Here is a 144,179-nt window from a genome sequence, read left to right on the forward strand (position 1 = left end):
TTTTATATAAAAGTACCATAAATGAGAAAACTTTAGCTTTGAAAACTTAAATGCCTTTGTGGGTAGTAATGCTAGAAAAAGAAAGATACAATGATTATGTAATTTTAGAAAATAGAGACACCTGTATTTCACGTTTTTTTGTTGGTTTGTTTTCCAGAAGTGATTATTGTAAGGGCCAAGTTCCTAAGGAGGCCCCTAAGGTAGGTGTTAAACATTCAGGGCCCAGATATAAAAACAAAGGCAACCAATGACTTAACAGAAGAAATAATTTTACCAAAGTGAAGTAGGCAAATAAGGTTTGCCTATTTAGCTGACTCGTGTAAGCAAGTGACAGTTTAGGAGGAAAATATAGGTAAAATCAAAAATATTTGTCCGTTTTGATCCCCCTGGGGTATTGCCATTAAAATATATAGTCCAAATGATAAATTGAAAGGATATTTTTCAAGCTGAGAAAATTGAAAATTTAAAGAGTAGTCTTTTTCTTCTGAAGCAGAACAGGTTATCAACAGCACTGCAAATAGCTTTGGGAAAAGGTATTCAATATAACGAAATGAGTACTTGTCATGTTGCATGGCAAAATGGATGAAAAGACACTCAGACATTGAGTCTCAGATATGAGTATATATTCTTATGAGTTCTGTGTTCTCTTATAAGTTTTTATGTGTATTTATTAAGAATTTTGTTATTAATATAAATTTACTGTTTAATAATCCAATATTTTAATTTATTCTCATGTCCCATGAGAGGCAGAGTAAGCTTTTCTTAGATAGATCCTGTTGCTGCTGATCACCTGGGCCATTGGTCTTGTGGAGTCTTGGAATCAGTACTCTTCTTGAAAATTAAAAATTGTGATTTCTTAAAGAGGTAAATGAATGTGTCCATGCTATAAATAGAACCAAGAGAAAAAGGCTGCACCAAATATTCAGTTTCATATATTTTAACTTGCCCACTCAGAAAAAGAATTTGGGATTCGTATAGTGTGCTGCAAGAATTCCATGCTCACTGGTCTTTTCTGCAAAAGGAATTCTTAGATAAAGTAAGCATTTAGGTTTTATCCTTTAAAAGGTTTTAAATTTGCTTTTGCTTTCCAATTGTCTTGTGTGATAGATGAAGGTGAGATAACTTGATTTTCTTGCAAAAGAATGAAACAACTTGATAACATTATAAAGACTAAATGCTTTAGTCTTAGTCCTAAGCATTTCAGTGCTTTATAGACAAGTAGAGAAACACATTAGATTATTATTAGGAATATTAATTATTGTGTCACTTTGACATATAACACAGATCAACTTGTACTTGCATATATAGATCAAAGTTTTCAGATCATTGGTTTATAGAAGTAAAGAAATCACTAACTGCAAAATTCCATCATTTTTATTTATCTCATGTTCCTGTAAATATATATACCCAAAGATAGTTGCCATAATAAGATATATGCAAGGAGTATAATTCCACAAATTCACTTGCCCTCTACAGACCTTTAGATATTACTAAAATCTAAAGATAAAGTTGTTACTTCTAGATAGACTTGGATATGGGTAAAGGCATTAGAAGTAAATACTGTGGCTACAGTGTCTTCAGTGAAAATTCTGCCTTTCCTTAGAGGGATTTGAGAATGAATGTTTCTAGCTTAAAGATGCTGGAAATGAGAACCAAACACTTCACCATCAGATTTTGTCTCTGCTTGTTAAGATCCAATTATTAGGACCATTAGAGAGATGCCTCTACCCGAATTAAGGTGCAAACAAGACCATATGCCAAGTCAATATTATGGATTTAATTTAATAGTAAATGTAAGGTAAAGAGAGGCAAAAAAGAAATAGGAAAGGGGTGGGGAGGCAGGTAGGAGAGAAAAAGAATGAGAGACAGATTAAGTACAAAGATATCACCACCCATGGGTCCAGATGGTTTCCCATTGGTCCTTTTTTTCTGGTCTTCTCAGTGGTGGGGGTCCTGAAAAAGAGAGTTCAATGGGTTAATACATGCTCAGGTGTTCTGGGGAAGGCCCAATCACTTCCCCTGGGCAGGGGGAGTTTTCCACTGTCTTTTGCAACCCTGTGGGTCCCATGCAGTCCTCTGGTGGAAAGGGGCTCAGGAATGGACTGTGGGCTGTGGCCTCTCCAAGCTGGACCTGGCCAGAGCTGATTTTCAGCACAGCTACAGAATTGGCTTTCCTAGTGGGCACATTCTTCTCCCCCAGCTTTATTAACCTCTCCTTAGACCTGAGATAACTGGACAAAAGCACCACCTTTTTCTTATCTCAAATTCCTCTCAGGTGGCTTTACTCACAGCCCAAATCTCCAGGTATGCAAATAGGCATATTCAGGGGAGGGGAGGTGGTAGCAGATGAGCAGTTCTCTTTTGCACAGTTTGCTACAGAAGGTGAAGTCCTGCTGTGAACTTAACAATGTTGGAGGAAATTGTGATCTTTAAGTCTTTTACACTGTTACCAGCAAGATATTATGCTTAGTTACAAATTAATACAAATGTGATTTCTGAAAAGTAAGGAAGGTGCTATGGAAAACTGAATTTGGATTTTGTGATGATTAACTTAACTAAGAAACACAGAATATTAGAAAATTAGTCTTTTAATTTGAATAAGTCAAAACAAAAAGAAAAAAAATAAAGAATAATGAAAATTATTGGTATTGACCTTCAAAGATCTGCCATTTTTACTGGAAGTAAGGCAGCAAAATATTGAGGAAAGACTTCTAGACTTAACTCTACAAATTAGTTCTTCTGTAAGAGAGCCAGAATAAATAGGAAGTCTATAAGGACTGTAAAAAGAGAGATCATCAACTCCATCAGGGAAGTGTTAGATCTTGAAAAGGTTGTTTTAACAAGTAAAAGCTACTTCAGCTATATAAAGAGGAAAAGAACAATGAAAAGAAAAGTGGGGTCAATATACAGTGGGGATATGTTGGAGATAAAAAAGGAGCTGGGAACTGTCCTCAAATAAATAAGCTTTTTTCAATAGAATAATGATGTCTAGTAAAGTAGATCCCGAGGAGATCATCTCCACTGACACAAAAGACTGTCCTCCAATAAGTAAGAAAAATTAGTGTAGTAATTGTAACACAGTTGCTTATTCAAATTTATAACTATTTATGGCAACACATTAAGCTAATCTAAATTCTAGCAAATTCAGTTTCACCCATTGTTAATAGCCTGGGATTACAGTAGCTGCTGAGAATTCATATGTCCCCTGGTTCTTTTTTTGATAGTAAGAATCTCCAAATTCACCCCATTTCTTTTGAGTGGATTATTCCTCACTTCAAAATCAGTGAAAGTATTAATCAGCTTTTCCAAATGAATGAGTTTGAATTCCTTTGTTTCCTAGTCCCTTAAAGTTAAGTTAAGAAAAGACTGAGCAGGCTGCTAAATGGGTGATTTGAAACTTTCTCTTTTCCCCATAGGGAGGGAAAAGATATATGGGAGGACAGATCCTTCTCTTTGTGCTCTGTATGTTCAGCAATATAAAAACAAAGTCTCCTGAGAGCTGGATCTTCTCTCTGGAGCATATATCTCCTTTTGCAGAAGTTGAACGAACAGAGAACTTTAGTTTTCTTTCAATTTTTACAGGGTGTTCAGAAAAAAACAAAACAAAACAAAAAAGACCAAAACAAATAATAACAAAAAAACAACAAAACAAGCAAACCGAAACCCAAAAACAACAATAACAACAAAAAACCCAAAACCACAAACAAGCCTAAATCAGAAAAGTGATTATAGCACAGCAGATAATATGATAAACAAAGACACAAACTTCTATACATGCAGTGTACATGTATGTATGCATCTTACATACTCTAAAAACATCTGGATTTAAAAGATTACAGTGGATCCTTGCTCCATTTTTACAGGTTTCTTTCAAAAGGGACAGTTTGGTAAATAAAAATGTAGATTTGAAAATTGCCAATCTAATTTTGAAACAGAAGGAAAAAAAAAGACTTTGGAGTACTTTTTGAATGTTTGAGGAGGAATTAGCTATCTTAATTTCTACACTGAGAAAAAAATCATATATGCAATCACATGTTCAGAAAGATTATTTTTTTTTCCCTTTTCCAATCTATCATTAGGGAAAAATGAACCACAAAATTTTAAACCAACATTCAACAAAAAGCAAAACATGAGCATGAACTCTGAAGGAAACCATAACTAAGGAGATAATAGTGAAAAATTGCATAAAATCAGGAAACGTCTCTTAGTAGTATACTTTACCATAGATTTTACAAAGAAACCTTAATTAATTTAAAGCTAGACTTGGTCTAGGAAAGGAAATAAATGAAGGAGTTGTCTATGAGTGCAGATCATTGTCCCTGATAAGCCAGACAACCCTTTCCACTTCAATCTGCCAAAGACATGACATACTTCAGGTGGGGTAATTGAACCAACTATTCACCACAACCTCCCATGGGGATTATTTCACTTGGTTTACCCCAGCAAATTTTCAGTGTTGCCTGCATTATTCAGGAGCTTGTGGAAAGATGCTCAGCAAGGAAATGAAGAAATAAGGTCTGACACCAAGTGAAATCCCTGACTGAGTCAGGTAAGCTGTTGTCTTTCTAAGTCCACTTTAGGTTTGTTAAAGACCCAACTCCTCACAGAGTTCACTTCTTCTAAACTGAAGAGTTCTTTGATGACAAACTGACTTCAGTGCAAGTTGAAGTCAGTATTTTAAGGGCCACACAAGAACAGCCCAAGTCCATAGGGCATTGTTTAGTGACAAAAATGCATAGGTTTTTTGAGATGGTATGACTTTCTAACACCTCATGTCCAAATTCCTGTAAATTCCACCTGGTCTTTACAGCCTTCTGAGCAATACTAAATTTCCAGAATGCTTTTAAGGTGAAACTTTTCTGGTAAGATAGACAAATGTCATGACTGTCTTTGTAGAAACTGCAGTTTATCCCAGTTTTCTCGTACCAAATTTGTTCTTCCTCTACAAGGCTCTCTTCTATTTACTGCTCTGCAGCTGCTTTTAAGCCCAAAAGTAAACACATTTTTATAGAGCTGTCTAGATGCAGTATTGTTTGTGAAAGTTCTTTGGAAATTAAGTACATATTATGGTTGTAGTAGTATCACTAGTAGTACTAGTAATGATGATGATGACGACGAAAACTATTATTATTAATGTTGTTGTTATTAATATTAATATTGTTATTATTTTTGAGGGATATGTTGGGAAAAAATAACATCCAGCATATCCAGCATTCATCCAGAAATAATTTCTCTGATTAGGAAAGAAGATAAATATATATATTAAGATATACCTGAGCAATGTGTTATTCCCCTAATAGAGAACAGAAAAGAAGAAGGTCTGGTAAAATCTACCCACAAAGAAAAGGACATTTGCTGGTTATTTCCCACTTTGCAGAGGGAAGCAGTGAGGTTGGGTAGTGCCTGCACACCAGGGATTGGAAGAGGCTCAGAATTTTATGTCCTCAGAGCCTTAGGTCCCACCTCAACTTTTGACTCCAGTGTAAGTCTTGTATTCCCCAGAATCTGAAGTTGTTCAGAAGAAGACATGGAAAAGTGTTTGAAGCCCATTCCCTACTAATCAGTGGAAAGCAGAGGTCTCTACCTACTGAGAAATGGGGTGAGAAGAGAAGGGAACCCCTTGACTCCCTCCATGGACAGGTCTTGCCCTGCTCCACTTTATGGCCGAGACAGGGACAGTGCCCATGGCTCCCTCTCAATTGGAATTCCTGCAGTTAAGTGATCATCTATTTTAAAATTAGAAAATATCACTAAGATTTCAGAGCTCCTGGTGTGGAGAAAAATGCAAAAAAATAAACTCTGAGAGTTCAGTAAGCAATGCAAATTTTAAAAAGAAAAACAGCACTATTTTTAAAACTCATAGATTTTTTGTGGGGGCAGGGAGATGAGGGAAGAGTGCAGAACTGAGAAAAAGAAGGACTGATTTTGTATTTTTAAAAACAATCTGGGTTTGGCAGTCCTCCACCATGCTCTAGAAAACCAAGATGTATTCATGAAGCTTCCTATTGCATTTTGTGGCTTTTTATGTATAGGATGGAATTATAAATGAAAAATTATTTTAACCACCTGTGTCATGCAAAAACGGGAACAGCTTTTTCCTCCTGTCTTGCTTGCAGAATCAGAGCCAGGTGAGTAGATTTATCCCTTATGTATCTAGAAAAATTTCTCTAAAATACAAGTCAAACCCATAATTTCATCTGTTCCCTAATGTGTAGTTAGTACTTATCTGATAGGTTTTTTTTTTCTAAAGCTATTAGTTTATTTGAACACAATGTTTTGAGAACCACTGGCACTTTCTCTTTGTTGACTCATTTGCACTAAAATGCCATTTTTAAAAGGCCTTTTACAAAAGTCCAAAAAATCAGAATTAGTTATATGCAGACAGTGAAAGCAGATAATTAAGAGGGAATATGGATATGTCAAAGCACATATTTGGTGGCTATGATATATCTTAAAAAACAATTAGAAATATGGCTAGAGAGAAGGAAATTATTTTGGATAAGAAAGAATAAAAAATAAAACCAGCAATATAAAAGAATATAAATTTTGCCTTTTTTCCTTTTTTATTTTTAGTATAAGAAGAAAATGGATGGAATTGTCCATTTGTATTTTTATGAGAATTTCCTTAAGGTTTCTTTTCGTCTTTGCATTCCAAGAAAAACTAAAAATAATCTGGAAAGCAGTCAGTCTTTAAAAAAACAAACATAAAAATAGAGAAAAGAACTCAAGAGTTTAGGACCTCATCCTCTGTAATCCTTGTGGGATTGCTGATCCCATGGCTTTCTTGATTATATAGATAGACAGGAGAAAAATAAATAAAGCTTTCTGATGCATCTGAAGTCCTGTGTGCAGCATGTTCCTAGCCAGAGGCTGAATATTGGACACATATATGACTGCAGTGGAATGCGTTTTATCTTAGTTACGCAATATCCTCCCTAAAATAGTCCTACTTCTGATAATATTGTACATTTGTAAGTTTATTTTTGGAACATTTCTACCAGTCTAACAGACCTGACAATTCCAATCCTTTTAAGGCAAAGGCTTCTAGGGAAAAAAAATAAAAAAGAAAAAACTTCTAAGAAGATGTCAGAAGCCTTTTCAGACACCTAATAGACTTACTGAGCCAAATGCAAACATTTTAGGAAAACAGTGTGCCATTTAGTGTCTTTGATGTATCACTATTCACTTTCTGAAGACTGAGATTAGTATAAAATCTGATCAGTTCTTTGGATGAGCTTTATAAAATAAACTGGTTTTTGGAGAGCAAGTCTCAAACAGCATAATGAAATGAATCCATCTATTTTTGACTTGTCTGTATTTGTACATTTCAGAAGACTTTTGCAATAGATGCTGTTTCTTAGAACAAAAAGATTGACTATTTCTTTTTCAATTCCTGTGTGGTTAAAGATAGCATGGAAAGAGACCTTAAAAAATATATATGCATTTAATGTGCAATGAATCTTGACAATATAATATATTGAAATTTAAAAAGCCCATGCAATCCTTGGGTCTTTGAGAGCTTTGGGTAACTCTATAGTTATGACAGCATATATGAGTGAGTTTTATTTAAATCAGTAACAGAACTGTCATAGAATCAAACAAAATGGAACTTTTAAGCCACAATTTTACCTGCAGGTATGATGACATTCAGCCCTCAGAAGACAAAGAAAACAAGCATCCTCTCAGACCTAAACAAAACATACAATCACTCTAAAACTTTGGCTTTTGAGGACAAAAAAACCCAAAAACTTTCTAGTGCAATGTAGCTGTGCAAACACCTTCAAAATTAGGATTTCTACAAGGTAACTTGCCTTTTACACTGAATAATTGATCTACCTGTCAAAATACAGCAGTAGGTGTTACCTGTATGCCAAACTATTGGGAAATGCATGTCTGATTTTATACCTGCTCTATACCAGGTTAAATGTATCAGGTGCAATACATATGACCTAAAGGAATATTCACATAAACCTGTAAATATACAGTAAACAAGTGGTTCATGGAAATATTGTCTTGTGAAACCATTCTGCTGGCACTTGTTCCTTTCAAATGAAAATATGGCACAGAACAGTCACTTTATCTCTTGCACTCCTGAAGTTTAAAGCAAGGCAGTTCTCCTGGCTGATGAAGAAAGAAGCTGTGGTCAGACACTCAGCAGCAGAACCTGAGCCAATGGAATTTAAATTTCTTTGCAATATTATCTTTTCAATAGAAAGGCAAAATTTAGAAATTTGGGATATACATTAGAGTTGCGTGAAAATTTATGTCCCTGAAATTTCTTTATGCTTTATCTTTCTTGGGCTTCATAAGAATCCATGAACACTGCACATAATAGTTTAAACATTTCTCTTCCCATTAGATTAATGAAAAAATATAGGTCTTTGACCATCGAATTTAGCTGAGAAACAGATATAAGAAATAGAATTAGTTACTTCACTAAGTTCTATATAGCTAAACTATATAAGTCCATTTGATTTAAGATTATTAGAAATTTTGAATTTAGAGAAAAAGCCCCCAAAATTTCATGTAGTTTTGTTGCTAAAGGACTATTTGTATAAAATAACTCCCACAGTAAAACATTAATCTTTCAGATGTGAAGTCTATTTACAAAGATTATCTCTGTTCCTAGCAGAAATGTTGATTTGTTTGTGCTCACGGTGTTTGTCAGAAAACAGACAAACATGAATATTTTAGAGACCAGCCTGCTCTAGAGCATAACCCTGTTCCTCTTATTCCAGCCAGAAAACAATGTTGGCTTTATAAACTGTGATCTTATTGCATTTTTCCTAAAGTAGAAAAATATTGTAAGAGAAGTATTTTATTCTTTCTCAGCTTTGCTGAAGGTAATGGATTTCCTTCCTAGCACTGTAAGAAAAAGAGAATTTGAGACTTGAGACTTTAGATGATTTTCATTGAGGGGTTATTGTTTAACTAACACTGTAATTCCTACACAAGGAAATGTTCTTTTGTGCTTAAATTCCTGTAGCCAAGGGTGATGTAAAATCACACATCCATTAAAGTAAACCTGTATTTTTCCAGCAGCTTTGCACACACATCACTCTCACTGATGCATTGTGTGAGGCAGGTGAAATATAATGTCTCAGAATTATGCTGCAATGAGGATGTCTTTCTTTCTAACCTAATTCACAGTTACATTGCAGGGAAAATATAAAGATTTAGGCAAGGTGTTAGGACAATATGACTGTTGTAATCTAAGTCTCAGAGTACAAATGCCTTGAATACTTGAATTGTAGGAAACAGGCATTTCAATGTCCACTACAATGCTTTACTTGTTGCTAGTGTGTCGTGGTAAATTTTATATCAAGCAATGATTATTCCCCTGAGATTAGATGCACAAATGAGATTAAATAATTGGAAATAATTCACGTATTATATTCTTGCAATATTTTACAATCTTAAACATTTTGTTAATGCAAAGCATATCATCAACAGCAGAAAACAATAAACTAAATGCACGGTTCCTAGGGGTAGAGTTATTCATACATACTGACCAGACAAGGACCTCATGCTCTTGATGCTGGTTTAGACATTGATAGTTATTGCCATCCCAAAATTTATTTATGTTTAAGAAGACAGGCAGGTGTGTGATCATCTGCTTGAAAACAGAAGCAGGGTTTCAGCTCCAACTACACATTGTAATCCTTGTTCCTTATCCTTCTTTTCTGCCACTTCCCTCCTCCTCCCTTTGTTTTTAAATGCAAAAGCATATCTTCTAATTTTTTCTCTTTTGCTTGAGGGTATAAAGAGATTTAGGGAAACACTGTCTGCATGAAAACACCAGGAAACCGCACTATAGTTTCTTTTCTTCCATCACTGTGGAGCAGATACTTGATTATTTCACATGCCGGTTTTCATTAGTGTTTCCAGTGCTGTGTCCCTTTCCTTAGCTTCTGGAAAAATTCATTGCAGCTAGCTGCATTTCTGTTTATTACACTACTGACCACTTGGCTCCTGTTTCAGACCAAGGATACATGCAGAAGCAAGCCAAAATACTGTAGCCTTTGGATGGTAGGTTCAGCTAGCTTAAGACTACATGCTGAACATTTTCATATCCATTTGTAATAAGGGAACCTGAGGAATAGCAACTCATGGAAAAATCTAGGTTCAAAGGAACCTCTGGAGGTCATCTGCCAGAACATTCTTCTGAAAGCAAGACCTTATTCAGACTAGGATTTTCAAATTAAGTGTTGAATATTTGCAACAGAGAGATTTGTTTGGACAACCTATCCCAAATCTCAGTTTTTGTCTTTGTGAAGAACTTGTACACAAACTGAATTTATCCTGAAGGAGCTTGTGCATGTATTGTCTTCTGTTGTCATGCATCCTCATGAAGAGAGGATCTCCATCTTCTCTTAAACTCCTTCCAGATACCGGAAAACTGAGGTCCACCTGAGCCTTCCCATTACAAACGTGAATTCTCCAACATTTCTTTATATACCAAGTTTTGAATTATCTCAGCTTCTTACTGGTCTTGTTCTGGATTCACTCCAAGCTCCCTTTTTTGAACTGGAGACATCAAAACTGGACACAGTATTCCAGGTGTGGCCTAACAAGTGTCTATATAGTCAACAACAATTCTTTCTTTGGGAACAGGAGTAACTTAACAAGAATATACCAAGTAAAACATGCAATGTGTAAAAGTTTAGTGATTATGTGAGTGTGATTGTGTACAGACACATGTATGTTCACAGAATACACATTTAAATGGGGTTGTGAGAGATTTGCAGCTTGAGAATTTCAGGTAGGCATTTAATTGCTTCTGTGCCTGAAGAAATTAATATGAACATAATAAATATACATCTAATAAGGTAGTTACTGACCAGTTTACTTTTTCCTTATATTCTTCCTTAATTTTTTCCATTTTTTAATTTCCTTTGCCTTTGACCCATCCTACACAACTACATGATAGAGAAGGAGAGCTTGCCATAGAAAAAATACAGAACAAGAGTATTTTCAGTTTCCCATAGGAGTTAGAAAAAAAAGGCCTTTACTTCAGAAGGTTTGACATAATGATAATTTAAAGGAGCAGGGAAATGAAACTTGCGCTGTTTTAGTTAGAGGTACCCTTTCCTAAATGTCTGTACTTGATTTTCTTTTTAGATTGGGTAAAAAAAAAAAAAGGAAGCTGAAAAATTAACTCAGTGTAAATTTTTTCTTGATATCCTTTGATCTTAAAGCAGGCAGAGTGCTTTTTTATTTTCTCTTCCTTGCAAAATTGGCTATGCTGCTAAATAGAGCTTTTTCTGTCCAAGCTGCAGAGAGAGGGTTACTGTGCATGTTCCTATAGGCCTCTCTCCTATATTCACTTGTCTTTCAGCTGCTAGGGTTGAGTTCTTGGCAATATTTCTGCAAAATACCCTCGTCTCACAAAGTGGAAGACTACATCCTTATGACCTCCAAGAATTTCCTTCAGCTTTCCTGGTTGCAAAGCTGGTATGCTACATCAAAAGCCCCACTGGTTATTGTGACATTAACAATTTTAGAAAGATATTTTTTGCTGAATGTTCCTGGGTTGGATATTCAGTTTTGCTTGCAGATCTGTATAAGGCAATGAGATTATCCTGATGCCAGAGACCAGTAGAGTATTTCTGATTTGAGAAGTTCTTGTATTTCTAGCAGATGAATCTGCATATTTTGGAATTTAATATGGAAAGCACTGGGTGGAAAACATGCAAAGGCGACTGCCACCTGACTTGTAAATGAATAACTCATATGAATTTAGGCAAGTACTGCAAGTTTTGCAAAACTCTATTACAGAATTTACCAATAAAAGAGTACATTTGCTGAGTATCAAAGCTTTCTGCTTAAGAGGTCTCTTCTGTAATTTCCTCTATCTGTTACCTAAGTGAAAAGACAGAAAACAGAAAACAACATTTGCTGTTAGTTTATTGCTTTGGCTCAGGGATTCTCATATTAGTGTTAACTGCCACTGAGAACAGCAGGTGGTAATTTCCAATGGAAACGAGCAGCTACTAGACCAGACAACCCTCATTTACTTAAACCTTGTGCAATGCTTCTCGGGAATATTGTCAGCTGTGGGCTCTTTCTCATTTGTCCTTGTTTTAGATGACATTGTCATTCATGACTATACTGTGAGTGTAAATGATGATCTAATGTCACTTCTATAATTACTTGGCACCCTGAATAAACTGTAATCCCCCTGGGTCAATAACTGCTCTCAGCTTGACATTCAATAAACAAGGTTTGGAGAATTGCTGTAGTTTCACTTTTTTTTTTTTTTTTTAATCCCTCCTGGTGCTTTTCAGTGAATGCTATTCAGGAGTACTTCTGGACCATTAAGAAAAGAAAGGAAACAACTGCACACAGTGGGAGACTGCTGAAGGGGCACCTCTGATTTTTAACACTTACAAAGGCCTCTTACCTGTAGGGTCCAATTCATCTTCAATGCAATTTTTGAGAATGACTTCACGGGGAGTGAGACCTCCCCCAGTCTGGGAGGCTGCTCTTTGTCATGTCATGAATCACAGTTCTAAGGGCACATATTGCAGGTATTGTGACTATGTCTGTTGTATCCCTCCTTTATGCCTCAAGATTTTTGTCAGAACTTGACTTGACTTTTGTTGTTGTAGCCTTGAATGTGACTTCACATAATGCAACCCAGGTAGGTGCAACCAAGTCTTTCAGTTATAAAATAAATTGCCTCTGTCATGCACAAGGATGACATGCAACAAGGACAAATCAAGCATTGTTGCAACACTGTCTGTGTTGGTTTCTGCTGCTCTAACAACGACCCAAAAATTGCTCTTTTGTAACTACTCGGGGTCTACTTCTGCCCAGACTGCCTAAAGGTCACAGTGATCTTGAGTTTTATTCTCAGTTTTCCTATATCCTTCATCTTCTATGTTATGGAAACAATACCTTGTTTACTTGTACATTATCATGTCCTATGTGCACATGCCATTGACTAAGAAAAACAAACCAAACTTGTCCTTCTGCTTCTGCCAAACCCAAGAAAGACTTTATTGGGTGGTAGGATTAATCATAAGGCAATTGCAGCCACAGTAGCCACTGTAAGAAATGATTAATACACTAAGATTATAGTAAAGCTGAGAAACAAATAATTCATAAACAGTAAAGGTAAAGAAATAGGCCAAACATTCTATAAGGTGAGGGCTGAGAAAAGTAAATATGGAACTGCTTTGAGGACTCAACCTTTCAAAAGAGACTTGTATGACACAGAAGTTCAGAGTCACCTGGACTTCTGATCTGTGTGCCATGTTCTGAACAAGGAAGAGCAGCATATAAAGAAGGAGTGAAAGGAAGAAAAACTGAAGTGGTCCAGCCATTGTGTACAGAATTGAAAGAAACTGCAAAAAAGTGATCATAAGAAAGACACTGGATTTGATGATGGATGGTGAATGATGCCAGAATTTCTTCCCAGATAAGTTGTGTTCAGTCGCAGACGGATATTTCATGGTTTTGCAAGGGCAGATGGACTCTGAGGACTCTCAAATGAATAATTTACCAATATCTCCTATTTATGTTATTTCTATTTACTCTTTATTATTTTATATAATATTTAGAGGTATGCTTTGCATACAGCTCCAGAAAACTTTGGAGTCGCTGTTAAATGTTGATACTGCAAACAGTAATAAGCCAGCTGCATCCCTGCTAGCAAAGCTGTGCCTCGCCACTAAGAACAAAAACACAAGAGCAAATTAATATTTGCCTAATTGAATATCTGTGCTTTGATGACCAATCCTGTGCTTCTTCTAAAAATAAATATATTAAAATATGTATTGGTCCCAGATAGACCATTCATGAACATGCTGAGAAAGAGTTGAAAGTAACATAGTTGGCACAGAGGCAAGGGCAGGAAAAGAGGGTTGCTTTTCTGGAGTGTGCTGTTAAGCAGCAGAAACACACCCAAGTCTTATGTCAGGGTGTCTGTTGGTCTATAGACAGACATCCTGGACATTTTAGTAGATGCTGTCATTTTTTAAAATAAAAATGCATGTATATCTTTTTCCCAAGATACTTTTCTGGGCCAACATGTAGTGAAATCCATGGAGATCCTTTCTGTGTGCAATTAGGTAGTAGAGGGACAATAAAAAGTCTTAACACTCTCAGGAATAAAAATTGCAGCTTTAACCACATTATATGTATTAAGGTCCTTAAATTGTTCACTATAGCTTTAAACTCCTCTTAAACACCATTCCCTGTGGCTGGGAACTAAAATAGCCACACAGGAGAAAATCTCTGCACTTAAAATAAAAGGAAGAAAAATACTTTGTTCTTCTATATATCAGTTAAAGGATCTTTATAGGGGACAATGTATGGAGGGGAAATAGAAGTGTAGATGGATTTCATCATTATTTTGTCCCCTTGAACAGTCATGTTACCTTTCTTGATCAGTGTCTTTGTCAGAAACCCTTCACAGCATCCAAAGACTGACTCAGATCAGGAAGTGCAAATGAAAACTTTGTGTGAGCCATGAGGAACAGAGAGGATCCAGCACTGGAGAGAAAACAGAAGACCTGTGGAAGAGGGAGTAGACCCTGAAGGAGTGGGGACAGTGCCCCAGAACACCATGAGCCTTCCAAAGTATGCATATAATTGTATAAATTGGCCCAACAAGCTGAGACTTCCAATGCACCACTAGCAGTGTTCACTCTTTGTGCTGCTGTGCAGGTGTTCTAGGACTGTAAACCATGCAACCCATGTAACCCATGTCTTTAACAATTCATTCTGAACATGTGGAGAATAAAATGAAACATGGCAAATCCTTGAGGGCTAGAGCTTCCATAAGCACAGGGATAAAGGCCAAGGAGAAGGTACATTCCCAGTCCCTGGGAACGTTCAAAGTCAGGTTGGACTCCGAGAAACCTGATCTAGATGCAGATGTTGCTGCTCATTGCAGGGCAGTTGGACTAACTCGTACTTTTGAAATGTTGTTTCCAACTCAAACTATTCTGTGATTCTATGCCTCACACTGGTTGGTTTTTTTTTTGTTTTGTTTTGTTTTTGTGTGGGAACTCAGCACATCGCTCCGGATGTTCAGAGTTGCCGAGAGAACCTTTGGGGGTCTTAGAAATCCTGGAATGTTGCCAAGAGTGCTTGATGGCTTGATTTTGATCCATCCACAGAAGTGACAGCAGTTTGAGGACATGAGAATCACTTTAGAGTGAAGGGTGTAAAAGGGACACATTTATAGGGTGAAATATAAACTTTAACGTTTTTGGTACAGGGGGGTTATGGAAACAAGATGGAGGGATCAGGGCGTGTCTCGTCCTTCTTCTTTCTTCTTCTTGTCTTCCATCTTCTGTGGTGATGTTGGCACTTGGGGATTGGTTTATGGTGAAGGTGCACTTGCCAACATGGGTGAAAAGTATTGGAAAATAAAAGTAAATATCATGTACGTAGATTTTAGTATAAAAAGACATGACTGCCCCATGGGTGGTCAGAGTGCCCTTGGCTGCCTTGCAGATCAGACCTCTGTTGGGCAGACAGAAAATTTTGTAGAAAAGAAACAATAAACAATCTGAAGATCGAAAAGCTGAATAGTCCAGATTCGTCCTTTGAAACGCGTGCCACCCAAGAACCACTCTACCCGTGTCCGGGCAGAGACAGACAGCTGAACTGGACATTTTTGTTGTTGTTGTTGTTGTTGTTGTTGTTGTTTTTGGTCTTTTTTTTATTCCAGGAAAGTATCGTTCAATATTTTTAAGAATTTTAACTTATCAACACACTTTTTTTAGCACCATGATAAATTCCTTCATTGCTTTTCTAAGGTCTTTTAGTATGTTAATGAAAGATTTTTCAAATATTTCTATTTCTGACTAACAGGTGTGGCATAATTCTATATTTGTTTTTCATGGAATGATTGAGTTTAATGTCTTTTCTTTTTTGCATGCAATAAAAATGTTAAGGATACAAAATGCATGCAGTCTGTAGTATTATGTGTTAAAATATTATCCAGGCTTTCCTCTCAGAGAACTGCCAACAATATTGCATATATGACTAATGTTTATCATTCAGGCACAAACAAAAATATTTTTCCCCATAGCACACCACTTAGTGATTTTTTTAAAGCATATCATAGTCCAACAGCTTGACAGCTGACTCTAATAAATGCTCTTATTAATGATCACTCTCTCTGTGTCCAGCTATCATCTGCCTGACAAGGCACCCCTCTAAAGACACTGCAACACATAGAAATGCCAAGTGTATTGGCCTTCCTGAGATCTAGGCTACCACATGGTCTTTCCTAAAGAAAGCTCATTCTGCACAGGTGCCACACTACAGATATACTGAGAAGAGCTGTTAGGGACTGTGGATTTAAAACCTCCCAAAACCTCAGGATCCAGAAAATGCTTTTTTTGTTGGAAACAAGCAAGCAAGAATATGAGCATAATAGTCAGATTTGCACCATGTAGTGATTGGGTAGGAAGTGTAAGGTGGCAAAACTTGTTGATGTAGATAAAGGCCTGGACAGTAGACACTGCTTATGTGTAATTCTTGGGGACACCTGCAAAAATAACAGTTTTTTTGAAGTGGAGAGAATCATCTAAGTATCCCTTCTGATAATGTATTTACATCTGATCTACAGCATTGTGTTAGAAGATTCAACACACTTCTCCCTGGGCTTGTTCTCAGTTCAAGGATGTTCAGCAGTGTCCAGAAAAGCAGAGTCTAATTTTTCGTTCGGTCCCTATTTCTAGTCCCTATAATGTGATCATGACACACTGCAGATCTGTGTTAGATATCACTCACTTTACAACTCTGGAATACCCTGAATTACTTTAACAATTAAAATTTTTCAAAATTACTTCTGAGATTTACAAAGCTGTCATTAGGAGACAAGACAACATATGACTGGACAACACCCTTTGAAAGTGAATAGTGAGACACCTTGCTTCCTGCATTACACTGAAGGACCCTTGCTCCTTACTACCTCGTGGTCCCGTTTTGATCTGCTTAATCCCTAACTGTGCTGCCTTCCTTTATCATTGTTTTTTTTCTAGGAAGATTATTACTCTCAGAACAACAAAAAATTCCCCAAACTAATCCCAACCAAATGTAAAAAAGAAACATTTATTCAAGACTTCTTTCTTCTCTAATTATATGGCCATTTCATACTGTCCTCTGATTCCTCCATCCTCCTTTGGCACAATCAACTGTCTAGCAAAAAGGTTGTGAAGTGAAGAGCCTGTGTTTCATATTCCCTAGAGTACAATCAAAGCTTGAAAAACCAGGGGTGTATTTCCAGCTGCATCACTCATTTCTTGTTGTATGCCTGAAACCAAGGCTGCTCTGAATGTCTGTGGTAAGTGCTGAAGTAGCAATGAGGAGAGGCAGAAATCTGAGGTAGGGAAATATCTGTCTGCAGTCATGAAACAGCAGAACTTTTCTACTTTCACAGAATTTACACAGACACAGGTAACTGCATTGGAATTATGAAATACACGGGACTGGATATTAAGCATGTTTCCACTGGATTGAAAAGCTCAGACCTAAGCCAGATCTTCTTGGCCCAAAATCTGTCATTATTTAGCATTTGTTCAGTGAGCTGAGCAAAATAAATTGGGAAGTTAATCTGATTTTAAGACAAATGTGATTTTTTTGTTTAAAGATCTTTCTCTGCTTGTTGAAGAAGAGATACTAAAGGTTGGGATAAACCAGGCTACATTTAACTTTATTTTTTAAGCAATTGGAAAAATATCCTTAATTTTTTTGCATATGAATTTCCAAATATTATCCTCAATTAAAATTATTAGTACTTTATCTTATTTACCATATTGGTTGATTTGGGTAAAAAATCTTTTTTGGGATATTGAAAATAAGTGTATTGCTTTCCATTGTTTTCTTTGCCCATCATTTTCATAAATGGTTAGTTCTGGTTTACACATTGTTCTCTAACAAAAAAAAAAAAAAAAAAAAGGAAATGCACAGACAGAAAACTGAGTGGGGTGCCAGAGATTCTGAGTTTAAACAGGATTACACAGTTTTTCTTTTCTTTCTTTTCTTTTCTTTTCTTTTCTTTTCTTTTCTTTTCTTTTCTTTTCTTTTCTTTTCTTTTCTTTTCTTTTCTTTTCTTTTCTTTTCTTTTCTTTTCTTTTCTTTTCTTTTCTTTTCTTTTCTTTTCTTTTCTTTTCTTCTTTTCTTTTTCTTTTCTCTTTTCTTTCCTTTTCCTTCCTTTTCTTTCCTTTTTTTTTTATTTTTGTGTTTTATGTTGCAGAAAATAAAAAAGCTCATGTAATACCTTTGAGAGAAAGGCAGTGCATACTTGTCTTCTTTCACTGAACGTCTTGTACCACAGGTTCTGTATCTGAATACCAACAGCCTGGTTACAGAGGCACTTACAGATCTCTGTTCAATGGTTCCAAAAATAAAATTCAAAGGGGAAGGCTTATATTTTCCTTGGTATTGATCAAGAAAAGTCACTACATCTTTTTATTGTAACTTTTATTATGTTTTTAAATTTAAGTCTTTGTCCACTTTCTCTTCCTTTTCTTCCCTATTTTTTACTGGAGCTGATGACCAATTTCTGCTCCAAATACAAAAATATTTGTATCTGTGATAAATTACAGCATTTGTCAAAAGACTGTCATTGCTTTAATGACATCCCTGTCTTGAGATGTTTCACTTGTGTTTTGCTTGTCTAGAGAAAACGCATGCTATGTGCTTGGAAGCAAAGTCCTTTTACATTTCTATACCTAAGAGAGTCTAATGAGACACTTCCAATTACAGTAATTTCAAGCTGCTTTATTTAGACCTTATAGAACCAGAATATTGTGTCTTTGCAGGAGCACATTACTGATTTTTCCTTGAGTACTATCCCTCCATTCCAGCAAGGCAAATACTGCACCATATAATATCAGATTGCTTATATGATTAAAATCCATCACATACCTTTAAGAAAACAACACCACTGAATATACAGCCTTATATAGAAAGAACATCCACAGTTTTTGAAAACCACCAGGCCTTGACTGACAATAAGTGCAGTTTTTAAGAGTTTATGGCCATATTTTGTCAGGAAAAAACCCCAACTAAACAAAACCAAACAAGATAGCCACCTGCAATAGCACCATCTGCTGGCCCTCAAAATTTGATACAAATTGTCATTCTCTGACTGAAAACCATACTGCTCATCATGGACACAGTTTATGAGCACTTACTCATAGAGAACTGCTAGTATAAATGGAAAGTTTTGCAGTAAAAAGCAGCTAATTTTCGTCCATAAAGATTTTTTTTTTTTAGAGTGGCCAAGAGTTGGCAGGAGCTCTTGTTTCTTTTAATAGTAGTCTGTAAGCTTTAAAGCAGGAAATGCTTGCATTTTACCTGAAATTAGGATTAAAAATAGGGATCTTAAGGTATTGTGAGTGATGCATGAAATTTGTCTAGAAGGGAATTTGTACAAAGTAACTTCTTTTCAAAATGTTTTTCTTAAAATGGAAAATACATATCGTGAAAATAGAGATCTGTTCACATTTTGGTTTTAGTTTCCCTTAATTAAATTTAAAATATATTTTCAAGATTGGGTAAAGAAAGACAGAATCAGACTAACTGAGTATAAAATATAAGAGAATAAAATTTTACAAATAGAAAGAAAAAGAATGAGGTGAAATCTTCGTGTTACTGAAGTTCATTATCAACATCTTTTAAAACAGTCAGGGAAGGATGTTGGGTTGTCTTCAGATGAATTGCATTGTTTCTCAAATGCTGATAAAGTAAAATGAGGTTACTAAACAGAGAATATCTACACTTCAAATAAGAAAAGATAGTATATAAGGAATTTGTAAAGCAAAATAGTTTCTAAATGCAAGTTGGGTTACCCAATATCAGTCACTTCAGTCATCAGGCAGTCTTTCTTCAGGACTCTGTTCACTTCTTTGCAATAAGGAATCAAAAATTAATATGCACTTAGCATTGGATCTTCTGCCAATATTCAGAGAGCTTGTTTCTATAATTTTTATTTTTTTAAAAATCTGACTTAAAGAATTATTCTTGGTGACTTACAGTAGTTCCCAGTTTGTGTCAGATGATCCCCAGAACAATTTCTTCTTTCCTTACTGAATTTTGGATTCTTACAGAGAAGCAAATCAGAATGGACTTGAGTGATATATTTCAGATAATTATTAAGTCACCAGAAATGTGTCTGCCAAAATGGAGGGTTTCAGGAAGTGCCATGCCTGAAGCTGAATTATTCAACAAGGTTTACACAAAATCAAACAAATGTGGCAGAAATCATGAAGGTTTGTTTCAGAACTTCTGAGGTTTGTGTTTTTTACATACTATTAACAAAAGTCAAGGAAATGAACGATTAAATGCATCAAATTAGTACCACTGATGACAACATGAACATGAAGTTCACCAAGGCCAGGTGCAAGGTCCTGAACCTGGACCAGGACAATCCCGAGCACAGACACAGACTGGGGGAGGGGGCCGGGTATAAAGCAGCCCTGAGGAGAAGGACCTGGGCTGTTGGTTTATATGAAGCTGAAAATGACCTGGAAATGTGCACTAGCAGACCAAAAAGCCAACTCTGTCCAGGCTGCATCAAAAGAGGCATGGCTAGCAGATCCAGGGAGGTGATTCTGCCTTTCTACTCTGCCCTCATGAGACCTCACCTGGAGTGCTGCACCCAGCTCTGTGGCCCCCAACGCTGACCTGTGTTAGTCCAGAGGAGTCCAAGATGACCAGAGGAGGATTGAACCTTCTCTCCTATGAAGACAGGCTGAGAGAGCTGAGGCTGTGTAGCATGGAGAAGGCTCCCTGGCCTTACAGCAGTGTTGCAGGACCTGAAGGAACACTACAAGAAAGGTGGAGGGTGACATTTTACAAGGGCATGCAGTGACAAGACAAAGCAAAATGTTTTTAAACCAAATGAGAGGAGGTTTAGATGAGATTTTAGGAAGTAATTCATTACTGTGAGGATGGTGAGGCACTGGTACAGGTGGCACAGAGAAGTTGTGGATGTCCCATCCCTGGAAGTGTCTAGGGCAAGATTGGCTGTGGCTTTGAGCAAGCTGGTTTATTGGAAGGTGTCCATTCTATGACAGAGGATTTTGGAAATAGATCACAGAATAATCAAGGTTGGAAGAGATCTTCTAGGTCATGCAGTAAAACTGTCAATCCAGGAAGAACATAGCAGTCCCCAAACCACATCCCTAAGTGTTGCATCCAGATGTCACTTGGACACTTCCAGAGATAGTAACTTCACCAGCCCCCTGGGCAACTTATTCCAATCATTCTTTCAGTGTTTTGTTTTTCATCCTAATATCCAATCTGGTCTTGTTCTTTCACTTGAGACATGCCAGAAGAGATGATCATTAAGGTCCCTTTGAACCCCAACCTTTCTATGATTCATAAAGGGTGAGGAAGTGACCTGCAGAAAGTCTCCAAGGAAACCAGAGACAGAACCAGAAACCAAGGTCAACCCGCAGTGTCATACTCCACTTGCTACAAGTTAGGCTATAAAAAAGATCACTGAATTCCTTCAAGGCTTAAATGTTTCTTTAATATGGTCTATGTGAATTTTTTTTTTATTCTTATTCATAGGTGTCAGGCTTGTAAGAAAACCCTAGTAAAAAGCATAGGTATGTACTGACCCATGTACCAACCAGAAACCAGATATTATTCAATAAAAATATTTCCCTTTTTATTGAAAATTATTTGAACTCAGTTGACAGAAATTAGGACACCCAAATACATGGAGAAAATTTCCATGCATGGAGGTCCTGCAATTTTTGACATTCTTTCATTTGACAGGAATCAGCCTTTATTTTCTATTAGAATATGTGGCATACTTCTAGCACTTCATCAAAGTTTTTTAAAGACCACTAACACAAGATGAATTTCAGTGACCTTGCCAAAACAATTTGAAAATAATGTCCTCTATTAAAAAAGTCATACTGGAATTACATCTTTTCCCAGAACCATGCAGTTTTGTTTGAAATGTTGTAAGTAAGTATTTTATTATATGTTTGCCTTCCTTTTGAGCATATTCAGGCAGAAATTTTAGTAAAAATGCAGCAAAGACAAGCTTGAGCAGTTAGAATTGTCATCAAGATTGTAATTTGTGAGATACATGTTCAAGTTCATGCTGTTACTATTAATCAAATATTTTTCTAGCCCAGACATCAGAAGGTCCAGTAAATGAAGAGTTTTTTACATCCTATTCTTAACCACTGAATAATAGGATGCAGTGCACTACATGATCATACAGAGTGGAACAGCTGCCATAGTACAAGTTGAAGAGACAAGCTGAAGTCTCATTCTGTGGATAAGTAGGATGCTCAAGTGAATTCAAGTAAATCTATAGCATCCATCTTCTTCCTCATTTTTTTTTTCCAGAAAGAAAGGAAAAGTTCACTTCAATGGAAATCAGAATAAAGCTAGTGTTACAAACAAAGCATAATTTAGTACACAATTATTTTTCCCTGCCATCTTGATTTTATGCAATACTTAGAGTAAAATAGTACTTTCATAAACAGAGGGATGCACATGTAAATTTGATAACACTGATTGTTCAGTTTTCTTCATTTCTCTCAACAGTTCAAAAAGATCTCTCTCTTCTTTCCCAAGTTTGGTATTTAGAGTGGACCTACTGACATCCCTAGTCATTAAATACCAGAAATCCTCTCTGACCTTCTTGAAAATCTGAAGTTTCTGTTTTAAGAAGAAAGATTCATTAAAATGAAGAGGTTGACATGTTTCTCCGTGATTCATACTAGGTAAGTTTTGTAGTATTTGTGACGTAGATTTATACAGGAAATTATTTAAATAAGAGCTGATGCATGTAAGTGGAGATATCATGTCAGAAACATACACAGACATAGAAATCTTACAAGCACTGGCATAATACACATGTAAATTCGTTGATATTTTTTGCTCAGTTTTCTCCATTTCTCGCAACTTTTAGAAAATATTTCCTGGTCCATGTAGCTTTTCTTGCAATTCAAAGCATTTTCAAAAAGAAAAATATGAATAACTATATGAAAATTACTCATGGCATAGCCTATATCTTGATATGTTTAGATCAGCTTAGAGTAAGCCTTAAGAGTTTAAATCATTTAGCTATAACACAACGTGCTATTTGCATTGCCAGACAGAGAAGAATGTGTTAAACAACACATCAGAAAACATTCTTTTGATATTTCTGTCCTACTCAAAAATAAGTCTTTCCGTGAGTATAAACACTTTGCTCCTTTATTCAGTGACACTGTGTGGTTTATTTTTTGTGACACACATTTCATTTTACGTAAACTAGTTACAACACTGCCTGTAAAAGAAATCAATCTCATCAGCGCAGAGGGGGCAATTTTTTCATCTCCAGTTTGAAAGGAAAGGGTACTGCAAAATGAATTACTGGAGGAAAGATGTGAGGATTACTTCTAAGTACTTGCTGACATGTTCCTCCCAGATATCTTTTGGCACAGTTTCACTGGGAACTGACTCAAGCCTTACAGAAAAATGTGTTTACAGAGGACCCATGGTAAGTATAACAGATTTTTTTCAGAGCAACCTGAACCAAATCTATAGTATTGTTGATCTTACTGTATGCAGTAGTTTAGTCTGTCTGTGGGTGCTTCATGACTAATGGAGCCAGGAGAGCATAAACTTTCATGAAAGAAGTTATTTAAATATGGGATTTCAATCCGTTTTTGTTTGATTGAAGCAAAGAAAGTTTAGGACGGTTGTTAGGTGGTTATGATGTTGAGATGAGGATTTGAGGGATAGCTGCAAATGCTAAGATGCTAATAAGCAATCTTCAGGGTGAAAAGGATCTGATCTACAGGGGACTTGCAAAATTCCTAAAATCCATATTCTTCACAGGAACTACATGCCATACCCTATAATATGTCTATAATAAGGGATCTTTTGCCCATGTTGCAGTTAAAGAATAGGGTCTTTGATAATTCTCTACTGCTATTTTGTACATGATTTTTTCCTCATTATGTGGACTATTTCTATGACTGATATAGGAGACAAAACCACCTTCTTCTTTCAGGCAAGCATGTACATACATGTGCAAACATACACATTTGTATTTCTTATATGATTCATCAAAACCTCTGCATCTTATGTGTATGTGAAATGCTCTATTATAAATGATGAGGGGATTAGGGAAAGTCTTTAAGCTTTGTATCATTTAATAGAAATTTTTGTATGTTCCATTTACATTGTTTTATCTAGTCTATTTCACTAATTCATGAGGGAGAGTTCTGTTGTTAGGGTTACTAACACAGAGCATGAGAGAGAAATACCCCTGAGTAAAAACCTTATTAACAGCTATTCACTGAATTTAATTCTTTCTGGAATACTGCCACCAATTACTTTTTGGCATGCTGACTTACACAAGTTTCACAGTATCTTATACTAACAGTTGCCATGAGTACACACCATCAGAATTACCTTAATTGGCTGAGTATTTTGGAAGTTTCAGCCTGGCATGACCTGAGCTCACATGGACTAGAGAATGAGAAGGGAAAACTAAAAAAAAAGTAAAACTTAATGCTGAAGTACACAACGTCTGTCCACCCTTCCTGAACTATAAAGATTTTGATTTCCTTCTTTCTCTGCCATATTTTAACCTTAGAGGTTCCCATTTAATATGAATAAAATTTAACTCCAATTAAAAGAGGAGGTTTATCATGGAATGTTCTTAATGTTCTTGTATTGAATGATCCAGTTTTGACCAGGACAGAGTTAAATTTTCTCATTAGCTGTGAGCAGGAGGGGCTGGGACCCCTGTGGGAATGTTTAGATTGTTATTCAAACCACCTCAGGTCATCATTGCAGTGAGAAGAAGGGCGTGGTGTTGTAGGGAACAATTGTGCATTGCTGCCCAGAGTCGGCAGTGAGCACTTCTGTATGTGAACTCTTTTTTTCTATACTTTTGCTATTGATACTGTTACTGTTCATTTTTTTAACTCACTCCTCTTTCCAGTAAATTTTTTCTTATCTCAACCCATACTTATTGCCTTTTGGGCTTCCAGTTTTCAAGTCCATCCCCAAAGTGAGAAAGAGAAGGGAGGGGGAGGGGAGAGGGAGGGATGGAGCAAATAAGCAGCATCTGATTTGGGATAGTCTTGGTGGGGGGTGGGACACTAAACTGGGCAGAGCCATTCCTAAACCATGACATTCAGCAAAAGCAAAATATGTGTGGAAGGACTGAAAGGCATTTTGTGGACTTTAGACATGAAGTACTCATTTTAGGTGGATAAGGATTTAGTTGTATGGTCGCATCCTAAAGGTAGTGGTCAACAGCTAAGAATCCTGATGAACATCAGTGATGAGTGGTGTCCCTCAGGAGCTGTACCGGGATCATTGTTATTATCTTAATTAATGACATAGATGAAGGGATCGAGTGCACCCTCATCAAATTGCAGATATCACTAAGCTGAAGAGAGTGATTGCCACACTTGAAGGACAGGATGTCATCTAGAGACACCATGATAAGCTCAAATGGGCTCATGGGAATCTCATGGGGTCTAATAAGACCAAGAGAAGGTGCTGCACCTGATTTGGGGCAACCCTCAGTATCAATCTGGGCTGGGGGATGAAAAGATCAAGAGTAGCCCTGAGAGAGGAACTTGGAGGAGCAGAACATGCACGAGTAATGTGCACTTGCAGCCCAAAAAGCTAATTGTATCCTGGGCTGAATCGTAAGAAGCATGGTCAGCCATTTGAGGGATGTAATTCTGCCCTTCTACTCTGGTGAGACCCCACCGGGAGCGCTGCATCCAGGTCCGGGGTCCCCAGCACAAGAAGGGCATGGTCCTGTTGGAATGAGTCTAACAAAAGAACACCAAGATGATCAGTGGAATAATACACCTCTCCCATGAGGGAAGGCTGAGAGAATTGTGATCATTCAGCCCGGAAAAGAGAAGGATTTAGGATGACCTTAGCATTGCCTTCCAGTACCTCAAGGGAGTCTGCATGAAAGATGAAGAGTGACTTTTCACTAGGGTGTGTAGTGATAGGACAAGGAGTGATGGTTTTAAACTAGAAGAGAGTAGGTTTAGATTAGATACAAGGAAGAAAACCTTTACTGTGAGGGTGGTGACAAGTTGGCGAGAAAAGCTGTGGATGTCCCACCCCTGGATGCACTCAAGGACAGGTAGAATAGTCCCCTGAGTAACCTGATTTTGGGAAAGATGATCCTGCCCATGGCATGGGGATTGATACTAAATGATCTTTAAGGTCTTTTTCAACTCAAACCATTTTATTATTCGATGATTTGTATGAAAATACAGGAATAGGTATTTTCATGACTCTTAGTAAAATTAAGACCATTTTCATCAGGAGGTACCACTGTCTGTAACAATTCTTAGTCCAGACCAGAAGGGAAATTTTGAGTTCAGTCATCTGTGGTATTTTTCTGACAATAACAAATTTAATGTACAGTAGAAACACTTATGTGTGATTGTGGACTGACATAGAAGAAGCTCTTCTGCATCCTGCATGTCTAATGACAGTTTATAGTTTTGACACCTTGACTTTGTGACTTTCCTATTGTAAGCATAGTTATTTTCGTTATCCATGAATATATTAGGATGATTTGAATCCTATTGAGCCTTGACCTAAAAGAAAAATTGTGGAACAATTATCTCAAGCTAATGGTGCATTGTGTATATATTTATTTCCTTTCCATTCATTTGGAAGGGGTTGCCTTTCAGTTCTATAAACTGTCTCATCTAGTTATTAGAAGAAATTATTTTATTTGCTGTCTCTGAATCATACATTATTTTGAACACTTCAGTACTTTCATTTTTTATTTATTTTCTCTATTTTGATCCTATACAATTTAAAATCTTTTTCTTTAAATGCTGCTTTGTTGGAATATATATATATTCATATATATGAATGTATATTGTCCACATTCAGGAGTAGATGAAACATTGACATCCGTATGTCACTTACACAACATTATAAAACAAGAAAATAACTCTACGTTTTTAAAGTCAAAACAATTTTCTTTCTCATTAAGATCATTGCCAATTACTTTTATAAAATTTCATGATTAGTCTTAATGTCTCATTTCTGAAAAGAAATGTTTATGTGAATCTAAGTTCTAAGGGTGTCAAATGGTCATTGCAAACAGAAATATGAATCATAAAGTGTCTCTCAGTTTTAAAGGTCCATTGTTTTTGAGGTGAATTCATTTCAACAATAAAAATTGTATCTCTTGCTTTCCAATGTTACATTTATCTATGTTCCATAGCTATGAAGGACATTACAAAAATTAAGACACAGTATTTTGAGAACACATCAATTAACTGCAATTGTTTATATCATTAGTCAGTAAATAAAAATGAGAAAAATCTGTGCTTTCTCCATGCTGGTTACCACAGTGTGAAGTGAAGGGTTCAAAGTAAATCAGATGCAGGTACACAACTCTTACTCAATATGTGTTTTCTTTATAAAGTTTTCATGTATTCCTTAAAATCTAGAATACCATGGGTCTAAAAAACAATATACTCCTGAGCACTAAATGCAGAGTGAAATACAACCCTTACTCCAAAGTGCTCACTGACTAAAGGGGCTCACAATTGAAATGTTTTGATTGAGAAACTGAAGTAAAGATACTGGTATACTGACAGAATAAGATAATTGTCTCATTCAATCAGATGAAAGGGAAAGAATTTGAGAGAGAGCCCACTGGAAAAATAAAAGCTGCTACAAAACAATACTGTCTAGAAGAAATTTTAAATTCAGACATGCATAGACTATATCCACTGTTCTCCCTGAGAGCTGTCTGCCTATAGCAGAGAGCAGAGTTCATCTTTAGCAGTTTAGGCACAGCTCCTAAGTGGTGCTTTGTATGTTGTACAAAGCTTACATTATTCCTAGGTTGACAAAAATAACAGACAAGATTCTCCCCTACCTCCTTGGCTTTTTGCCATTATACCCATTACTGAAACAAATTGTCCGGTGCTCATTATAAGGATGAGGTCATGTCTTGTGAGGTAGTTTTGGGGCTGATTTCCCAAGTGAATCAGGAATGTACAGCTCACTTAGGACATGTTCCAAAATCCAGCAATATCAGGAGAGCTGTGTATTAAATGTTGGACTGTACACTGTATCTTTCACCAGTTAAAAAGAAAAATGTGGTCTTTTGGCCCCATCATTAAAAGCAGCATCAAATGTTTTACTCATTGAGTTATTGCATGTAGAGAATATAAGAAAATATATAAGAACAACAAAAAATGCTTGCTAATTTTGTGATGGGGACAACAGTATATTTTTTTTCCTTATGAGTCCCTCTATACTTGCTAGCATTTAAAATAATGAAGCACATTCATATTAAAGATAAATTAAAAATAAAGCCTCTGGGAAATAAATAGTTGAATATATATGAGGACTTGAAAGCCCTATTAAAATATCCATGCTCAGCTAATAACATGTTCTTTGCTTTCAATTTCAGCAAACTTTCTGTCTTTCAGACAATACTAAAATAAAGAGACATCAAATATATAAAATTTTATGCAACAGTGAATTCAATAAAACACCTTGCTAATAGTCAGAAATTGACCTTATATTTCTAAAAAGGTACAAACAATGGTAAATAACAAACTCAAAGAGGTGGTCTCAAAAGATATCAAAAAGATTTTCAGGAAAACTTTCTCAGGAAGGTGATTATTTGAACTGAGAACCTGAGAATTTAGTCAGAAGCTCAAATGTAAGGAAATATTTGTATTCTAGTTCTGATGTTTTTTTATCTATGTTTGCACTGACAAAGATAAAGTTCATAGTGGAAAAACATGGCTGATTTGTTGAGCCTGTGTATTTTCTATTTTCAAATGTCTCATCTACAAGACAGCAAATAAACAATACATGACACCTACCTTCAGTGTAGATGTGAGTCCAGCATTTTATAGCAAGTACAAATTTAGCTGAAAACTCTGTCAAACACTTTGGTCAAGACTAAAGCTGACTGAAAGTTGCAAATATATTTTTAAAGCAAAAGAAAGGAAACTCAGAGGTTCACTTCACTTTTAATAGATAGAAATCGCAACTTCTTTTTTTTCCCCAAATTTTAAATATCACAGAAGAAAGCTTAATTTAAAAGACAGAAAATATTATATTTATAAGATTCATATTTGCATGTAGGTGCATCCATATACATATCCATGAATATTTTTGCATGAATCTATAGAAATTTATTTTCCTTTTCTTACTCACAACCAATATATCATAGTGAAAGAAATAACCCTGTGTATAAATGAGGATGGGAACTTACGTTTTTCAGCAGTAGAATATGGATCACCACCTTGATGTAACATTTGACAAACTGGACAACCTGAAATGTACCGGAGTGCACAATTAAATTCTTCTTTTACGGAGAAGGAGCTGCTGTGTGAAGAGGAGGACATTTCCTCAGCCCTTAGTGTGAGGAGACTTCCTTGACCCTTAGTGTTTAATTGGTCTGTCAGTGCCCCAGGAAAGGAAACCCTTGTGCCTGACCAGTCTGTGAGTGCCCTTTAGGGGAACCCTTCACTGAGCAGTGCTGCTGGACTGGAGGGCACTTTGACTGATGTATTCAGGGACACACACCAAAGGAGGGCACAAGGGAGGCCCCTCAGCAGGTCTTCCCACTTACGACCCCTCAGTGGGTCTCACACTTGGCTCAAGACTGTTACTGCCAGCGACTGCCATCACCCATGAAGGACTCACCAACACTTTACAGCATAACATTCTTTATTAATATGATTTTGTGATCAGTTTAAGCTTCAAGGATTGTCAGAGACAGTATCTGACTGCAAAAACATGTTCAAATGACTATCTCAAATCCCCATCCCAAGCATTCAGCATGCACAGAGTACAGTTCTAATCCAACAAGCATCCCTATGAGGGAGATAGAAGGTTCAGCCTGTTGACTGATCCCAGCAATAATGATGGTGTCTTCCCTAATTTTTCCTCTGTTCTTGATCTATTTTTATACTGTCTCTTTATGTTTAGGTGGACCTCAGGTGACTCTAGCCCTGCCTCCCATTGTTACTGATTGGTGTAAAATTGTCTTGCTCCACTTTTAAAGATACCATTAAAAAAAAACCATTTTGCATGTGCCCAGTGAGGGATGGCTGTACCTTGGAGGTAGGCAGCTTTGGGATGGATCTGTGCCTTAATCTTAAAATTAGGCTATAATGAACCAAGTTCATCTAAGGAAAGAGATTTCATCACAGTTTTTGGCTCATCAGCAGGACATCTTCTCCTCCCTCCACTGTTTGACAGGTGCTATGTGGTTTCTCAGCTGCAAAGTACCACTGAGTTCCCCTCCCTGAAAGAATTTCCACAGAGTCTGAACAAGACATGGTGCCTCCACTGTTCTCCACCCTCCATTCCATCCCCCTTAGCAGGCACTTACTGTTGGAGAATCATCATGGAGCATACCAACTGTGTTCTATCCAGGGAGTAGCAGCTGCATTTTACCCTATAATTTCTGTACCATTACAACTTCTGTTAGCATGTGAATATAACTTAGCTGTGTCTGATTTTACCCCCAGCCATCCTTCCAAAAGGAGCACAAGGATCCAATCTCGCTTTAGGTCAAAATCCCTAGTTTACATGGAGAATTAACACTCTGCTCTTTCTGTGATTCTGTTTTGCACTTGCACTCAAGGCAGAATTTATGAGAAAATGACAGAGTCCTTCAAAGGTTCTGTCTTGCTTTTTAGGTTTCTATCCTTTGGCAGTCTTTCTTAAACAACATAACACTGAAAACACTCTCTCTTCCTAATAAAGAGATGAAAGGCTTTTTTGGTGATTTAAAAACAAAAATAAAATCAATTCTACATAGAAGTAACAAGAAAAAAGTCTTGAACTCCAGAGGTCTTACTCCATCATTCTGCTGAAAATATTTACTTATGAACTTTTGCAATGGACAGTGGCATTTGGATGAAGACCAGTATTGACTTCTGGACTATGTTTGATTTAATTTAGTAATACACTCTTTTTGATTTAATAATAGACCTAGAAAATCTCAGAATTTGTGAGATCTTCTGGATTGTCACTTTGTGAATAAGAACGTGACTGGGTACTTTCAATTTATAGTCAATCTAAGCCTCAGGTGCTGTCAAACTGTGAGCACAACCAAAATTGTGAAAGAAAATGAAGTCACAGAGACACAGAAGGTTTGAGGTTGGAAGGGATTCTATAGATCGTCTAGGCCAATCCCCCTGCTGAAGTGGATTGGTGTAGATCAGGTTGCACAGGTTCATATCTGGGCAAGCTTTGAATATCTCTAGAGAAGAAGACACCTCACCTATCTGGAAACCTGTTTCAGTGCTCCGTCACCTTCAGAGTAAATAAGTTCTTCCTCATATTCAGCTGGAACTTTCCATATTTCAGTTTGTGCCTGTTGCCTCTTATCCTGTTAATGAGCACCACTGAAAAGAGCCTGTACCCATTCTCTTGGCACCTGACCTGAAGATATTTGCATGTATTGGTCAGGTCCCCACTCCATCCTCTCCAGGCTAAACAGGCTGAGCTCCCTCAGCTTTTCCAGCAGCTTGGCCCCCTGTGCTGGCTCAGGCCCCTCCTCTCCAGCAGCTCTCTGGCCTGTCCAGGTCTCACAGAGTGTCAGCACAGCCTGCTGGTGTGTCAGACACTCCTTCCAGTTTTTATTAGCAGCAGAGTTGCTGAGGAGATTCTCCATTATATTTAGGTAGACATAGTGACACTCTCCATGATACATGAGTAACATTTAAACTTCTGGTGTGAAATGAGGAGATTCCCAATACCACCTTTAATATCCAGAATGCATTCCAAATAAAGTCTTCTTCACTATGTCTACCTAAATATAATAGAAAAATGATGTATTTTTTTAGAAAAACATTTCATGTGAATTGATCTAAGTTCAATAAATTTTAAAGAGTGTGAGGTCAGAACCATCAGTAACAATACCAAAGATGCTTAAATGATTTAATAGCAACAGTCATACCCAGCAGCAATCTTCTGTAGTCTTAGGTTTCAGTCACAATGTTAAAAGTAGCACTAGAAATTACTCTCCAAGCTTGAAAGGGAAATTGTTACACCTTTTCTGAAAAAAAACTAAAGAACAGTTTATGCCACATTATGTAATTGTTTATGGTTAATTCAAAGAGTAATAGTTTCCTGCATTGCTAAGAAACAGCTGGTGACCAAAAGATAAATTCTTTTTCTTTATTGATAAAACATCACCTTCTGAGTGTGCCATCTAATACAAATATACATATATTTTCCCAATCTCAAAGTTTTTTTTAAAATTCACTCATGGATTAAGTCATCAACCTTCCTAGGCAAAAATCATGTTTCTGAAATACTGAGAATATTTAAAGACTAAGTTCTTTTTAATTCAAAACTTCTGTTCTATCTAACTTACTTACAATGTTTAGGGAGACTTTTGATTTTGCACAATGTTTTTTACTCTGAATAATTCAGCCACAGTTTATTGGTAGCTGACTTCAAATGAACATATAAAGTGAAGATACTCAAATGTGCTTGCATGTGTAGGATGTATTCATTATAAACAAATGTTACAAAATAAAATATGTTCTAATATGAGCTTCATCATTAAAAAAAAAAAAATACATCATTAAAACTTTTCTTTTTCTCTCCATAAAGAAATCCACATCTTCTCACTCATACTGAGTGCCATACTTCTGATATTAGGAGTAGTAACTGCCAGAAAATTATTTTCAAATTAATTTTCAGAATAATTCAGAAGGAATAATTTCTGCTTTGCTATTGTTTGTTCATATACATTTTGGCATGCCAAGAAAACATTAGATCCCAAAGAACAAAAGAAAATTAGTTGATATTTAAGATGATTTCAAAATCCTTTTCTTTTTAGGTTAGATTTGAAGACACTTGGAAGTAATACTAAGACAATATTTCACAGTGGATATTAAACTAAAAACAATTTAAAGTTCTCTGGAGTTAAACCCATATTTGCATATCTAATTATTAGCATAATGACACTATTGACTCTCCAGTGAAAGGGTAGGTGAGACTGCTGAGGTTAGCTTTAAAGTATGCTCTGATTATCTGTTCAGGTTTCATCTGAATATGCAGTACTAATTCTGCTATTTACTTAAAAATAAAAGCAATTTCTACAGCCACTGCAAAAATATACATTGTATATATTGCATACAAGGCACATTAAAGTTCCTTAGAAATTATTTGCTTTCAGTTTGAGTTAATGTACAATACTCTTTTAGATACAATAAGAAATCCCCGTATTTTAATTTTCCTCAACATATACTGGTTACTATTTCTAACAGTACTTTAATATTAACTAGTCTGAATCCATTCTATTTGTGACTGACTTACATTTTATTGATGCAGGTTTTGACAGCGCTTTTAGGTTTACCCTTAAAAAGAAAGATGAAGACAAATTTATGCCCAAATTAATACAATAGAGAATAAATATCCATCAAAAAGTTATGAGATTCATTGTCAGAAAAATATTTTCCTAATCTCTGATTGTTAAAGCCTTTCTAATATTCTGAAGCAAGAGGGTTTTATCCTTTCTAAAATTCTCTTTTGCAGCATGGATCTCACACCCTTGAAGTCATAGGAAACCCCTTCAGTCCAATTGGTGCAGGGTCAAAGACTTAATCCTACTGTTACAGGTTTGTATATTCTTGTTATCTGTGTAAATGTTAAATCCTGCTTTTAACCCTGATAAGCTCTTGGCCTGGGTAATACCTTCAGGCAATTAGTTCCCAAAGGTGCTTGTGTGAGAATGCTTTTTCTTTTTATCAGTCATAAAGTTGCAGCATGTCAATTTTCCTGGATGTTTACTACTGTGAGAGAAGGTGGAAACATTTCTTTAAAGTTTTCTCTACACTATAGAATGAAAAGAAAATGAATGGAATGAAATGGACATTTTTCCATTTCTAAGTTATTCAGTCCTGTTTCTTCAGCAAACAGTTCAGCCCTTTTCATTAAAGGGAGGCAGAATTAGGAGTGTCCTTCTGCTGAAAGTAATTCTGGTGAGTTTGTTCTTGGTTTGATTGAACATTAGCTCTCAGGACTGCTACTTCCACATTCTGATCTACAGCTTTTTCTGATGTTATGTCTAATTTGATTTTAAAATAAGTGTTAATTTACCTATTTTGGGAAAGATGTTAAATGATTTTGACATATGGGAAATATTTTCCACCAGCTAAGCTTCCTAAAATATATGTGAAAGAAATTATCTCGAAAAAACAATTCAGAGTATAGAAGCAGACAAATAAATAAGAAGGAATTTTGGATGTATTTATACATTTAATGTATTTTAATTACACTGGCACTTTCATTTTTCAGTAATTGCACCTTAATTGCATATATTTTTCTAAATTTAAAAAAGTAGTTAAAATGGCATTGTACTAGATGAAATAATTTCAGGCACTTACTGCAGCTGTTTTAAACAATCCATGTGTGGAATAATTTCATGGTCTTATTATATAAGGCATTTAAAAACTGTACTTGAGCAATTCTGCCTGCAATCAACAACAATCCTAAAATATCATTTTTTAGTCATCAAAACAACTAAAGCTGAAACCTGTGAACTAAAATAGACTATTCCTTTTCCCTTCTGGAAGGCCTCATGAGGCTCCAAAGTTTTGAAAATCATTTGACCTAGGTGCCACCTTCACAGTTTCAGGGACTATTGTGGTTTAACCCCAGCTGACACCTAAGTTCCTTGCAGCTGTTCATTCACACTCTCCTGATGGGATGGGGGAGAGAATCAGAAGGGTAAAAGTGAGAAAACTCATGGGTTGAGAAGAAGACAGTTTAATAGGGAAAGCACAAGTCACACACGTGAACAAAGCAAAACAAGGAATTAATTCCCTGCTTCCCATGGGCAGACAGGTGTTCAGCTATACACAGGAAAGCAGGGCTCCATCACACATAATGGTGACTTGGGAAGACAAACGCCATCACTCTCGACATACCTCACTTCCTTAGTTCCCAGTTTTATGTGCTGAGTATTACAGTCTATGGTCTGGAATATCCCTTAGGTCAGTTGGGGTCAGCTGTCTCAACTCTCTCTCCTCCTGACTTCCCATGCCTCCCCTACTTCCTTGACAGCAGGGCAGTGTGAGGAGCAGAAAAGGCTTAAGATCTGTGCAAGCACTGCCCAGCAGTAACAAAAACATCCCTGTGTTATTTGCACTGTTTTCAGCACAAATCCAAACCCAGCCCCTTACCAGTTACTCGGAAAAAAATTTCTTTTTCCTAACTGAAACTAATACAGAGACTAACTGAAGGAATTTTCCTTACAGATAAGTCTCTTACTGTTTATTACTTTCTGATACATTTCCATATTGTACATGTCTGAATATTAAGGCTGGCAACCCAAAATTTATGCCAGATTTCTCTATGTGGCTGGTGCTTTGGATTCTCTTATAAGAATGGATTTGGATTCTCTTTAGATTCTCTTACGACACATTCTTTCTTGAAAATGTAGGACTTTATTTGAATACCACTCACGTGCATAATATGTGTCATGCTTGACAGTGACCACAGTCAGTTTATGGAACCCGAGATCACATTTCAGTTTAGAAGATTTCAGCCTTTGAATTGTACGTAATTGCAATTGTCTTGCAGGCTGGTAACACTGCAGCAATTAATATTGCAGTTAATATCATTTTAGTGGCCAGGCACCACCCTGAAAGTGAAGACTCATTTTATACAAATCATTAAGATATTCTACAATATCTTTGACAGATTTGATATTGGAACTAAAACCAAAGGCAAATGTGGCCATGACAGACAATCTGAAAAAAGTTGAAACCAGCAAAGAGCATCTTTGCCAGAAATCTGTTGTTGTATGACTATGGATTTCATTATACCTTAAATGCTTATGCTAAAACTCTTAGTTAATTCCTCGGAGTTTTGTTTTAAAGCAAGAAATTTTGTTGTGGCTCTTTGTGTTGGATTTTTGCTTTTTTTTTTTCTGTCATGCATTTTGCTTTTCATAGCCCAGGGTGTGTTTAACAGTATGTAGGCTATTTCCTCTGGTCCTGCACATATTATTTATACAGATTCAGTATTGGTGAACCAATAAACTGTTTATAGGCCATTGCTAATGAGAAGCAATTATTTGTAATTTTAGATTTTGAGATGTCTATAGAGACATTGTAATAAAGTTTATGAAACTATTAAGTTTCTCACAACCCAGTGATGTGCACCATTAGCAACAGGCACAAAGGTACTGAAAACAAAAAGCAGACAATTACAGCTGGATGAAAACTAGAAAGTGAACAGAGAAACATCCCTTATTCAATACATACAACAGTGAAATGAATTTGCCATCTTTGTTCTGTTTCTGCCCAGGTAAAACTCTCTCTTGGCTAATGGAAACAGATGGTAGGGCATAGAGCAAATGTTCCAAATACCTACATTATCAAATATGAGTTATCTATACATTCCCCTTTCCAAGCATAAACATAAAAAAGTAATGTGCAGTTTACTCTAGCTTAATATATAATAAATAATAACAGCAATACCATTTAGAACTTTTATAGCACTTTTCATCTGGAAATCTCAAAGCAGCTTACACGAGGGGGATAGCAGAGTAGCTCTGGCATCAAAGAGCCTTTCAAACTCATCCATTTGAGGAGTGCAAAGAACACAAAATCTGAGAAGTACGTTCCTCCCATAGGCAAAGTTACAGCTAAATCTTGCATTAGTGGTATGTTATTTTAGCAACAGTCTGAAAGAGGTAGAATTGCAGCACTAAAGCTCTGAAGATATGGGAAAACCTAAAGCTTGGTATGCAATTTTCCCGCAAAAGCTAGAAAGTGAATTCTAGGCCACTAAAATCCATGTCATAATGCTTTGATATCAGTCACACAGGTATCTCCCCTTCACTGGGGAAAGAGAATGGCACTAGAACTTAAATTCTACCAGTTCTGACTCTATGCTGTAAAAGAACCTGATAAGGATTAAGTCCACCAAATTACCACAGATCTTTACAGGTAGATTGCTTTTATGTGGACAGTCAAAGAAAGAAGAAAAAAGCTAAATAAAAAAAACTCAGCAGAATTTTTTTGCAATGGTAAGTCTTAACAAAAATGTTCACTTAGAGCAAAAATATATTATTCCAACACTTGGGGAAGAGACAGTGTTGTTAAAAAGAGGAATCCTCATCTCTACAACTCTCCTTTTTCTTCATTTTTTCTTTCTTCATCTATTTTCTCAGCCTTATGGATTTAAATAATTGGTAAGGGTGAATTTAAAGGGGAAATGTAGGAGAAAAAGAATGGAAATTCTAAATATTTCAGACTTGTGGGTTTTTTCCTTATATCTATCTAAAATATTTTCCGAAAATCAAAATTTGTCAATCTTCTAAGTAAAATTCCTCAGAAATAAGTCATATAGACCACACAGAGTGTCTAGCATACTGTTGTGGATGCCAGGGAAGATAAATAATAATTTTATATTTCTGTCAGAAATACTTTCTGAACTTTGCATTCATGGTGTTTCTTCCTTATATAATTTAATGCTCCATTTGATATCTATGCAATTGTGTGTCAGGAAACAGTCAGGAAAGTCACCTGCAATTTCCCTCTTGTTTCCTTAAAAAGCAAAAAAAAAAAAAAAAAGAGAGCTACATTCTAGCAACTTTTGGCACATTTTTCTATAATTTTCAGTTGATCTCTTTCTTGAAATATTGCAGACAGGCAGTAGGTTATATATCACTGATTCTTTGATCTCCTACATTTAACTGAGGACACCAACAAGATCTTTCATGTTTAGAGGCCAGAGTAAAAAGTAACGTTTCATGTAAAGACTGACAAATTGTCTTTTCTTCTTTTTCTTTCCCCCTCCTTTTTTTTTCTCTTTGCTGTCTTAAAACTGTCAACTTCTGTCTCAGAGATTTAAAAAAAATGAGATTAATATGAAAAGCAGAACTGTAATTTCTACAGTAGAGTGTCTAGCTTGAATCTCTGCTCTCTGCTGCTTTTCCTGATGAAAGCTGGGGAGATGTGCTGGTCTGTCTGTGCACTGAACTCACTCCACCTATAGTAAAAGAAATACATTTAATTGTTATGGTAAAATTAAGCTAATACCTATTTCATGATCCTACCTCCTTATAAAATGAAAGGCATTTTAAGAAGATCTAGTACTAGGAAGGCAAGGCTTTGTACACCAAAGATTTCCAAAGAGCCAATGCAATGGAAAGGAAGGCTTTTCTTGTGCTGAGCACCTGTAGACAAGTGGGTACCTTAACATCCTTTGTGTTTAAGTTAAAAATGAAATCAGAAGAGGCCTTCTGACATGAAAAAAAAAATAAAAAAGCCAATTAAATTAAATTCCACCTGATAAAGTAAGATACTAATGAATCTTTTAGGATTAGATTGTCTCAGATCCTTAAGACTTTTACTAATGCATAAGAGAAATCAAAGAACTAGCTCTGACTGTCTGTATTTAGATCTTGCTATTGAATGTCCAGGATGTTTTATACCGTGCTACATCCTAACACCAAGTGGGTAAAGGAGATTGTGTATACAAAACTGGAATGAATAATCCTTATGTGCAGCAGATGGAACCTTGTCACATACAGAGGTAATGGTGAAACTTCCCCACCCCAGGATAAACAGTATAGTTGCTTCTTGATTGTGACGTTTTTCACTTGTGTAACAATTCTCAGCATTTTGAGAAATATTTTAAAAGATTTCTAAAGTGAAGGTGATAAGTTTAAAGTGAGTCAGCGGTTGACTAGGTGAGTAGGAATGTCTATTTCCATTTGAGCTCCAGATATCGCTGTGCAGTCATTTTGGCTGCACTGGACTGCTCTCCTAGCATTGAAGCTAGGAGAAAAACTAGAGAATTCATTTTTCAGAACAGCTTTTTAAAACAAGGAACAGTAATTTCCTCCTTTGGTACCAACTATAGTTGATCAAGCAAGATGACCGCATTCTGTTTGAACAGAACTTAACTACTGAAACTAAGTGGTGTTGATTAAGCAATTGTTCCTGCTAAAGCAAAAGGCTTCAGTGGTTAAGTGGGCTTTTTGAAAACTGACCTTTTTTATCATCAAATCTAATTGATAGCTTTTCTTTTCAACTTACCTACTGCTAATAGGCTTCTTTGTGTCTGTCTATTCAGAAAGATTGCATCTTTAAAGCAGGTTATTTCAAAAGGTCACCTTATCAAACGTTTTGCTATTGACTAAAATTTGTAGACAGCCAATTATGCTTCATTTATGTGGCTGCCTACCTGCTGTCCTGTGATTGCCCATAAACTTTTTTTCTGAAACATTTGACTGCTTTTAGAAGTGTGACAGTATTTAAATATACACAATCCTGAATGTCTTTGTTCCTACCTTAGATCACACTGACTTCAGGCCATAGGAAGCTGGTGGGGTTTGATTTATTTTCAATTGGGTGAAATTCTAGACTGACTGAAGTTAAAAAAAATAAATGGATGAAATTCAGAGAGGCCAAATGTTCAATTCCAAATTCAATTTCTAGTAAGAAAATAGACAAACCATCACTTATAACTATTCAATCTAGCATCAATGAAGTCAACTAGAAAAAGCTATCGCTGACTTCAAACCAGACATGGATTAGTTCCAAAAGGATTTTTTTTAACTGGCTGAAGATTCCCCAGCCTTTCAATTTCACTTCAGGCAGAATGAATGCTACATCTAAATGACTCAAGAAAAAAAATAATTGTAATTTCTCTCTTTTTTTTTTTTCTTTGTTTTTGTTTTGTGGCTAGATGGAGCTAACTGTATGAATAGGAAAATTTCATGTTACCATGCCCACACTGTAATCTTTCTCTAAGAAAAGTGATTCATGTGCACTAGATTGTCAGAAGTGAAAACTGTCTTCCATTTCAGACTTAAAATGAAAAGCCATTGGGAAATATAATAACCAGTTCAGTTGCTCTTTCTAAGGTTGGAAACTAGGCCTGGGAATAGTGAGATTAAAATGAAGCATGGCTGTTACAATACTGGCATGCAAAGATCATCACCTTGTTTGTTGACAGCTGTTTGTCATTATTTAGGACAATCACAGGAAACAAGAAAAACATTTTGTGAGTGTATTGCAAATGAGAGAGTTGACCATGATGGATGAACGACAAAGAAACCTTAGTTTATATTTGTTTAAAGCTTTTGATAGATACAGTTTCTTAGAGCAGGAAGGAGACAGCTGTCTGGCTTCCTGCATATCACAATAGACAGTGTGCAGAACCTTCTTGCACTTCATCTCAGTAGCAAGGTGTCGTGGTTTAAGAGGAAGTAAGTTTTCTGGGATATGCTGTGGTCACCAATAGGTGTTCAGATTTTAATATTGGCACCTGGTGTGGCCGCTGGGGACATTGGATACACACAAGGTAGTAACGCAAAGTTTCAAGAGCATATTTGCAGGCCAAAGGTGAGATAGAGTCAGAAGTAATTCACCCATTGCTGAGGCAAACATGGAAGTTCTTCCCCTGTATTTGGCACTGGTGAGGCCACACGTCGAGTGCTGTGTCCAGTTCTGGGCCCCTCAGTTTGGGAAGGACATTGAGAGGCTGGAGTGCGTCCAGAGAGGCAATGAGGCTGGTGAGGGGCTTGGAACACAAGGCCTGTGAGGAACGACTGAGGGAGCTGAGGGTGTTTATCCTGGAGAAAAGGAGACTCAGGGGTGACCTTATCACTCTCTACAACTCCCTGATAGGTGGCTGTAGTCAGGTAGGGGTTGGTCTCTTTCACCAGGCAGCAACTGACAGAACCAGAGGACACAGCCTTAAGCTGTGCCAAGAGAAATATAGGTTGGATAATAGGAAAAAGTTTTTCACAGAAAGAGTGGTAAAGTACTGGGATTGTCTTCCTGGGGAGGTCATGGAGTCACCATCTCTGGATGTGTTTAGAAAAGACTGAATGTGGCACTCAGAGCCATGGTTTAGTTGAGGTGTTAGGGCTGGGTTGGATTCAATGATCTTGAAGGTCTCTTCCAACCTAGCCATTTTGTGAATTCTGTAATAAAACTGTCTGAGAAGGCATTGCAACACTGCATAACAAATTAGCATGAGGTGTGAAGTAATGTAGGACTTCATCTGCAATCCAAATATGCAAATTTAATCACCTAAGATTATTTTTTTCTGTGTTTGATACCATAACTGAAATCCAATTTCTTTGAATAACTTCTTTGAGCACCTTTCAAAACTCTGGGAGCAGTTTATCAGGCTTTGGGGGATACAGTCCAGCTTGTTCAATCACAGAAAAAGGGACAGATGGCAGAAATATTCCTCCTCATATACACTACCTACGAACGTAGGTAGTAAGCACATGATTTATCACCTAAAGCACATGATTTATCACCTTGAGTGAAATAAGAAGTATTCAATGCATTTTTATGTTATCAATTCAAGAATAAAAGATATAGCATGAAATTAAATTACAATATTAAATTTCCTTATTTCCTATGAGTTTTTCATTGTTAAGAAGATTAGATGATAATGATGATGATGATGCAGCAACCAACTAAAATCTGGGAAAAAACCAAGCCCAATCTCCTTGGAAAAAATTTTCTCGGCTAATGAAGACATCTGGTGCAAATTTACTGTAGATTTTATTGTAGATTAAAAATTTGGAAAGTTGTCAATATCATTAGGTCTTATAGTCAGTCCAAGGAAAGACTGAAAACTGCAAAGCCTTGCCTGCCAGCCCCCTCAGCTGACATTTCAACAGAAGTTCCTCAGTTTTAATAGTGTCTGTGTGTCTTGCCCATTCTTCTAAAAAGACCACATGCAAAATAAATCAACATGGCTGAAAATTTATTTTTACTAGTCACTGTATTGCTTCACAAAAGTAATTGTCAAAATATTTTTGCATACTTTCATGAGAAAAATTCTTTATTTTAAAATTACTTGTGTCATTTATTAGTTCCTAATACCACTGTTATGGTCTAACTCTTAATTACGTCTGGAGGAAAGGCGAATAATTCTGAATTAATTAATCAAAAATTAGGTTTTGACCATAATTATCATTCTAACATTAAAAAATGGAGGCAAATTCAGCTACCAAAATTACAATACATTTTTTAGAAAGAGTTTGCTTATACCTCTGATCATTAATGGAAAAATCAATTTGAAAAATACAAATTTCCTAAAGGACTGAGATGATAGGAGAAAATAAATTCCATTTTTTAGTTCTGGAGTGATATAACCACTATGTAGTTTACAGGATGAATTTTAAAACCCTTTTCTCAATTTCTACCTTTGTGTCACAATTTGTAATTATAAGTAAAGGTTATAAAATTTTAGCTATTGTTAGTGACCACTGCCAAGAAACGGAATCCAACAATTTAAACAATTTAGAGGGCAGAGAAAGTGTATAAAGGAAAAGAAATGTGTTATAGCATTTTGTCATGGAAATTGGACAGAGAGAGAAAACTGTGACTGAACACATCAGTAACTGAAGAGAAATTGATAAGAGAGGTAACTGAGAGTAAATTAAACATTGCATGAAAAATTCTTTTTCTATTCCAGGTGTTTTATTAATAAATAAATAGATAAATATGCACCAAACCCTAAGAGAATAAAATAATTTTCTCTGAACACCTATAGAATAAAAGCTTTTTATGTGAGTTCTTTCTTCTTCAAAGAAACATGACTGAAAAAATTATTCCATTTAGTGAGTTTTCTCAAACTGACACAGATTAACCAAAAAACTATTTCACTAACATTTGAGCTAAAAAGAGAGCTCTAAATAACAAGTACATTTCCACTGTATCTTATTTTAGATGCTGCAGTTTTTGTTGATGACGCTGCTTCACTCTCTTAACCTCAAAAGAAAATTTTATATAAACTGAAAATATTGCTGAGAAAAAAAACCCAACCCTACATCACCTGATGAGCCAGCCTGTTGTTCTAAGTTTGAAAAAATGGACACCTCTTGCATAAATTTTGAATTTACTTTCAAAGACTAGGAAGAAAAATAGATTTTCTGTTTCTGCTTGTATTTAGTTTATTTGCAAGTGTTTCTCTCCCCTTATTTAATAGATTTATATTCTATTGAAAGGGTAGGTGCAATAATAAAAAAGAAAACACTTAAAAAAATCTGAAGCCAAGCAGGCCAGACTGGGAAGGCTGCCAGTCTGATCCAGCAGGAAAGATCTTGCGCTTGAGGGAATCAGAACTCCTCGTGTGGCCAGGCTTTTGAGTTCTAACATTAAATAACACCTTTAATTATATCAGAAATTATTTTGGGGTATGGTTAGTCAATTTTTTGCATATGTATTTTACATCATGTCTTCTTACATGATTCTGAAGTGTTAAACATGATGAAATGCTCAGTTTTTGGTTGCAGAATCCAGATGTAATTACTGGAAATAAAGTTGTTTTTTTGAGCCTTTTTGCTGTAAAACCTAATAAATAAAAAAAACCCTTTTTTTTTTTCTGTGTCCCTGTGGCCAGTGTGTTGATACAGTGTGTTTGATGCAGAAAACAGAAATCCCTGAATACATTAAGTACAAAGAATGAGCCTGCGAGCCATCTCAAAGGCTGTATCTTGATGATTTTTACAAGACACTTAGAAAGAAAAATTCTTTATCTTTACTTGTTTAGTAATTTATGTCTCAAACAGCAGGCCGTGGTACAGTCATTATTCTAGATACTTTACAGGTAGAGTAGTTTCAGTTATCATTACTAATATGTACATTAATATGTACATATGCACCTGTACATTTACATATTTATTCATACTGCAAATATACTAATACAGTGATAGCTGTCTAAAAAGAGAAGATTCAGAGGTGCTAAAATTTATGTGCTTTCAAAAATTTGCTGAAATTGACAAGAAATATAGATAAATAAATTTTTATTTTTATTTCTTCCTCATGTGCAACATATACCAGCTGACCAAGGATTGAGCTCTCAGTTAGGATGGTTTGTAGAAATCTGAATTTAAGTTATCAGACCTTATTACGCTAATTGATGGATTGTGATGCCATGAATTTGGGGTACTTCACCTTTTTACCAGAAAGATTCTCAAGGACTTGATAAAAGTTTGTCAAAACAAGTACTTGAATTTCTCACTCATATTGTGCTAACCTTCCATTTTTAGTGTAGGGTGGGCACAATTACAGGAAGAAATTTGAAAATACCCAATCACATGCATACATGAAAATTTGGACTTAATGTACCACCTGGAGATGCTTCCAACAAAAAGCTGATATAGCCTGGGGACAGTTAAGAAGATCTAGCCGGATACCATTCTGAAAGATAAGCAGTAATTAAACCAGAAGTAATGGATTTCATGAGGAAAGCAGTGTGGCATATCATGATCTGAACTACACAGGAGATCTTAGAGAATTGCCTGATTTCATTGTATGATGCATTGTATTTCATGGCCATATGAGTTAAAATGTGTTGCTGAAATATCTTGGTACTAGAAAAGCCTGTTAGAATAACAATGATGTAAATTGCTTACTTCCATGTAAGAAAACTGTCACAAAGCTTAATTATACATTTGAATTGGTTCTATTACCATCTTTATGAACTCAGGTTCAAAAAGTAACAACATTTAGACTTTTGTCATAGTGATATTCACTACACACGTTCTCTTCTCTTGGTAGTCACACCTGGACCACATTAGTTCTCTCTGCCGAAGCTGTTGGGATATTTAATAGCTGTATGACACATGAACTAAAGACCTCACATCAGAGTGTCTCACTGCCTTGCTCTGCTTGGCTGGCAGTCTTTTCTGTTGGTTAAGACTTGTCCGTTTCTGCTTCTGATGAGTGTGATTGTTTATTGCATTACATTAAATTCACTGTGGATGGCTGGGTAGCAAATGGACAAGCTATAAGCTGGAGCCATAGGATTGTTGTCAACACTGCAGTAAGCTAGTGCTTTATCATCAGAAACCAAAGAGTACTTAAATGATACTGGCTCTAGTTATGGTCATAATTTATTGGCCTCAAATGACTACTTTCTGTGTGGTGCCCTGCCTTCTCTGAATTTCTGTTTTGCTGTAGTTGGCATTATAAAATCTCAGTTCTCTTGGACAAAATCTTTATCTCTATAATATAAGAGAAGGCAAGAAAGGATGTGCAGCAGAGGTGGGGAGGCTAATAATACCTTGCAACATTGTGGAGTTTTATGTAAAGCCTTTGGAAAAAAACTCCAACCACCTGGGTCAGTGCTGATTGAATAAGCCCATCTTTCCTGATATCTCTTCTCTCAATGTTTTTCTATAAGATTTTAGTTAAACAAGCCATTTTATTGCAACTACATATCAGTTCCACAATTTGAAAGAAACTACATAGTTTTCCTAAGCATTCCTGAAGCTGGGTCAAAAATTCATTATTTTGACAAAGACCATACTGACTTAATCTCATTTTGGTTCTCTTTCTCAATTTCTCTTGGTCTGTAAGAATCCACCAAATTTTAGTTTTATTTTTTTTTTTCCCTAGAAAGTTAATTCCTTCTTAAAAATAAAAATCTTTCCCAAAACATATTTTATTTTCTCAAGAATCAACTGTTCTTTGGGCTCAAGTTAGTACTTAGGGATTAAATAAGCAGGAAGATCATTTGTTACACACTATGAGCATGATATGAACTACATAGTTCTGCCTCCAAAGACATTAGCTTCTAAAAGTAAAACTAGGATAATGTTGTTTAGACAAATGTATTTTGTTTCTGCTAAATTGTTTTCAGTTGCTTTGCCTTGCTCTGCTCTTGGCAACATATACAGGCACCAAAAGGTTGCATCGACAACCCTCTCCAAATGTCAGCTATATGAATGAGTGAGATCAAGGGAAATCTTGGTACTTCACCTGTCCATCATCGCCTTCACAGACTTTCAAGAGAAGTAAGACAACATAATAAAAAGAAGGCGACAAAACCCACCTCCATTTAAATTAATGCAGCTCGGAGTTTAGCACAGAAACAGCTTGGGTTTTAGTGCCCATTAGAGAAGGTCTGGATAGCTTGTTCAGGCTTGTTAATTATTTAGTTTTTATCAATTCTTTATTCTTAAATTGTCTGACCATACTGGCCACAAAGCAGGCTGTTGATAGCTGTCTTTACTCCATGGATTCCCAGAGAGCTTTGCTGGAGTGAGTTATCCCATTTCCTCTGAGAGATCCCCAGCATTCTTTGTGTCACAGCTAAACTGAGACCAATATCCCACAAGTCATACTGTATGAGGACCTGTATGGGGATCTTTCAGCTTCAGGATGTCTGTCCTCATGCACCCAGTAGGAAAACCTGTGCTTAATTCACACACATATCCACGTTTAACCTATCACTTGCCTTGGTGCTCCTCTTAGCTTATCATGTCATATGAACAAAATAATCATGTTACTCTCAGTTTTACTAGTTTCTCACATCTATTCATATTTTGTTATTGCATTTTTCAGCACAGGAAATTACTTATTTTGGCCCTTTTTTCCTTCTACTGACCCTTACTGTCCCTTACTGTCAACAGCTGTCAAACAGAAATGGAAAGAGAAAAATGTTTTTTTGTCCTGATGTAGTTTTCTAAATAATGGTATTTAATTGGTTCTCCAGCAGTTGTTTTTATTCCTACCCTTGAGTACAGTTTCAGCTACCGCAGCAATTGTTTTACTTTAGAATAGAAGCGACCATAGCTTAGGTGGTCCCAAAATTACATGCTATTATACTTTCTTCATCAGGGATTGCCTATCGCTTTTTTTTTCCTTTTTTTTTTTCTTTTTTTTTTCTATGATAGTCTTTCCTGGAATTAGTTTTTCAGTTTCTGGTTTCCTGGAGAGGGGAATCAAGAGACTTTGCAATTTGACAAAACATCGTATTTTCCAGGGCGTCCAGATACATTGTGTACATATATTCCATATGAATCTCAAAAATCAATTTGATAGATGTTTCCATTTACCAGAAATTTTGGAGAGATTACTGTATGTAAAGAAAAATAGTGCTTGAATATGCCTGGAGGCTGCAAGATCAAGCTCTTAGTTTTAATATTCTATTTTGCATACTGAGAATAAATCACATGCTTGATCAATTACGCCATTTTTCAAGATTTTTATGGAAATAGCATGCTTAAGTTTTGCATGAAATTCTAACCTTGCACAGCCAGTAGCAGTACTCCATCAGTAGTGGGCAGGGAGAGATTCTAGCCATACCTACAGTTTAAGGCTTTCTGTCAGATAATTTCTACTATTTTTCTCAGCTCTCTGGCAGAATTCCATGAGAAGAATGCTAAAGCAGTATACTAAGAATCTAAAACTGGTCCGTAGCGGTGTCACAGATTTAGTGTGGAAGATGAGAAAGGGCATGTAAATTTTACATCTTTTGGGTTTGTTTTTTTCTCAAATATAAAGTCTCAATTGATTCTAATACTTGATGCTAATTGGACATCATTGTTCCTTTAGATTTTGCATTCCCTGGAACAGAATCTCCATGTTGCCAAATGGAATTAGTTGAGCATTTTTTTAATGCCAATAAATAGTGAAATCCCATTGGCTTTTCCAAGAATCAAAAGAAAGTTTACATTTTCTTGTTTAGATAATTCTATAGAATTAGACCTGAGGAAAAAATCTGTTTCCCTACCACCCACAGTGTTCCAAGAAGAGCAAAATTAATATTTCTACAGCTGCAGCCTGGAGCAAATATTTCATAAAGGATTACAGGAAATGATACACAACTGATTACTTCAAAAATACTAAACATCTACTGAAAACACTCTTTTTGGTCACTTCCTCCCAAGCAAGGACACTGTTCTAAGAGCTTAAAAACAGGCTATTTGAGAGCTTTACATTCTGTTATTGTGGCTGTTGCACTTAAAATGAGCAAATCAGACTAAGGATTTAAACTTTTGAAGTTCCAATCAAAGACAAGCTAAAGGTATTGCACTTTCTCAGCCAAAAATCTCCACATTAATTCTTTATTTAAATCAGTATGTTTCTTTAAAAAAAAAACCAACAAAAAAACCCCAACACTTTTTCTTGGATAAATATTCACTCTTTGGGGGAGAAAAAACAAATAATAATAAAAAAAAGACAAAAAGAAGGCATCTAATACTATGAAGAATATTTACCAACTTCGTTTAGAATAACATTAAAGAGCTTTGCTGTTCAACTAATATAAATTTGTGTGCAAAAACTCCAATAACCTTCTACAGAATCTGGGCTTTATGACAATAAACCTCATATATATATAAGAAGTTCACATATTGTTTTCATGACAACATTTTAATTTGGATAACCAGATGAACCTGAATAATCATGGATCTTCCTAGAAGAAAGAAAGGTTGGAACAGATATTCTTGGAAAGATCAGCTACCAAAGACAGGATGTCATTATTCTTTAATATAATTAAAGATAAAAAGATAAAATGCAGAGTTTCTCATCTTCTGCAAAAAATTGTCAAGACTATTTCATATTTGGACAAATATGAAATTAAAGTAATTGTCAAAGCAATTTCAGTATAAATGAAGAGGACCTGAGTACTCCCACTTCTAGGACTTCATTAATTTTGTTCTCCAGCCTTCCTCAGCAGGTTGGTGCCTGACAACTTGCCTACTAAAACTTCTCTTTAAAGTCTTGCTCTTTTACAGAGCACAGACTATGTTATCTGCTAAATTCCATCTAGAAAGTTGTAGGAGAGTATAACATATGAAGGCCTTGCAAGGAGATTCATAGAATGGGTAAGGTTGTAGGGATCTCAGCGGATCACAGCTGGTGGAAATCCATCCATTTGAAAGCCAAAGCATGCCTGATTACTTCTAATTGGGTTTTCATCTTTCAGTGACCTTAACTAGGCAAACATTCCTAATAAATTCAGCATGGAACAGGGCTTACTACAGGCAAAGACAGCAAAAAAGGAAAGCATTCCTGCCTCCCCAGCTGTTTCCTGCCTCCTGAGCTAGCCAAGATAAATCTTAAATTTTCCATATACAATTTCTAGTGAGAATAGCTTTCACTTTTCTGCACATTTACAGCATCTGTCCAACATATACAGATTTTTTTTTTTTGAGTCTAGGAGACTTGAGAAGGGAAATAAAAGCAAGAAAATTTTTGCCTGTCTTTTCTTGCAGCAGTTCTAGAGCTCAAGCCCAGGATATATATTCTGGTGTGTTCTGCTTGGAGGCTGGTGATTACATGTCCAAGATGAAAAGCTCCTCTGCATTAGGAACCTTTTAGTTACAAATGAGCGTTTCTTGATGCGTATTAAACTTGACACATCAGCTCCTGGATGAATTGCTTACAAAAGGAACTGCTTAAGACTATTAAGATATATACAGTGAAATCCTAGGTGCTAAGTAGAGTTAACATTATTCCAAAGTGTATTTCTTTTTAAAGTGTCTGGTTTAGCTTAAGTTTCTCTCTTTAATCATGCATAGTGCCCCAGGCTGCCAAAAAGGCAGCCATCAGCATTGCTTAGTGAAGGCAGCTTAGTGCTGTCAGCCATCTTATCTTCCCTGCTGCATGGGCGATAGCTTTTATCTGTGAGTATAAACATTAAAATGGAACTGTAATCCCACCTTAGTCCTACAGAAGATTTCCAGCTGTTTCTCAGATATGGAGAAACCCCTCCCGTTACAGAAAGGAATGTGTGTCTCTGTGCTTCTTTGTGCATAGGTATGTTTGGACTGTAGAAATCATGATGAGCAGGAATTCGGACAAAGAAATTCTACTATAGGAACTTTTTTGGAATAGCTAGCTAAGCCAAGGAGATAGTTTTGTATAATAATCTCAATCTAATGTAATTTAAAATATTTAAGTATACTTATAATGTGACACTATGGCCACAAGTTTTAAAACTTTATTCTCTTTAATGCACCATTCTTTTTTTCTTTCAGGGCTTTTCCTGTACACCATCTCAGATCATCAGTTTAATTATGGAAATAAAAGACAGAAAAGGCACTAGGATATGATATCCTAAACATAAGTTAGTTTCAGTATTATTTATGAAAGAGAAGGAAAACAAATTTATCAATATCTTAAGATAATATTCCCATTTATGCCTGGGAACTAAAATTCTTTCCTTCTCAGTCATCAGTTGAGTGCAATAACATTTTCCAAAGCATGCTAAGTACACAAATCTAGAAAATAACACTTTTTTCTAAATCAGTAAAAACATGCAGGATTATTTAGACTTATATTGTCTCATCATTCCATTAATATGTTATTCTGTCCTCTTGTCACTGTCCCTGCCTGCAGCCACACCATTATTAGATCCTTTGTGCTATAGCACTGCCGTTTGGAGCAACGTCCCTGCATCATTTTTACTGCAATAACACTTCTATTTTTTCTGACCATAAATTATTAATTTCATACTCTTAACTGCTTTCACTGTCCTGTTAATGTTGTATGAAACTTAACTTTGGGAATACAGGGAATGCTCCTGGTTGAGCCGGGGTTGACAGAAAAGAAGAAAAGATGGATGATATTGGGCTGTCCTTCTTTTGCTTTTACACTGTTTCCTCAAAATGGAGTGTGTATTATACCAGGGAATACAGAGCATGAAGATCTCATCCATCAAGACAAAAAAATGGCCATTTTCTCAGCTGACCACTGACTTCCATTGAAAACTCCTACTTCATTCTGCATTAACCCCCAAATTGGATGTAAATGATGGAAAAGGTTATGTTTAACTTAAAAAGCATAAGGAATTGTCTTAATGTCAACTCACATGCTTTAAGAAGAATCCTTCCCTAAACATTTATAGGAGTCCTTAAAATATTTTTGTTGGGTTATCAAAGCCATACAAAGGGTTTTGATTCCCAATTATCATTAGAAATTAATTGAAAGAGGGTATTGAAATCCCTTATGTACAGTTCTGAATATGTAACTCATATTATGTGGATAAGCAGAAATTAATAGGAAATGGCTGCCCCCAATGCACTAAAAGCCTTGATCGTGGCTTTCAGTTATATTGAAAATAAATTTATTGTATATTTTTGAGATTCTAACAATTCCCTTAGAATGTTATTCCCTAACACTAAAATGACACTGAAAGAGTCAGCAAAAAATTATAGACATTTAAACTGTCATGTTTTAGAATCTCAAATGTATATTTATATAACAGATAGTTACAACAGGGATAACTTCTGTTAATTTTCTCCTAAAAATGTACACACAAAAGCATTATTATGTTTAATAGAATCTCTATGTTCTTTCTTCCTTCTCACTTAATACCTTTCAAGGACCTTTGATTGTAGCTGGTTTTAAGCCTCTGTGGAAGCATTTGACATTCTTACCCTGGATTTGATCCAGGAATGTGTCCTCAAATCAAGACAAGTCTCATCAGACTGGGATTGTTACCATCCTCCCTCACTGAAATCAATAGTTTATACCAGCTAGATTAGAACAGACTAGATATATAAAATTTTCCTGGTCATTGCTAACTGCACAAAAGTAAATGCATTAAACTAAATAAATTGAAAAAAAACCTTGACCATTTCAATTTGGAATATACTTGCTCAATAAAAAACCCCAAAAAACAATCTGCTCTATTTTCATTGAATACTTTATATATATGATCACAAAACCAGAATTATCAAATTATTCTTGCTTTATTAAAATCAGAAGGAAATAATCCCTTTCTCATTCCATAGACCTGGATCAAGCCCCTTACAAGCAGTTCCAGTAAAAACAGTGGAATTGCTTACAACAGAATATGGCCTGAATTTTTAATAATTATTCTGAATTTAATCAAATAATCTGAATTGATATAATCTGAATTTAAAAAAAAGGAATTAAACAAAAATAAAGAAAAAAAAAGGTTCTATCTTTGATGAAGCTCAGGGATTTTTTTAAAATGTAAATTTTTATCTGTGATGATTAAAATGGAACAAATTGTTAAAATAGTTCCCAACTTCCTAGTCATACTGAATGAGGGGGAAATTTTACTGAAGAGATAATTGGCATATTTAGCTAATCTTTTATTAATGTAGCACAATTGTAACATACATCTTGTCTCAGAAAAGTCAGCATGGAAATTTTTATGTCATTATGCTGTGGCTCCACTTTTTAATAATTCTCTGTAGATTCAGTTTTTTGCAACAAAAATGAGATTTTTCATTTTTATGTGTACTGTATACTCCACAGTTCTATTCAGTGAAGAAAGAGCAGGTTCTTTTCATTGCTAAATCCTTATGCAGTGTATTTCTTTGTGGGAACTATGCAAAAATTTCAGTTATACATTTTAATCTAAAGAAAAATAATAATAGTGATTGCTCTTTATGCTTTTGATATCTAGCATTTTATACAAAATCATGTTTTATGGAATGTGTAAAAAATACATTCTCAATCACAAAATGTCACCTTATTAACAAGAGGTTTGTGACATCTCAAAAGACTGTACAGAAAGGTATCAATTTTAACTCTTCAATACATTAATGTGAAAAGTTTGACTCCTAATTTTGTAATCAGTATTTCATATACAAGAGAATTCTCCAAAAGTCCAGAAACTCAAGCTATAAATTAATGATAGATATACACTTGAAAAACTGTCACTAGATATAAAGAATAGGCAAGAATTCCTTATTTATAGAAGGACAAAAATAACATGACTCACCAAAGTTAAAAGGGGGTAAGAGTAAGTAATGTCCACAAGCATCCATTCCAGTGGTTTAGGAGGAATGCAAACAACTGAAAGGGAAATAGTGTTAACAGAATCCATATTTGTTATAATCCATATTCCATATTTTAAATGTAGCCATCTAGGACAGAATTTAGTGAATCTTGTTGGTGTTACATGAATACTCACACTAGAAAGATATGATCAATAACATCAACACCACCATTGCACTTCTGCACTGATTTTTACTCTCTATATAGTCCTCATATAAATTTGGATTCAAATTCTCCAACTCTCTGAGCACCCAGACAGAAAGGACACATCATCTAGGAACAACAAATATAATGGTGGATAGCATTGGTTTTAATATTTAGGTATTATGTGAATGAAAGTAGGGTTTTAGAATCACAGCATGCTTAAAGCTAGAGGGGACCCCCTGAGGTCATATAGTCCAAACCTCTACTGAAAGCAGAGTTATGACATTGCAGATGCAATTGCACAAATGCTGAGTAGAGGGAAAGGATCCCATGGCCTGCTTGCTACCATGCTGCTCATGCAGCCCAGGGTGTGGACAGCCATATAATCTCCAAGGCACGTTGCTGACTCCTCTTGGATTTGCTGCTTCCTAATCAGCCAATTGCCATCTTGTACTGTTGAGTATTATTCTACCCTAGCTGTATGAAATTGCATTTGCTTCATCCTCTCCTGTTAAATGCCCATCAGCCCATCTTTCCAAGTTTGTCTGGATCGCAGTGGCTGCCCTGCCCTCCAGCATAATGGCCATGAGTCATGACCCAGTATTTACTGTATTTCTAAGGGTAGATTTGATTTTGTGTCATATTCCATGTCATTAATAAAGTCATTCAACAGTTTTGATGCAAGAGTCAGTCCTTAAAGAATATCACTAAGTGAGCAGCTGCCAGAGATCATTCCAAATTTCCATTCACTTTGTAGTCCTCTTATCCTGTCCCTATCTCACTGATTTACCTACAATGACACCATGGCAGATGGGGTCAGGAGGCTTGCTGAAGTCAAGGGAAACAACATCTGCTCTCCTTGTTCACAGAGCTGGCCTTTTCAACATGATTTAGCAAGAGAATATTTCCCCTTGGTAAATTCATGAGAGCTGTTCCTGATCATTGTCTTGTCATCCATGCATTTGTAAATGGCTTCTGTTGGATTTGCTCCATAACATTGCATTGGACCAAGGTGAGGCTGACTAGTTTGCAGTTCCCTAGTTCTCTTCTTGCTTTCTTGAAGATGACTTTGATGTTGGTCTTTTCAAACTCTAGCAAGTTCTCTGATTGGTATGACCTTTCCATCATGGTAAAGATCTTGCAGTGGTATCAGTCAGTTCCCTCAGTACCTCTGGATGCAATTCCTCTGCAGCCCAACAATTTCTGTACCTATCGATGACCCAGGTGCTCTCTAATGTATCTTTCTCTACCATAGTTATTGCTTCACTTGAAAAGACTGCAAGCAGTACAAGGAGCTGAATAATATAAGAGCAGATTTTACAATTTTTAAAAAAAGAAATTCAAAAAGGCATAGAGAATTTTGGTCTTTTCTGTGTCCTGTATCAACAGGTTCCTTACCCTACTGAATAGTGAATCCACCTTTTTCTTAGTCTTTTTGCTGCTGCTATGTATATTGTACTCAATATCCACTAAAAGTAAGTGATAAGAATACATAATTTTATATTGGTTTTATTTTTCTTTACAAGACAGAGAGGAAGACAAGTTTTAACCAACTCTACTTGTGACCAAAAACTAGAGGTGAGGGAGAACTACACAAAAAATTATACTTTTCTAAGTTGCTGATAAAGTACTAGCAAATAATCAATCCACTTTTTTATCACTAATCTGAAGACTACATTCAAGAAAAATAATACTTATTGAATATCTATAAATAAAAAAATTACAAAAGACATCACCATGGCTGACATGCATTTTCTGTTAAGCATTCTAAACTGTTTACTTTTCTTGTGCAATTTGAAATAATCCTAGAGCAGCACAAACATTTAAATTGGGCTACAACAGTTCCCCACTTCCTCCCTCTTCTTTTGTAGCAGCTCCAGCTTTCATTTGGCCTACCAATGAATCAATTCAACTTACTAAGCTTTCAGGAATCTATTCTATTTCTTTTTTGGGTTAGTTTTCTGCTGAGTTTGCAAGTGAACTGACACATCAGAGAGCCAAGATAAGCAAATGTGCCAGAGCAAAGGGTGCACTGACACTTGAGCTTCCTTAATCTCTCATGAAACTTCACCCTGAATTAGTATCCAAAATATAATGCTTGTCTAGATATTTGAAATTCTTCATTTATCTATACATTTTGTTTGTTCTTTCTATTTATTATTACAGTAGTAGCTATAAGTAAGTTAGAATTGCCTGTGAGTTATTGTTCAAGTACAGGGAAAGAAAAAGTCATCATCTAATGGCCTGGGCAAAGGAAAACCAGAGAAACAGAACTCTCCAAATAGTGTTGGTATCTTAACTGAAAGCAGAGCTGGTCTTCTTAATTCAATTTTAATGCCTGTCTGCTAGAGGGAAAACAGGATTATGAGTGCATTTCCCACTCAGAAAAAGTCTGCTCCCTACATATGAATATTGGTCTTGTTCTCCTCTTTGGCTGGGAAGTATCTTCTAAATACTGATAAGGTTTGACAGTCCTCCAGAAAGTCAGTAGCAAAACTAGTAATTCACTTCCAGCTCCAATTTATTTAATTGAAAAAACATCTACTGAAGTTTGGACTGCAAACAGATAGATATCCCAGTACATGACTATCAGTGGAAGGAAAAGGTTAAAAGTGAGGAATAATAAAACCCCCACCATTTTTTAGACATGATTCAACTTACAGAGGATTCTGATGAAAATATTTATTTCATCACAAACAGTAAATATGACATCTTTCTAGTTTGTGGTTTGTTTTTGTTTGTTTGTTTGTTTGTTTTCTTTTCTTTCCATTAGCCTTATTTGTTCAATAAATTACAAAACTTAAGGAAATGCTTTTTGGGTTTTTTGATGTCCTGGCTACACAAGACCCTTGTATCAAGTACACATTAGCAAAGCCACACATAGTTAATTTTAATGCTGGAACAATATTTTACTATGTCTCCTGGAGAAAGGATAATGGAAAGCATTGAAATCCACGAAAATGCTCTTTATGTGGCAAGATGTTGGATGTGCTGGAGCTGCCCGGGCTGGCCCCAGGCGGTGCCAGCGGCTGCAGCGGCCCCAGCGCAGGGCACGGCTGAGCCCCTGAGCCCCGGGGAAAGCCTGGGCAAGGGAGGGCAAAACGCTGCCCGGCAGCCAGGGCTGAGCCAGGGGAAGCGAGCGAGAAACAGCCCTGCGAGCCCTGAGGGGACAGTGGGAGCAGGGCCGGGGGCAGGAGAGACCCGGCAGGGACGGCCCTGCGGCCATTGTTGCAAAATGGTGAAAGGTAATTAAGTAAATTGATGCTATGCAACATTTAAGTTCTCCAACAGATGCTAAAACTTACAGGTTTTTTTCCTCATTCTTTGAAAGATTGAAGATGGTTGGAGAAATAGAAATAATAAATGACATTAGAAATTTTGAGTTCCTATTATGTGTTTGCCTTACTATTCAAAACTGAATATAATCAGCTATAAGACAGATAAAGTCAATAGGACATAAAACCACTTTTAATTCATTGACTGATAGGAATGTGTTTAAGTATATACTTAAGAGATTAAGCCTATACTTAAGAGATTAAACCTTCACTGCTGAATTACAACCCTTCTGGGATGTTATGGCAGTAGTAGCATCATTGATCTTTGACAGGGATACACATAGTTAATTAATGTCTTAGAGGAATGGGTAAGATTTTCAAGCTCAAGTGCTTTTTTAGGACTTTCCCTAATTATTTGGATCTGAAATGAAAGTACATTGTATTATATAAGTTCTCTGAGATGTACATCTATAAAGAAGATGTCCAATCTAACCAGGCAAGCATTAAAAGTGGTTCTCCTTAGCAATAGCACCGTGATTTTCCAAATCAGCTTGCTAATGATCTTGAACAAAGTAGAGCTACATCAGTGATGCATCCTCTTACAGACTTCCAAAGTCTTTTTCAGGAGTACGCCCCTGGCCTATCAAGCCAATGGCAAAATGTACATTAATTTTGAAGTGGCTTAGATTTCAGCTAGAAATCATTGTTTAAAATAGAAAAGTTCCATCTGAAAAAGGAACATTTTACTTTAGAAATCTGTCTTCTTCTGAGGAAGAAAAGTTGATCTGGATGTCTGTTTTTGGGGAAAGAAACATAGGGACAAATGCTAGAGAGTGTAGAATCATAGCTGTTTACTGAAGCTTATTTGAGCCTCACAGTAATACAGTGATAAATAGTTAGCAAATACTCTCTGAACTTTAAAATTGAGGTCAGATGTCTTTCTCAAGCATATGTTCTAATACCATGGGTTATTTGTCATGGTGCAGGAATTAGGAAATATAGCTTTTGAGGCTGAACAATGTCCAAAGGTCAGACTGGTTCATTGCATTGTTCTTACAGCACATAAAATCTATGAGAGTATGAGCTTTGGAGCTGAACCTTGCATACAAAAGGTTTTATTTTCCTATATATAAAAATGAAGCTCCTTTGTGTGAGAAACTTGACATACCAGAATAAAGTGTATCAGCCTGCTTTCTCAAATATTATGTATCAGATCCATTGTGAGAAAATTACCCTTTATGTATCTGGTGGTATACACATTGCATAAATTGACAGGTTTTGCAAAAACCTCTCTACTCTTCTTTACTATGACATAGGCTGCTGTTTAAAAGATACTGAGCTATTTCCTCTCTACAACACCGAATTTTAATGTATACTTGATAAGATTTGAGCTGCAGTGATGTCTAACACTTTTGTACTTTACAATTGTTGCTCCTGATTTGTACTTACATATTTTATTAGTTACTGGTTTTGATGTTTGGTACTTGCAAGGTGCTAGCAACAGCTTATGCTGTTTTTGATTACACGGTTAGACAGTACAGTTTAGTACAATATAGTGCAATTAGAACTACTCAAAAATCTACTTAGCCTTCAGCTTGTAAAGTCATGAGTTGTCTAAATATGCAATGTGCCCTTTTCATGTAGACATTTTGCAGGAATGTGCATAAACAGGGTTGTTATTTTATTCCTTCCTTCTGTAAAGAGGGAGTAAACTGAAATGACAAGATAGATCCTGTGTGAATATTTCCTCTGGGACTTTCAAGAAATGTAAAAAGAAACTTGATTAATTTCTGGTCCAGAGCATAAAGAGTGATAGAAGTTAGAGAAGAAAGACTGGAGCAAACTAAACAAGTAGAATTGCCAAGATTCAAATACAGCTCTGTTCGGAGTTTTATTTTGCAAAATTTTTTTTTTGTCCCTCATCAGAAGACACTGGTTCCATAATAATCAGAATTCCCCATGTAGACAGTTCAGGGATATATATTAAAAATGTAAATTCTTTGGGATTAGGGTAAAAATGCTTGGTTTTGGAATCTGTTCCTTTCTCGGTCCTTACTTATAGCTAAAGGAACAGAACAGGTGATTATATATTCCAATGATTGCAAAAGTCAACAGGTCACCTTGGATGTGAAAAAATACTGATCAATGGTTGACTACATGATTAGTTTGAAGAGATAGCTAAAGGGCTGAACAAGCCAGGTCCATATTAATAAATTACCAGGTGGCTAAAATACTTATGGGGAAATAACCAAGTCTGAGTCCCCCACTTCTTAAGTCAAGATCCTCCTTAACAGGATTTTTGGTATTTTCACTTCTGCAGAGATAATCTCTAAAATCTGCAAAATCTCACTCTCGTCACACTCACAAAGAACTGAAAAAGCATTCTGGGCTTGAGAATACATGAAGGCACAGGAGATATTTTCAACTCAGCTCTAACGACCTGGATAACAGGAAAAAGTAGTGCTGGACTTGAATCCCTGACATTACTGTCACATAAGTCCTAACAAACATTCAAAGTCACAATGCTTGTTGTTATCAACAATTTTTGAACTGGTAGTCTGAAGTTTTCTTTCTTTTTGTAAGTTTATCTCAGTTTCTTTAATCTATCTATATGTTGTTCAAAACAGATTTTCGAATGTTATTGTAATTTCCTGGTTATTAATGGATCAAAAATATAAGATGATCACAGTTTTCAAACACTTTATTTTCAGATTTTTGCTCTTGATCTCAGGACATAAAGAAAATTACGTGTAAAATGATTGTATCAGTCTTTAAAAACTTTAGCTTCATTTTGAAGATCCAAAATAATTTCAACCTTAGAATATTTGTTTGCTCCTTTTACAAATTCTTCAGCATATATTTTCACAGCTTGCTGGCTACTCTCAGAGGTACTTACCGTGTTGCTAACACCAAGTAAAACCCTGTTACGTTTAAACCCTTTTTTACTTTTTCCATCTCCTGCATGAGGAAGATTATAGTATGGAAGAAAAGGTCACTTTTGAAAGGTACAACACAAAGTAACTCTTAAGCTGATGGCCAGTACTGGTGATATCTGCCGCTGTTACTCAAAGTCAGATAATCACTAGATCAAGCAGGTGACAACCTTGTCTCAAACACAAATTTATGTGAAATAAATATTGTTTGAATTTTAGCTGGTCTGTGTTTTACTAACTCATGAAGCCTCATTCATGAGCTCCACCTAAATGAGTCCTTACTGTAAGTGCTCCTCATAATTTTAGAATAAATTACAGACAATATTATTCACAGTGCATTTTACATAAAAGTGTTAATGGCCTTTTCAATCTGTCTCTAACCTGGAGCTATAAATACAGGCTAACTTGAGAAGCTGTCAGTTTTTCTGTAGTTACATTGGCATAACTATGTCAGCAGTGCTTCAGAGCAGGCAGTGTGTACACTAGCAGAAGGAATTTCTCCCTCAGTAGTTTTACTACCTCCATGCAAAATATGCTATAAGCTGGCAAACCTATTCTGGTGAAAGAGCTGCATTTATGTGAGGGAAGAAGAATGATTTCAGCTGGAGTACGGTTTTTTCCCATTATATTGACAATACTAGGCAGCAAAACTTGTGGATCAAGCTTAGATATTTGTCCTTGATTTCTTGATCCATTTCCATCCATATACCATCTTCCTGCCTAGCCAATTTCAGCTCAAGGAGCCTAATTTAAAGCTGGTATAGAACAATAAAAAAGAAATGATCCCTAGGCATGGGTAGGCCTTAAGATAGCTGAATGAGATTAATTTCCTTAATTGTATTTCCAGCCAAGTAGTTTCTTCCCGTACATTAAGTGTGTGTATTGGTGTTTCCTAAACAGTATGTAATGAAAATAATATTCACCTGTAACTGTAATTCCTAAGCCAGTAAAGACTACAATTCATGTGAGGGAAAAAAAAATCCTTAGCTGGGTTACAAAAGCACTGAAACACAGAAATACAGTCTTTGCTGTATTTTCTTGATACCAGTATAAAGAGGAACAGGATTTCACCAAAACCATCATGAAAATCTTTGTGCCTTTCAAGAGCCTCTCTGTCTTTATACATCCATATATACTTTAAATATAAAACCAAATGTAGCTGGGTAGCTTGTGAAGCAGACTGATACTGTGTGATTTCCTGTGCTTACTGCAATATTCCAGCTGAGGCATGTTGGCATTTTTGTTGACATTTTCTTTGACATACCCATATTTCCAGGCAGCTAACTCTCTGGTATAACACTTAGAATGGTCTACTGCAGAAAGTCTGAGAAGTTTGGGCAGTTCCAACATCAAGTGTCTCTCAAGTATCTTGTAATTTGTCTTTGATACATTGTTGGAGTTCTCTCTTTTCATGGTATTAAGCCATTTCCTCAGGCACAGGATGCCTTTTTTCCAGACTTGTTCCTTTGAGATCTGGGCAGCAAATTTGGGTTTAATCCACTTGCATCTTCATTGCAGTTTTACTGGAAGCAGCTGTTACCCCCTCTTTAACAGTTTGCTGGCTGTCAGGCAGCCTGAGGGACCCACCATATGACATCCGTCCTGGGTTCTAAATATACACCTGCACAATATGTTTTCTTGGGGCAAGAGTAGAGCAAAGGGACTTTTGCTTCCTTTTGCACTAATGTATTTTCATCTCTTGACTGAAGAACTTTTATTTATTCCATGTATTTATACTTAAAAACTTTTCATCTTTTGAATAGAAGGGTTAATTCTACTTTTTGTACAGTCTGTAAATGTAGTACAGCTTCATTGCCTGCTTTACTAGACATAAACGTCAACACAACAAAATATAAATGTGTTGCTTGTTAAATCTCATTACAACTTTATACAGAACATTTAGGCAAATTTTAGTTAAGAGAATAAGAGAGCCCATGGACATAGACCATGACCTACCTGTCATATTATTAGAAGTAGGCTCAGAAAAGATGTGTGTAAAATTTCAACATTTTGCAGAACAGAAGATAACAGTAAGATTAAGCATGATAGTGTACATGTCAGCCATAAATGTAAAAATGTCGAAAAGTGAAAGAAAGTTCTCTAGCATGATAGGGACAAAAAAGACAGTAACAATACATAAACCTGTTATTACATTTTTTGTTTCCTGCACTGTATGACAGACTGATGGGTCCTAGTAATGGAATCAAAAGTGAAGGCTAGAGAACAATTCTTCACCAAAAGAAAAAAAGAAAAAAGTCCAGAGTAATAACACTTGTCAGAGAAAATATAATTTTGAATAGATGTGATACATATTACTTCCAAAGTTGAACAGTGAATTTATAGCTATTTTACTTGTATAAGGTTTTCTTAGTCTTAGAGACACTCAAGTCCATTCCATGCAAAAACTATATTAAAATAATAATTTAAAGAGGGGGAGAAGTTTACTCAGCACCTTAATGAAAAAAGAAGTAGAAATCTCAAATTAGTAAAATCTATACTAGCTTATCAAAAATATTCTTTAGTGCTGTTATTGGGAAAATGTATACTTATAAGATGCTGATATTAGATATTGAAGATGGAAATTACCAAAATTATTAATGAGAAGTTTCTGATCTTCATCCCTGTGTCTTCAATTTTGTCATGTGGACAGAATGGAATTTACCCATTAAGATTCTTTTTTTGTCCTTGTCTTTCATGTTGGAACATGTTAGAACATTTATCATTACAACCAAGAATTTGTTTTCTCAAATAACAGTAAATAGACATTTGACTCTAGTAAACTCATTTTTGTCAAGTATTTCCATAAGCTGGTTAGTACTAAAGATTGTATATCAGTAGCAAAGCTCTCAAAAATGCTGTCAATATCTGCTTTTTATAAGATTTCAGGGAGGGAAGGATTTATATAACTAACTAGAAATCTCCTTTACATTGTTCCTCTCTACAAATATTGTAATCCAGTCACTGAACAACAGCAATAACAAATGACATATGGCTTAGATGAGGCCATAAAAAATAGTAAAAAATAAAGATAAAGGTGAGGCAAATAGTTGTGAACTGCATGAAAAAGATATATTAAGCTCTAGCATAGGTTAGGCCCTGATCATTGTTCTATTTTCAGGACCAGGCTGAGATATTTACATAGCATAAGTAGTGTGAGAGATCTCTAAAAGTAGCTCAGAACACCTATATCTGCTAAAGCTCTGAGCACCTCCTTCCACACTGCTAATTTTCTAGTAGAAATTCACTGTGGTTTCTGAGATTCTGAAGGCACAGAACAGGTGTTACTCTCATTTTGAAAGCTGATCAAGAGCACGTTAGAGGATGTAAACAGCAACAAGGAAACAAAAAATAAGTCCAGCACACACAATTCTATCTGGCTGGTATTTTAAATGGCTAAAACCTGAACAGCACACCCTCTCAAAATATAATAAAAGAAACTAAAGGATCCATATAAGAACTAAAAGGATTGTTATAATCTACAAACAGGTCTAATTGAATGGACAAATTAGCCAGTGCAAACAGCAGTTGCTGCATATTGGATGATTCACAGTGAACATAAAGAGACACTGTTCTGCAGATGTTTTGCATTGGAAGAAGGATATGGAAAACCATTTGATGGGAAATAACTGTTTGAATACAGAAAATATTTTCACATATGCCTAGAAGTTCTGCTAAGTCGTATCCAAGAAAAACCTGTTTCACTGTCAACACGCTTTCAAGAATATTGAGGAATTGTCTGTTATTAGCACCTGTTTCACTGAAGAGTATGTGATTTGTAGAACATATGAAACCTTTAACTTTCTCTAGAAGTTCAAGTGGGTAATAAAAACCAGAAGCATCAGTTATCTGTAGTAATTCTTAAAGCGGACCCCAACAGAGAAATGATTGAAAGTAAAAATGCATGTTGTTGAAGTATTTCAGGCCTAGAGTCAGATTTCAGGATGAACAAATGGAAGGAGTAGAGCTCAGAGGAGCTGGAGTCACACTCCTGATTTGGATTTGTGAACATAGATGGCTGAGCTGAGGCTGTGGTCTGGAATTTTTCCACAGTTCAGTTCATCTTTTCATTTGGGCTTCTGCTAGCAGAAATAGGAATTGGCTAAATTAATTGCCGTTTTCTTGTTTGCCAATACTGTTAGCTTTAATAATCTAGTCTATTTTCAAGATCTACCAACAGTATATTCATGTACTTTTCATCTCTTTTCCTCAGTCTAAGACTTTCAGTCAATTTACCCTACCATACGTCACATACATAGCTACACTATTTATTGATTCCTCACTTCCACCCACAAATGGCCTATAAAACCTCTCAAAACAAAGAGTATGATTTACAAGGCAATCTCAGCAAGAAACAGCAAATGGTCTCATACATTTAAATGCCCCTGTAAGATTAAGTGAATACACTGGGCAAAATATAAGTTGTTCTGTACAAATCTGAAGTGTGCTTCAGGCGCTTTTTTATGTATAGAGATCATGAGGTGACCTACTCTCAGATGTAAAAAAAATATTTATTGTCAGGGACCAAAATCAGGGTAATGAGTGTTTCTTGTTTCCCCATAAAAATATAGCTAGGGAAATGTGTGATTGGTAAGCTGAGCTTAGTCTCAGGTAGGGGCTGTTTCTGCAGAAATCATTGTGCTCCAGATTCAAGGTGCCTGAGTTACTTGGAACAACACACTCTACCACATATGACATGGAATAGAAATGTTTGAATGGCACCATTTCAAGCAGTGATTCAGTCCCTATACATTTTGAGATAGATTAGTGAAGTCACTAATAGAGTTGGAATGCAATATAAGAAACAAAAGTATTAGCTTTCTGTTGAGACCCTGGATAGGTGGCAACAATGAGTATGAAGTGAGAAATCTTCAGGAATTTGGCAGTAGTACTCCTAAGGAAAATTTTGTACTGTAATATTTTTCTTGGCCTCATAAGATTACTTTCAAGGTCAGCCTAGGGTTCCATATAAAAATGGGGAAAAATTATACTAAAAAATTGTACCATTTTTTCTAATTGTCAAATTTTATCTTATCACATCTTCTTCTATAAAATGAGAAAAATAAATGAGGCTTGCTGAATTGTATTCAATATGCAGTATATCCTGCATAGTCATATCTAAAACAACATTGGGTCTTCTAAGAAAACATTCAATGTTCAGGTGATCAGGTATTCAGAATTTTAAAGAATAGGAGCCTGAACTAAATTTCTTAAAGGTATGTTTAAGCATCTAATAAAAGCTTTGTGGTAGTTTTGGCTGGGTTAATGTTCTTCACAGTAGTTAGCAAGAGGCTATGTTTTGCATCTGGGCTGGAAAAAGTGTTGATAAATAAATATATTTTAGTTATTGCTGAGCAGGACTTGCACAGAGCCAAGACCCTTTCTGCTCCTCATACTGCCCCACCAGTGACGAGTCTGGGACTATACAAGGAGTTGGAAAAGACACAGCTGGGACAGCTGATCCCAAAGGGATATTTCAGACCACGTGGTGTCATGCTCAACATATAAAGCTGAGGACAAAAAAGGAGGAAGGGGATGTTCATTGTGAAGGTGCTTGTCTTCTCGAGTCACCATTAGATGTGATGGAGCCTAACTTTCCTGGAGGTAGCTGCCCATGGGAAATGATGAATCAAGTCCTTGTTTTCCTTTGCTTGTGGGTGCGGCTGTCCTTTCCCTCTTAAACTGTCTTTATCTCAACCCATGAATTCTCTCACTTTTACCTGCCAATTCTCACTCTCATTGCATCAGGGAAGGAGTGGCTGTGTGGGGCTCAGTTGCCAGCTGGGTTTAAACTATGACAGGTTTATTGTTTTAAGATGATAAGATGTGTAGCTTTCTGTGACTGGACTGGGTTTTTGTGTCCTTTTGAAAAAAAAAAGTTATATTCAAAGAAGTATTTCAGTGTTAAATCTCTAAAACATTTAATAACATGCTACAGTGGAATTCTAATTAGTACATTGCAACATTTTAGAATCAAGATATTAATTCCTAAGAATCAAGATATTAAGTAATTCAGGCTAGGTGTGTAAATAATGTACTTGCTAACAATAGGTTTACTTGATCCTGAGAATAACTGGTTTAATGTAGTGGAATGATGCCAAAAAGGTAAAGATGAATTGCAGAGGAACCATAATGAAAAAGAATGTGAAAAATATGAAGAAAAATAGACATAATAATTTATAATTAAAACTTTCATTGCAGTAAATAAAGCATGTTAAATATCAACCTATAAATATGTAAAATTACATAGCTTAATTTTGCTCAAGGGATTGGAGAATATTTTCAGATTTTAGTTCCTAAATAGCACATATGTTTGGGTTTTTTTTAATGTCAGGTTTAATCCTGAATGATACCATTCAGGAATCTGTGGCAATACAGCAAGATACATTCAGTGATGTCTATGGTACCCCAATGTCTCAATGTGGTATATAGACAAACACATGCTGTATTAATTTTTACATGTTGCAGACAGAATTTAATACATTTGTTTTCAACGTTAAACAGCAAAATAAATAAAACAGCTGTATACAGGGTTATATGTGGATGAAGAGAGTTACAATTCCATTTATTTTTGTATTTCAAAGGTATAAAGGGATAAAAAGCAAAGGGAACCTCTCAAAAATGGTATTAACAGATGATGAAACTTTTTTGAGAGAGATTACAAATGATTTATAAAGGTCAACACCAAGTAGAATTTCAGGGAGGTCTTAACATTAATCAACTTTCTTAAAACTTTTAGGAGGTGTAAAAATATATGATTTCTATCAGCTATTCCCTCTTGCTGAGTTTATAGTTTACTCACAGTACTATATGATTGCCACTTTGAATTAAACACCTTTTCACACCATTTGCTGTCCAGATGGCAGAGTGTTCTGAGTATGACAGAGCTGAAACCCCAGGAGCTCTGAGCAGTGCACTGGAAATACATCACAATAAGCAGATACCTATTATCTACTCTTGACTTGGCTGTAATCTCCTCCTCCAAATCCTTGTCTATCTGCTCTTTCCTTTGACTTTTTTCTCAAAATACACTACCTCTGCACTTTTTTTAGAAAGCTTTGGATAGGAGATCTCTGTCAATGTCTAGACCACCCTCTGTAAAGTTCAACAGTTTGACAATTTGCACCTCTCACTGCCTGGTAGCCAGCAGTGGGTATCATCTCTTCTGTGCTCTTAGCTGTGAACATGTTTGTCAGTGGTGTGAGAGAAAGAGGTGCTTTAAGCAGCTGTAGAGCAAGTCCTGTGGTGCTCCCCGTGCCCCTGGGCCATCCAGATTCTGCCAGTTGCTGCTCTGGAAGATGGGTACAAGAGCAGGGACATTGCATCGCTTCTCCTCCATGTATCCTCCTGGTTCTGTGGCTTTCTCCTTTACAGATGCACTCATCCCTTCCTCTACTTTCATATCTTGCTCTCAGCTTAAACCCTTGTACCAGATTTTCAAATGGTCATTTCCTAGCCAAATCTCAAGAATTGTTGTCTATCACCCTGCTCATTCTGCCCATCAACCATCCTTGACAGTTAACCATATTTTTCTCCATGAGATATTCTCTGTATTACATTGACTTCTGATCCTATGCCCTCTCCCATGTCTATTCCTAGGTTTTTAGTAACTCTTTATTTGGTGAGTCTTTTAAAGGATTTTTCCTTCTTCAAATTTCTATATTTCCTGATGTTCAGTCACAACTTGTCATTCTCCATAATTCCTCAGGTTAACTTCAATCATTGATGCATATTTAACTCTGAACATTTTGCAGGCAGTGTACTGTTTTAATTCCATACTCCTAAAGAATATCTTAAATTTTCATCTTGTCTCTCTAACATAAACAACTAACACTTCAGCCTTCCTTCTTTCTCCCAATCCCAATTTCTGTTCCTCACCTCACTTCATGCTTCAAGGCTTACTTTGACATAATCAGATTTTGACATATCTCATCATCCACAAATCAAGGTTGTGTTAGATATGTACAGATTTTCTGTATACTGTTTTCAGCTTTAGCTTTTGACAAAATGGCAGCTTGCCATCTCCTTGCAACACCTTTCACAGGTATAAGAACAGAATAATTTTCAACTGTCCTCCTTCAGAATGCCACTTATGGAATTTAGTGCCAGCTTCCCTTTTGCCTATTTCTCTACTTTTATCTTCATTATGTCAAACATACTACTTGTTTTCATTCCCCGGACTCTCCAAGTACCTCTCTACTTTCCTTCTACAGAATAATTTTCTATTATATCTTCCTGTTATTGAAATAGTCTATAAACATCTGGTTTCATCATACTTTAAATACATCTTTAAAATCCTTTTCAAAGACAGCTTTAATGAACAGGAAGCTTATAAGAAAGATGGGACAGACTTTTCAGTAGGGCCAAAGGATAACGCTTTTAAACTAAAAGAGGGTAGCTTCACTTTAGAGATAAGGCAGACACTTTTACAATGAAGGTAGGGGAACAGGTGAGAGCAGTGGAAGTTGGAAGAGGTTTCCCAGAAAAGTGGTAGATGCTGCATCCCTGCAAACATTCAAGGTCAGGCTGGACGGGGCTCTTAGAAACTTGATCTAGTTGATGACGTCCCTGCGCAGTGCAGGGGGGTTTGGACTTAGAAGACTTTTAAAGGCCCCTTCCTACCCAAACTATTCCATGATTCTATAACATGAAAATTTTATACTTCTGCTGTACCAAGATCTTTCATTCTCTTCTGCTCTTCAAATTGACTGTCTCACACTGCTACTTCTTGTTATATTCTATAAGCTCTTTGAAGCTTGGATGACCTTTCCATTTTGTTTTGGGTCAGTATGTTCCCGGTTCATTACAATATTCTTGCCCTTTCGTGAATTGCCTCCCAGAATTGCTCTTTTTACTGGGCCATTGTTCCAGAAAAAATCCATAAAATGTTTATCACTTTCTCAAGGATTTAATTTACTAATTAACAATTTATTTCAATAGAATAACATAATTTAGTATACATTTTGGTAAAGGCTCAGATTCATTACATGAATGAGTTATTATAACATTATCACAAAAAACAGGAGGCCAAAATTTAAATGCATTATGGACATATTTATGTCTGGATTTCAGAACAGAACTGGAAGACGATTTCTGCTTACTGGGGAGGAGTTCTCAGAGACAATTCATACAAGTAAGAGACTGTTTAGGTGCACTTTATGCAACTGGAATACTCTGCTGTGTTCTGCAGAGGGGAATGAGCTCAAACATGCTAAGGGAGGGGGAGAACTGAATAAAAAGTTAAAAATACCCTGCTACATTTTTTTTTGCGAGGCGAGAAAAAAAAAAAGACCAATTAACAATGCTGAAGAAAAAAAGTAAAAAATCCTATTTACAGATTTCAGAAAAGGAAATAGACCTGAATCCAACTATATCTACAGACAGAAGCAATAACTCAAACTTTTACTGGGGAATAACTGTAGAAACTTACAAAACTTAAAAAAAATCTTTCAATTACATCTTAAAGAATGACAAAAAACCACCTTCAGAAACACTCTTGTTTGTAGGGACTTACAATTAATAATGCATTCTACTTTTCCAAGATATCTTTTTGACAAAAATGGTATGTGATATAAATATATAGTATTACCCTCTCCTCACTCAGCATAAATATAAATTCTTAGAAAATTAATCATTATAAAGTCATTTAAAATAGGGGTGGAGGGGGTAGAGTTGTTTGTCTTTTGGAACTGAGAAAGTTATTTTCTAAAAGTTATAGAAAAAACTACGGAAATGCAACTAACATTCACAGCAAATATGTAGTAAAAAGAAAAATAATTTAGAAGTGCAGCCACAGTAATTAGCAGTGACTTGATTTACAGCTGTTGCAACAATGTTGGAAGGTTATTTTTTTCAGGCTTCTAGCTCAGTGAAACAGGTTTCCTCTTGCATTTCATAGCATGTAAAGAAGAGAGAACTGCATAATAGTGTATCTACCAACAGGATTCTTTTCTAAGCAGTCTGAGAAAACTCAATTTGAGCTCTTCTTAAGCTTAATGAAAGAGCCTAAACCTCCTGTTCTAGAATACTGGCTCCTGCTGCCTTATGTTGTGTGCATATATACTTGTCAGAATTGAATTTGCTGTTTATCTGTTTTAAAGATACTAAAAGTAGGGAAATCTAATATTTTGTTTATTTCAAATGACCCTTTCGGCTTTGCTCAAGCATAGAAATAATCTGAAGTACTGTGCACCATTATTGCTATTTTAACAGGAAGGAAACCCTCTTTGTTCAAGAGACCACACCTGCCAATCCACACACTATGCAAGACTGATCCCTATTGCATACATTTTCCTAACCAGCACATAGGTAATTTAAGACATGATCTACTAGCCAGCTACAGCTGAGGCCCAAGGACAATCACCTTTCAACTGAAACAAAGAAAATCTAATGGGAGAGCAGATTTGTCAGGAACAGCAGCAGGGTGCAGCACCTTCCTGACCTGGCTCCTCATGCCCTGGCAAACACCAGCTCTCTTTCTCTGGCTGTCAAACAGGTAAGCCTCCCCATTAGTCTCTGTCTCAGAGTCCATAACTGGGGTAGCAGAGGTTAAATAATCTATGAAGTGTGAGAATGAAAACACACATCGGTCTTAAACTCCTTATTTTAGAATGTTAGCAGTAATCTGAAAAATACTGCTAGTTTCCATGTGAGATGTGCTATTATTTCTGCTGAAATAAATCCATTTTGATGCCAACAAAGAGAAATAGCATGATTTATCTGTACCTAGATGTCTACTATAGCATGACATTAATTATTTTCTGGAAGCATTTATTTCTTTTTAATGACTATAGAGAAAGAGCCTAGGGTGATTCCGATGTAGAACTCCAGCCAATAAATACACTTGGATCAGTGAATCTCAGTTCTGCATGGCAGTCAACTCCAAGTGTTTAGCTACAGCTCACCTGAGACAAGCCCCTCAGTCAGATTAGCCATAACTCACAAACTGGTTTAGCAGTGTTTTACTTGTGTTCATTCAGCTCTGACACCTACAGAAGTAAGAAAAAAACCAAAAAAATAAATGCTTCTTGGGTAGCCCAGGACTCTTGAGTTGTATCAAGACCTGTGCATTGCAACTGGACACAACCAAATCTCTTACCTGGACTCTGCATCAAACAGAAATTGCTTTTCTATTGTGCCCAGATCTGGAGTGGGATGCCATCCAGCATTTACGGCCAGATACGCAGGAAACCCTCCCCTTTCTTCTCATTGGGATGAGCCATTTCAAAGGATGTAGCTGTCATAGATCTTCCCATGTAGGACCTAGGTATCTAGCTGGGGTATAGAAGGGTCTTACTGTTAATTTAATAATGACTTTTATGATGAATGGTGGTAAGTTTATTAGTCAGTAGCTCAGTGTTTAACGGCATGAACTCAAGATCAGCATTCCCATCTCTCAGTACCTTGTATTACTGAGATGAAACAGATGGCAAAGCTGATGGAATTGAAATTAAACCCCTCAGCCCAGGTTTACACCTAACTGCATCACCTTTTACTGCCTTATGATTGGCTGCAGAGGGGGAAAAACTTAAGATTCTTTATTTGTAGAATACCTAAATACAAGGAATGTGAGGGAATGCTGCTGCATTGCTAAGGCCACAGGAGAGGAGCTGTGCTCCTGAGAAGATGCCTAACATCATTGATAGTTCTCAGCTTTTATTGAAGCATGAACTTTTTTTTTCCTCTAAGCATGACTATGCTGAAATACAAAGTTATGTTTCTAACTGAGCTAAGCCAGATTCAGGAGTAAAAGGGATAGGCACTTTTACCCATTCCTACACTTTCAGCCATATAATTTTAAAATGATTGATTTTTTCATCAACACTAAACTTGATTGCAGGCAACTTTAAAATAAATAAGATTTCTTTGAAAAGGCAATTAGATTATATAAAAGAAAAATAAAGCTGTTTCTTTCCAACAATTTAATTAGTTAGTGTGTTTTACTCTGAAAAAAAACCACCTGGTGTATGCATTATATTTTCAACTCCCAGCAGTATGAACAGGCAAAGTTTAGTCAATAATTTCCATCATAAAAACCTAAATGTTATATGTAAAGGATCCGTATCTTTCTAATTCTTAAAAGTGTATATATATGAATTTTATTTTGTGCCATAGGGATAAATTATGTAAATTTTGACTGTGATACTTCTTACCATCTATTGGGACTAGACTTTTCTTTACAGAAACAGAACTCAGCATTGAGGTCCAATGTTTGCAAAGTTTTGGAATATTTTACCTGCAATACAGTCAAAACATCAATATTTTTGGCACCTACACAATAATACTACAAATGAACTTAAGCAAACAGCATAATATAGTCCTCAATTTACAATAGGCTTGCAATTGTGACAGAACAGGAGATTTTTTTTAATAGGTGTGATTTAGTATAGGGTATTGTTGCCTGACAGGAACGTTGCTGCATCTGGCAACTATAAAAATGTGTGTGATCTGCCATGAAAATCTACTTTACTGAAATTAGTTAATGCAAATCTGTATTTTGGTTTAGTTTGTTTGGTTGTTTTTCTTAGTAGCTTGTTGGTTTCTTTTTTTCTTCCTTGGTCACAAGGAATCTGTATGAAAATTTTTCAGTAGGTTAGAAGTACTAGAAATATCTGGATTTTATTATTTATATCACTCTTTAAAATGAGAAATTGCAGTTCCTTCTTTACCTTCTCCTTCCAACAAAGTAAAGGAGAATTGTGAAAAAAAAGGAACTAAACCAGCAAACTTCAGCATGTTTTGGGGTTTTTTTTTGGTAGGGTTTCTGGTAGCTAATCCATTCTTGCATCAGTAATCATTAATCATTGTAATTCTGTCATTTTTGTAACTACTGGAATAGCCTCTGAAATCAAATATTCTTCCCCTAAAAATATACAAGGGTTTTTTGTCTCATATTTCTTCATTTTACCAAATTTAGTGCTTTAAAAGTTACATTTCTTGCCTGAGTTATTGAGATTCCTCCACTAGTCAAGTCTCAAGATTATTATCTCCAGGCAAAAAGAAGCTTTGAAGACTAAAACGGTATAAACTCCTCATTTTGGAATGACTAAAGTTAGGGGGCAAGAATCCTATTCTGGAGTCATAATTTTTTTTAAATCATAGTTTTATCATGATTTGGAGCTCAGTGTTTTCCTAGTGCAACATCTAAGTACAGTCTGGATGCTACACAAGAAGGATTATGTTGTATGGTGGACTTAATTGAGACATATTATGTCTTAAAGTTTTCAGTGAATATACAAAGGAAAGTATCCAAAATGAGTAAAACATCTTTCCATATTAATCTCTGGCACTCCTACCCTGCTTTAGAGTGCTTTTAGTGTTTTTTTTAGTGTTTCATCTAATTTCTGAATGAAACATAAACGATTCTTCACAAAAAAAAAGAAAGAAAAAAAGGAAAACCGATTCTGATGAGAAGTTAAAATGCATTTCATGTTGTAAATACTTCAAAATGTCTGAAAATATAAATTTATTTTAATTTTATGTTGGTTTTGTTTTTATCATCTGTTATGATATGTAGCAGAAAAAGAGGATTTTAATCTTTCCAGAGTAGTGGTACCTCAGACTTTCTAACTCTGATAAAACTCTTAGGGGGACATGTTTGGAGTTGCAGTGAGAGGGTGCCTATGGGTTTTGCCTGCCTCCTGATGGAACAGTCAAGACAGGAAGAAGCTTCTGACAGCATTTACCTTTACTGAGTTACTATACTGTTCCAGGATTATTTTTGGCTTGCCCATATTATTCCTCCTTAACTGCCATAAAATCATATTCCCTTCCCCCTGATAATGTTTATCCTGAGCTTGTGCCTAATTTTGGAATGAGGCGTTGGTATGTTGCCACCTTTTTATAATTTATCTTCCTCACAATTTATTTATCCATCAGATGCTGCAGAACGGAAAGACAGAGTTTTTTTCCTCATGGGCTTTCTGTTCTCACTTTAGTCTTCTGTGCATAAAGGAAAAAAGTCCCCCAGCGAGGTGACTGTTCTCTCAAGCATTGGGACAACTCTGCTGTCTCCCAGCAGTGGAACAGAACCGTAGCCATGAAACCTGACCAAATGCAACATTTTTAACTTGGAGGTGAAGTCAGTGGCATAAGCCACAGGAGCCTGACCTGATTACCACCTTGGGGAAAAGTAACCCCCAAGAACACGAAAAAATAATCCCTTGCAAATGTAGTGATAGTTTTACATAAGTGTGAGTATCAGTCTTACTGGTTACTGTGGCAAGACACGTCCTCCCTATCTCTACCACAGAGAGTTGGTGCAGATATGGAAGAGACAACCCAGGGTGAAAGGTTCAGCAAGGGGTCATCTCTGGTGCCTAAAGGCTCAGGCCCCAGATAAGAATCAACATCAAAGTCTGGAGAGCAGATGTGGGAAGAGATAAAAGAAATATCCTTGACTGAGAGACACTGTTTTACAAACTATAAAAGACAAGTTATCAAAAAAGGCAGAAGGCTCTTATGCCCTAACAAATGGTCGAGACTTCTCTCTGGAGTTTGGATGCAGATTCCACAGTTACTTTCCTGGGAATTGAGGGAAAGGATCTCGATCTGCACCCCATCAACAATTGGATGGTAAGGTACATTGAATCCTAAGTTATATTATTTCTTCACTAGCTGTAAAATTAATGATACCTTTTACCTTGAGCTGAATGTATCTATTAGTAATCTCTTTTCCTTATTCTTGTGTAGTATATAGTTTGTTTTAGTCTTATGTTTCTTAGTTTTGTGTCCATTAAATAAATAATTCATTCTATAATAGACCAAATCAGGTCTTATTAAACAACTTGTGAATGAGAGTGGGTTTTGGGGTGCTGGCCACCTCAATGAAGTTACTGCCTGCTGCTGGAGACCTGGGCAAAAGCAGGGACTTATCTAAACCGCCACATCTATTCATAACATTTGTGACTGTTCAGTATTTGACTCAAAAGGAAAGTGACTGAAGTTTATAATAGCAGTATGTAAAGAACTGCTGTTTTGAAAACAAAAATAGGCACCATATTACTAAAAATACAGGAAAGTACTCTGGAGTTTGTTTTTAGTTTGCTTGATTATCCATTAACATTATAATATGTACCTCTATTCACTATTTATAGTGGTGTCTGTGTCCTGCTTTGGAGAGGATTAAGGAGGTTCTAATTATTCCTGTGGCAAAATTAGACACAAATGTGGTCAGTGCTACACCCACAACCAGTTTATTAATACTGAAAATGGCCCTAACAGAAGTGATAGGAAAGGTAGAGATAAAGGAAGGAAAAGAAGCAATATTTTGGAGAGTTGAGAGAGAGAGAGAGAGTTACCACCATGGATCCAACAGTCTCCTGTTGGTCCGATTTCATCAGTCAGTGGGTGGCTGGTGCACAAGCAGGGGCAGGGGGCTGACAGGTGATGCAGTTCATAATTCCTTATAGACACACCATAGCCCCTCCCACAGTCCAATTGTCTGAAGAAATTATTGGTTCTCAAGGGGGTTTGCCTGAAGAAATCCTCCTAGCAACAGAGCCTCCCTCAGCACTCAAGAATGTTGTCCAAAGAAATCTTCCTTGGGGCAGAATCACCCAGCAACAGAGCCTCTCTCTGTCCTCCTCCCCATGGCGACCATGGATCCCAGAACATTCCTGTTCATGTCTGCTGCCATAGGTCAAATGCTGCTTCTCCAGTACTTTTCCGAATACAGAAGTGGCAACTAAAGCTCTTAACGTTAGTTCTTGCAGTAAAACAGATTTCTAAGAAACAGTTCAAAATGAAGTTCAAACAACATTGAGACATTTTCATCTTACATTCATCAGCCCCTCACAAGTGGCCATAGGAATAAATGTTTATGCTGCTGTACATATTTTATGAAGTCTGCAGTTATTCTTATGTTTTGGGGTTTTCTGCATATTCAGGTATTCATTGTGCAGTGTCTGGACAGGAACTACAGGTTCACATTGTCAGGCTTTGCTCCAGAGGAGGGTTAGTGAGTATCACTGCTGGTTCAGAGAAATCTCAGAAAAACTTATATCACATAAAATATTCCATGTACTAGAACTAAGGGGAGCACAGAGAGTGAGATAGGCCTTGCTCTTCTTCTTCAAGACTGAAATAGAGAGGCATCCACTGCTCTTCATCCACTGTGCAGAGAGACATGTCCCTTCCCCATATGTCACCAGATTTTTCACACCTGCTGACTGTGCTGGCCTCTCTCTTGCCTCTCAAGGACCTAGAAAGAGCTAAAGCTTCTTTAATTCCTAAATAGATTTACAGAAAGAAAATTTAAAAAACATCCAATGAGATCCAATCAATCACCAACTGATGGCTCACTTGGTCTCCCTCTCACTGTCTGTCTAATACCTCTTTTGCACACTGTGGTATTCTGATATTATAAAGAGGATGGCTTATAAACTTTCCAGGGGTAGAGAATAACCAAGTTGCTCTAAGTTGTTCTAAACATTTACCCCCTTTGCATTAACACTGTCTAGGAAACTTCAGTATGTTCTGTTTATCAAATAAGCCTGGAATGTTCAACTCAAATGAAAGAAACCTCTACCATGTATGTGTATTTTCAAAGAAAGGAATTTAATTTATGTTCTATATTTTAAAAATTATATAAGTATAATTATATATATATATCTTATGATTTGCAATAATTGCACAATGAGGTTACAGGTGCAAGAATAATGCTAAATATTTTCCAGTGGTTTTTCCCCCCTTCATTAACAGGATATCAGTTAGATAGACTTGTTTCTGCATATCTACTAAATGTATTTGTAGGATTGCTGCCTGCATATTTCACTTAGCTTGAAGTCTTTTTCTCAAAAAATATCTTCGTTTCTGATCTGCCATCCTATCCCTTTGATCTATTTATTCCACAGAGGTACTCAGATTACTGGGAATTATTTTCTTACTTATTTTGTAATTGTTCTGCATTTCCCTAAAAATCAGCTTCCTCCCCTGCAAAACCAAACCAAACAAAACAAACAAAAAACCAAAACCCCAAAACCCCCCCACCAAAATACCAAAACCCAACCAACCGAACGAACAAAATAGAAACTCAAAACAACTCAACAAATTTCTTCCTCTGTTTCTGAGTTTCACACAGGTGAAGGGTGGAAAGATTTTTTTTCAAATGGGTTTGGAAATAAAAATTTTGACAATAGATATGAGAAAACAAACTTAAAGCCAGGTTGGATAGGACTTAGAGCAACCTTATATGGTGGAAGGTGTCTTTGATCCTGGCAGGGGTCTTAGGGTAATGTTTAGGGTGATGTTTAGGGTAACTGGGTGATGTTTAGGGTAACTTCCAACTTATCCTATTCTATGATTCTATGAAAAGTAGACAGTTTTTCAAGATGAGTAAGAGGTTTTATTGCTATATAAATGTTCAGAATGAAAGTGTTGCACCCTTCAACTAATAGATTAAAAATTCATTTGAATTTCAGAAGCCTGGAGTGCTGAAATCTCATTGACTTCCTCACCAATAGGAAGAATACTCGTGCTGTGAAAAAGTGAAAAATTTGGGCTGCCTTTCCAAAAGGCCATTTTTTAGTAATGATGTGGTATTCCTGATTTAAAAAAGAAAATCAAAATAATTTTATAATGCTAGTCTACTGTGCTAGTCTACTGTATAAATGGCACATATATTTTTTGAACTCTGGATTTTCCGACGTGCCTTGCAATTAAACTGTATTTTATTATTCTAGGAAAATTCAGAGGAGGATGAAAGTGCTATCAAAAAACTAAATAGTTCCTGGAATGTGCAGTCTGATATTGCTATGAATCCTGAAATAAGCATATTTGTTTCTTATAAATACTCCTTTTTTATGTGGGATGGAGGGTGTCATATATTTAACAACTGTCTAAAAGTCAGATCAAGCAAACTTGGGTGCCTCAGTACACATACACAAACAACTGGAAACAATCAATTTGGAGGAGGAAAACACATGAAAAAGAAAGACTGTAATGGCCTTGCATTGAGGTAAAAATTCTATGCAGCATAGAGACCTGAATAAGCTTCCTTGGAATAAGGATAAGTTCTAGGGTTTGAACTTTATAGTTGGGTAGGTTTTTGCAGCCTTAGATAATTTTATTTTATCTTTCTATGTTGTTGTTTGTACTTGTATTCATTAATCTTAAGATTTTGATAAAATGAGCCAGAAAATGGGAAAAAAGGTGGAAAAAATAGTCTTTGGAACGAGACTATTTCATAAGTCTGGAAGAGCACAATTTATTTCCAAAGCAAGTTATTTATTTCATGTTTCATGGAAGACACATGAAACATAATTTCTCTTTTTTTTAATGATGTTTAGTGTAAAAAAGCAAAATAATTAAATTTTTTAATTTACCTCACATCTAGATTTGAAAGCTGAAAAGGCAGATGTTGCTGTTAGTGACTTGTGAACTTGTTTTTATATCTGTCCATTAGCTCCATGCATATGTGAGCAACTGAACACCCATTTTAGCAGAAAATTGAGGTTAAAAGTCACATTTCTGTTCCCAGTCCCACTCCCACAAAGTTTAAGCAAAGTTTGTCTTGCTACAGCCTTTCTCTTGGAGTTCCTCCTGCTCTATTAACGTCTCTGAAGCCGAGCTTGAGGCAATAGTTGATGTTCATTAAGCAAAGTGGTAAAAAAGTCATCTGTTATTGCACTCTGCTGTCCTGATTAGCAGAGCATGAGCTGCTTTACTTTACAAAAAGGGAATTGAATTATTTGAAATATGCATCTTTTTTTTTTTCTCCTCTCTGATGAGAATTCAATCATCCAGGAAATTTTGCCGAGAAGCTGACTTAACAAAATGTAGAAAGCTGCTAACAGAAACTGGGTGGCAGCCAACTGGTTGACATCCAGATATGACAAAAACTGAAAGCAACATGTAATTCAAATACTAGAAAAGGGCAGAGAATTTTTTTCTACCAAAGGTGGTTCTTCAAGGAGAGCTTGTCATGAATGTTCATCTTCTTGTCATGAGCAATTTTCATCTTGAACATCATTACTGTTCAAAAGTTAAAGTTTATAATGGTTTTCAGACATGTCAGTGTCTTAAAAAATGCTTTTGACCACTAAATATTCATGCTACTAGAGAACAGAGTGATTAATGGAAATGCTTAAGTGTAAGAAAAAAGTAATTCTCATTTGTGATATCCTCTATTATTACCACACTGGAAAAAGAACTCAGACAAAATCCAAATCCAAGCAAAATTAAATTTTCAAATGGGGTTGTGGAAACTGGACATGGTTCTTCAGTTAGCTGTCTATTCAGAGTTAAAAATATATACCTAGGAACATTTTAATAATATTCTTAGCTTTGAAACTAAATTTTACTTTTTCATGCAGTTCTAATAATAAAATTGCAATAGCACTGACATATGGCAAGATGACAAGTGGCAAAACTCGGTAGGTATAGCTCTTCCTAGGAAAATGGTTTCATTTAGAAGGAATCTACTTTCAGCATTGGGACTTTTGAAACTGCCTGCCAGCTGTGGAGCCATTTGGAACTGTGACTTCTGAGATGCAGGGTTTAGATATTTTGCTGGCTCCTTGGCCATTACTTTTATATTCAAACTGTGTAACATCAGTGCATGATTCCATGCCAGGGCAAGGTCTGGAAGTATCCCAAATGCCTGCCTCTTTCCTCCCCCTGTTGGATTCCCATCTAAAGGCAGAGCAGAAGTGCAGGCTATCAGGAAGCTGGACTTGGTTTGGACAGGTCTAGAGGAGTCCATCATCATTCCAGGGTTTCCACATGACCTGCAAACTATTGCAGTATAAAAGTCTCCCACCTTATCAAGAAATACTTTACTGATATCAAGGCTATTCAAAAGCAAAGGAATCATATTCTATACAGAAGGCTACTCCTCTCCTTTGTAATTTGCAAATAACATGAGCAAGCAGGATAATTGTTCTAAAATATATTTTCTGGGCTGCCTTGCAGGCTGAACCAAGGCATCTATTACAATCCTTCCTGGTCTTTTTTTCCTAACTCTGGTGTAATACTTATATAAACCATTGAGAGCTACCCATAGTTCCTCAAAACATCATTTGCAATTGGAACTGTTACTTGCAGCTTGGAGGTAGCTCATGGCCACTCTTTTCTGGTTACTTGAGACTAGACAAACAGAATCCCCAAATGTATTTGCCACCCACCAGCAGAGATTGCTTGCTCAAATACAATGACAGTCAAAGCAGTTGCGTGAAACTAACTCAGCTGGTTGTGTCCTTACCTGCTTATTCTAAAATGTATAAAAGTGCAGACACAGTGAGACACAGCACACATTACAACAAAGTGGTAGATTGCAAGCAAAAGAGTAGTAAAGACAGAAAAGTAGAAAGCTCTCTAACATTTAATTGCTATGTTTTTATTTTTTCCTTAAGGGTCATCTCTACATACATCTCTACATTTACAAAATTATTATAGTTGAGTAAAATATCTTCCTAACCAAAGAACAGTGTAATCAGTACAGATAGTGGAATGGATTCTGCTGTATTACCATCACAGTCCTCCTGCCATGGTAATCAAATGTGAATAAACTATTCCAGCAGAAATGTTTTTATACCAGTTCACTTATACACTTATAAAAATATATGTAAATGCTTTTTACACCACTTTCACTACCCTAGAGGTGGTAGTTTATGTGGTGAAAGTGGTACAAACATCACATGTAAACAAACCTTTTACATTCCAGTAGCTGAAATTGTGTCTTACCAACTTCAATATGACCAGGAATACCCAGCTGTGCAGTTTTCCCATTAATCAGATAGGATTAACAATGTTTACTTACATCATAGCAGGGAAGATTATTATATTTTCATCCTTTTTAGAATGAAAAGTGCTACACAGATAGTAACCACTGCAAAAGAAGCTACGATGGTCTGCAGACTAAGATACTGCATAGCTATGCCATGCTTTCCACTGGAGCTGCCTGTTCACAGGAAATCTAGTAAGTGAATGCTTTCCAGAGTTTAAGGGACTTTTAGGTCTGAGCAAAAGCAACTGCAGTGTTTTGCAGGGTGCAGTGGGTAAAAAACCCCAAATTTTGAAATCATTAATTGTGTCTCTCCCAAGACAAAGCAGACCAAGTTGCACTCTCAGCCCCTGTCCAAAGCAAATTCCTGGGGCTGCCCCAACCATGATAAATTTGTTACCTCACATTGGGTAGGGCTTTATCTTTCCACTGAGAAGTTGTAGGTGCTTCCCCTTTGACTTACAGCAAGGACTATTAACTCCACAGATGTCACTAGATTTTACATGGCAGTGTCACTATAAAAATTTAAAAATTTTACTCTACAGTATTTTAAATAATTAGTTTCATTTTCCCCAGAGTTTTACAATTAGTAGCCCTAAGAACAAAAATTGCACTTGCTGCAGATCTGGCCTTGAAAATGTCATTATACATGAACATGCTTGATGCTAATAACAAAGTGCAAAGGATACAGATAGAAAATTACCAAATTAGTACCCATGTCAGATGAAAAACAAAGGGTTTGCAGTTGTATTTCTTTCCTAATTTTCTTTAATTTTTAAAGAGTAAAGGGGAAAGCAGGAGTAGAGGGATGAGAGGTTTCCCACGAAACTACAGAGCTAGATCACCAAAGCAACTGTGACATAAAGGAAAAAAATTGCTGCTGAAAAGCAATCTACAGAAGAAACAGCTTTGTGTTCTTTGGCTTTTTTTTGCTACTGAGCAGATTTTTGCTGATACTTAGATTTATAGTTCACTGTTGATTATTTAAAATATACTTCTTTGTGTTCAAGAAAAGCCTATTGATATTTGAGAGGAAAAAAATTCAATTATTTTTATTAATTTATTGTCTTACTAATCAGTGTAAAAATATGCAAATATTTTCTTAACATGCTTTTAATCACCATTCCATGTAGGAGTAATATTCTTCAAGTTTTCATTTAAAACTGCTTTTATTGCTAAGCTCTGCTGCCATTATGTTGCGTAAGGATCTAATCACTATTCTGAGTGTGCACACAATTTCTGTTAATGCCAATTAATAAGCACTGATTGAAAAAAAGAAACACATAATTGTTTCCAATTTTCATTTTTCACAGAAATTGTTTCAGCAAAGTATTTGTAACTTTTATGGTGACATAAATACTTTTCCACTAAAGCTAAGTCAACAGCAGAAGATTTAGATGTGTATTTTTTTTTCTTTTTCTTCTCATTTGAATATATAAAACCTATAAATTTGTGAAATTAATGGAATATAATAATGTGTTTTTTTGTGAATTTACTGGAAATTACAAAAAATCAATGAGGTTGGACTGATTGTGGATTTGCCTGGCATCAGCTGAAGTATGAATTAAATCTATTAGATCTGAAATTGCAAAGAAAGGTGTAACATTCATAGTTTGGCATTTTCTCTACAGAAGGAAGAACGAAGTTCTCGTGGAATATCAATTCCCTTGAATTCTGGGACAAAGTTCTGTGAAAACAGACCTATATTTCAGCATGCTTATTTGGAAGCATTCTGCTTACATGTGATACAACCTCAACATGAAAATAAGAGTGAAACAAAAAAAAAAAAAAAAAAGGCTTCTAGAAAACAGACAACATAGCCAGTTCTGGTGTATAATTTTGATAGCTATATAGACACAGTTAATTGTTGATTCCACATCTGCAAATATAGTCTGTGTTTGGAGTCATCTGAACAGAGGAAATCAGGTGTTGCTTGTACAAAGAACTTCCTGTACTGCTCTTCTGTATGTGCTTTTAAACATATTTATAAACAAGTGCACTGAAATGTATTAAAAAAATCAGCTGTTTCTGACAGTTCTGCCTTCAAAATTATTGCTACAAAGTTTTAATTTTCTCCTATCTCTGCAAAAAATAGATTGTAAGACAATAAAATGTTATCAGAAATGCTTTTTTTATATGTTATATTTTCTTGCACTATATATATATCATTTTACACTGCAGCAGGGGAACAGTAAAAGATCATCTGCATATTGATTTTTAGTGTTAAGTTTCAATTTCTCCTTTGAGTGTCATCAACCACAACTATTATTAATTACATTTTTTTTTTAAAAAGAACTTTCTATTCTCATTTAAACAAATGGAAACAATACTATATCTGAACCTATATATATATCTTACAACAATTTATTGAGATGTGTAGGTATCCACCCTAGCATATCACATATTACTTGGCAAATGTGCACATCTATTCTGTCCATGTCCTGAATGTTTCTTCTTACAATTTTTTACACTTCTACTGTTTTTTTATTTTTGTTGAAAATAAATTTTCATGGGTGAAATAACTTCATATTGAAAGAGTATTTTCACCTAATATATACATGTGAGTTTGAAATCTAATTTTTTGGTAGGTGTTTTTTTTTTTCTCAAAATAAGAATGTTCGGTAACAAAGAAAATTGGTATAATTTACTCTTTTGTCAATGAGAAATTAAATTGAAAATACAAGACTAGTATATTATCAAGCTGTGACTGTTTATAATTGCAAACATCAATCCCAGTGTTCAGGATAGGCTGTTTTCCTTTTTTTTTCCCAAAGGCTTGATAAATAATCTACGCAGATTTATTGTAAAATACCGAAGGTTTGGCTATGAAGCACTGTGGTGGGGGGCTGATTTATCTTAAAAATGTGCAAAACTCAGTATATTGCTAATTCTAATCACACATTTCTCTAAAACTCATTTGAGTGTGTTTTTTCAACAGAGCAGAAGCTGAAAATCTGTCTCAAGCAGAATGCCAAATGTATCAGTATGCCAGAGTGGCTCAGAGTAGGAGTGGCTCAAGTGCTATAGCATCAATCCATACTTTCACAGTTTTCCTCAAGTTTGCAGCACTATTTGGGTTGAAATATATGTATACACATACTTCACAATGCCATACCAATGGTTTTTAATAAATGCACTTGGAATAAAGTAGAAAAAAATTAAACATCTTGCTGTGTAAAAATATAAGGTAATAATAAATAGTACTATACAGGAATGGTAGGCTGTTGTTAACATTGAAAATGAGTTCTTAATGCACCCCCACTTCCCTCATCATAATTTCTGCTTTCTAGAGGTCCATTTAAGATGTTATAATTTTACTAAAATGCAGTCTTATTAAACTAAAGGTTGTATGCAAATTTGGTTTGGTTGAGGGTTTGTTTTTTTTTAGTTGGTTGGTTTTGGGGTTTTGTTTTGGCTTTTTTGGTTTTTTTTTTTTTTTTTTTTTTTAGTTTGTTTTGTTTTGTTGTTTGTTTCTGATTTTTTTTTGTTCTGGTTTTTATTTGTCCTTTATGCAGTGAAAAAACATTGGGTTTCCTTAAAATACGGGTTTTTAGATTTCATGGTGTTACTGTTTTGGTTTAAAAAAATGTGTAAAAGTAAGATTAGCAAACATATTAAAAGCACACTGTGAGCTGGACCTCTACCAAGGAAAGTGAGACCAATGTCCTGTCCCTAGCTGGTCCTGTCTCCCTTCAGAATAAGCTACAAGCTACGGGACTTTTATCTTCCCATCTGGGTACAAAAAATACAGTGGAAATAAGCTAAACAAATGGATCTATAACTGTTCATGGAATCCATCAATTTGTCTTGCATAAGTATTCCTGAACAGAAAATTGCTGTGTATGCATAAAACTGGGGGGTTTGGTTATTCATATCAGCCATAAGATTATGCAGGCATGTAGAATCTTTGTTTTTACCACAGTTTATTTCTGTACAAGTATATAAAATATACTTGTAGATTTTATACTCTTAAGAGCATGCATGTTGATTTCTTTTTGTCTTATATATGCTAAGCTTTGTTTTGGAAAAGAAAAAAAATATGTGTAAAGGATATAGGAAGAACAAAACTTCTTTTAAGAGAGGATTTTAAAGAGTAAGGATATTTCCAAATATTCTGTGGACCATAAAATATACATTTTCAAATTAAAAGATACTTAAAGAGGATGTGGATGAAATTAAAAATCCTCATTGTAGTCAGCCATAAAAAAAAAGGAAGAACATTTTTTTAATGTGAATCTTATTTTTTAACAACAGAAAGAAATTTCTATTCATGTTCTTGAATCCACATGTTCCATATACTTAGTCAAATATATTTTTACTCAGAATTCACAAATTTTGCTGTTCTTACTCTACTAACTGCTTTCAGAAAATGCAATTATAAATATTTACACCATTCTGGTAACTATTTCACATGCATTTCAAGAGCCAAATTGCATGAATTTTAACATCTTCCAATTAACTGAAGAAGTTCAGTAATAGCCAGTTTAAGAGTTTTCCCCCTTCTTCTTCTCAAGTGAAACCACCTGGCAGCTATTCAGCTACTCCTCTTTAATTTCTTTTTTTTTTTTTTTGGTGATTATTTGTAAATCAGTATTTTAAAGGTTTGGAAATAAGTATGCTAGTGAGTAGAGCAACATGAAAAATATTAGACTGAGGAAGCCAATACATAAAGTTAATCATAATAATTCTGCATCAAAAAAAGCTTTCATATTATTAGGAAAATATGGCGTGTTCAGGAATCATCAATATGGAATAAGCCACTATTTATATTCTCTAGATTTCATTTTCTCACTAGAAATAATTAATTTCATTTCTCTGTAATAATTGGTTATTTATTTGAAAATTAGAGTAAAAGAAAATCCAGATTTGTGTCAAAAAGACAACTTGCAAAGCATCTCTTCATCTTTATAGATGAAGAAAATACACAAGAGCCCAGACAAGTGTATTTCTATTGACTGAAAAACCCGAACAGCTGAACAGGATATTCAGTAAAGCCTTGTGTCAAACAGAATACTTTTTGGACTTCTAACTTATTCACCTTTTCCCGATTTCACACCACACTTTTGCAATATTTTTAGATCACTTTGGGGGTGGGTTTTTGGGTGTGATTTTTAGTTTTTCCTGCTAACATTCCAAAGTCTTATTTTTGGAGGATTGAAACAGAAAAGAATTAAGGAAAACCTTTAAGTTGGGAAATCATTCATCTAACCAAAATGGCTGGACAGAAAAAGAGGTCCTAACAATTAAATGAATTTCAAAATGGCATAACCAAATTTTGCATATAAGGTTAACACATAACAGTGCAACATGAATACAACTGTGTGTGTGCAGGGCAAGACACCAGAAGCCTCCCCTTCCCATACTTTGTCAGAGCATATGAGCAATTTTGCAGTAAAGTCCTGGCTTATGCACAGAAATGTGCCTTGTACATATGTGAGCTGGATATGCTTTTCCCAAACCCTTGAAACCTCCTGCAAGTCTCTTGGTATTTTTTATAACAGGCATTACTTCAGTTGCAGTTCTCAGTTTGTTGCCAGCTTTCTGAACACATGAGCCAGGAGTAGGCTTGGCCCATGGTAGAACTCAGCTCCCAGATTTTGTTAAGACATTCCTAAATTAAGATGCCTGCTATAGCAAAGTATAAAAATGAGTCATTACAGGTCCAGGCCTAAAATACCCTAGCTTATTTCCTTTATCTGACTGAAAACCATACATGGCACTTGAATAAACAGAACATCCAGCCCTTGAGGTTTCTGTGATTCCTTTCCAAACCTACATTTGAAAGCACGGGCAATTTTACCTCTGTGACCAAAAAAATTTCCTCGGCCTCGCCAAATCAATATAGCAAGGGACATATTTTTAAACTTAGAAAATAAACACTGGCCTTCAATTGCAGAATCCTCACATATTTGTAAATGACTAATAGAAGACAGAAATTGTGTGGGCAGATGACTTCAGGAATACAGCTATAAAAGTGGCTGAAGCTTAAGAGATGGTGAGATGCTGAGATTGGAAAGGACACACCCTTAGAGACAGCCACAGAACTTGTAAACTCATGGTTATTGGACAAATGCTGCAACTTTCATTGTTCTTTTTTCTACCCTCACTCTGTTATGTCCCCCAGAGAAAATGATTCTTTTTAGCTATGTAGGATTTCAAACAGTTAAAAGATGGAAAGCGAGAAAGAAGAGAAAGTTATATTTTCAAGATTCAAATTAAGTATTCTATCTCCAAAGCTAAAATTACTGTAGTCTTTCTTCTGAGCAATTATTCATAAAAGGACCGAATCATCAACAAAAAATCCCACCATCAAACCTTCATTCATGCCCAACTGAGGATATTAACTTTCAGAACCTTTTTAAAGCTGTTTTTCTAGCTTCATAGAAAAGTGCATGGCATGCACTGCATAGTCCTAGTCTAATCAAAAATTATTTCATTAAAAAATTGCTGCATAGGTGTTTTTTTCCAGTAGACTACGCACAGCATTTTAAGTTATCTATCACTTTTTCCCTTTGGACTCTACCGCTTACAAATGGAGTTTCATGCTTCATGAAACAAAGACTTTCAGGCTGCTTAGGCAACCACAAGCAACAGGACAGGAAGATGACAATCTGAGGCAGAATCTGAAATCCCAGGCAAAAGCACATCAGAATGGGAGTTGGTTTACAACACCTCCAGTGCCCACCCCTCAGGAGAGAGGAATAGCAACTTCTGTGATTTCGCTAAGGTTTTTTACAGTTCTACAGATCACTGTCTCTGTGTATCATGCTGAACCAGGAGTCATAATATTTTAGAAAAGACTGTGTTTCACACTCTTTTAAGGTACCCTATTATTTTTGGAACAAGTGTTGCTATTTCTTGTGTTTGGTAGAACAATACTCATCCAGCTGTATAGTCCTGTCCCCAGTGATGCCCAGGGATGACTCCCTTTGAGAGGATAACAAAGAGGGCTGCTAAGAATAACATGAATGAAAAAAATTATTTCTGCCCCAATGAGCAGAGCACTGCATACCCTGAGGGCAGTGCACAATTGCTATGTTGACTCACTGAAAAGCAAGAGAATTCATATTGTCTTGAGGGAATGTCTGCTAACCCAACATGCACATGACACATGCTTGTTCCTTTCCTATTCAATCAAATTCACTGCCTTTTTTTTTTCCCGGAATGAATACTGAGTAGCAACTGGATTTGCATGCTTTGTTTCCTGTTAAACAAAAATAATAATAAAAATTCTCTGAACTCATTCAGATAGAGGAGAAATACAAATTTCTCACATAGCAAAAAAAGTCTTGAATTAATATTATTCTTTAAATATGTAACTGTGTTCTGTAGTCAAGCATTGCCTATACTACTGAATTGCTTGATGCAGCATTAATGACACTATGGAGATAGTTGAATCCATGCACTTTTAAGCTCATGCAGGACCACCCTGGAGAAAAGCTAACAGGATAAATCAGAAATTACTTCAAGGTGAGGAGTAATTAAATTCACAGTGCTGGATAACGTAAGAGAAGGAACTGAGCAATTATGCAGCCAGAGCAAAAATAATTGTTCATACAAGTGCAAAGCACAGCAAACGATTAACTTGAAGATACACAAGAAAAACCCTAAGATCACACCAACGTTACAGATACATGTTTGGCCTTACATGGAGCAGTTTCATACATTTCTGTGAAGGTTTCTGTACAAAAAATATATTGTGGGTATACAGTGGGTCCCACATTTTACCGTGAGTAGTCTGGATAGTGGTTCTTTTCTCAGCCACTCATTGGCCTAATGTCTGGTCTCTGGAAAACAGCTCATAGCTTTGCTTTGCTGAGGATGAAACAAGGAGCAGGCACTGCCTGGGCTGTTCTTCACAGTGTCTCTACTGGCTGCACCCTACCAGCACACCCACCACCATGTAGCCAATCTCTCTTGTAAGCACAGGCATTTTAATGTATAGAGACTGCAATGTGAACCAAACTAAATTCTTTTCCAAAGGGACGCCTTATGTCTGTATTCTTGTAGGAGTTATGTCTGCTCTTAGAGGTCTCACACTGCATTGAACTCATATGATTGAAATTGCTCTCTCCACAAAGATCAGATAACCCCTTGTATCAGTCATATTTCTTACCTTTTAATTCTCCACCATTTTCTGGGTGGCTTAAACTGATCTGTGGACAGCTTCTCCATGAGCCTGTATTGTCACCTTATCTGTGATGACACTTGGGACCACTATGCCAATGGCAATCACAGCACCTGGACCATGGGGCAAAGGAAACCAAGGGCACAGGACTCACAGCAACACTCACCTCAAGTGACATAACTGGCCTTGGTCATAACTGTGACATTTGGGCATGTCAGTGCTAGTAGTTTAATAATTTTTTAAGGAAATAAATAAAATAATCAAATGATAATCACAGTTTTGCTATTTGATGCCCATGTCTATTTCAGCACACTACAAAACATGGGTATTGGAAGTATTTTCATGCACTTTATTTCTGAGAAAATAGATATTCTTTCCTGTGCCCAGTAAAAAAGGAAAAAAAAAACCTCAGGCTTTCACTAACTGCCGTTCAAATCTTGCATTAAACATGACTGATTTTCTGTCTTACTTCAGTGGCAGAGATTTCTGGAGATTTCAGTAGGAGTTTGCAGCAAACATCAAAACATACATATCTACTTGTTTGGATTCCCACAGACTTGCTTAATTCCCATTGAGTGACTAGAAACATTCTGGTTGACTTAAATACCTTTTTGATCCATACCAGTCTCCTTTGGAGCAGCCAAAATCTGTTGAATGAGAACTAGCCCCCTAAGAGTCATCACAGCATGCATCTATATCCTTGTTTCATGAAACTTTTTCTTCCCTGCTAGCACCATTAGCTTTTTTGAAATTGTACCAAGGATTCTTTTGCTAATCATAAACCTTAATGCTAAATTCTCTCTACAGCCATCTAATTCCACATACAAATAAATTTTGATTAAAATGATAAAAGACACTTTGCACAATCAGAATGCATTAGAAAAATATTACACATTCACAAATTCCTAGATATCTTTTAGTCAACATTATTTTTCTTGATGTTAATAGTCTTATTCCCTGCCTTTTTAAAGTATTGACTTTATGTATTCCTCTCAAATGGAACAAAACCTTAGGTTATAAAGACTAATGGCTACCTGTCTACTACTTCCGTGAACAAATGCAGTATAAATTGACCAAAACCAGTCTGTACACTCCTCTGTGCTTGCGAGATAACAATTTATAAATTTGGACCTTTTCTATTTACAAGAAGTACTCAAAAAATCTGTTATTGGCATTTGGCTGTTGGAAAGTATTACAATCAAAAATAGAGAGGCAAGAAAATTAGTTTCTGTGCTAGACACAGTTTGACATTTATGCTTAGTTTAGTCTACTTCTGAGCAGAAGTTTTCCACATTTTGGGGCAATTCATAGCCTTTCATGACATGGAAAGGAATTGATAATTTTCTTCTATCAGATGCTAGCAAAAGAAAGAGTTCTAAAATAATATCATTAGTCTTTTAATCCCTAAACCAATCTTTCCCTTTTCAAATAATACAATAATCATATTCAATAATGTTTTAATATTTCAGCCTTAAAAAATTTATCTGCTCAGGATTATCTCTCCTTCTAACAGCTCATTTTATAAGTCTATCACAGTTTTTCACTTTCCAAGGTCTTTGACACTAGAATTCTTTAAATAACAAGATGAATACATTTTAATTAAAAAACTTCAGAAAATTGCAGCATCCTATAGTTGTTGACGATTTACTCTCTCTAGGCCATGGTGATGTCACACTGGTGTCATATTGGATGATACAGCTGTTTTTCATTCAAGATATTGCTTCTCCTCCAAAGATGCTCCTTTCATATCATGACAATATTAACTTTGTTACCAGTCCAATTAGAATAATTTGGGTTTTTTTTCTTCCTTTTGTAAATTCTCAATGAATTTGCGGTTTACTGAATGCAGACTTATTTCTTTCTTACTTTTCCTCTTAGGCAAGCATGGTTAAATTGTATTATTCAGTACTTGCTCATAACTGCATTGTATTTGGAACTGCAAGGCTCTGCTCACAAAACAGCTGTAAAGGGATGGGAGAAGCTTTCAACTCTCCTGCAAGTATGCAGATGCACGTGATATTCCACATGCACAAAATGCAGCAGCTCCCACCCAAGAAAAATAATTATTATTGAAGCTTCTAGCAGATCCAGACACCAGCCCATATCCAGACTAGAGGCTTAAATGCTAATTCCTAACATACACTGAAGTTTTCCATGTGGAAAAGTAATTTATGAAATTTTATACATTTCTATTTAAACTGTTTGAAATGAGCATTTTGTTTTTAATGATATTTTTAGAACATAATTCTTTTCAATTGCAAATAAAAAATGCTTTTATCTAGAGTCCAGTTTTATAATTTATCTTTTTTTCTTTATTTGACTGAGGAAAAAAAGGGAAAAATAAGAGAGTGTAAAAAAAATTTTCTCATGCAACCTTTGCATATTTTTTAAAAAAACCCTGCTTTTTGGGTTATCCTAGCTGGAAGGCAAAAAGCATGGAAAGTTGCTCTTTTCACATTTTCTCCTTTGCCTTGCTTCGTTCAATACACTTAATTGATGGCAACCGGTTTTTCCAAAAGAATTAAAGTGGCAGGGGCAAGGGGGCAGGGGAAGGTTATATCCATAGTCTGGGTAGTCATAACATGGCCCAGAATCTCTTACCACAGCATTTTAAACCAGAAAAGAACAGGAAACCTGATAATGCTCAGTATTCACTGCCATTCCTGCCTGAAAGCTAAAGTATGTGTAGTGAAAAACACCTGGTAGAAGTTACTATGCATCGTCTACAATCAAGCATATGACTGTGATATTCTGCTAAATTCTATGTGTGTGCACTAAACTATATATAGAAATGCCATTGTTATGAATACACAAGGTAGTTCCTGGTAGATCAGTGCTGCACATTTCTTTTTGGAAATACAAAAATATAATGGGCATTTTATGTGAATTTGGTCCATTAAATTAGAAAGATGAAAAAGCTGAAACTTAGGCCCTGCTTTTACCACAAAATTAAAAAAAAAAAGTGATGTTAAGAGCAGAGTTTTACTTGTTGAGGTTACTAAATGTTGGTCAAGAATAAGGCAAGGAATACCACAGGCTAGTTTTAAGGCTGTGTGATGTTTTCACTCTCATGAAATTGTTGTTTATTTGCATATATATCGTATACTGTAGAGCACAGTATACAATATACATATTGTATACTGTAGAGTTGTTTCCACCAAATCACAAATGTGTATCTCAATATGTCAAAGTATCATGAGCCATGCTTTCAGAATAAAATGCATAATTAGAGAACAATTGCAACCTGTGGTACACAGATCCAGACATTGCAGCTGAGCTACCTCCTGCACCTACCAGCAAATGTGTATCAGTCCCCTGGGTTCTCCTGTAGCATCGAAAAGAAAGCCAAAACCCTGTAGTCTATTAGGAATACAAATTCAATATATTTCCCCTAATTACTTTTTAATTTCCATCTCATTTATGTATAGTAGCTACAGAATGAAAAAGAGTTCTATTCCTTATTCTGCCACTGTCTTGCGAATTTGACCTTAGTCATATTACAATTACTCTGTTGCTTAATTGATTCTTCTGCATCATGTGCATAATTAAAACTACTTGTCTTTTAAGTGTTAAGTGGACCTACGATTACCTTTTACACTGTAAGAGAAATGTTTTAAAGAAGAAGCTCAAATGAATATTTTTTTTTAATTCAAATTGTTGCTTTAGAGACCTGAGCTCAAAATTAATTTACTAAATTATTTTGTTTTGTCCACAAGGTACATATTGCTTTAAAATGTTCAATTCTAATGCAATTTAACTTAAACCTTCATTTTAATACTAGAAATATCTTTATTTTTTTGTTCAGCTAATGAAAAAAGAGGAACCCACAGGCTAGGAAAAAATGTTGTTTTGTCTTTCTTTTTTGATACTGATCTGTAGAATATTGTCCTGATTATTGAATGAAAAGCCTCATTTGGAAGTTTTATATAAGGCAAGTAGGATTGCAGGGTATAGATCAAAGTGTATAGAATCTTCCTGGAAATCAAGACAATGGAAATCAATGAACATTATAGGAGTAATTTTTATAGAGAAATAATCCTTTTTTTTTTCTTTTTCCATGGATTGGATCTTACTTTATTAAATGTACCTATTGACTTCTGCATGATCATCTATACACCAAGGAAATAATGCCATGGGGATTTTATTGGCTCCTCATTGTACAGTCTCACTCCAAATACAGGCAACCAAAATATCCAAGACTGTCTGGGATTTGAGAAAAAGTGAGCAAATACAATAGGCAAAGAGGTTGAATATAATATATAATGACTAGATGCTAAATATAGAATATAAAGTTTTTGGTATATTGTGTATTCTGTAATGAATGGTAAGAGAGATGAGTGACTAGCACAGTTTTTGTTATTTCACTCAACACTTACATTAAACTTACTTTGAATTGCTGACCCTGCCATTTCTCTTGTGGATAAATTATACCTCATTGTCAGTTCTGTGCTTGAAGCAGTCTTCAAAGGAAAATATAATTCCAGATGCACTGTATGTAGAGCAAGACGTAAATCAAGCCTTCTCTCTTCATTCTCTTGTTTTTCCTCCTTGTGGTCCTGTGAACCAGCAGTATCTCTTGTCAAGATAAGTCACCTCTGTCACTCAGCCTTCATTTTTGTGATAGCCGTCAAAAATATCCAAAAATGAAATGCAGAAGAGTCTTCTGCAGACAGAATACAATATCAGTGCTGTCTCTTCATGTGCTTACTTATCAGCTGAATTTACTAAATAGAGAGTATGCTGTGTATCAAATACGAAGTCATCCAGGAAAACAGCACATGTCAATTGGTCAAAAATGAGAATTAATGTAAACGTTGATGGGCATTTCACAGATATATGATTCAATCTATGACCACCATGAAACCTGATACTATAAGAAAATTTATACAGAAAGAGTAGAATATATCTATTTTTAATAACTTGAAATATCCTGTGATAGGATATTGCTGAAAACTCTCCTATGAAGAATGGACATGGCTCACATGATTTAAAGTTACTCTGGAACTAATGTTACATGATTCAAAGTTGTGCTGGAATGACCATCTGGAATTGGAGGTAATGCTTTTTACCTTGATTACTTTGCATGCACAACAAAGGAATGTGTTCTGCAAAGGAGCCACAAACTGAAAGTATCGATTTCAGCCTATTAAGAAAAAAACCCTCCAACACAAAAATTTGCAAAAATTTAGGATAATTTTTAAATACTTATCCTTGCTGTTGAGAGAAGTACTTAACCTACTTATAATGTATGTCTGTTTTCAAAGAAAATCAATAAATTTCAGGGTACAGTAAAAGCTTTATTTGTTATTAAATTGTCTATTATGCTTTCTTTAAGATTCAGAGCATTATAAAGACCAGAATCTGTTGCAACAACCTTGTTGGATCTCCCAAATTGTTTAAGTAAAACAGATTTCTTTTAACTATTGGTGCAGAGATTATAGTTACAGTTCAGTAGTTCTGTTTCTATCTCACAGAAGTGAATGAAAATATCAGTATAAAACAGCGTAGGTTTGCCACTATACCACAGGCAGAATACTTACAGCAAACAGTGAAATGACATAAGAATTCTGAGGGCTTAATTTAAACATGAATTATTTAACATTACAAGCCTTAAACTTGCGTTGCTGGGGACTTTATGGTAAAACTCATGCTCACTCTGATTTGAGCTGCTTGAGCATGCTGAAGTGATAAAGTTGATCTTGCTTACAAATTAAATTTTTAAAGCTGGTAGATTAGTATGACCATAGGCTTGCTCCATATAAAGTGCTGAAGCTTTCTAGATTCATGTGGGATTAGGAGACAAGCCTCAAGTAAAACCTTTCTCTAACAGAGACTTGAATAGAGACTCATAACCCAATTAGGTCGTGCTGCTTGGAGGTGTGAGTTCTATTGCTAGAATCACCTCTATCAGATAAGTTTCTTAACCTCTCTACATATCATTTCTATATTCTATGGAAAAAAGGGTATCATCATCACCCATGCTGTTTAAAGGCTTTCAGATGAAAGACTTTATGTAGTCAAAAAGCAGTAGTAAATCATGGCTATCAATTTAAGAGTTTAATTTAAACAAAGTGGAATATCACTCTGTGTTCTGTTGTATCATTGTATTCCTGCTAAAACTGTTATATGATCTGTTCTCAAGATAACTTGAGATGTTTTGTGACACAGGTTGAAAAGATGAAAGAAATCATGTTATAATGCGTGCTGTGGTATTCATTTTCTCATCACCTTTATCTAACATAGCCTCATAAAATGGCCTTTATCTAAAATAGCCTATATGTTCAAGAGTATGTTCAAGCCTGGATACAGACAAATCCATCTATTAAATTTTCCTGATGCTGGAAAACAAGGGGAGTTCTGGCATGAGGGAGAGAAAAGGATATTAAAAAACCGCAAAATCCCAAATTACTATCATCCTTTCATGGTCCCTGCTTCTGTGTTTGATTACTTGCTGAATGCATGTCCATGCAATACTTATGGTACATCCTGAAGATTGTGAGACAAATTTTCTAAAACTTTTTACTCTGCTTATCTACAAAGAAGATAGAAACCTAAGGTCAGTATTTTCCAACTTTTACAAACTGTTTCAAAATTCATCAGGGAGCTATGATGCAAAGATTGGTTTGCCTTTGTGGACATCTGAGCCATGACACATGGCTGCCTCTTATACCAGTGCTGACTTGCATTAAAAACACTGTGGTGTCTTTCCAGACAACTGCTCCCAGAGTATCACATACTCCCTCCCTGCATAACAACTCAGTCAGCTCTTCTACCAAAAGGTTGGGATGGATCCCAACACTGTGACAGATGCTTTCAGGCGTGTCAACAACTGCCTTCTAGGCAAACATTGATCCACAACTCCATTAAGAGTTTAACAGCCCTTTCAAAAAATTGGATCACTAACTTATAATAGCCAAATAGGACCATTTGACCCCCTCCTATTTTTTTTTTTTTTTGTGCCAGAATGGATATTCTGTGAGATATATGATGCCGATACACTGTAGAGATATAAATTTTCAAGCAGGTTCATTGTTTTTTTCCCACATTATCTGCCCACTTCTCTTCTATATGTCTTCTAAAAATCCACACAATCCCACAATTATGAACTGTAGATTCTTGCCCTTTAAAGCCATGAAGCTTTCTTACTTTAGGGAGAAGCTGTTTTAGCTTGTATCAGACAGTAGTGACTTTGTCATACTCTTAGTGTAATACTGAACAAGAGAATTACCTGACTTGTGTCAGCCACAGTGACAAGTTTTTAGTGGTGAACTCACACATGCCTTGTGCATATGATCACAAGAGTGGTCCCAAAGACTGTGGCTTCCACATTGGGGAACCTGTAAAATCTTTGTGCAAGCTTTGTGAGCCTTCTTTTCACTCACCTTGTGTCAAAAAATTTGAGCTATGAATGAAGCACCAAAATAGGTGAGGATGCTAAAGGGCTGAGTCTGATCCAGGCTGCCAGTGTGGGCCATAATTTGGCCATGGCAGAACAAGTTAGGATCCTGGCCATTGGAAGCATTATCTTGTCTGAAGTGCAGTGTGAGTGCTACAGATCCTACAGTTGAAATTCAGGACTGTGCATGGCAATATGTGGGTCAGGCAGCCTAGAAATGATGTCATGAAGACTACTCTCAAAACCAGCCTGTAGCTATTACACCTCTGTGGCAGCCTCTCTGCAGAGCCAGAGAAGGATCTTTGGCACAATATAAATCTATAATGATTAATTTATTTCTCCCTTTTTGTACCAAAGGATTAACATTTATTTACTCACTAAATCACATTTATTATTTAGATTGTTAATGATAGCTTTAATTCTATTAGAAAATAAAAAGACATCCACAAATATAAGAACAAATAGAAATAGTAAAGAGGACCTTTTCTAACAGCTACTGCATTTCCCCCTCTCTTCTGATTTTAAATAACTCCAAGGTCAACTAATATTAGCAAAAGACACCTTTAAAACCCTGAGCTTAAAATTTTCATATACAAAACTGCTCACTCTTATTAGAATGATTGGAAAAATGTTAAAGAGCATTAAGTAGCAAAGGAGGTCAGGTAATTTGGGATGTTCATTTCAATGCAGTAAGCTGTCCTATGTTGTTAAAGGCTTTTGGAGATGGAGCTAAGTAGTACCAAGTGAAGAATTACTTTTTAATTTTTTTTTCTTAAAGGTAGAATGATTGTGCCGTTCAGACTAGAGTCCAGCATGATTGAACAGTATAAGGAGGAGATGGCAAAAAATGGGTGTCATAGGTTCACCTCACAGCAATGATGAGTAAGAAGGTCCCTTCAGATCTGTCAGCATCAGGGGATGTTTGCAGGATACAGCCCCTCTTCATTACTGTGTCATGGGCTCCACAGAACATCAAGCTGAGCACATGGGGCAGGCCAGGAGGGCTGTAGCCATGCTGGACCTTGTCTATCTGCCTACTGCCCCAGATGAGTGGGCAGTTGTAGCTGGATCAACACCAGCAGAATAATTCTTACATCTGCTTTCTCTCTGCTATGTCCTCATCAGCATTCTTAAACTCCTTCCTGTGGAACAATAACCACATCCAGAGCAGCTAATTCAACTTACTGCCTAGTGTCTGTGCAATCCCTACATGGCTTCTTACCTCAGGGCAGACAGGGTCCTATAAACAGCCACAGTCACTGAAAGCAGTGACACTAATGACCTCAGGAACCTTTGCCAGGGACAAATCATAACAACTGGTTACTGTCAAATCTTCTCTTCTCCCTGCCTAAACCAAACATTAGAGAATTGTCAAATATTTTTTCCTCAGGCTAATGCCAAAGCAAGAGCAATATGTTGATAGTCTTGCCTATACATATTTTCTCAATGTCAAAAATTAAATTTAAAAAATATTTTTTTCTCTGAAATTAGCAATGACCAAAAAAAGAGGCCATATATATTATCATCATGAAGTTCTTGACCAGTGGATACATTTTATTTGGGAAAAACATTCCCTAAATCCATCAAAGCTAAAAAGAAAAACATTTCTGAAAATGATTACAAATCAAAACATCAAAAAAAAAAAAAAAAAGAAAAAGAAAAAAAAGACAAACTGGCATCCAGACAGACAGATATTCCATGCAAAAGAAGTGATAGTTAATGTCTTTTAGCAAATCTGATTCTATTTCCATACCCAAAATATCCCTTCTCCAGAGAATATATAAGAGAGAGCAGTCAAAGAAAGGTTTGGACTTTCATAGTATTTGTTCTTATGAGGGAAAGGAAAAAAAAAGAAAAGGTTAAATTTATTCTCTTTGGAAAAGGGAAGACTTTGAGGTGACCTACTTAGCTTCAGTGGTCTTTGTTACTTGGCAACATATGAAATAAGATGGGAAACAGAATAAATGTGTTTAAAAGCCAGAAAAGACACTTTTATAGACAAAGGGGTTAAATGATATAGTTACAAAGCAGAGAGGTGAGGTTAAAATAAATCTAAAGAATGCAGTCTTACCGAGGCATGTGGCCTTTTCCTGACCAACAATCTTTTATATCCTTATGATAGGTTTATTAATCGAAATAAAATACATAGTTTTACATCTGCTGGCCCTAGTGCAGTAAGTGAAATTGTAGGTATGAGAAAGAAAAATAAGAATTTTATGAAGCATTTTTCTCATTAATGCCTACATTTTGTTTTCAGAATTAACCACATATTGTCCACTGATAAGAGGTGTTGAGGGAGGCAGCTTTAAATCTATTAGGGCTGACAAGTATATGATTATTTGAAACACTGCCTTTTCCATCCAGCTCTCTCTTGTCCACAAGTGCCACTATTCTAATTCTAATCAAACTACTCCTCTTCAGTAACTGCTAATGTCATCTAGACACAGAGTCATGCTTTGGACCTTTAAAATATCTCAAAAATGTGTTAAAAGGCTAATTCATTCTGTGAGAAAAAACAAGGAAAATTAAAGGGATTAAACAACAACAAAGATTTTTAAGGTGGAAGACCAGAAGTGGCTACTCCAATCCTGCTTGACATCTATCTTCTACATTTTGGTGTGATTTACAGTATTTAATTCTATTAATTGCCATCTTTGATTACTCTGCAAGGCATCCTTCAGAAGACCAGCTCAAGATCAACCTTAGTACATTGTATGAAAAAAGTTATTTTAAAACATTTCCAGTGGGAGGGTTGAGGAAGAAAGGAGTTAATTCTGGAAGCAGGATCTGGTAGTGACTGTAGACAATTCTGTAAAAATGGATTCCTACATACAGGAACCAGGAAGGTGCTGCCCTTGGCAAGGTCAGGAGGGCTTTTGGACACTTTCTTGGGGAATTTACAGCAGAAGGTGACATTGGAGAGCAGATGGTGTAAACCAGAAAGTCATGGTTGTTGCCTGCAATTTAGGCACCTCTGAGGAGGGTTTGGCTGCTGGCCAACCTGCCTCGTTTCCTCATACCTGTTCCAAAAATAATTACCCTGTGTCCCCACTGGCACAGCTCCTGGGGAAGGCAGGAAGGGTGAGGGCAAGATCCATGTGGATGAGATAGGTTCCTCATGAGTTTGGAAGGTCCAGACTCAGACAGGAGAATGGGAAATCTTGACTAGGTAAAGTTGCTCTCTGTATGTACATAAAGGTATATATATGCATGAATTTATATGCAGTATATTTTGCATCTCTCAGAACTAGTGAAATTATTTCTTTACCTGAAAGGAAGCTTCACCTGGTCATAATCTTAAACAACTGTAACTAGATTTCAGCAAAAGATATTCTTATATTGTAACTTCCTAACAGAAGGAGAGATAATTGAAACTACAATTCATTGAAAGCACTCAGGTTTTTAGATGAAATTTGATCAAATTAAGCAAATTAAAAGTCATCACAACATTTAAATTTAGCAGAAAATTACATTAAAAATTGCAGTTATATGATTTGTTAAGCTCTAACTCATTTACAAGGATCTGTTGAGGTGAGTAGATACCTTGGAAAAATACTACTAGAGAATATGAAAGAACATGGAGAGATGCTACATTATTGCTATAAAAATGCCAGCAGAAAAAGTAAATAGTCAAATTTTATCAGTCATCCCATTTTACCTGCAAATTATACCAGACTGTGATTTTGTTTACTGTTTGAAGTAGAACATCACAGAAGGAAATGTAGTGAGGAGTATGCAATACTCTGTCATCCTGTCCCAAGAGAACAGAGAACCAGGAAATCTCAATCCAAAAGATGAGAGAAATAATGAAGCTCAATGCTTTTTCAAACAAATAAACAAGGAAGCAAACAGGCTCAGGACAACTTGGAGATAAATGCTAATCTCAATTGTTTTAGCTTTGATTTTCCAATAGTCAACGTTTTGAAAACTGAACATATTATTCTGCTCCAATTACAAAACTCAAATAGAAACACATTTTGCTTACAATGAACTTTAATTGCCCAAATTTTTCAAAGGACCCTTGAGTCACGTAGATAATAGGGCTTTAGCTCTACTCAGCAAATATAAATAGAAAATACACATCCATGGAGCAGCATAATGCAGTTGTTGCTGGGTTGGACAATAGCAATACTTTCTAACTATGTAAGTTTTTATTCCATAAGGGACTTGAATTCCCTCTCTTCATGGAAATAGGAGAGATTAGATACTCAGATGAAGAAGATCATCATAGTTTCATGGCTTTTAATGAATGCAGTGTACATTGGCTAAGAATCTCTAACCTTTAAAGCAATCTATGTCTCAAGGAAATCTCCTTTCTCCATCAAAGTCCATCTTAATGGTTAATTAACTTTTGCAAAATGGTAATTATGTACACTTATAATCAATTTGTTTAAGTGTAAATTTTAGGTTGCATGTTTATAATTTTTTCCTCTGTAATTCATTTTTAGTACACCATTTGTGATAAATATATTGACTTCTATCCATTGAAGGAGAGATTGTGTTTGAACCCCAAGTATGATGATATTTATGATAATAATGTAAAAAGGACAAAATGCTGAGATAGATCTTAGGTCCCCTGAAGGGTGATTTTGTAGACTATTAGCAGAAAACTATTGATATAACTATGAATTGATACAGCTATGCTGAAAATCTGTCAGATTTGACTCATGCTGTGTACCTACTAACATATCCAAATTTAAATATCAAGAGAGACTTTTATGTTTGCATGATGTATCTTCATCTTCAAACACTTGAAATATGTATTCTAGTTTACAGGACTCATGGTTAGAAGTGAGCAAACTTTATGCCCCTCCCCTCATGAATTTATTTACTAAGAGGAATGACATTTTCCTGTGCACTGTTTGTCTGTATCCATTTATGTATAGGTACATAAATGTTGTTAAAACAACAACAGTAACAACAGCAATAAAAACCAGAACCACAAGAAAAGCACTACCTAATCCCACTCTCCCCCCAAAAAGTCCACCCCTCTAAAAACCCCTCCTTGCAACTTGCTAGGAATACTTACCTGTACCTAATCTTATCTATGAAAAAGGGCAGTGAAATGTTTAATGCAAACTCCCGACCTAAACAAAAGACAATTTCCTCCCCATTCTCCATTTCCTCCCAACACCTGCCACTGCTTCTTCACACTGCTTCATTGGTAATAGCTCCCCCTCACTGCCAAACTGCTCAGCGCTTCAGAATCATATCAGCCTTTGGCCCAGAGTTCGAGCTCAAGCCAAGAACCCTGGCAGAATTTACTGGCTTCTCACCTCATAAAACTTTTCACAGTTTTTTGAGCAATTCCTGTGGTGAACATACAATAGCAAAATAAATTTTGTAAATAAATTACTTATTTCAGGAAAAGAATTCTGTTAGGAAATTTTTTCGTTCCTAATCAACATCACTTCTCTGTAAGGAGTAGTGGGGAAAGTGAAGGCAAGGAAAAAGTTGGCTTTATACTGTGATGCTGTCAACCAAGTCTTTGCAGCTGCATGGGCTTATCTTTTTGGATAAAGAGATATATATTGGTGATAGCTACAGGGAACTGTGAATCATATTCCTTATAGAGATGCAAAATTGAAGATTTACCAAATATGTAGAGAATATTTCTATCACTGATGGTGGAAACAGCAAGTATTTGGGGTAAAACCTTTTGAAAAAAAGTATGGAAATATACCTAACAGCCTCACAGATTTATATGTACAAGAGATATAAGCTATTCACTTAATGCAAGTTTCTCACTGCTATTTTATTTATAATATGAAAAGAAAGAATTATCCAATAGAATGTATCTTGAGAAATCCTAAACCCTGCTGGACAGAAAAACTTAAGTCTCAAGAACAATCATAGCTTGTGAATATTAAAACCTTCTACAAACTCAAGCAGGAAAACAGAATCCAGTGATTTTTAATAGGAAATGACAAGTGAATTGTCATCTGAAAGGATTAAGTTAAATCTTTAATCTCCCAGTTTCTCTGTTTTCTATGGAAAACACCACCCAAACAATTTCTCTCAAGAAATGATGAAACACCATTGCAATATTTTGCACAGAGGCTACTTTCTTTTTGTCAAAAAGTTGTTTTTATGGTTCTATCATCTTTATTCCACAGGCATCACTTCTTTAAATCTGTTTCAACATGGTGGGGAAATGGATAATGTTTACTTTTTTAAAAGCTTGCTATTTTACAACATTCTCATGTACTGCAGTCTCTTGTTATACTGTCACAGTACCAAGAGTAAATATATAAAAAATTATCAAAGCCCTGAACCTCCATCTTTCAGAAGGACGTTGGAGCTGTATCCACTACTAATATGATTCAATTCTGCTGCAAACAGTGTCTGGCAGCTGTGTGCTAGTGGAGTAAAAGCATTTGGCCAAGAAGCTACCCTTCAAAATTAGATGATTTTTAGAGCCATTTTTCTGTACACAGTTTAGGTTTCTAATGTTAAAAGAAAAATAAAAGTCTGATGCAAGTAAACAGAAGAAAGATGTTCCTCCTGACAAAGATTACTTCTGTGACCACTCATTGCTCCTCATCTATTCTTGAGTTCAAAAAGAAGCAGAAGCCAGGACCAGAAAACAGGGAGTCAGAAAAAAATCTTCTTTGTTGAATCATTCCCAGCACACAAAGTACCTCCCAGTAATTACTTCACATCGACTTTTTGTGCTAGAAAATATTCATGGAGGAAAAGTTTTAACGATCAGCCAAGATTTACACAGAACACATAGTGGGATGGAAATTTGCTAAATGAGTATCTCACATGTTTGCTCCTACATGTCCTAAATAATTTTCAGTAGTTCTTGTCTATTATTAAAAATTTCCACTGATGAAAATGTCCAAATACTGATGTATTTCAGTGCTCCAAGGCTCTTCTCAGTTTTTGGTGACAAGGCAGGAGAGATATTTCTTCCATCTTTGTACCATTCCTTGAACATTGAGGAATGTGCTGACCTCTTATTTGCCCAATTTCTCAAGTGCTCACTGCTTTGATTTTTCCAGGCTTGTAAAATGTCTAATTTTTCCATGCAGTTCTTCCACATCTGCATTGTCCTGATTCAGAGCAATAGCCATAAAATAATTATTAATAGACAGAGTGCATATCAATTAAAGCAAAGAGATTGCAAGCAAATTCAAAAACTCTGCTTTGTCATAGTTTGCTCAAATGCTCATTACAAATTATCAGTGCTTTCAGCTGCTTAAGATTCAGTAGTTTATGTGAGGTATTATAGCTAGATCATTAGACCAGGGCACCTGTTTTTCACTCTCTACTAGCCATCTTTTAGTAGATACATCATTTCAGACCTGCACTTTCACATATACATATCTAGATATTTTCTACTCTCTATTTAAAATTGGATTAAGGTCTGTAGATGAAAATTTATAATTTTCCTAACAAAAAAGATGAGGGTATTTTATGTGGTTGTTTTTAGAAAGAAGCTATGTGATTACTTGCTTTCCTGCAACTGTGATTGTATTGTCCTTGGTAGTTTTACCAGACTTCAAGTTTCCAGAGCCACATGTTCTGGGAATACTTCAGGCAGAGTATGGCCTTCAGGCAGAGTATTTACTGGAATATGCTATATGAATAGCCAAGTATTTTGAAATTATAACCTATGAAAATGTATTTATGACATTTGGACAACCAAACCTGTTCAGAGTAGTGCTGACTTAGATTGACATGGTCATCAAATTGATAAAACTTTCAGCAGTCATTCTTTTCCCTCCCTCCTCCCATTATTAATTTATCCAGCAGAACACCTCAACAGATCACAGTCAGACAGGACTTGACAGGGGTGAAGGAAAGAAAAAGGGGAGGTACCTATTTCAACAAAACTATTTCATGTAGTCCAGGCATTAAATTAATCCCATGTAATAGGAAAGATGAAACATTGTTTCTGTTGACATGTGGAGAGTCAGGACAAACTGCAAATCTTCAGGCACTTACTGACCAATTCCTTATACTGTCATTTCAAGGGAATCCTTCATCTCCTTTACTCAGAAGGACATTTGAACACTTCAGTGATTCCAGTATCCCCTAAATCGGTGAGAATGCTTGCCTAATTTCTAGACAACACTGGTTCTTATAAGTACAGCTAAAGCTTCAGGTAGACACCTGACTTGAAAACAGCTGAGGCTTTCAAATGTCAAATGGAGTACTTAAATATTACATGTCTTACTGTTAGGAGCAGACATTGTTAACACTTTCAGAAAATCCACAGGTGATGAGGATTTATGATGTTCCATATACCCTATAACACTGATAAATGTTATATTCACATCCCAACTCATATGAATTATTCTTGAAAAAACTTTACTATTTGTACTTAAAATACAAAGTGTCTATTTGCAGAGTTAAGAAGATTGAGGGGAGAAGACTGAAAAAACAATCCTAAAACTCATGTAATCTACACTTGCTGTTTAAGGGGAAAAAAAGATTAAATTGTAAGACTTTGAAAACTGTAGTCCAAGTAATATGTCAATGTTATATAAAGATCACAGAATACTATCTATAAAAAGAAAACTATAAAAGAAGGGAGGAAATTAAGTGATAAATCCTGAAGGGAGCATTTTTAAGTAAACCAACAGCTACTACTATTGCAATTATTACTGTATTACTATTAGTAATAGTAGTAGTAGTTTTTGTTGTTATTGTTGTTGTTGCTATTGTTTTACTTTAGTTTTTACTTCTCTTCTTATTTCTACTATGCCACTGTAAATCTAGAGTAATCTGTTAGTGGAAAACAAAAAAAAAGGAATCTAATTTTACGTTGGATATGTTTCTTCTGCAGTAGGCATCATTACAGTTAATTGCAAGCACTAAATGGAACACAAGACTGAGTCCGTTTTGCAATTTCGACTACTGCATTAGCATTTATATTTGATTCAATGTAAATGATTTTTCATTTTGAATATATGCTCCTCACTTTTTATCCACATGCATATTGCCAATGAATCAAGAACTAAGTGCCAATGGTAAACTGCAAGAGTTCAAGAGGTTATAGCCTATTGTCATCTGTGATCAGAAGTCTGGGTAGCTTGCTCAGCTAATGTAATAAGGTTTTGTTAAATTCAAGTTCAGAAAATCCTGGCTTACCTGGTTAACATTTCACTGTGAATATTGAAACTTAAGTCTCTCTTTAAAGAAAGCGAGCTGAGTACTGAAATCTCACTCTACCAGGAGCTCAGCATCCCTGGTGATCAGCTGAGCTACTGAGCCTTCTACTTCATCTCTCTGTGAGAGCTATTTCACTGTTTAAAAGTCATCAATCTTTGGAGCAGAGACAGAAGTAATTAGCGGCTCTTATGAACAGAATTTTGTCTTACTCATGTCCAGCCACATCCCTTCTTTGCTTCAGAGCTTTCACCTCTCTGGTGTTATATATGAGCCGTCTCCATGGACATATACACAGAGAAAATTAAATCTCAGGACTCTTGGATAGTGAGGGTAACTATAGTACCTCACAGTAGCTGTACTAAGGAGGGGCTGTCAGTCTTCCAATGTGTATTTATGATGCTGACAGTGGTGGTGTGTACGACCTTTCTCATGTCAAGACAGCACAAATGATCCATGGAAGAAATATATACTTTCATAGTCATTTGCAGATAGATCTTACCTAAAATACAGAATCTGAGTTTCTCTGGTATTTTCAATATGCAGAATCTGATTTTAAATCTTAATTTTGCTCAGTGGTTTACAAACATTGCTGATTTGGTTCTGAATAAATGTTTTTAACTGTAAAGCCATCATTTCTCTCTTCAGTACATATCAACTCTTAGCTAAGCCTGCAGCTCTACGTTAAATGCAACTATGCCTTACATGTAGAAGTTATCTTTGATTTTAAAGAATACTAGATGAGGAGGGCAAGCAAGTTCCCATTTCTCTCAGGTGCTGCTGAATCTAGATATCCTTGGTAATAGCTACTAATTATGTGTTACTGCCTAATCCAACAAGCTGCCCTCATAAGCGCTTCTGGCAGTAGCTCTGTTATTAATTTATATGTTAATTTTCCAGTGATGTTGAAAATTGTAGCCAAATTTTTTACAATACATTTCCTTGAGCAATCTTCTAATTTTAGATACCATGACTTCATTAAACTTGCAGTTTATGGTAATCCTGTGTAAGGCTTGATCCAAACCCATGAAAGTCAATGTATACCTTAATTTTAGCATATACAGCATACACACACACGCCTCCATACAAGAACTTTGGTGTTGGTACAAAGAGATAAATATGACAGGAAGTTTTTGCAAGTGTTAGTACTTTACCTGTCACTGACATTTGTCCCAAATGTCAGATTCCTAACCCTTTTTTACTGATTTCTGATGTCTCAAGGCCATTTAGAAAAATATTTAATAATAACTAAATAAAAAAATAAAATAATTTCTAAAAGTCCAGAACTGCCAAGCTTACTATTCAATCCAATATTGAAGTTTATATTTTGAAGCTTTATCTGCAATTCAACTTAGGATTTGAATGTTGACCTCTTTTCTTAATTAAAATGTAAGAGTTCACATGGGACTTTAGAAAGAAAACAAAAGGCAAGCAGAAAACATAAACACATTAATTATGGTGATGATGTCAAATATAATTTTTGGGGCTGAATAGACAATTACAGTGTTAATTTAGACAGATTTAAGACTACTTTCTACTTCTTCTTGAATACTAAGCACTGATTAATTTTGTGCTGTCAGGTATTTTCTACAGGAAGATTTTTGATATTATAGGGCCAAGCATCAATAGATCTTTTTCTTTCCACACGAAATCTAGATGTGCTTACTGCAGGATTTTCATGATTTCACTTAAAATGTCATTTCTCTATGTCAGCTGACAGCATTTTATTATGAAAGCTTATAATTATGATTTTAAAAAAAAATCCATTTAAATGTAGGGTTAAAATATAGTGTATGGAATTTAATGACTAACATTTTATTGCGAAATTACAAAACATCTCTCTATTGGTATTTAAAAGCCCATATAGTGATATCAGTGGGCACAAAAATATCTCAGAATGCCAACTGCAAGCATCTATTTGTGAGTACACATATATAATAGTGCAATAATATTTTTCCTGTGAAATTATGCAGACTTTACATACATATATGTAATACAAATACGATTTCAATGTGGCATCAGAAAACACAGTATGGGAATCTAACTTTTAACTGGAAGTTCTGGCTTTTGACTCCAGAGGTCTTTCCTTCAACAATAAAAAAGATAACCACAAACACTTTGAGGAAACGTGAGTGTGAGCCAACTATCTACCTGGGCCTGCAAAATTTCTGAAAATATCCCCTGGGGAAAAAAAAAATGAAAAGAAATAACTCTCATACTCAGATTCAACCTAATGGAATGTTGACAGTCTAAGAAGCTTAAAAAACATTTGTGCTTCATTTCCTCTGGCAGAAACCACCTTTGACCCACATGCAAAAATGTTCCTTTGTGTTACATGCTGACCACAGCAAGGCCTGCCCCACAGACACCCAGAGCTCTTCTGCTCTGCCTCCAATTCCAACTTTCAGCCCACCTAACTCTCTGCAAGAAGAAAAATAAGAGATTAAAGCTTTCATTCTAAATTCTGAGGAGGTCTCTTATATATTTGAAAGAGCGTGACACTTTGGAATTTAATATGTTGAGTCTGTCTACATCATTTATCTGCCTGTCATAGTTGAGGCTTGGGTATTTTTTTTAAGTGCCTTTTCTTTACCTATATTTGATTGTAAGAAAGTATTTAGTAATAAAGTGCATAGACAACCATGAATCAATGTCCCTGAGCAAAAGCTCATTATATTAAATATTAGAAACTGTGCAGAAGAGACAGTTAATAAGCAGTATCTTGCATAAGATCATAACAAAACAGATGCCTGAAAGAACAATACCATACCAAAAGTGGTCACAGGAGAAGAGCCATTTATCTGTAAATGAAGTAGCATTTTTTTTCATGTGGCACCTTCTGTCACTCAGTGCAGCCTGCTCAGTATTGACATCAAGGTTCCATGAGGAGCTAGTATCTGCTGTCAAAGCAGTAGTTACAGAATTCTCTTCCCATCTTCACTAGAGGCCTAAATCTAGAGCCTCCCGCTATAGATTTCTGGTGGCACATGAGACAGAGAGAGGAAAGAGTAAGATCTGAAGAAAAAAAAAAAAAAAAAAAAAAAAAAAAAAAGGGGGGGTGGTGGGAAACAGCATAAAACTGAAACCTTAGCAACTCCCTCTCTACATTGGCTCCCCAAAACAACCTGTTTGAAGCTGAATCAAACCAAGACCAGAATATCAGAAACATCAGTTAAACCTAGGCTGAGCAATGGTCTGTAGACACCACTTTAGATACAGCCATTTGCATTTTATACGTTTTGTACTCGCCTCTTGTCTGCTGACTCACAAGGAAAGAAGACCTGTACTTATGTAAAAGAATAAATATTAAATATGCTGAATGTCATGGCTTTCAAAATCACCATCATCATTGTATTTTCTAGTAAAAGTGGGTAGTGAATGAACTGTGAAATACTTAGCTTGCTGCTTGTTTCCTATGAAGTATTCATCAGTTTCTGTCTCTGCATTGCTGCAACAGTTGTTGGGCTGGCTGGCAGCAAGGAAGCTGACAAAGTGATGGGAATCCTCTCTGATGTTTACCCTGAGGCTGTCTGCAGAGCAAAAGAAAAATGAGGGCTTTGACCTTACTGTTTGACTTGCTTGTTCTGAGCAGGTTGCAATTACAGGCCACCTATCATTTTCCTATACTCAAAAATACAGAGCACAAGTGCAAATGTAGTTATTGAGAGCTTAGAAGCAGATGCTGTCTTTTCCCAGATAATACAGTGATAGAGGGTAACACTAAGAGATCCTTATTTTCATGCTAGGGCTACATTGAATATTCTTTTTGAAGTTGTGCTTGTGTTGGAGGCATCCATGCCAGGGAAATTAAAGGTTAATTTACAATAAGAAACAGGCAGTTTGCCTTCCAGGAAATGGCTGCAAAAAGTTGTTTCTGATCCAGAATATGGTGACTTATGCTGGACCAACTTTTCACCCTAGCCCCTTATTACAGGGATAGAGGAGCCTTTCTGAGGTGTGTCTAGGAGGTTTCCACTTAATACATGAAGTCAGTCTTGGGATTCTGTAGTACTCCTGGCCTGTGAAGTATCTGGATTGAGCAGGGTCAGAACTAGATGATCTTTAAGGTCCCTTTCAACCCAAATCATGCTATGATTATCATGGTGTGATTCTATGATTCTGTGTCCTGGTGCACTAGCATATCCAAACTAAAATATGTTCAGCTTTTGCCAAAGCTGATTTTAGATATATTTAAGATAATTTTTTTTAATCAAAAAAAGAAAATAGATTAGTATACAAAAAAGAAAAAAAAAAAGGATGAGCAGTTTCAACAGCAATTTTTTGCTCAAAACTTGTGTTCAGGTATGCAGACTCATGATAGAGCATTTTCTTTTTCAATTGGCCTTTAAGATATGAATGAAGATAATCCATGTCTGGCTAGAGACAGATTTTCCAGGGCTTCTACTAAATCAATTTTCCTAATGCATTTAAGGGTTTTTGTTAGACATATTTTCTTTTTTATTGGTGAAATATATATTAAAAATCTAGTTTAAAAATAATGAAGTTACAAAGTCTCCAAATTGCAGGAAATGACAAAAGCCGAGTGATCCATGCAATTTTGACATTTTCTATACTCCACATGGCAATCTCTAACTACATGTTTTTATTTCCACAGAGCCTCTGTGGGGGAACTGAACAAATGGAGACAAATTGACAAATTGCATAATTACAGAATTCTGAATTTAAAATAAATTTTGAAAAACAAGGTCTATGTATCATTATCAATATAAGGAAACAATAGAATTAGAGACAAGGCAGTTTCAGAAATCTCCCTTGTGGAGGGCACATGTGTAACATATTTGATCTTTACATGTAATCCTTCCTCAAATGAGAGCACATTATGCAGCTGTTGAGAACAAAATTGATGTTTATATAGACAGCAAGATACTTATATAAGAGTAGATCAGCAATAGAGTAAAAACACATACAAACAAAATTCAGCTATATTGGGGTCCTGGGTACAGCAGATAGGTAGTGGGGGGAAGGAAGGAAGGAAGGAAGGAAGGAAGGAAGGAAGGAAGGAAGGAAGGAAGGAAGGAAGGAAGGAAGGAAGGAAGGAAGGAAGGAAGGAAGGAAGGAAGGAAGGAAGGAAGGAAGGAAGGAAGGAAGGAAGGAAGGACATAAGAAGCTCAATTCATTTTTCTGAGCTGCAATGTATAATTATCTTTGCCTATTTTCTACACTGCAGAAATAAGTCCAATATCCTTCCCTTTATGAATAAATTTGTGGGAGTAATAAATGAGCAACTAATTTATCTTCCTCAGAATGTTCTACAAAGTACTACTCTGTAAAAATCATACCAACTTAATCAATAGAAGTGTATTTGTTGACTTTTGTTCATGAAAAAAATTTAGCTAACTAAAATCTTCCTGCTTAGCTCAGGTCCTGAATGACAACTTTTTAGTGTTTAGTTTGATTGCAAGAAAAAAATGTAAAGCAGAAGAAGGAACGTTGCTATCATGGTCCACTTTAGAAGAAACACTACTTCCAGAAGAGGCAGTAAACTCTTAGTGTGCTGTCGCTGACAAGCAAGCACCAAGGTATGATACTGTACATGTCAGAAAGATACGGAAAAACCAGAAATATAATCCACACATGCTCTCTCCAAAAATAATTCTAGAGAAGAAACTATCTTTTGCACATCAGGTGTGAACTATAGGCATCAGTCCAAGGGTGTTGCAGGTCTGTAATTTCACCACAGACCTGGATGCAGGAAGGAGGTGCCTGATGCTACCAGCACCTGCTGAAGATGCTTTATTCACTGTGCACAGCACAGTGCAGAAGGTGCTCAGTTTTGGCTGGCCGCCTCTCCAGAGCATGCAGGATTCAGTATCTGCGTGTGCAGGTGGCCTTGCTCACCACAGTGTGGGCTGTGCCTGTCTGCATTCAGTGTGGGCACTTCCCCTGCCAGCACCAGGCTCTCAGGCAGAAAAATGTGTGGACAGGAGGCAGAGGCCAGCTAGGCTCATGCTCTGGAGACTGCTGTTCCAGAGCCATGTACACACAGCCCTGGCAGACCTGCCTTTTCTGTGTGATCACCATGTCACACCACTGATATAGTTCCCTTTCTTTCTGTTTTCCCATCAACAAGACTTTGACCTTCTTCCTTAATGTCTCCATCTCTCTACTTAAATGTCTTTCATAGTCACCTTCCTCTTTTCAATATCTCCCTTCCATATATATATAAATAGAATATAAATATTCACAAATAAAGCCTCAAAAACACCTAAGAAAGCAAAAAACTATTGTCTTTATTTTATGTTTCCAATTAATTCAAAGGACAAATTTATTGGAAATCAATGCGGTATTGGAAATAAATCATTCAAGCAACATGGCAAGCTAGGGAAAACAGCCCTCTTGGTAATTGAAAAGCTAACTGAGCAGGTTGCACTGTAATTGATCACATAGGTAGCTTAAAGAATAGATTAATTCTATTTTGCTGTCTATAGGCTTTTTTATTACCCAGTCTGGACACCACAAAAAGTATTGTGCATGTATGGCTAAATAGCATTTACAATTTTCATTCACAACATATTATAAAAAAATAAGGTTCTATTTTCAAAATTTATGCAGAGTTTGTTTCTATTCTCCTTCTTCAGGCTCTTTCTCTTTATGCAGTAGTTCACATGCAATGCATGTCACTGTATTACTATGGCTAGTCTCCCCTTACATGGCCTGTCAAAACTTAGGTCTACTTAACAAATGTAAATGAAAATAAAACTGCAAAATAGAAATTGCTGCAGTACACCTTTCTGGCCATGGACAGAAAGATATCTGCTTTCTGTAACCTTTTCTATTCATTTTGGGCAGATTTTCATTTTCCTCTGCAGTAATACTTGAGTGCATTGCAGCCTTGTTCCTTATTCTGACCAATGTTCTCCGACAGTCCCTTCTTGCTTTGAAACATCATCCGTGGGTCATCCGTCATGCCAGATAGGAGGATTAGTATTTCTCTAATCCTATTAACTCTAATATCAATAGGTTATTTTCACAGAGGCATCTTTTGCTAAATCCTTTCCAGTGCGATGTTTAAAGTTATTCCTTGGCTGTTTGCTTACTGCGTTGCCTGATGGGTGGGCAATCTCCTCAGAGGTAGGAGGAGACTGATCAGACACACTTTCAGCTTGATTTGGAACAGTCACAGGAAACTAAATCTCTGACCTTCCAGAAAGGTACTGTCTTCATCCAGCTGCAGAACCCAGTCTCCTTTAAGTAAGCCATTCAGCTTTTGAACACTCCTAATCAAATAGAGGTGCATTGGCAGAACTGAGGCCAACCTTTGCTCAGCTCAGCGAAGAGTCTGGCAATTGAGGCAGGAGGAATGGAAAGGTTAAAGAGGAGCGTGGAGAGTTTCTGTCATCTCAAGCAGAAGAGAAAACCCTCACTGACTCTGTTACATCCTGAATAATGACTTTGATCAAATCATGGAAAAATTCCTCCTCTTTCCTGAAATACTGCATTTTGTTTCATTGGCCTTTATTACAAGAAGCCAACTTTCCTGTTTCAGCATTTAAAAATGTTATTCGCCTAAACCAGACTTGTGTTTTTTCAAATGTCATTGAAATAAAATAATATATTTAGATTTTATTTAATATTTTTAATTAATATAATGGGTACTGAATAAAAATATCAATCAGTTCTTCCTACTGTATTTGCTGCACCCATATAGAAAATATGCACAGAATCCAAAGCTGATTTTCTGTATCTAAAGAAAAATACAACTTTTTCACAAGCAGCTTCAGTATGAACCTCTGAACTCACTGCAGATCTGTACATTACTTATACCAGGAACAGATGGTGGTCATTGATTCCTTCAATAATTCTTTCTTTTGATTTCATTTCAGATGTGATGCAGACAATTTCTTCCCCAAAACTGAAAACAACATACAGCCATTATATCTTTTTCTCTGGCATGAAGTCTAATCTGACTAACGACTGAGATTTTTAGACCAGAGAGCTTTGCTTGGCCTGTATTAGATCTATCATAACTGATATCCTTGAATTTTGTTTGTTTCTTGAGATCATTTTATAAGTCAGTAAACATATTTATTGTAAAACAAGCAAGATATCAGCCAAGGTGAACTTATTTGCATTTCTCTAACAGTTCAGCCAACACAATTCTAAATCCATTTACATTCTGGCACCAATATGTGAAAATATATGATGATGGTATGCATTCCAAAATCAGACATTTAATTCAAAAACAAGATGCTCCATACCTAACTCTAATTTAGCATACTTAAGAATTCTATTATAGCTGGCAATCTGTTATAAGTGTAAGACAGAGTGTAAGAAAAACAATGAAGAGAAATAAAAAAGCCCAAACACACCCTCCTTCACTGACTAATATCTGAGATTATATGAGATAAAGGAAGAGTTTGCCATTGACAGGAAAATGAAGAACTACCAGTTTCTAAAGTTTAAAGAAAGGGAGAAGGAATATGAAAAATCAAACTGTGAAAAGACTCTTTCAGCAGGTTTGGGGTCAAGAATTGCATTCAATTTTGTGTGTCCCATTTGTTTCTGAGTTTTCTGTTCTCTTTCTGGCTCAGATCTCCTCTCTCGGTGGCTCAGGACATTAATCATTATAGTTCTAAACCAAAGATTTTAGCTAGATCTGCACAAAACTTTTGTAATGAAACTGGAGATATTCAGACTTACGTGCTTTGGGGTTTTACTCCTGAAAGCAGCAAAGAGAAACTCAGAAGTAAGAGAAAAAATTGTCAAAAGAAAAGTGAGCTAGATGTTTAATTTCTGAGTTCAATAAAAAATTTTTAAAAGTTCATCTATGGGTTCATTTAGCAAATGGGCAAAATTATTTCTGATGCTATTTTTTAATACTGTTTGTTACCACATTATGCTAGAAATTACAGCCCTTACGGCAGTAGAGCTGTAGGCCTGGAACACGGGAGCCTGTCCTTTCCTGGTCAGTGCACTGCCAGCCAATTTGATCTGCAGCCATCTACAAATTGCCATCCGAAACAGCTGAAATGAAGTTGTCTCAGCCTCCAGTTGTGGGGCATAACCTCACGTTTTTATGCATTGTTGTGTTAACCTCTCCAGAAAAAGGTGTTTGGTCATGTCTTCACTCACAGAGTTTTGATAACAGATGATGTGGAAAGGCACAATCCTCTGCTGGGCCTGCTGACACGTGCAGACTCTGCACAGAGCTTTTTCAATGCAAGAAGCCAAATTTCATGAAGGAAAACCCTAAACAGAGATAAAATGAGGAACAGCTCTGTTGGAAGTAGTGACCAAATGAAAAGTGACAGGTTTTGGCAGAGTCCTGCCTTTCTGCAGCTGGTCACATTGTTTAGAGTCAGAACCATGTTCTTGGAAATTATCTGACATTACAATTACAATGAAGTTTTCATGGTCAACATTGTAAAACATAATTGGAGTGTAAGCTTCATCACTCTGCATTTGTATTGTAGAGGAACATGAGGAAAGCAAAAGTTCATTCCAATTCAAATAATAGAGATAATCTTTTGGCTAAACTAGTTCATCAGGCATATAAACTCACAAGTAAGGGAACAAGCCTGCATTTTTTAAAAGTTTACATTTCCTCTAGTATATGGTAAAAATATACAAACTTTATATATTTGAAATATAAAGCATACTAATATGATATATATACAAATATAGTGAAAATACTGATATAATAGTACAAATACCACTGGGAGTAAGTGATTAGTCAACTTCAGAAAAAATACTAAGAAATCCAAATGAAATAAAATTTTCATCCTGCCAGATATGGGAAAATGTCTGATGGACTCAGCTGTTCTCTGTGGTGGGATACTTGTGTGGCTGGCCTAGTCTCTCTTGTCACAGAGGCTGCCCCTAGAGGCACATCACATCTTCCTGTCCCCAAACCCTACCACTGGTCCCCCCACCAACACCCAGAGACCTACACCCAAGTCAGCAGAGACAAACAAAAAGGTTTTAAGGTTAACTTCACTTTACATATTCATTAATACATCTGTATTTGGGTAAGATGAACTGCATTGGAGAGGAATGTAATTCTCTTCCCTGCCTTTACAGAGAGACTAAACAATTTGATCAGATGTAGATTTTCATATAATGATTATCTGAAACTATGTGAGAAGAATGCCATCAAGTAAGACTAAAGTTAACATATCCATACAAACATTCTAGAAGATGAAAATTGGTGAAAGACACATACATAGGGGCTGATAAAACATGAAAACCTTATTTGCAATAGAAAATAAAATTATTTGTACTAGAAGTAGATCTATGTTTCAAGAAAAAAATTAAAGTGGCTTAACTTTGATTTAATTTTTGTGACAGCATGTTTCATTCAGATGATAATTTTGTATGCTAAAGGTTATGTTAATTTCTCCTAATAGTCTGAGAAAAGACACTATCATTTGGAAATAAAATCTGTTTGTTTCAAATAATTTATTGGTGATAATTTCTGCCTCAAGGGAAATTTCAGAAAAATTTATATTCTTTTCTGATAAATATTCTGCTCCCCCAATACCCCCACAAAAGCTGGCACACCCAGCTCAACTCAAGGTACAAAGAGTAAAATACAAACAACAAGAAACAACAAGAAAAAAAGTGTTTGACAGATCTGAAAACTCATTTAATGTTGTTTGCATGCATACTTAGATGCATTCTAATTTATTAATCTGTACAGAAGAGGATATTTGAAAGCATACAAAAAGTTATTTAATCATACTTAAATAGTATATCTTATCACACTTACATAATCTATGCATTGCTGTTTTCCAAACAATATTTAAAATTGTTTTTCAGATTGCCTCAGCTACATAATTTCACATTCTTCATTTTATATTACCAATTATTAATAATGTCTGTTAATGGAACCAGCATTCCTACCTGGAATATATTGACTGAACTCTCAGTTGTGGTTAGCCAACTTAAGCTACACAGTGGAAAAGTCTTAAATAAATAAGTATCTTGGTGTGTTAAAACAAAAAAGAAAAGAAAAAATTTAATGATTATTCTAATAAAGCTATGTAATTTATGTGACATTTAAACAAATTATAATTTTGAGGTGACTAATATGCCTAATGAAAAAGGACATAACAATGAGGGATATTCTGTCCAAAATATCCCAATTATGTCCTAGGACAAAATTGACATTTTATTTTTGAGTAATTCTGGTGTTTAAAAGCTTCCTTGTTGACACTCTGACATTAGCACTCTGTAACAAGTATCTTGGGAATAGGATCCCTCAGCAGTCATACACACACACTTTCCCAGACATGCCAGTTTCTGTACACTTTCCAGGCTGATCAAGCATTAAGGAAACTTGATGTCAGCTATGTCAAAGTGCTCTGCTTCAACTGCAAGAGACATTGTCATTTATGCCAAAAGGTTAAGGGGGGGGGAAGGGAAAATTGACATAATAGCAAAAATATTGTATTCCCCTTTGTAAATATTTCCACATGTCATCCTGTTCCAACAACATTGCTTTGAAGCAGTCTCAAAGCATGGACAATTGTTCTAAAGGCAGCACTAAGAAACAAGAGTCCTAAGACTAGACTAAGAGCTTTAGTGTTTATGTGGACATCACTGAACTTCCAGAGGACATCAATATGGCCCAATTAGCCTCCCTACCATCTGATATTTCTTGGAAGAAGAAAATGGAGAAATGATCACCAAAGCTTCTGGCTTTAATTAGAGAAAACTCTTCATTTTAATGTATGCACTCCAGAATGGATGAACCTTTCTTCTTTTTTTATATATTTTTTCTTTTTTTAAAACAAAAGATTTAAGTTTTTTGCAAAGCATATCTAATACGTTGATGTGTAAAAGATGTGAATATGGGTCGTCATCTTTGACTTTTCCAATCTTAATGCTCTTATTTCATTCTCTGTTTAACATCAGATACCCAAATATTTTCCTTAAGCAGTAGAAGGACTTATGAATTGCAGTCTGGTGTTCCAACTACAGTATAGATCTGTCACTTCAGGAGATGCTTGCATAAGCGTATATGCTTGCTGTCACCTTAACTCTGTCTACCCTGTCTGTACTCTTAAGATCCTTTTTCTTATATGTCAGCATTGCTAATGCATTTATTGTTTTCCATATGCATAGTTCTGAAGAGAAGATATTGTTTTCATTTTGTGTCTTTTTCACTGGCAACATATTTCACTCTTTCAAAAATAATTTCATTAGGAATCAATTCTGTCATTGAAAACCAAGGAAGTCGATGAGATAAATGTGATGAAATTCTTCAGCCCAAAATTATTAACGAAAAACTATGTAGATAGTAGTCTGTTTATGTGGTTAAAACCAGGAACTAATGCTTGCTGTTACTGTTTTCTGAGGTAAAAACAGATGTTATTCATGATCATGCAAAATTTTTAATTAATAGTGTTAACAACAGTGAATTTTATTGTTCATTTCCTGCATACACAAATATACCTTTCCTTTTTATATTCTTAGTCTGTTGATTTTCATCAAGACCTTTTATTAAATTGCTTGCATCCTCCCACTTCTGTAAATATACTTTATAACTGAATATATTTTATATGGTTATTCAAAATTCATGTTGATAGGAGTGGAAAATACCTAGTACATTTATATAAATGTGTCTGTAGGCTCTGTGTTTTTGTACTACCTACATGAAGGTGCCTGACACAATGCATACACAGTGTACAACCATTCCCTCAACACACCTAATCTCTGAATCAGTTTGATGCAATTTCTTTTGGTCACATGCATCATGCAAAACAATCACTTCTTGCAGCCAGTCTAACAGCTATTCAGTAAACAAAATGTTCTTCTCTAATTTTGTGTTTCAGACACAGCTAATTACACTATTTTATCACCTGTAACAGGTTAACTTATTTTATTTGACTAAATCTTCATGGTAATAAATTTACTTGTGAGCAGATGGTAAATAATCATAAATAACCATTACAGAAAACACCTTCATTTTAATATTTGACATGAATAGGATATTTAAACAGTTCCTGATGCTGGTAACTGATGTTTTATATAAATACACATATACACACCAACCACTTTGATTGCTGATGCATGTGGATAAGTATTTGCTTGCATTTTCTTAATGCTCAGTGCCAGGATTCCTCTTTCTGGGCCTTCTCATTAATTCTTTTCTCATGTGAGGCTCTGGAATTCTATGTAGACCTCTGTATAAACACTCCTGTGCATTTTGATCAGATGAAGGATGCTGCAACTGACTGCAGTTCAGTAAAACTTCCATCTAATTTCAGGCATGTATGTAGCTTCTTAGCAACCTGCAGCCTAAAGACTACCCTTTTAAACCTTTATTAACAGAAAATCTAAAACATTTAAGGTAAAATATGAGATATATAAAGAGAGAAACTAACTCAGTTTAATAAGAAGAGAGGGACAAAAATGATTTTTCCCAGTTATTGCAGTGTGTCTTGTTATCACTTTTAAACATGCAAACAAGTAACGATGAGAAGATGACCTTTGTAGAAGTGAAAGAGTTTAAGGAAAGATGTCACCTCACAAAGAGCAGAACTTCTAGAAGTCTTATATAGGACTGCAACAAATTACAAACCTTTAACCTTTTTTATTTTGGCACTGATTTGAAATTCAGAAGTCAGAAATATAGCCGCAGTATTTTGACATCTGACATCAGATGGTGATTCAAGAATCCATGGGAAGAGAGGAAACATAGGGTCTTGAACTTAGAACTATCAGGATACATGAAGTTATAAAAGTAATCAGGACACAAAGCTGGGAAGGCAGATCAGAGGTAGCCGTATGTAAGCTGTAGATCAGCAGGAGAAGGACCTGGCAAATAGTCAATACTTAAGTGAGCCTTCAGGAAAAAAAACTGCAAGAGGATGAGGAGAAAAGAAAGAGAATAAACTTACACAGACCCAAGCAAATCCCAGAGTCTGGAAACATCTATATGCACAAAGTAAACTTCTTATCTCATTAATTTAAAAGAACTATGTGATACATTAGTGCCAACCATATTTTTTAAGTTTGAAATATCTCTCTGAAGTTATTTTAAAGATGTGATGAGATGAGAAAAGTCAGGGGTTAATCTGAGACTCAAGACAGTGTAGAAAGACCAAAATGAAAGGACAAAAAGGTAGGCTAGCTCCATGCAACAATAAAGGTTCTAGCCAATGTATAACAGGAAATGCACTAACCACGTGTAACTAGAGCGAAGGACCAAACACCTTTGAACATATTCACTTTCACAATATATTTGGAGAAATGCTGAAATTTCTGAGTTTCAGTCATGTTTGGAGCATTGCAACCATCAAAGGTCATAAATTAAAACTATTTTACACGTATGAATCATTGAGTTCGGCAGTTCATAGCCCTGCTGGATATCTAATTCTACCTCTGACACAAATTTTTTCCCTTTTTCTAGGTTTGTTTGCTCATCTCTTCACAAGGTCAGAGCTTCAAGGCTCACTGTTACTGAAATTTCAGAAGAAGAATGAGAATAATCCTCTTGAGAATTTAAGTTAACTTGCTCTGCTATATAAACTTTAGTGGCAGTGCAAATGTGACAAATAAGAGTAGCTAAAGCCAGGTGTTATATGATTTTTCTTTAAAATTCTACCAAAATATTTAAGTGCTAGCCAATATCACTCTTTTCTGCCTTGCAATAATTCCTGTAGCACTCCCTATGGAACTACTCAGAGAGCACAAGAACAAAAGGAAGCTACTTGGAGACCTTCAATTATATTTCATGAGAGAACTAACTACGTATTGAGTCCTGATGATCTTCAGAAGTGAAAGCTGATGTATTGAGCCAATACAGCATTCCAATATGCAGAGCACCAGTTTATGATAATTACTTTTGCATCTGCATTTAGAGTACCACATGTAATTACTGAAGTGTATACTTTTCTCTCAGCAATGGTATGCAATTTCCATTAGTGGTCTTGGCAGTCAGGCACATGCATTACAAGACCTCTAAGTAATCTGTAGCCCCTTGTAATTAAATGCAAAAAAAATTACAGCCAGTAGAACATAGTGAATAATTCACAAGCAATAACTTGCCTGATGAATTTAACCTATTTTTATGTGACAAAACACAATCAGGTATTCCATTTGTTCTTGTGCATTAAGTTACTCATTTATTACTTCCTTCATCTGTGGTCCTTTTGCAATCTTGCAAAATATTTTAAAATTAGTTTTGGAATGATACTTATTGTTTACACATTTCCTCACTGAAATTTTACATTAGAGATTTGAAAAAAAAAAAAGCTGAAGCTTTGAAATTTGAGGCCTTTCTCTTTACAGTCACCTATTTGAAAAATTCTTTCTTCTGTTAGAGAGGAAACAGTTCAAAACCTCTCTATCTTAAAACAGCTTTCACTAGAATTACTTGAAAAGCATAACTTCCACCCAGCAGTAGTCTTATAGTTTGAAATTCAAGCAGTACACAAGTGGAAGGAGCCTCCTGGGTCTTTGAATCTTTTCATTCACATTGAGTGTTGCCGTATTATCTCCTAAAAAAATAAAATTGTACCTTCTTAAACAGTAGCTACATTACTTTCCTTACTACAGTTTACTCACACATTTTTCAACAGGTTCAATATACAAATGTTTCTCTTCTGTCAATTCTGTATTTTATGAAATAGCTCTTATTCTTTTATGAACACAAGCCAGATGCATTTGCAAACAGCAATAATTTCTCTTTCAGAATTTATTTTGTTAGGTTTAAAGAAAAAAGAAATATACTCTCCTCGTTTGATCTGGAAGATTTATCTTTTATCTAATTGGTTATTTCTGTATTTGTATGATATTTTTTCTCTGCACTTCTTATACTCTGTATATTCTACTTCTCAAGTATGAATGACTGGAATGTTACATAGTACTGTAAATGATGTTACTTTTGTGTCCAAACCTGCAACAAACTCTAGACTGTAAAACACTGTGGAAGAAAGAATTTCATAAGGTCTACTTTGAATTAAAACAGAACAACATCGTAGCTCCTGTCCACACCATAATACTGAATTTTATTGAGAAATTTCATCAACAGAATGGAGAAGATGAGAAGAACCTGGATTACAGCACAAGAGAAATTCTGCAACTGCACAGAAAATCTCAGAGCCCAGAAAAATTCTTGGTAAAATGGAAGCATTTTTACAGAGTTGAACAGTATAATGAAACCCATTTAAATTAAGTGTGGTAAAGTTAATTGCCCAAAAAAAGGAAAAAAATCAACGCCAGGAACACATATTTTTAAGCCAAACACCGTGTTTTCTGCTCAAACATTTCATCTGTTTTTTTAATGAAAAGCTTTCAATCAATGTTTTCCACAGAAAATTTCAACTTTTAAATGTAATTTTCTAGTATGATATTACCACTACTAAATAAAGTATATTACAACTAGATTACATATGTTTAGAATTCTGTAATAACTTTGTGCCATGAAATTATTAAAATAATTTATGAAAAATAATTGTGAAACCTTTTTTAAAGATGTTTCAATATTACTATAAATAGTGATTAAGATTACTAATATTAGATTAGCAGTAGATTAAGATCGATTAAATTTATTTGTTTAAATTCCATTACCCCTGTTGAAAAAACAATGACTCAAAGTAGTGAAAAGGCCCATTAGTAAAGCAATGGAAGTTTGGTGAGTTATTTTTCATTTGTATTAACAAAAATATGAATATGTACCTGTCAACATATTTTCTTGGGTTTTGTGCTTTGGTTTGACTTGGTTGTTTGGAGTTTTTTATGTGAAGCTATTGGTTCTACATCTCTTTCAACTTAAAAGGCCTCTGAGTGGAGTCTTCTCTAGAAAGAATCTCTTGTCTAATGATGACCAAATGGGAATTTTAAATTCATCTTCTCTAGTATTTACTGTACTTATTTTACAATATATGGCACCAAAATCTGTGTTTGTCATATAAAACTTAAAAAATATATTACTATTTTTAAACATCAAAACATTCTATTGTCTGTCACTGTTTTATAAGAGACACCTGTTAAATAGGAAGTGGATGGATGTTGCCTATGCTCTGGGATGAATAAAGATGAAATTTCGCAAGCCATGACCTAACAAGGCATCAATTGTGTGTCTGGTCAGACAAAAAAATCCAAACAAACAAACAAAAAACCCAAACCAACCAAACAAAAAAAGACCCAAAAAACCCAAAAAGAAACAAGCCAAAAAAAAGTAGTTCTTTTCCATCAGCATCAAGGCATTTCAAGTATGTCCAGCACAATTGCTAAATGGAATAGAATTTAAAGTTTATATGATTACACAATAACTTAAGGAAAGAGAAGAAATGCTTGCCCTTAACTACAAGTAATTCCTCTAAAAATAATTTTTTTTTCAAGGGAAAAGAAATCATAAGTGCTTTGTTAGAGCAAGATTTTATCAGATACCCAGAAGGAAGCCATGAGTGCATACTCTCAATCGAGTATTTAAAGTTACATAGAGCAATGCAGATCATAATTTTCAAGGTCTTGTTTCATTTTCCCCTTTTCCCTTTTTCTTTTGTTAGTTCAGTATGTCTGAAATCAGCCCTGGGAGTCTTTCTAATTTATAATTAATTTCTATTATTAGCAAGTCATTTCAGCTTGTCTAGAAAATGGAATTTGATTCTACACTTGCTGAAACAAACTCCTAGGGTAAGAATTCTCTTCTCATGTACCCCAAACATCACAGGGAAAGGAACATCAAAAGAACCATTATTACCCCCATTTACCTCATTTTAGGATTCCATTTACTTCATTTTGGGGTTCCATTAGTTCATTTTAGGAGGGCACAGAGAACAAGATAGGAAAGATGGGAGTCCAAAAGGAAAGCAGAAATTATATAGAGGCATGGATTGTACTACTTTAAGAAACAGACATAAAACCTTAATTTCAAATCCTAGCAAAATCTACTGCTTTTTGCAGTAAAAAAAGGTATGTTAATCATAAACCTTTTTTTTACTCAAAGAAGACACAAAGAGCCTATATAGTGAAATATCACTTAAATTACCCTATTCATTTCTCCTTCCACTCATCTTTTCCTTTTATGTATCATTTGCACATACACAAATGCACTCTTAGTGATCAAATATAGTTGCATATAATTATAAACAAGAATCTTTTACTAGCAAAAAATAAGTTACCACTGAAAAAAAGAAAAGTGTTTACACAACCATAAAAAAAAAAAAGAAAAACAGAGAATTCCCGGGGTGTATTCCACTCACTTTTATACTTTCCTGGAAAAAAAAAATTAATCATTTGGCTGAGGTATCACCATTACACTCCACAGTATCCCAGGCCATTTCAACCACTGAATGTTCAACCATGTCTAAATGAACTGAATTATGGCTTGACTTTAATTGCTTTCAGAACAGAGACAAAAAATTGTGTGTAAATTTCACAGGGACAGAATATGTAAGTGTGTATGTGCAAGTATATTACATGCAATGTACCTCTTACACATGATAGTTACCCAGGCCAGGAATGCAACAAACAGTTGTATATTAAGACATTCATTTTAAGGCAGCAGAATATGGACATATCTATTCTTTAGAAACAAACCACCCAAGTAAATGATTGCAGCATGTGTTTAATTGCTCTGATTAAGTATAAAAAGAATAATAAAAGGCTTACACACACTACTTAGTTTCTTATGACACAAGTGGAATTATGTAAAGGAGTCAAATACTCTCACTGGCTTTGCAATAAATTAATATTTAAAAAAAAATTCTTCAACATTCTTGAAAAGTACATGGAATAAGTTTAAAATCAACAAATTATTTGCCTGATTTGAATACCTTTTGCAAAATGTGTTTTCAAGAAACTTAGTAAACAATATATAGAAATATCATCATTTTTATGGAGCTGCTTGTGAATAGTATAGAAAAAGAATCAATTATTTCAATAATTTCGATAATCAATAATTTCAATTATTTTGAAAGATTTGTAAAAAATTAATCTATAACAACTTATTAACTTTGGAAAAAAGATGCAATGATTAATCAGTTATTTGATTATGAGACAGACTAATTATATTACTAAGATGTCTAGTGGAAACCCATTAGTAACTGAATAAATCTATTGTCTTTAGGGAATTTATCAATTGCAACAACATACATATATATACTTGGACTTTAATTTTGGCAAGATGGTTAAAGTAATTAGGATCATGAAAACATGAACATTTCAGATTTTCCAAATGATGAATTATATGCCAAAAAGATTATCTACAACAAATAGAGATTGTAATAATATATAAATTTGCAAGGCAAATGCTGCTAGTCTGCATTTAATACATGGTAACAGAATGAACACTGTGTTCTCAGCAAGCCATTAAAAAAAAATAGCTGCAGACAGCAGAGGTACAATTGAACAAGTACAGATTTAGAATTTAGTGGTAGAAACTGTGGGAGGTTTTTTCTCTCTTGGAATAACTTTTTACTTTCAAAACCAAACTTGACCAAAGCCCATTGAAGCTAACAGAGCCTTCTTGGATTTGGAACAGTCTTTGAAGAATATTCTTTTGACTAGAATAGAGTTAATTTTCTTCCAGGTGACTAGTGTGGGTCTATACTTTGGAATTCTGTTGGAAACAGAGCATGGCTTACAGAAAGGCAGGGCTTTTTCTGCATTTTGTACTGCCACACTGGAGACTGAGAGTGCTTGGGAGGTGGTCAGGAGACACAACAGGAACAGGTGACACAGACTGACCCAAGTGATAGTCCCTAAGACATCATGCTCAGTGTATAAAGTGCAGGGAAGAAAGAGGGGCAGGGTGGACATTTGGAGTGATGGGTTTGTGTTTACAAGTCACTGCTACATGTGATGGGGCCCTGGTCTTCTGGTGATGGCCAAACTCTTACCCAGCCATTGGAAGCATTATTTTGCTTGCTTCTCTGAGTGGTTTTTGCTTTCTCTAAGAAACTGTCTTTATCTCAAATCATGACTTCTCCAGCTTTTGCCCTTCCAATTCTCTCCTCAATCCCACCGGTGGGGGAGTGAGAGTGGCTGTGTGGGGCTTGGCTGCTGTCTGTGGATTAACCATGCCAGCTCTCTTTGGTGCTCTATGTGGGGCATAAAGGGGTTGAGATAAAGACAAATTTGACTGGGATGTGCAAGACAGAATTACTAGCTGTTAGTACTGCTTAGCTAATCACCAGCATATTCCTGTGCTTGCCATGGGACTCACTTTCCTGACTATATTTACAGCCAGTGTTCACTATAGCCTTCCCAGAAGGTGCAGAGAAGTTCTGTAAACTCTTCTGAATGAAAAAAATATTTTCTTGAATTGCTACTTGAAGTATAATCATGCTGAATTCTCCTTTGCAAGTGGACAATGTATGGATTAAAAATATTTCCCTAAACATATCTTCCAACTCTACTCAAAGGTGAAACTGTAAAAAATTGAGAAAATTGTCCTCAAAGCATCTCAGATGTATGTCACTCAGAAGTATTTCTACAACTATAATGCAAATAATAAGCACAATAGAGTTAATCCAAGAACTTGATTAACCATAGACATTAAAAAGGGTCTAAATATAATTTCTACATGCCACAGTGGAGAAAAGTATTTAGCATTGTGCTAATTCACTTACACTTCTGACATTATGCATTTTCATGTATTAGAGTGAAGTGAAATGAAATGTATGCATTATGAAATTTCCTTAAGTTCTTCTGGTTTGGAGTCAGTAAATACTTATCTTCCTGGGCTCCTACATTCCAGATCCATGAAGATATGATTATCCATCATTAGTAAAGCACAGAATTGAGTGTCAATTTTACATTAGCTTTGTGGATTTAGGCTCAAATAAGTTTATCCACAAAAAGGCTGCTCATAAAATTTATTAAAAATATTAATTTCCAGAGTTAATGATGAGAAATATTTGTAATTTTATTTCTTCTTCCTGTTCTGAAGGGGTTAAATTTGTTCTTAGTCTTGTGTTCTTATGAATCCTTGTTGTGTAAAAAACAGAGTTTATTTCAGCTGGCAAACTGGAAAACCTGATTTTAATAAAGAGTATTCACACTGTCTGATACAATGTCTTTGATAGCCAGGCCATTTAAATATTTAGGTGGACTGTTAAATAGTGCATGGTAAAAACCAGAAATACATCTAATCTTATTTGTTTTTCATGTTACCATGCTACTTTTTTCAATTTCCAATAAAAATAGCTAATAGGGATCACAATGGAACGTGGTAACATGCATGAAGAGCTAGAGCTTGTTTAAGAATTTATTGTATTTTCATTATGCTAGTAAGCATGCCAGAAGAAAAACAGATTTCATGTTTCAATCATTTTAATTTGTTCAGATGAGTAGACTTACATAAGATATACTCCTTGCTACAATTATTATCCATAGTATTAGTTTCTTTTTTGCTTCATATGAATGAGTTGCTCATTTTAAGAAGTAGTTGACCCACATGTCTTCTTTCTCAGGGAAGCATAGTTAGTGCCTGAAGATTAAACTAAATTGATAGGCTGTGCTAAATTTGTAGTCACTGAAATATTTGTTGTTGAAAGCAGTTGTATCATCATATACATATGAGGAAATGTATAAATGTATAAATGTAATTGCCACATTGATAAGTTTCTGCTCACAAAAATAAAGCTTCTATGCAGAGCTGTGAAACGATCAATAACTTTGTTTAAAATTGAAAAGTTATTAAATCTAGGTCATTCTGATCATCCTTAAATCTAACAAGATTTGATATCTCAGAAAAATATTAATTTACAATGTTTGCTATCAAGTCTACCAAATACTGGACTGAGGATTCTTGAGCTCTTAAAAGCCTTTGGAATAAACAAAAAGAATAAATAAGAAATTGACATATAAGCAAGAAATTTTTGAAAAAGGTCCATTTTGCAGAGTTTCCGCATTGAGTTCCTCTGCTGTTCTTAGTGACATTTCTGTACATAAATCCCCAATCTCTGCTTGTGTGTGTACTGCTATGAGGAGCACTCACCCAAAGGCAGTGTGCATTATTCTGAAATGTGACTCTCTTAGGCAGCAGACAGTGTGAAAGTATCAGCATGCACATCCTTGTTTCCTTCACCCAAAAATAAGTAAGTAAATGCTGCAAATTTACCAGAAATAATATTGTCATGTGAGGTTACTGCCCATCATTAAAGCTATGAATTCCATTCTGTAAATCAAACCATCAATTAGACAAACTCTAGGATGTTTCTATTCACACTCATGTGGTGTGACCTCAGCAAGCCTTCCGGAGCTGATTTATACTTTGGTGTTGAGAGTGAATTTATTTTCCTGGACTTAACTACTCCAGCTGTCTGCCACTGGCGATAGATATGGATGACCATCATTCAACTAATTAACCGAAAGTTTCTAAGTCATTAATGAATCTTGCATTCTAAGAGGAAAGGAAAATTAATCTTCTAGGATTAACTGATTGGATGCTTTTGCTAAGGAATTGAGCTAGCAGTTGGGGCTATATTGTAGGTTACATCATTATTTACTTCAAAATTTCATTTAAATAATTATAAGTGAAGTATGTTATAAGTGAAGTATATTATAAGTGAATTATATAGTGAAGTATGGAAGATGTACAAGATGATAAAGAAACATTAAAAGCCCTTTGAATCGTAGTAAAGTATGAACAGAACCATAGCTGAACAGGCAGGACAGACTACCTATAGGTTTATTGTACAGTCTTTCCTAAGATCCCAGGCTAGTAGAACCACTCAAGTATATGCTAAATCCTCTGTGTATGACTAAATAGCACAGATTTCTGGGCTCCTGAGAACTTTAATTAACTGTTTTTTACAAGGAAGGGGCCTAAGCTATCGTTTAAAAGTTGAAGTCATCCTTAAGCCCTCTGCTTAATGGAAGCCTAGGGCAGAGTTTGACAGAAAATATAACAACCATTCTGATACTCTTCTTTGTCTTCAAAACTCCTGTTTTGTAGCTCTAAGTAACAAATAATGCAACATCCTGTTTCTGTATTAATTTGCTGTGTACTAATTCAAGCAGTCAGTGAGCAGTGTTTATACAGGGATGTTAACAACTACAGTTAGACGACAGCTAGAAAACTTGTGTCCAGCTGTGGTGGTTTGACAGGAAATGTGTTTTTTGGGATGCTGTGTTTGGGCCAATGGATATTCAGACTTTAATATTGGCATTTAACCTGGCCATTAGGACATGGGTCCGCCTCTGAGAACACGGGGTTAAAAGCAGAGCTCTCCCCTGGGAGGGTCCTTTTGGGTTTCTGGTGGGAAAGAGTTCGGGTCTCTCCCACCGGGGGGGTTCAGCCGGCCGCTTGTAGGAGCTTTTAACCCCTTTTTGGAGAATGAGAACTTTACAGATCATTGACCTCTCCTAGAAGATAGAGTGGAAGATGAGGAAGGAATGTGCAAGTGTGAGAGAGGTCTGGGAGAGTGAGAAATAGTGGAAGAATAGAGAAGAATCCTAGATGGGAAGAGATGATGGAGTAGCTTTTGCTGGACTCTTTTTGTATAGCCATGGACAGAACCATGTTCCTTGTGATACAGAGACTGCATTCTAGGGGGAGGCAATGCCTCAGAACCAAGAGGGTTCAGTGTTGATGCCCCTCGGCCCCAGGGGGTGAAAAAATATGGGGGGGACAGGTGTCCCAAAGGAGAGATTGTGGGGACAGGTGTCCCAAAGGAGAGACTGTGCCTTTTTTGGATCGGGACAGAGCATCCTTAAAAAAGACAACCCTAGAAGCAGCTCTGGTCTGTGTTCAGTGGTGAGAGCACTGGACATGAAAGGAAGAGGTCACGACGGCAGATGTACTCCGGGCGGTGCCACGAGTGACACAGAAACACACGAGGCTTCAGCTGTGTTTCCAGGGGACTCCTCTCCTCTTGATGAACTGAGGATTGATTGTTTGAAGGATGGTGCTGGACTGAGAGTTGGTGATTTGAGGAATAGATGCATTGTATTAGAAATTTGGTGGGGGGAGGAAGAAATGTATTTGTAAGGTTTTCATTTTCCCTGTGTGTGTGTTCCTTTTATCTATAGTTGTAGAGTAGTTAATAAAGTTCTGTTTTCTTTTCTTCCCTAAGTAGGAGCCTGCTTTGCTTATTCCTGGTCACATCTCACAGCAGAAACCAGGGAGAGGGTATCTTCATGGGGGCACTGGCATTGTGCCAGTGTCAAACCATGACACCAGCCCATAAATATACTTTACATGTGTCTTTATTGATTTAAAGCTCCTTTATCTATAGAATGCTGGGAAAAGCACTGTGGAAGTAATAGAATTAATATTAGCTAAAATAAATTCAATAACTTGATTGCCTTCAAGATGCGAATTAGTCCTACAACACATTATTTCATGTTAATAAAATAACCAATTCTCTTTAGTTGAACTATCTCCCTTTTTGAATGAAAATTCTACATTCAGGGAGTGATACTTAAACTTAGCAGGCCATTCTTATATATTAGTAAATTTTCAGTGTAAAAGGAACATACTTCAGAGTCCACCAGGGTTACTGAGACCTTATCAGCTATCTATAAATCTAAAAGGTTCTTTGTAGCAGTAATGATTAGATAGGTAGACAAATTAAAATTGAACTGATGGTAGCTGAAATAAGAAATAGGAAGAAAAATTATCTGAAGTGTATGACCTAAATAAAAAAAAAAGTTCCTCCCTAAAAGTTACCACATTTAGCTGGCTTTTAGGGTCTGTACCTGTATTTTTTAAATTAAATTAAAAATCTAGTACTTTTTGAGGTCAATAAGTAGATGTCAAAGAACTTCATAAAAGTGGGTTTTTGTTTTTTTCTTTTTTAAAATGAAAATAAACTCTTTTAAAATAAATGCATAATGCCAATTTCAGTTGTATTATACATTTACATGGACTTAACAAGCCAAGCAGCTTCTGGCTGCCAACACCTCTAGATTTTTTATATTGCAATATAATACATCCTTTGTCATATCCAACTCATTAAATCCTTGCCTCGAAGTATAGTTTGTGATTATATTTTCATTAAGTGGCTGCTAAGATACTGCATAGAAATAATTCCTATTAGTTTTGTAGGAACCATCTGTTTTCACAAGAGGAAAAAATCAGTGCAGTGCAGTGTTGCAGTTGAAATTTAAATAGTACTACAGGTTTATTGTACAACTGTATAAACAGGATCATTTTTCAAGGTATATGCCAATTCAAGTAAAACCTATGGACATGTAATATGAAAAAATGGCTCTTCAAGAATAAACAAAATCTCCTAATAGTAAAGAATGTGTACATTTCTTCAGCTTTGGGGAATATTCTCCACATTGGCCACATTGCTGGTGAGTTATTGAGCCTTTTATATATATGGGAAGAAAAGAAAGAAAGATAATGGGTACAGTAATGATCCTAATAATACCACAAGCTGAATTTCAACTTCCAAGCCTCTCTTCAAAGGTAAAAGTTAGCTTCCAAAGCTTTTTAAGAGACTGCTGCCCTTTTCAAACCACATTTTAGGTGCATCATTCTTGCTGATTTATACATGCTAAATTCTATGTGCCCTATTCTTCCTGCTCAAAGCCAAAGAAGACCGTGTAATTTCATTCTGCACCCTGGCAACCTCATTCAGTTCAGACTGGCTGAAAAGTGTTAAGGCTAATTACATGAATAGTGGCCATGGACTGAGCTGGGGATGGATAGGACCTATTGCCCGTGTCTGACACACACATATGAGATACAGGCAGACCAGTTCTCTCTCTACAAAATAGTTGAGACTCTTCCCCCTTCACTCAGAACTATTGGGATAACACAGCAGCAGAAAGCCATAGCAAGGGGAATAATGGTAGAAATCCAGGGCAGCATTTCAGACAGTGTGAAGTATCATAAGTAGAAGCACCTTTCTTGTTGGTTTTGTCTTTGTCTTTTTAAAGAGTTAATTAAAACCTTTCGATGACTCTGAATTATACATCAGCTATCCAGGACAGAAAAACTGTCACTTGAGAGAAATGTACATAAAGCCATGTACGTTTTCCTATACATGAACGCCACAATAAAATCTATGTCTAAGAGAAAGATGAAATGGCTTATATCATAACAATAAACTGGGAAAAAAAGTACTAATAAGATAGTTGACTCTTCAGTGGATGAAGATATATATGGCTATATATCCATCATCAGTTTGCAAAGAGTGAGATTGCTGAGAAATATGTACTTTGCTTAAACCTTGTTCCTTCTATTATTTGCACATCAGAATCTGTTACCACATTTTTCAGTGTTATGATAGCTTCAGGTTAAAGCCCAACTGAAGATCAAACTGAAGGGAAATAACCCTAGTTCTTTCTGGTCACAGTTGAAATACTGTAATCTGACAATATTGAAAATCTTGCTTCTGTGGAATTATTGAAAAAAAATGCAGGTGAATTTGTCAAGACACTACACATCCAGGTAATCAATATAATTAATTAAGGATTGAACCAATAAATATTGTTAAGGACAATATTGTGTGACAGTTTTCCTGATTAGGTCTCAGATTTGCTATGACTTTTTGTACAGTTGTTCTGATATTAAAAAAAACAAAAAAAACCCACCAACAACAAAAACTATACTCCCAGCATTTTTAAATGGACAACTTCCAGTCATGTTATCATGGAACAATTAATAACAAAGAGAATAGCAGAACATTGGACTGACCGCTGCTCTTTTTACTTAGGAAATTTATGTTTCCCTGATTCATTACATATTTTTTAAATTTAGCTTTCAATCTACAGTTGGCTCTGCTGTTCTACAAGTCAGACTGGTTAGAGGCATGAAGTTAGATGCTGTTGCCAGTTCTAACTAGTAACTAGTCTGTTATATGGTTTCGGACAAGTCTGAAAATTTCTTTGCATTTTCTCTCGGAACTTCTGATTCTCTCCAGTGTCTTTATAATCAATTCTTGCCTGGTTTTGACCATATATGAACATGTAATGCCTACCTAAAGAAAATGGGTGGGAGGTTTTGGGTTTTAGCTGCTGGGTTTTGGGGTTTTTTTAATTATTTGATTTGTTTGGCCTTTTTTTTTTTGATTTAGGTTTTTTGTGTTCTGTTTATTTTCTTGGGGTTTGTTTTCATGTTGGGCTTTTGTTTCTGTTATTTTTTTGGTTGGTTGGTTTAGTATTTGGTTTTGATCTTAAATGTAATGCAAGGACTTTTTAGTTTGAAATTATACTGCCTACTAACATTTTGAGTTCTAGAAAGAGGCTGAGCACTTGGAAGCTACTAGAGTCATTACTTGCAGTGTTCTAACAAATTTTTTGATTTTTATATGAAACTGAAGAAGTGACAGCAGTGTCTGCAATAAGGCATTAACAGTGCTGCCTAAAGCAAACATTGCTGTTTGTACGGATGGAGAGGAATCTGCAAGCACTTGATGGACTGAATCATTGCTCTGTGTGACTCAGCAGAGGATCACTTTAGGTATTTGTGTGTGAAGATGTTCAGCTGCAGAGCCAGTAGTTTCTCAGTGCTGAACTTTTTCTTGCAGACAGTAATGAAAATCATAACGGAAGTTAAGCCGAGGAGACCCTTTGGAAACAAAGGAAACAAAATCTAGGAAGACAACTACAAAATGGGAATCTCTGTGCAGTGATATTTGTATATTCTATGAAAATGTCCCAGTGTGATGCTACCAGGAGATTTGAACAAAACAGGACATGTTTTACACTCTGCAATCAGCTTCCAGTCTCCTTTCATCTACAAGCAAGGGGAGCTTGTAAATGCCAGTATCTAACTGCTCAAAAACTAGTGTTGAAAATTATTGCGTACAAGAAACCATCTAATGTCAGTGTTAATTAGAGTCTCTAGTCATTTCTAGAAGGATTCTTGGTTCTGTTTTGTTTGCAATTTGCAAACCTATTGAAAGCAAGTCTAAAAGAGGAAGAAAAAAGGGCTATTTTGACTGTTTTCAAGTACTAAATTTTTACCAAGCAGCTTCCTTGTAGAAGCAATCTAGCTGTTATTTAAACATCTCTGGGAGTTCCAGTAAACTTGCTATCAAATATCAATTTAAGCCACCTACACTCTAAGTAAAAGCAACTAATTATGTTCAGAAAAGATAGGAAAAGTCTCTAATAAACACACTGTTGCCTCATCAGAGAAAGGAAGGGTTGGTACATTTCTTCTCTGTAGTGCACAGCACTAAGGATTTGGAGAAATGACAGAATGATCCTAACCTAACATACATCCTTAGGTACAAAACAAAGTATTGTTAGCATGAATTCCTCTACTTCAGTGGGCTCTGGGTCAGGGCATAAGATTTCACAACATGAGCGAAGAACTTTAGAGAAAAGGGTGAGAGAACGGGGGAGAGAACTGACCTAAAGCACAAGAGGAGAGAAACTTAATGTTCCCCCCTCTGCATGCAAGCCCTGTACAATTTTCTTTCATGTATAAATAATAGCCATACTGCATAAAAGGTGCAAGATAGATCATCTTTAATGGCTTAAAACGGCAGCCAAAAATAGAATCTTGGGATGATTTTTTTTTCAGTCCTTTTAGCACATTCTAGGACAAAGCCCTTGTCAAGAGAAATAGACATTTTTGGACAAGCCAGCACATTTGTTCCCATAGCCTCAAATGGAAATTCCCAACCATCCGTGAAATCAAAGGGAAGACAGGTTCCTCCTACAAGAAGACATTTGTAATTATACTGTTAGGGATCAGCATTCTCTCTCTCTCTTTTATACTCCTACTCCTCCTATTCTTTCTTGAGATCTCTAACCAGGTCTCATTAGAAGAGAAAATCAGAGTGAGGAAAATAGACACAAAATATGCAACACTTAAACTGACTTACTTACAATATGAGAAGTCTTTTAGCTGCACAGAGAAGAGAGTTAAATCTGCGCATACTGAACAAATAATAAAAAAATTCCCAAATTGTAAATACTAAACCCCAGTTTCTATATGCACCAATTAATACAGTCAGAAACCTTATAACCTAAAAAAATACATATGCACAATATCCTCTAGACAGTTATAGCCTGCACATATTGTATTATAATTTATGTGGATTTCTTTTTTAGTCCAACTTCAGGAGATATCCCTATGAAGGACTCTTCCCTGCAGTTGAAAACTGAATTTATTCAATGCTGACAAGACTGTTACTGTTGATTATGCTTGATACACCACAAGCCTTTAACCTTACCCGTCAGACTAATTGCACTGTGAAAAGGCAGATTGAAGGGACTTCTATGCTGTGTTTTATATCACCAAGATGGTTCAGGGGAAGCTGTACTTATCTATAGTCAGTGACACACAGAAATCGTGGCTTCCCTGTATTCACTGAAGAGAAAAGTGCATTGTGCTACTGCCTACAGGAAGAATAAAATATCATCTGACCAAAGTTGGGTAAAATTCAGAAGTGAAAAGGACCAACAAATTTTATAAAGAAAATAAATTCCCTACCTATGCATGAGCTGGCTGAGATGGAAGTGAGCAGCATGGGAAAGAAAAAGCATTGGGAGGACTCAGAATGAAGTGAGGACTCATTTAGATTAAAGGTAGAAAAGTAGCTATTACCTTGCATTCACCTTCCACCTGTCTGTGCATGGAGTTATGCATGGCACCTTATGAATTCCAGGATCTATGTGACTGAATAAGTCTAACAAAGGCTATAAACTTTTTCAAGTTTGTGATCCAGGGTATGGCAAAAGCAAGGTAACTGTTCCATTGGTGGGAACTAAGTGCCCTTTCAAAGGCCTGGATATGTGATAAGATTTGGAGGGCATATATTGTACATTTTACATGGAAAGTTATGCAGAATTCTCCTCACTTTCTGCACAACTAGACTCAAGAATTTCCAGAAATTAACCTAAATTAATCACTTTGAAAAGAAGAAATGCATACTCAAGGTGTTTGTCATCCTGTGAATTATGGGTAAACAACTTCAGACAGTTCCACACACAGGAAAACTTTCCTACCTTTTTACTGCCACAACCTACTCAACAGAGCATGAAATAAAGGCTACCAGGTATTTCAGAGTGTACATGCTCCTTTCTTTCACTTTTCCCTTCACCCTCCCTCCTGCAGTCCTCCTAGATATTTTTTCTTTTATCATAAGCACAGCTCTGTCAATCTGTTCCAACTCATCACTGGATCAGTACAGCTACAGTAGTTCAGTTCAGCTGTATCTAACAAGGTGTTTGCCTCTGAAGCATTAGTGGATAATTCCCATTTGCTATGGACTGCCCCAGGAAAGACAGAGATCCTGTTTTTCCTGCCTTTCAGAAATCTGTATCCTGGAAAGTTGGAAAATACACAAGAAAACCTTCATCTGCTAAAGTTTTTGGCTTTCTGTCATTTGATATGTAAGATGAATAAACAGGCTTAACATGGAATCAAGTTAAAATACTAACATCAAACACAGAAGAGGTAGTTGTGTGTCCAAATGGGCAAAAAAAACCACCAGAAAGTTTGTACAGAGCCAATAGTAAAGCGCATGGTCTAGCAAATATAGGCAATCAGAGCAGGACAAGCAATGTCAGCTCAACTGTTTGGAAATTTTTTTTCCTCTCCACAGATAAAATGGAGGCACAACAATGTTTCTTCATATTTTTATTACAGGAATCCTCAAAGGTTCTGAGGGAGATAAGAACCTTACTGTCCTTCCTTTTACACCTGTGTAGCCCAATTAGACAAGAAATAGGCAATTATTATGGTTTTACTAATGCAGAACTGAAGCCAAGTGACAAAATTTTTGATTTTTCTGAAAGTCTGCTGCAGAGGTAAGGCAAAGAACAGAGATGCCTTGAATCACAGAATAATAATTGTATAATGCATTGGCATCTTCCCCTGCTCTTCCAGGAAAAGGAGTAGGCGATTCAATTTGATGTTTCATCCATCCTTTTCTTCATACAACAAAATTAATTCCCATGATGAATTTCTGTGTTGATACTCCTACTTCAGGTCTGATACTGTTTCAATTTAATAATTTCTTCTCTATGTGTGTTTTATTAGCTGAAGGTGTTTGTGAAATATCATCTTATTTTCTTGTGTAAATGCATTCAGGATTCAAAGATGACTCCTTTGTCTTTCCTTTGCCTTTGTATTATCAACTAACTTCAGGATATGATTTGAATATGGATGCTGTGATTAATTTTCATGGCATGATGAAGGAGTAAGTTTTCTAAAGTGTGAAATGACTTCTTATTGGGACCCAGATACTTTAAATCTTTCCCTGTGTCATGAAAATGTATCCTCCTTTTACAGAAAGATTTGTTTAATATACATAAAAGCTTATAGAATCCTGAAGATTTGGATTCTTACAGCCATACATGTTATTAAACAGGCTTTGTGTGGTGATAAGTAAAAGTATTTGTGAGGGAGAGAATTTTCCAGCTTTATGCAGAACAGACATTCTGATGCTTTCCAGCACCTTTATGGAACTGGTAGAAAATCAAAGAATAAAGTTCAATGAGATTAAAGTACATGGATTTACTTCCTCTTTCTCAAAGGCAGAAAATCCGTAGTTCTGGAGCTATTCGTGCCCTGGATCAACTTTCTTTGTACACCCTCCACAGACAGCAGGATTAGATCATCTGTCATGAAGATGGTCCACTTATATCCAGGTTACTTTGTAGAGTGTGGAAAGAATTATCTTTTTTAAGGCAAATCTAGAATAATTCCACTGAAGTCAATGTGATTTCTCTGATTTTTCTTTCTGATACGAATGAGAGCGGAATATATCTCAGTTAAGTAAATTCTGACATCCCTGCCTTCTAAGAAGAGCTGAAATGCAAAATGTAAAGGTGAGAGACTTAATGTATTCATGTCTAATGGTTTAATACAAATGCATAACAAGTGCAGTGCATGTTCTCATAGTTATTTGCATTCATCTTATATATTTTTTAATTTCTATCACTCACATGATTTAACCAACTGAACAAGAAGCTGAGCTGAAATCTGGGTGACAACAAAATAATTTGAAGAAGAACACTCTTTTTCTCTATGGACAGCTGTCCTCTCTTTCCACACTGGAATGTTTTATTACACCTTAGAGACAGACCTGACTCACCGGTTAACACTACACAGCAAGAATAGTGAAGAAATCATGTCAAGATTGAATTTTACAGGTTTTATGTGAGAAAGTACTTACATAAGTAATTCCATTTATTTCATTGTGCTGCTGTGTGTAATCTGTTAGCTTCTTAAAATGGGTAGGTTGGTATTGGCAATAATCAGGTCACTGTATTGTTTTGCACCTGGACAGGAAAGTAGAAACTTTTGTGTCCAGATCCAAATTTTATTAAGTGTGTATGGCATTTATGCCATAAAGTGTGTGTATTTCTGACCAGTGGCACCTTCCTCTCCAAAATGCAAGTGTAGATGACTAGGAGAGGAGCTACTTTTTTGGACTTTTTCATCTGCAGAGAAATTATTTTCTCTAACCCAGAAATGAAGATCATAAGGAATTATTCCCATTTTTTCTAGGAATATTGCCAAAGTACGTGATAGAGCATTAAAAAAAAAAAAAAAGTTTTCTCTCTCTAAGTTTTCTTTTTCTGTGGTTGACTTTCTGAGACTCTAAAAGCAAATGTCTGATATTCTCATGGCAAAAGAATATCCCCCTGCTACAAACTCTTCATCCTTCCAGTAAGCCACAGTCATCAATAGTCACCTTGATTTCAGTGGGATGAGAAACATTGGCAAGGTAAAAAACATCTTCACTTGCATGAAACCAAATTCTTGCTGAGCTGTACTTTAACCCATAAATAGTCCCACTGAAGTCAAGAGGAACAATTATTATGTAAAGAACTCCCAATAAGCATAGGTATCAGAGTTGGGCTTACCCAAGTAAGTCCCAGCCCTTTAATGTATTTTATGCAATTGTTATTCTACAACCATATACAGCCCCATTAGCTTCAACCAGGATCCATCAGGGACTCATTGCAAAACTAGGTCTTAAAGGCAGGCTGCCAAGAATGAATGGTTTAACTTCAGGGATGATGTTAAAATGATTTAGATTGACAGTTAAATTAAGTGAAACTACCTGTGTAGACACACACCAGTTTAGTATGCCCCTGTAATTTACAGTTTAAAACCCCAGGAGCACCCACACACCACCTCACAGGGACTTAGTACTGCAACATAACAGACTTTGTTTGCTAACAGCACTCAAGAGGCACATTCTATCTGACAATTTCTGCCCACTTTGTGAATCAAGAAGTCTGCAGCATGACCTGTGCCTAATGATGTGTTTCTTTTCTTTACTAGGATGCTTTACCTATCTGTCTTGCCCTGTCTGCTCCTGCACTCTCTGATCACCTTGTACATCTGTGCAGGGGATGGACTGTTCATTTCTGACCACGTTTATTCTTTTCATGATCCCATTTGGCCTGCAAGAAATAAGTCAGCCTGTGAGTGCTGGCTTCTGAAATCTCACCAGAGATATTTTAACAGAATATATACTTTCCAAATCTTACATAAATGGAATAAAATAGCTTTTCCTGGCCTAGCAATCTTGCAATCTTATGCTTCATTCAGTAAACAGTCTTCCATACAGTGTAATATGAAAACTAAGTGGAGAGATCAGTGTTGACTCCAAGCCCCATGCTTTTTTTTTTTTTTTTTTTACTGAGCTGTGAATAAGACCCAATAGCAGATAATTTTTTGCAGATATAACACAATGAACTGTTTTTCAAATATTACTGTTCTCTGTTTTTTTTCTTCTGGATTTGGCAATAAATTGCTGGTCCTTGATCTTGTGGTCCTTTATCTGTCACAAGCCTGTTCCAGCTTTACCCAATATCCATAAAGCCACACTATGGTCTGGTAGGTAGCTCTGTAATATCTGTAACTTGTAGATAGCCTAACTTGGGTTGTTTTTTGTTTTGTTTTGTTTTGTGTTTTCCACTGTAAAAAAGGTTGGGCATTTTTGTGCTGTGTTCTCTAATGAATAGGACAAAATATATGGGCTAGACAGGGGGTTTTGTTTGCTTTCTTTTCTTTCACTTCTCCTTACCCCTCATAAAAACCCTTACAGAAATTTTATGACATATTTCATGCTGATTAAAAAATATTTAGAAATATTTGAAAGTGAAGATAGTACATAAAAATTCAATGTTTCATACTGAACTCTGTTCATTCCTTCACTGGCATGTGTCTAAACCATTTAGACTCACAGTAAGAGTTCAGACTAACTAGAAGCATCAGCAAACATGTTTTTATAAAACAAAACAAATAAAATAAACCTTAAAACACAGATAAATTGATGGATATGTTTTTCTTTGAATATAGATGCACAAGGCCAGGATGGGGCTCTGAGCAACCTGGTCTAATGGAAGGTGTCCCTGTTCACTGCGGTGGGGTTGGAACTAGATGGTCTTCAAGGTCTATTTCAACCTAAACCATTTTATGGTTCTATTATATGATTTTTTCCCATCATTTTTTGTCTCTTACTTCTCAATTTCTTTTGTTTTCTTTGATCTTCCATGTATACATTACTGCCCCTTATTTCTGGGGAGGTAATTGTACCCCAGAAATTCTCAGGTAAACTGTCCTATGAAGAATGTAATAAAATGTCCACTACCTCCAAACTTTACACATCCTTCTATGTAAAACTGAACCCTGAAAAAAGGCTGGAACCTGTGGTTAAAGATAAGGTGAGTTTTTTGCAGAACTAGAGTAAGTAAAAATTTGTTTCAGAATTACAATTGGCTCTAATATGTCTCTGATGGAAGAACATGACTAAGCTAAATGAAAACTGTGTTAATTAAATTGTGCTAGTATTCAGTATTCAATTTTCATCCATTTATTTCTCTTAGGAATAGAGATTTGTGATCTTCACACTTGCCATAAACACTTTTCAAGGTTTTGTTCTCTCTATCTGGTCTTAAAAGTCCCAACTTAAGGGACTATTTGCAGGTTCTCTGAGCTATATTAATAGGCTTGGAAACTACAATCTGATATAAAATTAAGAACATATTTAAGAACTTCTCTGAAAGAGAGCCAAAAATCCTGAAGCTGACAACAGTTTTTAAATCAACAGTAATTAAACATTGTTGAGTCCATGAATGTTTATTTTAGTAAAATAATAAGAAACCATACATTAAATGAAGAAGAAACCACACAAAGAAGAAGAAAATATATATACAAACATATAAAAGCTTCTATACTCACAGTAGAAAAGGAATCTTTTGGGGGTATGAAAATCTGTGCAATCAAGAAAGGAAAGAAAAGCTGGTTTTAATCCAAATGCTTTATGCATTTTTGGTATATATTGAATCAGCTTAGCAAAGCCCAGCAAATAACTCATGGTGTACAATTTGGAGCAAGGGATCAAACATCTTATGTTCTAAGCCTGTCTAATTTCAAAATTTTATTGACAGGAAAAGTACACAATGTTTATGTGCTGTATTCTTTCAGGAAAAAAAAAAAAAGGAAAGAGAAAAGAGAAGCATCACTCTAAACCCACTCACATCTCATCTCGTCAGTTGTAACCTGCATGAATGATAATAGGTATTCAAAGCTCTCTAGTTCTATGTGACAGTTCTTATAATGCAGTGCCAGATGTTTAAAATGTCTGCAATACCCAGAGGTTGCAGTGCAGTGACCTCCTTGGTCTCCCATTCAATGGAATTGGTTGGTAAATCTAAACATAATTGCAGTGCAATCCATTTTTAATATGCATGATTGCAATATAGAAAAAAAACCCTACAAAATGTCCCCAAAACCCCTAAAAAACTAATTATGTTAAATGAAATGTATTGTTTTCTCATTATAATAGATACTCTTTGGGTGTCTATTATTACTGCCCCCTAAGAATAGAGCAGGGAAGGAGCTTTGAGCATGTTTTGAGAGATGGAAGAACATCAAGTAATGTAACCTTTGTGCTTTTATTCCCACAAGCTGTGTAAACCACTGAGTCAAAATAAATATTTCTGAAAAAACAAAGCCTTTTTTTTTTTTGTTAAGCCTCTGCAACAGCACATTGGACATGTTCTTACTGTCCGGAGTCATTGGCAGACAGCTGGAAGAGCAGCATTCTCCTTATCACATTTTACCAGCAAACTTGCTGTAATAATAGTATATCCTCGTTTTCAAAATTAATTTAGCAAGCATGCAGAATTAATGCACGGCCTTTTTCAAGACCCAAAGCCTGACCCAAACCAAAGAAAAAAATCCCCTTTATTCTTGATGCTAAAAATTCCTGCAAAATAAATAAACAGAGCACTCATCAGCCTGTGTAAATGGATGTGAAGCAAGCATGCAAGTATTTTAAGTTACATGGATTACACAACCAGTGTCACTGAAATGACAACATGAGAGCTGTCTGTTGCAAACTAGAATGGTTTGTAATGACTATCAGGTTACTGTAGTTAGCTGTTCTGCCTGTGAAAGAGTAAATGCTGCATCTATTGCTGTCACGTCGTTGTTATTAAAAGATATTACAGAGAAGAACTGCAGAGGCCTTCTTTTGATTCAATACTCATCACACAGAAAGCAAGTGACAGTGCATGTTACAGATGGCATTTCCGCCACCCCTACAGCCTGAACAGAGCAGAGATGAGGGGCTCCTCAGAGGAAGCAATGCAGGTATGTAAAATAGAGGAAGCCCGTAGATTAGCAGGTCAGGCCTGGTGCTCCCTAAACTGATTCTTCTCATCCTCCCTTTTCTCCAGAGGAATTCAGCAGATAATGAGCAGTTCTGACCAAGCCTGCCCTCTTCCATGTGGAATACAAGGGGTTAATTTAATCTAGTGATGTTTCTCTTAAGCCCTGGTGACAAAGTTCCCATGACCACACTTCTGAAATGTTGCCCTTTCATTTTTCAAGGGCTCATAGTGCCTTTCACTGTGGGATTTTCATTTCAGTCCCAAACAAGGACAGTGTTCAGACCTTTTTCTTCCTCCCTAATTCAGTTTTATTTGGAATATGGTGACCAGAGGGGCTCAGGAGAAACCTGTCCCATCACCAGTGTCTGCCTTACTGCACACAGCAATCACAGATGACCACGAAACCTCCATCTTCAGACGATGGTGGCTTTCACTGAGCTGCCTTCCCCAGCTCACCTTCTTCCCTCAGTGACAGCAAAGCCAGCCTCAGAGCCTGCCCTCTCAGAACTGCCTTTACACACAATTTGGCAGGGCTGAGAGAAGCATTTTGCCTCCTTCTGCTGCTCAGAGACATCTAAAGTGCCTATCATTTTGCATGCAGAAACAGTGACTTATCCTTTCTCACTGCAAAGCCCAAGCCTGGACACTTCTCCAGGGTTTAGCAAATTCTGCTAAACTCACCAAGAAACCATGCTCTGATTGAGCTTCCTTACCCCAGGAGAAAATTAAAACCTCATTCTGTAGAAACTTTCCAAAAAAGCACAAATGCTTCATGCTTCTCAACCATCCCTTTTAGGATCAGGGCTTCATTTATCAGGTTCTTCCATTTCCAGAGCTGGCCATAATAATTTTGGCATGGACAGCTGCCCACTTAGGTTCAGGGACAAGTTCACAAGTTTATAAGCAAACAACAAATCATGGAGGGACAAGTTCACAAGTTTATAAGCAAAAAACTAATCATGGAGAGACAAGTTTTGAGACACTTGTTGTGTAGATAAGATATTGTGAACACAATATGTGGATTACTCTAAAGGCAAATAATTTTACTTTGTAGAGTTACAAAGAGTCACGTTTTCATAAATCTGGAGCTATAAAATATGAAACAATGTTGCTTTTTACACCATTGAACTATTTTGGAAAGCTGAAATTTGATGAAAAATGTGTTGGCTTGGTTTTGTTTTGTTTTTGGTTTGTTTTTTTTTTTTTTTTTTTCAAATACATCAATAACATTCCATTTAATTTATATAGCCACAGCTGTCAGCTACCTCCAAACCCTCTTAGTGCAGTGATATGGAAACATTTTTACTGAAGACTTCTTAGGAATACCTTAGAGAGCTCACATTCATATCTATTTAAGTCAGCAGATGAATAGAATCTACCTAACCTAATTGGGGGCAGAGGAAAAAAAATCAATAAAACAAGCTTTCCTCTTATCAGGTCTTATCCCATTTCTTGTGGGTTACTTCTTGCGCTGCGGCTTATTTAGAGGAAACCATTGTTCAGAGTTTCATTTGTTCTGCTCATTCCATGGTCACATCCCTTCGTTTTAAAGTTCTCTTTCTCTCTCTCTCTCTCTCTCTAATAATTAAGGAGTAGTATATGGAAATAAAACATTATGGAAGACATCCACCTGGCAAACACATTTTCATAAAATGTTTTTTCATAATGGGAAAAATGTTAACTTTTAGTTAATTAAAGCACATGAGAGGAAATTCAACATAAAATGTTTTTTTTTTTTTTTTAATATCGATACTAAATATGTTTTCCTTTATCTTATCCTGCCTAGGGTAGCATATCTCCCTAGTGACATTCAGAGTAAATGAAGATTCATAGAAGCAAACAGGATTCATCATCCAAGGAGGCCACCTTTTTCACAAGAGAGGAAGAAGTGTCTTGGCTTTGGTTTGGATAACAATGGTTCCCTGCATTATAAAGTTTCTGGAATGATTCCACTAGATACAAGTTACCTCACCCTGCAACAGAAGGCAGGGATTTAGTTCTCTGAAGTTTCCATTGGATCTGAAGGAGACTATCAGCTTCTGCACTACCACGTGGCTTCTCTAGCTTTCTCCTGACATTATTATTCTGGATCTTGTACAAATCAAACTGCTACAGCAGCTTCTTTTGAGACATTGCCTTTTGTGAGTCTCCCTGAATGAAGCTAGAAGTCATATAAATGGCATTTTGAAGTATCTGTATGAAGTATCCCAGTTTTGAGTCATCCTGCTGCAGTTTTGAGTATGCAAGAACAACCTCATCATCTTCAACTACAGCAACAGAAATGAGCAGACTGCACTTGAACGAACCTGCAGATGAGATTCTAGGATAATGACAGAAAAAGCAGAAAGAGCAGTATTCACCAGCCCTTTCTTCCCCAAGCCAGATCTGTGATTTGGGAGGGAAAAGAAAGAAAAAAATCAGAGGTCTCAAAGAGCACAATCTTTGATCATCACAGTCTTATAGTCAGAGGTGTTGCAACACAATATAATGCTGTACAGAGACATTGCTTTGAGGAAATATCTGATAGATTCAGGAAAGTATGTGTAAGTGATGACAAAAATGTGTCTGGTTTGCTATTTTGAACTAGACTGAGACTAGACTGCTGGTATTCCAAGACTGGTGATATGCTTGCTGTTGTAGATACTAATCCCCAAGAAAGCAAGGACTTTCACTGTGGATGAAACAGCAAGTCATTGTCTAAATGCTCCCAGTTTTCTGTCTTGCAGTGGAGTATCCAAGCTTCAGTGCATTTTTATTGCTGGGGGAAATAAAATTAAATATTGTAAAAAAAAAAGAAAAGGAAAATAAAATATCTCTGTTCTTGTGCATGGTTGAGGGAGAAAACTTGGCTAAATGGCTTCAGGCTGTAGTGCTATCAATTTTATGAATGAAGTGGAACAATCATTTTTCTTAGACCTGTTACACATTTAATTACAAAGACACTTATTTGTAGGCTTTTTTTCCATCTTCAAAAAAGGGATTATTACATTCATTCAAAGTTTTACAAAAGAAGCTATAAAACTGATATAATAAAAATAATAATCTCTTTTGTTCCTATTAGGGGAAAGTGTGATGATTAATTGTGTCTAATTTATCCCCTAATGTGTTGCCATGATACAACTGTCCTTATCTCCACCTTTTTTTTTAACTTCAAATGCATAAAAAATTATAGAGAATGAGTTACAATGTAGTTTTTGCAATGATATTTCCTACATTTGAAGAAAAGGCCCCCTCTGCCTGATTTTTTCTATCATTTGTTGCTAAGAAAAATCATACAGGTATTTAGGAAAGAAAATCATATAATAAAATAATCAATACTGTGTGAATCTTACAGACTTTCTCCCTAATTTAGAAAATGGGGTATATTACAAACTGCAATTTATTTCTGTGCCTATTTTTAAGAGTGCTCATAGATTACTATAATTCCTAGGGCAGGATAGTTAAAAGGGCCTAAAGATAATATGACAATG

The 144,179-nt window shown here is 35.8% G+C and overlaps 1 long non-coding RNA gene across 1 annotated transcript; it reads left to right on the forward strand.

The window, feature by feature from the left end:
• Window positions 1-5,932: 5,932 nt before the first annotated feature.
• LOC118701808 (uncharacterized) lies at window positions 5,933-81,845 on the forward strand. Its single transcript, XR_004982592.2, has 6 exons — window positions 5,933-6,128; window positions 22,573-22,721; window positions 33,523-33,605; window positions 69,085-69,367; window positions 79,671-79,789; window positions 81,226-81,845. It is a non-coding gene; the product is annotated as an uncharacterized LOC118701808 (long non-coding RNA).
• Window positions 81,846-144,179: the final 62,334 nt, after the last annotated feature.

Source organism: Molothrus ater, chromosome 1, assembly GCF_012460135.2.
Source record: "Molothrus ater isolate BHLD 08-10-18 breed brown headed cowbird chromosome 1, BPBGC_Mater_1.1, whole genome shotgun sequence".
Lineage (NCBI taxonomy): Eukaryota > Metazoa > Chordata > Aves > Passeriformes > Icteridae > Molothrus > Molothrus ater.